The sequence below is a fragment of the Pelodiscus sinensis genome, chromosome 22 (assembly GCF_049634645.1).
Source record: "Pelodiscus sinensis isolate JC-2024 chromosome 22, ASM4963464v1, whole genome shotgun sequence".
Taxonomy (NCBI): Eukaryota; Metazoa; Chordata; order Testudines; family Trionychidae; genus Pelodiscus; species Pelodiscus sinensis.
In genome coordinates, this window is record NC_134732.1 from 1,732,807 (window position 1) to 1,843,014 (window position 110,208).

At 49.4% G+C, this 110,208-nt stretch overlaps 5 protein-coding genes across 5 annotated transcripts; 2 read left to right on the forward strand and 3 right to left on the reverse strand.

Annotated features, from left to right (window-relative positions):
- Positions 1–880: 880 nt before the first annotated feature.
- On the forward strand, positions 881–24,077 carry DPP7 (dipeptidyl peptidase 7). Its single transcript, XM_075905747.1, has 13 exons — positions 881–1,038; positions 1,145–1,258; positions 5,064–5,203; positions 5,914–6,077; positions 7,996–8,131; positions 8,706–8,787; positions 9,638–9,804; positions 12,245–12,305; positions 20,440–20,558; positions 20,639–20,795; positions 21,470–21,534; positions 22,289–22,359; positions 23,636–24,077. Exons 1-13 carry the CDS (start codon positions 972–974, stop codon positions 23,766–23,768), a joined length of 1,476 nt encoding a protein of 491 aa, XP_075761862.1. The 5' UTR covers positions 881–971; the 3' UTR covers positions 23,769–24,077.
- On the reverse strand, positions 12,356–20,411 carry LOC102455913 (kelch-like protein 13). The gene is made up of 4 exons (XM_006112331.3): positions 18,566–20,411; positions 17,235–17,487; positions 14,194–14,354; positions 12,356–13,697 (listed from the first exon to the last, which is right to left on the reverse strand). Exons 1-4 carry the CDS (start codon positions 19,616–19,618, stop codon positions 13,305–13,307), a joined length of 1,860 nt encoding a protein of 619 aa, XP_006112393.2. The 5' UTR covers positions 19,619–20,411; the 3' UTR covers positions 12,356–13,304.
- A 398-nt stretch (positions 24,078–24,475) lies between the features above and the next one.
- On the reverse strand, positions 24,476–58,429 carry MAN1B1 (mannosidase alpha class 1B member 1). The gene is made up of 13 exons (XM_075905746.1): positions 58,185–58,429; positions 55,636–55,744; positions 53,837–53,964; positions 51,881–52,041; positions 48,704–48,813; positions 45,887–46,072; positions 42,677–42,825; positions 41,860–42,048; positions 38,933–39,123; positions 37,404–37,524; positions 34,093–34,290; positions 32,988–33,119; positions 24,476–29,484 (listed from the first exon to the last, which is right to left on the reverse strand). Exons 1-13 carry the CDS (start codon positions 58,302–58,304, stop codon positions 29,281–29,283), a joined length of 1,998 nt encoding a protein of 665 aa, XP_075761861.1. The 5' UTR covers positions 58,305–58,429; the 3' UTR covers positions 24,476–29,280.
- Positions 58,430–64,234: 5,805 nt separating this feature from the next.
- On the reverse strand, positions 64,235–82,843 carry UAP1L1 (UDP-N-acetylglucosamine pyrophosphorylase 1 like 1). Its single transcript, XM_075905282.1, has 9 exons — positions 82,512–82,843; positions 77,620–77,824; positions 74,657–74,832; positions 73,355–73,527; positions 72,267–72,460; positions 70,857–70,997; positions 68,743–68,928; positions 66,657–66,723; positions 64,235–65,810 (listed from the first exon to the last, which is right to left on the reverse strand). The coding sequence occupies exons 1-9, from the start codon at positions 82,837–82,839 to the stop codon at positions 65,709–65,711; spliced, it is 1,572 nt and encodes a 523-aa protein (XP_075761397.1). The 5' UTR covers positions 82,840–82,843; the 3' UTR covers positions 64,235–65,708.
- An 11,501-nt stretch (positions 82,844–94,344) lies between these two features.
- SAPCD2 (suppressor APC domain containing 2) lies at positions 94,345–109,691 on the forward strand. The gene is made up of 6 exons (XM_075905442.1): positions 94,345–94,974; positions 100,116–100,249; positions 105,868–106,014; positions 107,069–107,164; positions 107,884–108,003; positions 108,616–109,691. Exons 1-6 carry the CDS (start codon positions 94,446–94,448, stop codon positions 108,742–108,744), a joined length of 1,155 nt encoding a protein of 384 aa, XP_075761557.1. The 5' UTR covers positions 94,345–94,445; the 3' UTR covers positions 108,745–109,691.
- Positions 109,692–110,208: the final 517 nt, after the last annotated feature.

Sequence of the window (110,208 nt, forward strand, 5' to 3'; positions counted from 1 at the left end):
AGATGAAACAAAATACAGTCCTGTATTTTGTTTCAGCTACACCAGACTAACAGGGCTACATTTCTATCACTATTCTACCGGCTAAAGATGGTGCAGGTTCCCACGTCAGCAGCTGAAGAAAGAAAAGGATGCTAGGAACTCTACCTTTCTGTGCGCCACTCTAGATCCTGTGAGCGGCTGTTGAAGGGGTAAGACTGTGCAGTTGCCTGGGGGTTGGCTTGTGGGGGGCTTGCCCAGTGGGGTGGGATGTTGGGTTGTGGGGGGGGGGCTTGCCCGGTGGGTGTGGTGGGGGTTGGGTTGTGGGGGGGCTTGCCTGGTGGGTGTGGTGGGGGTTGGCTTGTGGGGGGGGGGGCTTGCCTGGTGGGTGTGGTGGGGGTTGGCTTGTGGGGGGGGCTTGCCCGGTGGGTGTGGTGGGGGTTGGGTTGTGGGGGGGGCTTGCCTGGTGGGTGTGGTGGGGGTTGGGTTGTGGGGGGGCTTGCCCGGTGGGTGTGGTGGGGGTTGGGTTGTGGGGGGGGCTTGCCTGGTGGGTGTGGTGGGGGTTGGGTTGTGGGGGGGCTTGCCCGGTGGGTGTGGTGGGGGTTGGGTTGTGGGGGGGGGGGGCTTGCCTGGTGGGGGGGCTTGCCCGGTGGAGGTTGTGGGGGCTTGTCCTGTCAGGTGCGGAGTGTTGGGGCCTTGCTCAGTGGGGGTGGCAGGGGCTGGGTTGTGGGGGGGGCTTGGCCAGTGGGATGCGGGGTGTGGGGGGTTGGGCTGTGGGGGGGCTGTTAGGGGGGCCTTGCCCGGTGGGGGGAGGGGTTGGGGGGGCCGGACACCGCTCTCTGGGGCAGCGCCAAGGGGGCGGGGCCTCGGCAGAAACAGCGGCCAGTCCCCACGTGATTTCCCAGCGTCCGCCCTGCCTGGTCACATGACCCCCGGCCCCGGTCATTCGGCTTCCCGGTCCCGCTGCCTGCAGTGCGCGCCCGGCCCTGGTTGCCATGGGAACGCGGCCCAGCGCTCGCCCGCTCCCGCTCCTCCTGCTGCTGCCGCTGGCGCTCGCGTGGGGTAGGTCCGCGGGGCAGAGCCGGGGGGGGGGGGGTCTGGGCTTCCCTGCCCGCTCCCTCCCCTGCCGCCCCGCCTGTAACCCCCCCCCCTCCCCCCGGTTGTGCAGGGCCCCGGACCCCCGAGCCCGGCTTCGAGGAGCGGCGCTTCGCCCAGACCTTGGACCACTTCAGCTTCGAGTCCTACGGCAACCGGACCTTCCCGCAGCGCTACCTCCGCACCGGTGCGTCCTCCCCGCGGCATCCGCCTCCACCCTTCCGCCGCGCCGGGGGGCTGCCCCTCACAGGTGGCAGCCGCAGGGAGCTCGGCCCCCCTGAGCCTGGGGTCCTGCCGCCCGCCGCAGGGAGCTGCGCCAGGCTCCTCGCAGCGTTTCAAAGCAGCAGCAGCCCAGGGAGCACGGGATCCGCTGGGGACTCCTCCGCTGACCCCGGGCTCCATGCGGCGCCGCTGCTTTGGAAGGCCACACGCAGCCCGGGGACACCCCAGCTGGCCCTGGGCTGCACGCGACGTTGCAAAGCGGCAGTGCCGCACAGACCCCGGGCTCCAGCCTTAGGCTCCACGCAGCGCTGCTGCTTTGAACCCCCGCTCCACTTCCTCGCCCTTGCTGTCTCTTTCTGATAGAGGCAGTACAGTTGGGGGGAAGCAACTAGTCAACTAGCCTGTCGACTGTCCAAAAAGCATTTGCTTATCAGATAGTCGACTAGTCATTCACATTCCTGATGCATGAAATACACTTCACATTCCCCTTGCACAGGAACACAGGCTGCTATTCCCCATGTGATTCCATTAAACGATTGGCTCTGCTGTACCACAGCATTGTAAATAAAAGAGGGTGACCACCTACTAGTTCATCCCCTGAGTCCAGTTTCAAATCTCTCCGGTGATCTGGTTTCTGTTATTACTAGGGATGTTAAAATGTGTTTCTTTTTGTAAATGTGTAACTTCTGACATTTCCAGTGATTACACGTTTACACATGGGGGAATGTGGCATCTTCCAGCTAACTTGCCCCTGCATCTGTGAGAGGCAGCAGCGTGGGGAGGGAGGAGCGGGCAGCTCCAAGGGAGCCTGCATGCTTTGGAGGCCTTAAAAGCTGGCTCTCCATACGCTCTGGCTCCCTCCCACACGCTGCTGCCTCTGATACAGTTTCTGCTTCCCTTTTCTCCCCCATGAAATATCTGCTGCAACACTTTTGTATTCTACACTCCCTTGTGCTCATCTAGTTTATTGAATGGTTGGTTGTTTAAATCACTGAATGAAATACTTATTTTAAATTGACTGTTATGCTCATTTGAGCCTAGTGTTATGTCTGCCAAATTCTGTAATCTGAAACTAAATATTTGTAAAACAAAAGAAACATCAGCATTGCAGTTCTGCTGATTTGCAAAATGCATCTCTCCCCCCCCCCCCCCACACACACACTTTCATTTTGTGCATTGTGGGCCTTGTGTGATGGTCATTAGGGATTTGAAACTACTAAAGATTTCTGGCTGCCAGAACTTATTTCACAAGTAAGTCAGCTGACTCTCATGAGATTAGCTGGGAGTTGTCCAAAGTTTGTCTAAAACAGTATTTTTTTAAAAAAAACCACACACACTTTCATTTGGTCCCATAGCCAACTTTTCTGGTACTTCAGATAATTGCTAGTCACTAGTACTATAGTATTGTATATTTGAACATAGTTCCACTTAATGGTAAATTAGCTCTTCTGGATTTCCCTGCTGGTTATCCACGCATGGCCTGGAAATAAAAGCTGTCTCTTTGCAAATGAATAAGTGCCCCTGATCTGAGTCAGTGATTTCACAACTGATTTATAAATACAAATACCATTATTACTATTATAAATAGTGGTGTCTCCCAGGGATCTGTACACGGTCCAGTGCTGTTCAACATTCATAAATGATAGGGAAAAAGGGTGAACAGTGGCAAAACTGGCAGTTGATACAAAATTACTCTAAATGGTTAAGTCCAAAGCAGATAGTGAAGAGTTACAAAGGGATCGTATAGAACTGGGTGACTAGGCAACAAAATGGTAGATGAAATTCACTTGACAAATGCAAAATAATGCACATTAGAAAACATAGTTCCTACTATGGATGTAAAATCCCAGTTCATCAGGTAACCGGTTAAGTGTTAAGTTAACCCAATGTTTAGCCAGTTAACCCATTAAGCAGGATCCAGGTGGGGGATTTCTCCAGCCCTCGGAACAGCCTGCTGAACTCACACTTCCAGCCCCGTGCTGGCACTGGCCGTGATTGCCACTGGCTTCCAGCCTCCACTGGAACAGCCCCTGGCCGTGCCAAGCTCCCAATGGACAGAGGCTGCTCCAGATGCCAGCACAGCTCCTCTCTGTGGGGCGGACAGGGGTTGCTCTGGATGAGAGCAGCCGCTGTCAATGGTGGGCCAGGTGCCCTGCAGACAGAGGCTGCTCTGTACAGCCCCAACTGGTTACCCTGAACCAGGAAGCATCACCTATTAAGAGTGATGCTTCCTGGTTAACTGGGTAACCTTTCAAGTCCCAAGAAACTGGACATACAAAGTGATGGACTGTAGCTACCAAATTATTTGCTACCACTCAAGAAAGAGATCTGGAAATCATTGTGGCTAGTTCTCTGAAAACATGCACTCAATGTGCAGCAATCAAAAAAGCTAATACTGTTAGGAACCATTTGGGAAGAGATAAATAAAACTATATGAATCCGTGGAATGCCTGCACCTTGCATACCACGAGTAGTTTCTGGGCTCCCCATCTCAAGGTTAAAATTGGAAAAGGGACAGAAAAGGGCACAAAAATTAAGGCTATAGAACGTTTGTGTGAGGAGAGATTAAAAAGATTGTGACTTTTCATCTTGGAAAAGAGATTGCTAAGGGGCAATATCACAGATGTCTATAAAATCATGAACGGCGGAGAGCAAATGAATAAGGAAATAGTATATTTACTCCTTCACATAACACATGATGCAGGGGTCACCCAGTGAAATTAACAGGCAACAGATTTAAAACAAACAAAAAGAAGCACTTCACACAATGCACAGCCTGTGGTACGCATTGCCAGCAGATGCTGTGAAAACCCAAATTGTGTCAGGGATGGAGGATAGGTCCATCCATGGCTATTAGCCAAGATCGTCAGAGATGCAACCCCCTGCTCTAGGTGGCCCTGGCGTCTGACTGCCAGAAGCTGGCTGTGGATGATGGGATGGATTATTACTGTATGTTCTGTTCATTCTCTCTAAAGCATCTCGCACTGGCTACTGTGGGAGGACATGGACCTTTGGTCTGACCCAGGGTAGCCGTTCTTATGTTCTTTTTATCTGCTTACTGCATAGACAATGTCACACTATTTGTCAAAAATAAACTCAGTCTGTTTCTGTTAAAATGAAGTCTGTTAACTGCTACACAAATTTTTGTTCCAGGACATGCTTCTATGAAGTGTCTATATTAGAACTTAGTAATTGCAGGCATCTCATGAGCTCTTGCTACCCTGAACTGTACTTGCAGTCAGTTCTAGACAAGTGATCTGCATCCGTTTTCATATTGGTGGGCTACCTCACATATCACAGTAAGAATGTGAAAATAGACAATGTCTATGGGTATCAACCATATTTTTGCTAATGTAGTGGCCATTCATTCACTAAAGGGGAGAAGTGCCAAGTACCTGGCTCCTTTGCACTGAAATACACTATGTAAAATGTGAGTTAATTACTAATATAAGGATAGCTGTTTCTAATGCCCTGCAGTTCTCTGAGGCTTGGGATTTCTAGGCACAGAAGAAAAATAGCAGGCCACATACAGCCTTCAGTAGAATACTGATTTATCACCCTTAGATGTTCTGGGATGGCACATGGCCCTTAATCTGGAATGTTTGTATTCCTCAGTGTGTCAGACCAGTATGACTCAGTCTCTTTTCAGTTAATTCAGCCCCGTCATATAGTGCTTACTCCTACAAAACTCCCCATTAATTTATCTAAGGACAGAGCTCCACAACTTTTTTTTTCTTCTCTAATGTGCTTCATATGACTGTCTTGTGCAGCTAAATTCTGGAAGAAGGGAGTTGGGCCCATCTTCTTTTATACTGGGAATGAAGCAGACATTTGGGAATTTGCTCAGAATTCTGGCTTCATACTTGAGCTGGCCGAAGTGCAGAATGCGCTAGTGATTTTTGCTGAGCATGTGAGTATTTTATTGACTTGCTCCCCATATCTTATCTCCATCAGATGTTGTCAGCACAGCCCTCCACAGTCCCAGGATAAGTAGACACATATCCCTTCCTCTGAAATGGCTGTGCTCCTGCCATGGACAAGCGAGACATACTAGGGACTCTGCTCTACTGAACCATGTACTCTAAATGAGTTATGTCCATCAGTGGTGCTGTATAAATACATTAATTCAGCAAAATCTAGGCTGGCTTGTGCTTTAGATAATTTTTTAGTGTGGCTCTGAATATCCATACCTTCACAGCCAGAAAATGGTGTGTTGTTGTGCATAACGTGATCATTTGATCCAATGGTTCTTACCTGATTTATTACCCGTTTAAGCTCTCTGCAGTCTGGGGAGCTGTATGGATTTGAAGGTCTATAAATGAGGTGAGCGGGTCAGTCTTCATTACTTAGTCAACCCTTGTTTTTTGCTTTGTTGGCATCTCTGCTAAGATAGCCAGCAAAGGGGACAGTTAATAGCGGCTGTTTTAACTTGTCGTGTGACTACCTGTTAGTTACAAAAGTGAACAACTACTACGGCTTTTGATGTAGGACCCTACACAGCTGTAGGATGGGAATGACAATCGGCTGCTGCTGACACTGGCAGGCTTGGCCATGGTTACCCAGGAGGAGGGAGGTATGATGCAGCAGATCCAACATCTCTTTATGCCTCCTTTCTTTCAGCGGTATTATGGGGCCTCTCTTCCATTTGGGAAACTGTCAATGCAGCAGGGACGTACCAGCTTGCTCACTGTGGAACAAGCCCTTGCCGACTATGCAGTGCTCATTACAGAGCTTAAAAAGCAGTATGGGGCCAGGGACTGCCCAGTCATTGCCTTTGGAGGCAGGTAAATGCTCATGTCTCCGCAAGTACTTACCTTTCTCTACACTGTTCCCTAACTGGTGTGATGCTGTTCTTATTGGCTTCCCCTCCAGTACAAATGCACACTTTTCCAGGATCCCTTACTCTCTCACTTCAGTTTTCTTTGCACTGAAGCATGATGGGTAAAATTGCACATGGGAGGGTATAACTCCGGAATGCTACTCCTTCCCCCACTTACTAAACTAGTTTCCTGACACTTGATTCCTGATATTTGCTGCTTCAGTCCTGTGCTAGGACACAAGGCCTAAAATAGGAGCGCATGCTGAGTAGTCAGTTCCTAATCTCTTCCCTGCAAGGCAGCATAAGATAAGGAGATGAAAGGTTTGGTTGGTGCCTTAATGAAACAGGTAATTCATCTCAGGTATTGGGGCTGGCAGTCACAGTCAGTCCTGGCTTCTGGTCACTTTATAGACACAGTTAAGTGAAAATCTCTCAGCAGTATCAGTGAACGAGTTAGTACCAGGCCCTGTGCCTGTCCCTGAGCCAACCGGGAGAGCTGGATCCCAGGAACTTCAGAAGACTGGGTTGCTTAATGTAAAAAAAGCAATAAAATGCTTCCTAGTGGAAGATAGGAAATGGGTAATGAGATAAAAGAGTTTTTAACCCTCGAGTTTCCAGATCACATTAACCACAGGGTGCTGGAGACTAGAGGGATTTGACTAGAGTAAAGCACTTCAGTAGCATGTGTGAAGGGACTCCCCATGTCAGTTGTGTCTGCGTTATGGAAGCTATTGCAGTCACTGGTAGGCTCAGTAAGGAGGCATTTTGGCAACTGAAATACCCCCTGGGCCTTGGAGGGGCGCTTGATGAACAACTTTGACTGGGCCACAGAGAGGAATCTTTGTGGGTAAAGAGAGGGCCTTCAGTCTCTGCATATGCCCAGAGCTGCCTGGGGATTTGGGGAAAGGTCAGCAAGTACATATTGAGGGTGTACACCCCAAATGTAACTGACTCATTGTGTGTGAACTGTAGATGCCCTCACACCCAAGATGCCTTCTGCAGATTAGAGACCGGTTGCTTCTGTCTCAATCCAGTGGTTGCAGCAAAGCTCTGGCCGTACCCCGGGGGTCTCGCGCTACTGGTGGATCATGTTAGCCTCAGAGGCGCGCTGTGGTCCTCCACACAGCCTCTCCCCTTGCTAGAGGCGGGGACCACAGCTCACCGAGCCATACTCCTCGCAGGCTAGTTCATGGTTTCAGGGTGAAAACTCCTCTAGTCTTGGTCTCCCCTCTTGGGGAAGTCTGCACTGGCAGGGGAGGCTTAGGGGGGAACCAGGCCCTCGCACTACTCCGGGCTCCAGCCCAGGGACCCTAAGGCAGCAGCAACACACAGAGCTGTTTTCACTTCCAGCCTGGCAGCTTTATCCACTTCCCTAAACGATCCCTCCCAGGGCCTCTCCTCTGGTACCTGCTAGTCAGTCTCCAGCTCTTCTGTGCAGCACTTCCTCCTTCCGCTCCGTCACTCTGTCCTCCCCTCCGTACCCGGGGGAACCTTTTAAAGCAGCCCCACAGGCTTCTGTTGGCTGCAGGTGTGTGTTTAGCCGGCCCCTCCCGGCAAGTGCTTAACCAGCCCCAGGTGTCTGCCTGCCTTCATTTCCTGGCAGCAGGCTCTGGGAGCTTATCCAGGGAACAGAAAGCTCTCTATGCAGCGCCCTGCATGCCTGCCCTCCATTAGAGTGCAGCAGCCTGCTGGTCTGGGTCTTTGGAAAGGAAAGGACTAGAGAGCTGCTCTGTTAAACTAAGATAGTCTCACTTAGATTTCCAGTCTCACTGGGTTGGGTGGGGCCAGAACTGCTGGCTTCACAAGGCCCAAATTACCAAACACATTTACTTTGGATCACAGCTCTTGAATGAAATAACCGTCCTCTCTCGCTCTTTCCTCAGTTACGGAGGAATGCTGAGTGCTTACATGAGAATCAAATACCCTAACCTTGTGGCTGGGGCACTCGCTGCGAGTGCTCCTCTGTTGTCTGTGGCTGGGATCGGAGACCCCAACGAGTTCTTTCAAGCTGTCACTGCAGTAAGTGGACACTTTGGTAGCTGGCTTGTCTCTAAGCGGCAGCGTCTCTCCAACCTGCCATTGCGTAGATCTGGGTGAAAGCTTAAGGAAATTGAATGTCTTGTGGGAAAGGCCTGAAATGCTTTTTAGGTGAACAAATGTCTCATTTAAGAGCTAAAATTGTCAAGGGAATACAGGACGCTGCATCTTTTAAAAACTAAATATTTGAAACCATTTCTTCTTTGTTCCCTGCCTACCCCAGCTCTGAGAGGTCTTCCTTGTGTGAGAGTTAACTTCTTCCCTAAAGCAGTGTCCAACATGCAGCTCCTTGCTTTGCTTTAGGTATTAATGGTGCCATTAATTATCATACAAACCTGACATTGGATTTTTGCTGGGTTTTTTTAGTGTAAAAAAGCTCTTCCTTTACTCCTACAATTGGAGGAGAGGGCAGAAGTTGTATCAACACCATCCTTAGGAGGGTACATAAGACTTGCCCAAGTGGCGTGCAGTCCGGAGGCAAGGACTGTAGACCTCAGAGCAGTTATCCATGTTTGTGCGCTTCCTCGTTTGGCTGCTCTAATCTTTCTCTCTTTAGAATTTTCAGAACGCAAGTCCAGCTTGTGCCAAGGCTGTGAGCAAAGCCTTCCAGGAAATCAACGACCTCTACTTGAGTGGAGGTAAGATGGACCTGGTTGCCCCAGCATAGAACGTCTGGGCAGCAGGCAGGTATCTCCCAGTGCCTCTTGGATGGAGACAGGTGCCATTTTTCAGCTGATTTGTTTAAACAGCTGTCCAGACCCTTCATGTAGGTCTGAGTGGCTTATTTTGGCATATGATGAAAGACTTGAGCTAGATTGACATGAGACCCTTTAATTGAAATAAGTGTGTCATCATTGAGGTTTGCACTAGCTTAATTAAACTAATTTAGTATCACACCTTTGGTTAGGTGGATATCACTTCCTCATGTAGACAAGGCCTGGGGGGTGTTTTTATAAACACACACTACGACCACGTGATGCACAGACAGATGATGTGCATTGTGTGCAAGCTGACTGTGATGTCAGCCGCTGTTTGATGAGCTAAAGCAGCCCCTTCCTGTTTTTCTCCCTCTTCCTTCTTCCTTTTCACGTCCTTCACTTCGCGTTTGCTTGTCCCTGTTCTAACGCCTTTCCGCCGAGGTACAGGCAACATGTGCTGGGACCTCTAAAGCTACCTATGTCGCTAATTGTGGCTCAGTCAGCTAGTGCAGTGGGGTTTCCAGTTTGGGTAAGCCACCCTGCCAAGCAGCAGCAGGTAGGTCAGTGAAAGAACACAGGGTTATTACACCGGGGGGGGAGGGAGGAGAGAAATCTGTGACCAGACACCCAAGCCTCAGTAAGTTAATACGTAGGGTTACAAACTCCGTTCTTATTTTCATAGCTTCATATTACCCCTGACTAGAGAGTCATAAGGAGTGAGCGAAACATGGCGTGACTGTGTGATATCAATTTACACTCTTAAGAGCGTTTGTATTGTTTCCCCCTGCAGCCTATGATAGAATCAGCAGTGAAATGTCCGTGTGCCAGAGACTTTCTTCCAAGGAAGACATCTACCAGCTGTTTGGGTTTGCTCGAAATGCCTTTACCATGATGGCCATGTTGAACTACCCTTACAAAACAGACTTCCTGGGTCACTTGCCTGCTCACCCTGTCAAGGTGAGTGCAAGGGTGCTGGAGGGGTCAAGAAGAGCTTTTAAACCCTCTAGAGACCATGAATGTTATCATGTTTTGAATTGTTTTCATTTTGTCCTGTCTCTAAATAGATCTGGAACCAATTGCTCAGGTGTGGATGGCTGAGGTCAGCCTCAGCCAAACTCTGCTTTCACTCAAGTTACACACAATACAAGCACATTGACCCGAACTTTTAGAAGTATCTAAACATGTCAGAAGCCTCTGTCGTTCAGTTGTCCAACTTGAGACACCTTTCGCAGAGTGATAGGACTAGAAGAGACCTTGAGAGTCCAGTCCCCTGCACTCACAGCAGGACCAAGCACCATCTAGGCCATCCCTAAAAGGAATTTGACTAACCTGCTCTTAAAAGTTTCCAATGATGGAGACTCCACAACCTCCTAGGCAATTTATTTCCATGCTTAACCACACTGACAGGTTGGACTTTGGGAAAAACTTCCTATCATCAGAGGGTAAGGAGAATAATTTTTCCTCCCTCCTCCAGGTAATACCCTTTTAGGTACTTGAAAGCTGTTAAGACTCTTCTTTTCCAGATTAAACAAACCCAGTTTTTTCAGTCTTCCCTCTAGACCTTTCATCCTTTTTGTTGCTCTTTCTGGACTTTCTCCAGTTTGTCCACATGTTTCATGAACTGTGGTGTCCAGAGCTGGATGCATTACTCCAGTTGTGGCCTAATAAGCGTGAAGTAGAGCGGAAGAATTACTTCTTGCCTTGCTTGCAGCATACCTGCTAATACATCCCAGAACGGTGTTTGCTTTTTTTTGCAACAGTGTCTCACTGACTTGTATTTAGCTTGCGCACCACTATGACAGAGATCTTTCTGCAGTACTCCTTTCTAAGCAGTCATTTCCTGTTTTGTATGTCTGCAGCTGATTGTTCCTTCCAAAGTGCTGTACTTTGCATTTGTCCTGATTGAATTTCATGCTATTTATCTCAGACTATTTCTCCAGTTTGTCCAGATTATTTTTAATTTTAATTCTATACTCCAAAGCATTTGCAATCCTTCCCTCTTGGTATCATCTCCAAACCCTGTAAGCATACTCTCTGTGCCGTTATATAAATCACTGGTGAAGATACCAAACAGAAGCTACTAGTGAGGCTCTACTACTAGAAACATGGCCTAAGAACAGTCACACTGGGTCAGACTAAAGGTCCATTTTAGCCCAGTGTTCTGTCTGCCAACAGCAGCCAGCACCAGGTGCTTCTGAGGGAACAAACAGGACAGGGAACAATCATGTGATTACCTGAAATACTGCATGCAATTCTGGTTTCTCATATTTTGAAAGAAATTCAAATGGGAAGGGATGCAAAGATGGGCTCCTAGGATGATCTGAGGAATGGAAAATCTTCTTTACGAGAGGAGACTTAGTAGCTTGGCTTGTTTAGCCAAAAGAAATGAAGGGTAAGGGGAGGTCTGATAACTTTCTATAAAAACATGAGTTAAGCGCCAATGTTGACACAGGACAAATGGCTAAAAACTGGCCATCGACACAGGTAGGCTTGACTGTTGATGTTGGTTTCTAGCCATCAGAGGGTGAAGTTGTGGACCAGCCTCCCCGGGGGAGTAGCGGGGCCAAAAGCCTAACTGGGCTCCAGCCTGACAAGTTTAGGGAGGGGATGGTGTGATGAGCACGCCCACAGTGGCACATGGCCCCTCTGGGACTGGCTGGAGATGGGGCATGAGCTGAGAAGGGCTCCAAGTCGCTCAGAATCCTGGTTGCTTAGGGTGCAACCCATCACCGTATTCGGGGCTGGGAAGGAACTTTCTCCTAGTTAAAACTGGCAAAGACCGTAGGGTTTGTCACCTTCCTCTACAGCGGGGGCATGAGTCACTGGTTGGTTTAAAGTAAATGGTGGCATCTCTAACATCACTTGAGGACTTGAGTAAATGTCCGAGGTTAGGGGCTGATTGCAGAAGTGGGTTTGTGAGGGGCTGTGGTCTGCAGTGTCCATGAGTCAGACTAGATGATCAGACTAGTGACAGATGGCAGAACAAAGAGCAATGGGCTCAAGTTGCAGTGTGGGAAGTCTAGGTTAGATGAGAGGAAAAACTATTTCCCTGGGAGGGTGGGGAAGCACTGGGCTGGGTTCCCTAGGGAGGGGGTGGAATCTCCATCCCTAGAGGTTTTTGAGTCTCAGCTTGACAAAGCCCTGGCTGGGTCGATTGAGTTGGGGTTGGTCCTGCCTTGGGCAGGGGGCTGGACTTGATGACCTCCCGAGGTCTCTTCCAGCCCCAGGATTCTGTGATCGTAATGGTCCCTTCCGACCTGGAAGTCAGTGAGTGGTGGGTCCTTCCCCACCATGGTTTTTAAGCTGTCAGGACAATCTTTGTGGAAGTGAGAACTCACCTGTTTGCCATTTAAGCCATGGGCCTGGAAACTGACCCAAGTGTCTGTCTCTTCCATAGGCTGCCTGTGCCCAGATTCTTGCCCACCAGGACCCCGTTAAAGGGCTGGCAGCGCTTGTTGGTGAGTTACGTGGCTCCGCTTAGTCTTATTTGAAACTCCTCGAAAGCACTGACTGCTGAGCTGTCCCGCACGGTCTGTGCTGCACTGCGGCGGCACCAGGACTGCAGTGCTCCAGCCTATTGCACCTTCGGCTCCCACCTGGCACAAGTGGTATCTTGGGGGTCTCTGTTTTTCAGTGGGGGGGTTGAGGATGTGTCTGCGCTGCAAGGGAAGGTGGGTGTGCAGCAGACAGCTGTAACCGTGGTCACTGCCACCTCGCTAGCAAGGGGACGGTATAGGGACCGACTAGCAGCCATGCTGCTGGGGACCCTGGGAATGTACTTGGGCTGCTGGCTCTGCATTGCTGTTGTTGCCCACACTAGCTGGATGATAATCGGGTCCTGTAGATGTTCCTCGACCTCTTGGGCGCCTCACCCGCTGACTTTGAGACTTTCTTCCAGGTCATTAGGCCTTCTGAAAATCTTACCCACACGTCAGCTCAACAGGCTGGATTCAGCAGTCACGGGGGGCAGGAGGTCAGCTGCACGATCCTAAAGGTCCCTTCTGGCCTCACACCTGTGTTTTTTATATTGGGCTCACTAGGGGTGGAAGGTAGCGGGCTTGTGGGCCCAAGGGGACTTGCAAGGAGATGTTTGATATGTCACAGGACCATGGAGTACGATCTGCAGCACCGCACACTTCTTTAGAAGCACTTTTTAAAAGAAAACGTCACCCTTAAAAGGTTTGCATCTGTTAGATTCCAAAGGGAAAAATATTTATTTTTAACATCCCAGAAGCATCCAACCCCGAGCCCTGTGGCTGAGACACCTCTCCTTTTCCTCTCCCCTTCTGCCTCCGCTGCCCCTCAGCGTAGCGCCCCAGCACCAGCCAAGGCTGCACTGCTCCCAAGTCACAAGCTGCAGGGCTGGGGAGGAAGTGAGGAGAGCTGTCGAAATGCTGCGGGCAGTTGCCATGTGCTCTGTCAGAGCAGCTCCTCCACCCGTCCTCTTCCTGCTCCCTTTAAAAAGCCAAGGAGGGCTCTTGTTTGTTGGTGATGAACAAGCTGAGAGTGGATCTTTTCCTGCTGTTCCCACTGGGCGAGGATGGCTCTCCTCCTTCCTGCTGTTCAGCTGACCTCTCCCAGGACAGCCTAATCATGCAGGAGGCATGGTCGACCAAAGCAGTAGGCAGGGAGCCAGCTTTCTTCCATATCCTCCCGTCAGGATCATAGATGAACACGCTGTCGTCTTTACTCATGTGGTGCAGCGAGCCGCCTCCTGTGATGTAGAGCCGCGAGTGGAGCACAGCGACGCTGAACTGGCAGCAGGCGAAGGGGGAAAGTGTCAGCGTGGTCCACTGGTCAGTCATCGGGCAGTAATGTTCCGTCTCGTTCACTTGAATCCATTCCTCTGCCTGCAAGGAACCAGAGCAAGTCTGACTTGCCACCAGGCCGCGGGGAATGGCACTGGAACACTGGCTAACTGTGCCCCACCTGCCACCAGTGTCTCAAGACCACCTGCTTAGAAGCAAATTGTTCTTAAACCCTTTGCCCACCAGGGGGCATAAGGTGCCTCATGCATAGCTGAAATGTAGCAATCGTATTAAAAGTCTCAAGATCATCTCATCTGAGGAAGTGGGGCTTGCCCGAGCGCTCGGGATACCATCCTGTTAGTCGGTTAGTCTGCGAGTGCCACGGGACTGCTCAGTTTTGTAAAAGTGGTTTTCAGTGATATTAAAGGCATCTTAAGAAACCCAAATGAAGCGCCCACGTGGTGTCAGAATGGAGGACTGCAGGGGACAGCAAGCACGCCTAGGGGCCGACAGCCCCGGGTCTGTCTCCCACTGGATTCAAGGCACGAGGGAGAAGCCCCTGAAAGGTGGGTCATATTGTGGTAACAGCAGCACTTACAGCATTTAACGTCCTGCCTCCAATACAGAAGATCCTGTCTGTGACTGCAGCCATTCCGTGGTCACAGCGGGCAAAGGCCATGGCCCGGTTAGCGATCCAGCGCCGCAGGCGAGGGAGGTAGCTGTGCATGTCCCTCAAGGTCTTGCCGGCCGAAAAGCCCCCTGGAAGAGAAACACGGAGGGAATCCCTCTGCCCTGCGAAATCAGCTCTCAGCAGAGGCTCACAGGACTCTACAAATGGCATGAAGGGGTCTTACCAGCCATCACTGCCTATGTGAAGGTGAAAGGAAAGCATCCCAGCTGCACAGGCAGCCTTGCCAACCGGCTGTACCCCAAAGACCCAGCTGTCTCTCCTCCTCGGTGGGGAGGGGCTGTCTCAGCAGACAGGGCGTGCTGGAGCAGCATCAGAAGTCAACCCTTGGCTGTGAAAACTGTTTCCCGCAAAAGGGTTTTCCCCACATCCCTTCCTGCCGGCTGAGCTGAATAACGCAGACAGTCAGAATCTTTGAGGCAAAGAAAAGGGGGGATGGGCTGTCAGATCTGGCTGACCATGTTAACTCAGGCTTGCACAAACGCTCCCCACGCCCCCTCTGCCTGGATACAGCATGTTCTGTTGTAAGCTTTGCCACTAGCATTGCAGACCCAGGGTTTGGTGTGATTGGCCAGAGCTGCTACTACAAATGGAAGTGTGGGACAGGGCTGCCTGTGACAGCAAAGGACTAGAGTCACTGACCCTGGGGGTCCCGTCCAGTCTAACTTCTGTGATCCACTGCCACCCGGGTCAGCACTTCACAATGGTTTTAATTCATTCATTCTCATAACACCTGGAAGGTCGGGGAGCATACTTATCCTCACCGTATGGATGGGAAACTGAGGCCCAGAGGCTCAGTGACTTTCCCAAGGTCAAGCAGGAAGGCTGTAGTGGAGCAAAGAATTGAACTCGTGTGTCTCAGGCTCATGCTAGAACCGCCGGGCCATCCTTCCAGTCTACGTCAGAGGAGCACTCTTAGTGATACAAGAGCGTTGCACTGGATCCAGGTGTATTAGAGCTGCCACTTCAGATGGGCTCTTCTGCTTGTTTGGACACTCACGTAGAACTGCCGTGACTCCTTCACCCTAAGATACCACAGCAGTATCCCAACTGCACAGTTCAAATCAAAACCTGGAGGCCGAGCTTGATTATAGGGCTGGTCATTTCTAGCCTTAAATCTAAGTCAAAAATAAAGGTTCCTACTACAATGTCAGATCATCTTGTAGCACATAAGCCACAATATAAATGTCATTGTATTAACGACGCGCTGTCTGCGGACGTGGCAGGACTCCTGGTGACTGCACCTTACACTGGGTGGCCAGGTAGTGATTGCTGTAGGAACCCTTCATTCTTGTGTTCTGTCATGTTTAGGACAGAGCATTAGCTCAGTTTGGTTTTCCCATTTATAAGGCTGTTTTCAGTTCCTCCTAACTTGCCAAACCGAGTGGCTGAAATGAAATTTGCCATGACAAGTGCTTGCATCAGGCTGCTGCTTAAAAGATTCCAGCCAGAACAGTTTAGCTGTTTCCAAGACTGAAGCGAGGGAAATGGCCTATGGAAAAATTCTGGTGACTTTTTCCTTGAAAAGTTCCAGTGTCCTCATGCTTGGAGCAGGGGCTAGAAAGCAGGCGGGGGAGTACAGCTTGTGATCATGTAGCTAAAGAACGTACCAAGTGCTTATGCGCAAAAGGACTGAATTCGGGTCGCCCTGGCAACCTTACTTGTGTCCTAACTTTGAGCACTCGACTTTACAGCCTTAGCAACTGTCTTAACGGGCCTGAACGTAAATCAGGGGCAAGCAAGATCCAGCCCATGGGCTGCCCTGATGGGACCCTCTGGCTCAGATCTGCCCCGTGCTGCTTCAAGCACCTGGCAGCTCCATGAGGCTCTCTGCTTTAGGCGCTGGGGGGAGGGGAAGGCTTCCCGCGCTGCCCCCGCCACAGCAAAATCTCTCGGCTCCCATTGGCTGGTTTCTGAGCACTAGGGGCTGAGAGATTTTGCTGGGGTGGGGGCAGTGCATGAAGCCTCCCGGCACTCAGAGCAGAAAGCCAGGGGAGCAGCCAGCTGTTTTGAGCAGCCTGGGGCTGCGGCAGGCAGGGAGCCTGTCCCAGGGTCCTGTAGGGCTGCTGCTCAGGAGCTACCTCAGTAAGTGCCTCCTGACCAGAGCCTGCCTCCGGCAGCCCCCGCCCACTCCCCAACTCCCTAGCCCAGGCCACCACCCAAATCCTGTGCACCCCTCCCCCAGATCACAACTCCCTCCCAAACCCTGCACCCCTCTTACACCTTTCCCCAGGCCAGAATCCTTCCCTGCACCCCTGCCTCCGGACACAGCCCCCTCCTTCACCCAAACTCCCTCTCAGACCCCACACCCGCACCCCGAGCTCCCTTCTACACCCACCCTCCATCCCAGACCCCTCCATAGAAAAGTTCAGCCCTTGACCACTTACCATCAAAAAGTAAGTGGGGGGGAGGGAGTGTCTCCCCCATCAAAAAGTTATTGCCCACCCCAGTGTAAACTCTAGTCGTGGCAGTGCTCCCCGCGAGGCTCGGGCTTGGTGCGAGGTGCTGTACGAAACGTCACATCGCGAGAGACGGGCCTTGCCCTCAGCAGCTTACCCCTCCTTACTTCCTGTGCTTATTTCCTAGGTTGAGCAGTGCCGGGGTTAGTCCCACGCCTGCCATTAAAATGCACATCCCGTGGGTGGCTAGAGATGCGGCCGTGCTTGGCCAGCCTCCTGCTAGCTTGCTTTCTGAAAGGAAAGCAGCTGGAATTTGGTCCCAACACCCTGGTCAAAACTCCTGTTCTGACCACACATTCCACGGGCTCTCTTACTGCAGCCTGTGTAAGTCTCCCCTGCAGGGCACTGCCCTGATGTAATGGGTGGGGCTGAGCTGGGAGGGGACCAGCACTACCCCATACAGCACACTGGACTTCCCTGGGCACTCGCCCAGCCACGCACTGGCCTGGTCAGGCCGCCAGGAAGCTCCGGAGGTTCCCAGAGCCACGTTACCTGACACGTAGAGGATTCCCTTGTGGGTGGCGCCTGCGTGGTCAGCCACGGGGACGGGGAGGGGAGCCGCGCACTCCCACTGGTTCTCCGCAGGCGTGTATGCTTCCATCGTGTTGGTGAGCTTCCCCAGCAGCGTCCCGCCGCCCACGGCCAGGATGCGCCCAAACAGCACGTCCGCATGGAAGCGCGTTCGCCTCTCCAGCATGCTGGAGACTTGGAGCCACGCCGCGTTGCGGGGATCAAACCGGAACACCTAGGAGGGACGGCGGTCACGGAGCAAGGCCGGGAGCCGCGCAAGGCAGCTGGCTGGGGCGTCACTGCGGCTCGAGCAGACGCACCTCTGCTAACTTCAGTCAGGCACTGGGTACTGGCGCGGCCAAGCCGTGGCTTTGCGGGTGTGCGGGGCCTGTACCAGTCTGCCCCCAGCCTTGAGTAACTCCTTGGGCAGCTGGCCCCTGCTGCCGCCTGCATTGCCTCAGGCTCCCAGCTCGGCTGCACGAGCCAGCTCGATTAGAATGAGCGTGGAACGGCGACACATGCTGGGATTACACTGAGGGAGTAATATCCCAACCTTCACGGTCTCCTTTAACGGCTCAGTGTGCCCAGCCCTGTCCACAGACAGGACCCGCATGCCAGAGAGCTTTTCGAAATCTACGCAATGGCTGGTGGTCGCACACAAGCCGCGAGTGCCCTAGACTAACTCCTGCTGTTGCGTCTTGGGGCAGAGGGGCCGGTCTGAATGATCCCATTTGAGAGGGCCTGGACTGGGCAGTAGAGGTCGAAGGCCATGAGGATCGATTGCTGAGGCCCATTTCTACTACTAAAAACGTTGAGGTTGGCCTGGTTTGGGGCTGGCGTACGAGGGTTGCCGATGCGATTCAAGGAGGTGGAATAAACTAAACCGCGATGGAGAGTAAGTGAGCTAACGTGTCTCCCAAAGGGCCTGGTGGGCCCCAACCCAGCGGGACCGGAGAACCAGACAGAGCGCTAGGAAGTCCCAGTAGGTGCGGGCCCGCCCTGACCAGCGGGAGAGGACTCCATTCCCTTCTCTAGCGCGACTGCCGCACCTCTGGGCTGCGCCACTGAGCAACCTGCGCTGTGCTGGGCAGCTCTTCAAGGAACGTGTCTCTGTTGGGCACCCCAGGGCCATGGGCTCTGCCGTGCTTAAGGCCAGCTCTTTCCAGCAAACGTTAGGCAGCTGAATAAGGGGCCTGATTTTTTCCCACTTACACTGGGCACCTGCAACATCCAGTGGCCTTATGAGAGCTGAACACGTTGGAGCCTCTGTCTCAACAGGACTCCCGGGCCAGGTTCCCCCCGGCGCGCCTTACCTCGTTCGAAGGGCGTTTCCCAGAGGGATCGAACCTGGCCTGGCCGCCGAGAAGAAAGAGGAAGTCACCGATCACAGCCACGCAGTGGTTGTAGACAGGGGTGGGGAGGTCCCTGACCTTGCTCCATGCGCTGCAGCTCTCATCTGCAGCCCACATGTCTCGGCAGACTCTGTTGTCAGTGGTTCTGCCCCCCAGAACGAGCAGCGTCGAGGAGCTGGAGCGGACGCCTGTGTGCTGGCTCTGAAGGGCTGGCTGAGCGTAGAGCTGGGAGTGGTAGATTAGAGCCTCTTGCAGGTACCTGCGGCAGCTGGAGTCTGTCCTCATCACGGGCGTTTCCTGCACGTATCTCTGCAGATCCCGCAGGGGGATGAGGGGAAATCGAATTCTCCTTAGAATATCTGCTGCTCCTGGTAGCCTCGTGCTGTCGTGCAGCAGCCAGCTTACGGCAGCGTTGAATAGCTGCAGCTCGGTGCATCCCGCCATGTCTGTCTTGTCTAAGATGTCACAGAGGGTCTCTCTGTCCAGCTCCTTCACGCCCTGAGGATCGGTCAGTATCTGGCGGTAGTGCCGCCCGACGTAGGCCCTTGCTTTCTGCCTCAGCTCTTCTGGACCAAGCCTCTTGGCGATGCTGAGTGTGTCCAGGCAGCTCCCGCCATCCAGGCTGCGCTCCAGAAACTGAAAGCACAGCTTGATCACCTCCCGCAGGAGCAGGGCTTCTGCTGCCTTGAGCGTCTCCTCAACATTCTGCAGGGAGAGCTCCAGTTTGTTGGAGTAAATGAAGTTGAGAACGTTCCTCAGCCCACCTGCGCTGATGGCTTTCAGCTGGACTCTGGCATCGCCGCTCCCGGCACGGCTCGAGTTTCCAACAAACAGGATCTTGCAGTAATTACTCGCCGAAGCCAAAATGATCTTGTGTGCTGGGAAGCGAACCCCCTCTGCCTCCAGCGTTACATCGCACAGCGCGCCCTGGGAGCGGAGGCTGCACGCTCCCTCCAGGAGCTTGGCCAGGTACGTGTCCGACACAAGCAACTGGCTCTGAGCGCTGAGCGACATTCCCTTGGAAAGCTGCCTGTGAGCAGGAATCTCTGCAAGTCTCAGGGGTGATTTCTCCCCCCCATGTCGGGTCTCCAGTCTGGCTGTGGGCTCCCCAGACTCCAGTCTGTTGCGGGATCGCTAAGTGCTGGGTGCGCTGCAGAGGAGACCGATCCACAGGCTAGGAGCACTCACCCTGCTGTGTCTGGCGTGTGTTCCTGTGGGGCTGCTATATGAGGAGGTCATTTGAGTGGCAGGCAGCAAACAGAGCTTCATTCATCCACACAAAGGCGGCCACAGTCTCCGCCAGCTCCCATGCTACGCCTGATTGGCTTGCGCTGGCCAGGTACTTGTTTTCAGCTGGGCCAGTCTGGGCATGTCGCCCTCCCTTTCTCAATCAGTGATCAAACAAAATTCTCTCTGCAGGGCTGGCATTGGCCAGTTTGCTCAAGTTGCAGTCTGGAAGCGGCCCTGGGGGGTGGACAGCCACTAACCGTAGGCAGGACAGTTTGTGTAGGAGACTGTGCAACAGCTGACGTGCCTTAGGCGGAGGCTCACGCAGGCCAGAGACAAGGGTTGGGCTGAGATGGCCTGTTGCGGACATTGGGGTATTGCAGCAAAGAGGGAGAGGGTTTTGCTGACCTCTGACTATGCAGATGGAGAGCTGCACTCTTCACTATGGATTGGCTCCAAATGGCGCACAGCTTTCTAGTTCGGTTACCCTGTCCACACCCCCGGTCTCTGTCTGCTCCGGCAGGTCTCTGCAGGAGTCTTTGGGATTGCGCTGGTTAGTGCAGACACTGAACTGGTAACAGCCTAGCTGAACTCTTTGTGCTCGACAGGAGTGTTCTACAACTCAACTGGCATGGTGCCCTGTTACGACGTCTACAAACAGTACCGAAAATGTGCAGACCCAACCGGCTGCGGCACTGGCCTGGATGCCGAGGCATGGGATTACCAGGTATGTGGCTTGAGGGAATTCCTGGACTCTGCTGCAGCTCCTCCCCCTTTGCATCTTGATGGTTCCTGTTTCCATCACAGGCTTGTACCGAGATCAACTTAACCTTCAACAGCAACAATGTAACTGACATGTTCCCTGCGATGCCGTTCACTGAGGCTACGAGACAGCAGTACTGCTTCAGCAAGTGGCTCGTGCAGCCACGCAGGAACTGGCTGCAAACCATGTTCTGGGGCAGCGGTAAGCGGCACGTTGCTGTCCCTGCGTGTTGTATTTCCCTCCCTCGGCTGGAGAGCACTAAGGGGAAGGGTTCGCTTGCTTAGAATGAAGGTGGCAAGTGATTCTTACAGTTGCAGCTCTTCTTGCTTAGGCACTGCAGTTGAATCAGCTAGTCTCCATGCCGCGGCCTCCTCCCATTTCCCTTACGCCTCCCCTCTGAGCATTACTACCTCCACCAACCCAGCTCAGACATTCTGCTGGCTTTTCCCAGTTCCTAATTTGACTCTCTTCTCCTCCCTCCCAATTGATTCTTGCCCAAACTCAGCAGACTGGCACCAGCAAAGCATGGAGCAGGTCATGTTGGGCGGGCGGGCGGGGGGAGGGGGAAGAGCAGGACAGGACTGGCTGCTTTCTGGAAGAATGGGCAGCAGTCTCGGTACAGCTTCTTTTCCACCTCTGTGCCTCTGGCCCTCATGCCCACTAAATCAGAGGGGAGGTGGTGGCAGAGTCCAAGGGAAGCCTGGCTCTGAAGTCTGCCCATACTGCAATTCACTTAAGTGGAAAACCAAAAGCGACTGCCAAGAATGTTTTCAATGTTCCACTGTCCTTTGCACACACTCAGGCAGCTGCATGGGGTTTGGTAAATGGACAGGGAAGTAAAGAGGTTTCTCAGAGATCATGTGTGTGACTTTCAGACCTGAAAGCTGCAAGCAACATCATCTTTTCGAATGGAGACTTGGATCCCTGGGCAGGTGGTGGAGTAAGTATCTGCATCACGGTGGGCTGTGCACGTGTGGGAGATACCCCAGTGGTTAACACTATACAGAAAGGGGGAGCTAAGCCAGGCTCACAACCCCCACTTCAGGGAAATGTCAAACAGCTACAGAATTGCTTGTACCCATTCTGTTCAATAGGCGTTTTTGTGCTGCTAAGCTCGTTGGCAGCCCTAGAACATTTGTGGCAAATGGAAGTTCTGTTTTTGTGCCAGAGAGGATTTGGTTATATTGACTCTTTGCACTAGCAGCTGCTGGCGCAGACTTTGGTGACATAGGACAAGAACCAGCTGTGACCATACCACCCCTCACTCCACCTGGAAAGCCAACTTCTTCCCGGCTCGGTGCTCCAGCAATAACGCCCTAGCTTCCAGCTGCTGAAGAGAAGATTTGTGCAAACTAAAACTGAATTCATTCTCCTCAGCGGCCTGGTGGACCATGGTAATGGCCAAAAGGCTTGTGGTCCTGGAAGGTCTGAACGTTTTATTGGGGAAATAAACCAGGACACACAAGTTGAAGCTTTTCATGTGTAATGTCAGTTTCATTTCTGAAAGCACATTGACATGTTGGGAGTGGGAGGAAACCAAGAGCCTATGGTAATCCTGGCACACCTGTACCTGTCCTGCTAATGACTCTGCCGGTGTCCTCTTCCCCTTTCTAGCACTGTCTCTGGCTTTAAAGCCTGAATTCAACACACTTGCCTGGTACCAGGAACTTAACTTGCGCATCTTCTCATTCCAGATAAAAAGTAACCTCAGTTCCTCACTCATTGCAATAACCATTAAGGAAAGCGCTCACCATCTGGATCTGCGGTAGGTATCCTGGGACAGTCAGGCTTGCTTCCTGCCTCCCCCTTGAGCTGGGCCATCCCAGCAATGAAAGACAATTGAATCCTCAGCAGGAGGCAGCCCAGCAGCCCCCAGCAGGAAGTTGCTGAAACAATGTTTGGAAGAAGAGCCATCCCCTTACTTAGCTCTGCTTCTCCCTCAGCATGGAAACGGTATTTGGTTCCCACCTGCAGTTTCCTCCGGTTCACTTGGGTTGCATCTAGTCTGGCAGGATTTTCCGCAAATGCTTTTAACGGAAAAGTTTTTCTGTTAAAAGCATTTGCGGAAAAGAGCGTCTCGATTGGCACGGATGCTTTTGTGCAAAAGCACTTTTTGCGGAAAAGCGTCCGTGCTAATCTAGACGCAGTTTTGCACAGGAAAGCCCCGATCGCCGTTTTCGCCATCGGGGCTTTTTTGCACAAAACAGTTTTTAGCTGTCTACACTGGTCCTCTTACGCAAATACACGGGAGCATCATAGTATTTGCACAAGATCACTGACAATCTTACATTAGATCATCAGTGTTCTTGCGCAAATTCAAGCGGCCAGTGTAGACAGCTGGCAAGCTTTTCCGCAAAAGTGGCTGCTTTTGCGGAAAAACTTGCCAGTCTAGACACAGCCTTGGTGTCATCTGTGAGAGGGCCCCTCAGAGCAGGGCTTGTGCCAAGTTACTCTCAGTGCAAGCTCCTTTACAGGCAAATGATTTCTCCTCCCACCCCTCACTCCCTAGCCAGCCTAATGCAGCCCTGCATGGTGACAGGCCTGGTCTCAAGCTTGTCTTCCTTAGTCACATGCTGGATGGTGCTTTGGCTCATGCTGTAACTTACTGCTCAGGGTTACACATGACTAGAGCAGTTGAAAGCTGCACAGTTGGATGGTAAGTAGGCAGCACGGCTATAGCCTTGTTTGCTGTGGTAGGAACTAATCTAAACATGAGCTGGGGCACTTCATGGCGTGGCTGGAACATAAGGCTGGCTCCTTGCTGCAGGGTGGGGGGAGTAGTAGAGAGCTGGCTCTGCCTGGCAGCGGGAAGTAACTCAGAGCAGGTCTGGCCCCTGGGCTGGCATGCGAGGGGAACCCTACAGCCTTGAGTTGCGGTGAGCGCAGTCATTCTTTTTTCTGCTTCTCAGCTGGGGGCCAGATCAGTGCAGGTTGGTGTCTTGTTTTTTTGTTTCTCACTTGTGTGGCTCTTGACTGAGATTTTCTGTGGCTCAGAGGGATATGGACAACTAACTGTGTGTATTGTGTGGCATTCCCTGCAGAGGATATAATCCAGCAGACCCTCCATCTGTCACAGCTGCACGCAACCTAGAAGCAAGGATTATCCATGACTGGGTGCAATCTGCAAGGACTGAGAAGCCCTGGGAGAAGATGTCTGTGGGTAGATCACTGTGAAGATAGTCAGCCAGCCAGAGTGCTGTGCTGCTAGTATTGGTACCAGAAAGCACAAGGGTTGCAGCCTACGAGCCAAGTCTGCACTGACCGTTTGATGAAAATGCCAATTTAAGTGGCTCTACCATGGTGATGAAAATTCACCTCCTAAGCATCCCGTGAGTGAGTCAAGTCTGTGTCAAAAGAAAATGAGTAGGCCAAATCCATTGACTAAAGGCAACAGCACTTGGTGCCAGCCACATGCTTACCTGTATTGTGTTAAAGATGTAATTGTCATCTGAGGAGAGAATAAAAGCTTGCCTGGAAGTGTTAGACCATTCCTCAGGAACTGGGTCATACTTCACATATGTGCTTTCCAGAATGACAGAAGAAAGCATATGGCCTTACTTGAGCAAAAGGTATTATTCACAATCCCCATAGCACTGTAGTGGTACACAGAACTATAGGATGCACGTAAGATTATATTCAGCTAGAAACTGTCTTCAAAGAAATGCTACAAGTTCTCTTGGGTGATCTGGGAAGTAGAATGAGAATACTAGTTGTAACATGCAGTGAGCAGTAGGGTTCAGCTGAAGAGACCACTTGATCCGGAAAGATTATATTGACTTTAGTCAGCTGTGTAGTAGTGCTTTGTCTCAAGTTACCACAATGTGGACAGCTATTGTACTGGAAATAGCATTATTGTCATTTCCAATTAAGACACCTACACATTTTAAAATAAATTACAAGTTTATTAAAGTATGTGATAGAATTCCATGGGCTGGCTTTTGAATATAATCAAAGGATACAAAAAATTTTCTATCCCTTTGAGGTGAAATAAATTCACCTTTGCACATTAACGAGTAGACTCTTACCTACTGCAAATACTGTATATCAATAAATACCAGCAAGACTGCAAAAATATTACATCTTAGTAATTCTATGTCTTAAAGTAAAATATCATCTTACAATGATTACACTGGGTGGGGAAAGCATTTGGAAAGCCTCCACCAAAGGGTCATCCCAGGCTAATGTTACTTAGGTGGGCAAAGTATAGGACTTGTTCAGGTTCTTACCCCTTGCTCAAGGCAATGCTCAGTGTTGGTTAATATTGACACTAGCATATCTCTACTTCCACCATGCCACAGCTGGTTCATGTAGATACTCAGGCCACTGCTTGATATTTTTTCAAAGGATTCAAAGCAGACTCCAGGAACTGGGAGTACGTTTCCCACAGAGTGAGGAGTAGTAAGTAGATTCATACAGATTAAGCTGAAACATTCCAGCATTAGCAGTGTCCATAGTGCCCTGGGAGAGGAGGTGTTGAATGTCACTATAGAGGGAGAGACAGGAAAGGAGTAAAGTCACCTGCCCCCTCCCAAGATAAGCCAAAGCCAGGTGGATGTTTCTCTTGGCAACTGTTTATTCTTCCTCTGCTACAGAAGCTGCCTTTCTAGCATTCCCAGCTCCAGGAAAGCAGGAGCCACACAGACTATGCCAGTGATGAGAATCTGCCTGACACATGATTCATTAACAAAGCAGATAGGCAAGCTCTAAGCCTCCTAGAAAGTACTCCAAGTTACAGTCTGAACAGATGGTGGCCAGTGGGGACTTCTAACTTTCTACTTCAAGAGGCGTTAAGAGCTCACCTGTGTGAAAAATTCTAATACACAAAACTTAACACCAATGCAGCCAAGCTGGCTGGATTAAGACTACACCAGTGGCTGTGTTAACATAAGGCTAATCATTCCACTATCATTTTTCCTCATTCAGTCATACAGACGGTAGGGGCAAGTTCCAGAATTGTTGCATGTGGTTACAGAATACAACAGCTTAATTCTTGGCTGGAAAAATCCAGACACAAGAAAGAAGCTTTCCCTGGGTGGCAAGAAAGCTTGCATGATCACTTCCAACAGTACTTAACATTTGATTTAAAAAACCTGAAGTTTTTAGTCCTTCACATTGTGCCAATAACTTTCCAACAGTGAATAAATGCTGTATTTTCTTTGAGGCTACAGCCATACAAATGCAGTATTTCTACTGCAGCTCTGCCAAGCAGCAACCTGAAACTAGCTAAACTTACCCAGTTTCACTTCTGCTGTTCAGAATCCTGAGAGCAGCAATAAAACTTGTCTTCCTTTCACTGTCAGGCTGCTCCTTGAAAAAGCTCACAGCTGCAGAGTTACTGTAGTTTCATAGGTGAAAAACCACACAAAGGCTAGAAAAGCTGACAGTGGCAGAGGCTTGCCCTTCTCGATCCCTCAGGACAGGCAGGTACGAGGGGATTGAAAGCAAAGCTTCTTTCCCTCCCAACAGTTGAAGAGAATCAGTGGAGCTTCAGATTTAATCTGATTCCTTAACAGGTCCATACAAAATACGGAGGAAGCCCAAGGCAGAGCTCAGTAGAAATGCCCGTTTTTAAGGACAGCAGCGAAGTTGGGTTTCTCAAAACCGGGTTTTACTTCGCCGTACAGCCACCTTTCAGAGCTACTTTGGGCTAAGATTTTTCCAAGTCCTGTTTTATACTCAATGGTACCTCACTACAAGCCTCGCCATGTAAGAGCTGTACTTCATGGCTGTGACTATACACAACAAACCAAGCAATATTTATTCTGAAGTGGAGGCATCACAAGTACTAATGAATGCTATGAATGTCTATACTTTGTTTTGTCTGAATTAGGCAAGGCACTCAAGCTCTTGGAAAATAACCAAGGCAGTTCATGGCAAGAGGGTTTTTAACATCCCAGGATTAAATTATGGCCTTTCCTCAACAACCCATTATTTGACTATATGAAGTAATTCAATATATGGAGATGCCAAGCAGATGGATTCTATTCACTGCAGTTAAGGCTTTGGTTCAAAGGACCATAAAGTACCCGAATGGAAGTGTTCCAACCAAGAATGAGCACTGATCCTATCAGGCCTGGAAAGCAAGATGATGTGCTGTGCCATGCAGGTGGAGTATTGTGCCTTTAAATGTCACAGATCGAAGGTAAGAAAGTATCTTTGAGGGGGCACAGAAGCAGGTCAGGACATAAGCAATATAAGCTTCCTCTTCGGTAATCAGAAAGCGAGCAATAAGATAGCCGGTTATCAGATTATTTAGGCCCTATGTGTTTCAGGCATAAATATGATAATTTCAATTGACATCTGGTTTCTGTTCTACACTGAGCAGATTGTTTAATACCGGTCAACAACACATTAACAAAAGTTAGATTTAATAACAAGCCACCAGTTAAGGTAAGCTAATTTCCTAAAACAGCACAAAAGCAGAGAAGAAATAAGACCAATAGCTTTGTTTGGAATAGACATTTAGGGTAGGAAGAAAGGGGGAAATTCCTTTTTCTTTGTACACTTGAGTTCTTGCAATATGGAATTAAATGCAACACTACACATGGAACCCTACAATGCCATTTTTGCAGAATCATATGCTTCTAAGTGCAACTGCACTTTATGACCCTAATAAGGGGCTTAAGTGACACACAATCTTGCCTATGCTGTCTGCTCTAAGGTGTATAGTCACCTGCTGAAAAACTGCTTTTAAGCCCTTTTAAATACAAACAGCACTCTCTGGAATTCTCATGAACCATGTAAAATCTAGCAACAAAACGACTGTTCAGCTTTAGGGTATGGCTTCTAAATTCCAGTGTGCACTTAAGGGGGAGACCTTGTGAATTCCAAGATTACTGAAGTTCCTGAATTGGTGGATCACCTCATTCTGCATTAGCCTGTCATATCAGCAAATCCCCAACTCTCAGCATCAACATACTTTTAAAAAAGATATCTCTATACTATATATAATTTGCAATAATTGTTTCTTCATTTTCATGAGCCATCATCAGTACAAGGAATGATAAGTACAGGTTAAAGATTAAAAAGTGGTCCGAATACTGTAGTACTGTCCTACTGCAACAAGTCCAGGTCTGTGCAAGACAAGTTCTAGACATTGGTTACTTTACAAAACAAAGTTGTATTTACTGTTAAATCCACAAATGAAAGCAAATTGCTATGGATCAGCTTTATATTACTGCTATTTCTCAGCCCCAAATTCAGAGTGGATCATGCCACTGCACACGTACCTGTATCCTCCCTTACCATGAATGAGCTTGGTGGGAATGAAAACTATGACAGCAAGAGATACCCACCCTAAAATACACATGAACTAGCACTTTTCTCCCACGATGTACTGATGTGCACAGGATTGCATAAAGTTAGCTACAAAAATCAAAAGTGTTTTAGTTACTTTCAAAGTTCATACTTTAAAACACTTATCCAGAAATAAAAATGTAAGACCCCATGATTTCTAGGCAATATCTGTACGCATAAACACTGTCTGCTTTCTCCTCAAAGCATCCCAAACTGCTCTCTGCTAGTCTACCGGCAGTATTAGAGAGGGAAGAGTACCCTTTCAGTAAGACCACATTCTGAATCCATGTTAGAAGATCCTTAGACCATTTGCATTTAATTCTACAGGTAAACATTATGGTTTCAAGCAAGGTACTTATTAAAAAAATCAAAACTCCTTCCTTTTTAATCCACAGTAAAACAAACAGTAGGAATTACTCTGTATAACGAACAGTAAGCCTCTCTGATCCAACATAACATTTTTAAAATACAAGATCTGAAAGGAGACTGAGTCTGAATTATGCCAAATGTGCTCACTAGTTTGTCTGTAGCTCAACCTCACAAAGCAGCTTTCAGTCAGAATACCTGAGTCTAACTGATGCAAATATATATATATATATATATGTACGTATATTGTTAGCTTTTCACATTATTTCCTGCATTCCTGCAGTTAAGTTAAAAAAATTGCAATACATCTACAAAATTGTATACCACTGAACCAAATCAGCAGCAAGTTCTGTATTCTATTTTCTATCATCCATTTTAGCCATAGCTCTAAGACATCATTCAAAGTGCTCAATAAGATTCAGATATGGTACTGTGGATGCTTCTGTAATGTAACTTCTTTCTTCTAACAATGCTGCACAGCTCGTTGGTTTGGAATGAGATCAAAGTGTCAGCAACATTACCGACATCCCCATTTTTTACTGAGATAACAGCATAGTTCTTTGTTTACCCCACATACCGTATGGAGATATTAGAGGCTCATACAACTGAAAGAGTAGAGTCAAGCTTTTCAGAACATCCTCTTCTCCAGAGACAATCCTGTGCTATAAGACAACTTGACACTGTCTTGAAATCAAACCAAAGTCTACCAAGACTGGCATGGGTGAGTCACTGGTTGCTCGGGGACCTATTAAAAGCAGGGTCCACACTGAAATTGCTTTCCCAATCCTGATGTCTGTATCAAATCCAGGAAAAGCAGCATAATGTGCACAGGTTGTCTAGCCCCGCGCTAAAGCACGGAGTTAGATGTAAGACTGACAGATTTCTCTAAATCAGGGTTGCTTTTCCAACTTTTTTAAAAGCCAAGCAAAGGTAATTATAGCAATTCTCTGCTGTCCCAGCTCAAACCCTGAACGGTAAAGTGACTCAAAGTAACATCCCGCTACAGAAGATACACACAGTACATCTATGCTGGTGCCCAGATTGGAAGGGGATGAGCTTCTGTGTTAAATACATATTTGTCAAGGTTGATTAGGTCTACATCATCTGAAAACAGCAGAAACATATACTTGAGTGTTTCTCCAAGAAAGAAGCTTTCCATCTTATCTCTTGGTTCTGGGTTACTGGGGTTCTGGACGTTGTTAATGGAAGTATAACCACCAGAAGGAACCTGTGCAGAAGACAAACAATGCTGTATATTTCTATAAGCCCAAAAGAGCTTGTGTTACCTACAATTTCTCAAATTTTGATTTAAAACAATGAAAATAAACATTTGAAAAGCAGGCACAGCTTTCAAAATATTTTGCAACTTACACAAAAAATTTCAAATCTGAAAGATTCCAAAGCACTTTATAAACTGATATGCAAACTACACAGAGAAAATGAAGCCCTATCATTGTGACTTGTTGCATGTTTAACAGCAGAAAAATGCTACAAAGACAAGTGAAGAGGACAATGACCAATCACAAGTGCAGAAGAAATGTGAGGTGATCACGGTAACTACCAGGCTATACTTGCTTCAGAGGGGTAGCCGAATTAGTCTGTAACTGGAAAAACTTAAAAAACAATGAATAGTCTAGTAGCACCTTAAAGATTAACAAAACATGAAGATGGTATCATGAGCTTTCATGTGCATAACCCACTTCTTAAGAAGTGGGCTGTAATTGGTCAGAACAACAGGGTTAATACCACTACTCATGAGAAATGATCATGAAAGATCCCATGACTCTAAGCGGTCTGGATCATAGTTGTATAGCTCATCCATGAGATGCTTCTAGAAACACAGTGCTCCGCTAAGGTTATACTGGGCATTGGCTCAACACAAACACAAAGGCTGTGTCCAGACTCAGGGGTTTTTTCGAGAAAAGTAGCCTTTTTTCGAAAAAACCTCACCTGCGTCTGGACTGCAGCCGCGTTCTTTCTAAATTAAATCGAAAGAACGCGGCTTTTCTTTCGATGGCGGTAAACCTCATTTCATGAGGAAGAACGCCTTCTTTCGAAAGTTCCTCTTTCGAAAGAAGGTGTTCTTCAATGTAAATAGGGCTTCTTCGAAAGAGAGCATCCAGACTCACTGGATGCTTTCTTTCGAAAAAGCAAGCCGCTTTTTCGAAAGTTCAACGTGAAGTCTAGACGCTCTCTTTCGAAAGAGGCTTGCAGTCTAGACATAGCCAAAGGGAAGACACAACAAATGGTCTGGTAGCACTTGATAGACTAACAAAACACGCAGATAGTATCATGAGCTTTCGTGGGCACAGCCCACTTCTTCAAACAAAGGGAAGAGTGGCTCCTACTGAGACGTTAGCACTGTTTCCTGCAGCACTCTTTCTCCTTTGAAACCTTCCACCCAACTGTTGGACCAGGGCAGGCAGATCTTGCTAGACTGTGAGGTCTGACGTGATCACAGCAGAAACTGGGCAGATCTTCAAGGACCAGTGAAACTTTGCTGGACTCCAACTTCATGTACCAAGACATCTCTGTTAGGAGGAATGACCTCTCATTTGGGAAACATTTTTGTCAACATCACTGCTCACAGAACAGCAGGTCTCAACCGGGGACCTAAAACCTCCAGGGTGGCTGTGGATCCAACAGCTGAAGTCCCAAACCCCAGCACCCTCCCAAATGGCTGCAACCCCAAGTCCTTCAGCAAAGTTGGGGGAAGCACAAGGGGTGATACCCTCCCCCCCCAACTGTAGTGACTTACACAGAGTGGATTAGTCCTTGGGACAGCTCTATTCCCCCCCCCCCCCATCTGCTCCCCCCAACTCTCTTGAAGCCCTGCCCCCTGGCCCGCTCAGAGGCTGGAGCCAGGCAGTGTGAGGTGGCTGCTGCTCTGGTTGCTGTCCGGGAGAGGACAGCCACAGCATGTCCCCATCTCCTTCTCCTGTTGCCCAGGGTTGCAGTTGCTCCTAAGCTCCCAGCCCCCTTTGCTCACACAGAAGGTAAGAGCCACCTGGGCAAGGGGACCCAGCTCTGGGGCTGGCAGAGCCCTCAGGGAGCAGAGACTGCAAAGCTACTCCCCTCCCAGCCCCCACCTATTCCCCTCCCAGCCCCCACCTACTCCCCTCCCAGCCCCCAAGTGGTTTTCATACTTTTAGAGCTGAGTCGCCCCCCCCCTCCTTTGAGTGATCATTTGTGGTTACTCCACCCCGTCCAGTCCAGACAGAATAGGAGGCCTGCTGAGATGAGACAGGTGGTGGAAAGGGGGCTCCCTCCTTGGATCCTGCTGTGTGGAGCTGGCCCAACCCCACTGGGCCCTGCCCTCCTAAAACAGAAGTCAAACTACACCTATGCGAGAGGGCCACCTATAACTGTGGCTGGAGCCCCATCTCCCTTCCCTTCCCCCTGCTGGGCCCCAGAGTTTTTATTGTATGCGGGGGGGGGGGGGGGGTCCTCAGTAAGATAAAGGTTGAGAACTCCTGATTTAACAGACAATGGGGCCATACGCACAAGTATCTATTAATGTATCTTGGCAGTTAGAGCAATTGATGCTTTGGAGTCAGTGAGTTACCAGGAAGGTGTTGGCATTTTGCATTAAGAAATCCTAGCTCTTAGTGTGGATAAATCCCTGTAATATTATCACTCATATACAACTTTGTATTAAGATCTTGTCCTTTTAGATAGATCTTTGTTAAGTGTTCTTATAGAATCTCTGTAACATTTCGCCTATAACTTTGTATTAAGAAAAAAAAATGTCTTTTGAGCTCTCCCCTTTCCTTGATTGTACTGTTGAAATGAATGAGGTGTGAATGGAGAATGAAAAGTGAGCACCTCCAGCAGCAGTTGCCAGGGTGGAGAAGGTCTGGGAGCCCCCAGATCCAAGACAATACCTGTAAAGTGAGCTCATTAAGAAGACTGGACATACAGATGCCTTGTGAGTCAAGCAGCAAGTGCCTGCCCTTGGAAGAACTCTCTTTGAAGCAGCATTAAGAAAGGCAAGGTGATGACTAATTGACTCCATGAGAGGGATAAATAGGAGGCATCTTGCAGAGGGACCCCGGGTTTTCGTCTTGTCAACATGGGAGCATCGATCCGGATCGGCAGAAGCCCGGCTCCACCCCTCCCCTATCTAACTCACCTGGCCAGTGCAGTTAGGGGGAGCAACTTTTGGTAACAACAAGATGGAGTGTGCTTGTGTGAGAGAGTGCATGAATGTAATGTACCATACGCATATGATAAATATTGATTGATCTATGTATGTTCAATAAATGTGGTGTGTTGCCTTATCCCTCTGAAAAAGATCCCAGGTGCTTCTTTTAAGCACAACATTAGAAACTATATCTGAAATTTCTCAAGGTAATACTGAGACCCACTTGAAAACAAAACAAAACTTTCTGGATATGGGTCAGCGTTTTTGTCCTGCTGACAGCTCCATTCCACAATTTAAAAATAATTACTCATCATAATCCTCTTAATACACAGCTTTTATCAATATGATGAAAAGTCCTTTTCCTTAATGTGCTAAGTACTAAACGCATAAGCTGAAGTACACAGACTTCCAGGCACAGTCAATATTGTAATACTCTGTCTAGCTCTTGATGCTTAGTTTTACCTATTCGAATTTTTTATGATGCTTGGACAGCGAGCTATTTGAGCTTTGCTGAAAGCCCCTATATGGCAGAATACATTGCTTAGATACACTCCTGAGGCAATTACTGCTCACTAGGCTGGTCTTACCAGTGTATATTTATTGAAGTTCTGCAAGATCTCCCAGCCCCAGTCTTGGTATTTCTTATCTCCAGTGAATCTGTACAGGTAGAACAGGCTTTCCACAGTTTCAGGTCGCAGCAGGTTGTGTCTATCTGCCGGCTGCAAAACAGTAAAGATCATAATTCAGTCTTGGAGCAGGATACATTGGCAGAGAGCAATACTAGTTTGAATCTTATAGCTTCTTTGATAATTACGACAAAATGGGGAAATAACTGGCTAGGTAGTAATACTTCTGAAAGGGATCCAGGGGTACTAGGGAATCACAAATTGAATACTTATCAGTGTGATGCAGTTTGGAAAAAAAAAGGCTTATGTAAGAGATGGGCGGTAACTGTCCCACTCAGTGCAGGAGAGGCCTCAGGTGGAGTAGTGTGTCCAATTCTCAGTGCCTCACTTTAGGAAAAATGTGGATAACTTGAGAATGTGTCCGGAGAAGAGCAACAAACAATAAAAGGTTTAGAAAATGTGGCATAGAGGAAAAGTTTAAAACCTGGACATGAGAGGGTTTAGTCTTAAGAAAAGTCTTAGGCAAGACCCAATGACTTCCTTTAAATATGTTGCGGGCTGTCAGAGAATAGTGATCAATTGCTCTCCATGTCCATTGAAGGTAGGACAAGCAATAATGGGTTTAATCCGCAGCAAGGGAGATTTAGGTCACATATTAGAAGAAACTTTTTAGCTATAACTGTCACTAAGTTATAGAATAAGCTTCCAAGGGAGGTTGTGGAATTCCCAACACGGGAGATCTTCAAGAACATTTGAACAAACACCTGTTGGTTTTACTAAGTCCTGCCTGAACACAGGCAGCTGGACTTGACTCTCTCAATGTGTGCTTCAAACAATTATATGCAACTCAGCTTGTGGCTGTTAAGAGATCATTAAAAAAGGTAAAGCCTAGGAGTGTTTGCATGAGAAGAGACAGAAAAAGTTTACCCATCAAAACAAAGAACATCCTTCTCCAGGTGTAGACGATTCTAAAGGGATTTTCACAGAAACAATCTGATATGTACAGAGTTATCCAAAGCAAGAGTTATACAGTGGTCAATTTATAGCAATACTCAGAGCTCTTTACCTTGATCTCCACATCCTTGTGGTCCTTTTGTGCATGGAGATTGAAGTGCACAATCTCTGGGCTCAGGCCTGTCTCTACCTGAGCATACATCTGGTAACAAGTCTCTATGAGGGCTTTGGCCAGCTCCATGTGATCAGCAGTTAGACCATTATGAGCTCCAAGAGCCAACGTCCCAGGCAAGAAGCAAACTAGATGATCCTATAAGACAAAGCACAGCCTGCTGTGAGAAGTACTGAAACAAAGAAGAATTTTCACTACCCTATATCAGTACAAAAAGCATATTGTGTTACTTAAAGGCCACAGTTATTTGTTAAGGAAAAATGTAACATGACAGGAGCATGGTGCATTACTAAAGGACACTTTATCAACTTGGAATCACAAGATCTTGTAGCTACTATTGATACTTGTACCACCTTAAATTACTAAAACCAGAAGACTGTGGGAAAAAGTCTCATCTTGTTCAGATTGCTAGCCTGGTGTATTTCATAACACTTTACATGAAGTCAGTTTCTGTTATCCTGTACTGCCAATTAGCACGGAGAAACTGAAAGACCTTTAAAATTAAATAAAGAGGGGAACAAAAAAATCCATTTTAAAAAGAATTCAAGCAACATTTAACATGAGAACATAAGAATGGCCATACTGGGTCAGACCAAAGAATGGCCATACTGTTTGTCAGAGGCTGGAGAGGGATGGCAAGAGACAATCGCTTGATCATTGTCTTCGGTCCACCCTCTCTGGGGCACCTGGTGCTGGCCACTGTCGGCGGACAGGCTACTGGGCTAGATGGACCTTTGGTCTGACCCATTATGGCCGTTCTTATGTTCCACTTCTTAAAAGATGCCTTTTTGTCCCTCACTGCTTCTTTTACATGGTGGTTAAGCCACGGTGACTCTTTTTTAGATCTCTTGCTATGTTTTTTAATTTGGGGTATACATTTAAGTTGGGCCTCTATTATGGTGTCTTTAAAAAGTTTCCATGCAGCTTGCAGGAATTTGGCTCTAGTCATCGTGCCTTTTAATTTCCGTTTAACTAACCTCCTCATTTTTGTGTAATTCCCCCTTTTGAAATTAAATGCCAGAGTGCTGGACTGTTGAGGTGTTCTTCCCACCCCAGGAATGTTAAGAAAGTTCCTCAGAAAGAAAGTTCTCTCAGAAAGCATCAATTTGAAAAAATGCAAACTCAGCTTCTCTAATATTTATGTAGCACCCTAACTTTGCAAGGTGCACTAAGGAGATGATTCTTTTAAACATTTATTTAAAGTGGCCCAGAGAGCTTAAAAGCTAAATTATTCAAACATAAAAAGTAGTAAAATATGATAGGGAAGAGAAGGATGAGGGTTAAGATAAAAACTATGAACAGAAAACAAATTTAAGAGCTCTCATTTTGAAACAGACTGAAATAAAAGGCAAAAAAAGAAATTACCCACAGAAACCAAGGGTAACAGGTTTTGGGGAAGTATCTGAAGTTTAAAAGTAGATTAGTCAGAGCACAGCTGATATGATAAGATTAATATAACAGAGTTCAGGATAAAGTTGAATCTCCTTGCTAACACTAAAATTTGTATTATCCATATAAGTGTTAGAAACACCTGATACCTTAAGTCAGGTATCCTCAGTATGGCTCTGTATACAACCAACTTTCCAAGAACGACACTGGATTTCCTTCCTGTGCAGCGGCAGCAGTAGGAGCAAAAGCGTTACAAGGAACTTCCCTTCATGAATCCTACACAATGCAACTTTATTATTCAGTTATTTGATCAAGGAACAGAAGAGAGAGATATTACCTCAAGGAGTGTGCAACACTAAGGCAACTAAGTTATGTGTGGTTATGTTCCAAGAATACTATGAAATGTTACAATAACTTAATAGTCAACAAAGTCAGCACATGAACAAGTTGGGACCCTGTGTCATGTAGCATTCTCAGTGCTCACCCCCACTGCTATTCAGTTAAGAAGATTAACAGTCTCTTCTAGTAAGGCTAATACTGTGAATAACAGGACTTAGATTAAATGTGGAGTTTTACTACCATTCTAAAGAGGTGATTAGACACCTATCACCACACCTGCCAATCTCTCAGTGGATAAGTCTGTGCTAACAAGGCTCCCAGAGAACCTCTGCACAAAACTCTCAAGCTCCCTAATTCAACAGGCACTGATCAATATTGGCAGTAACAGTGTAAAGGGACAACATTAACACCTTTCCAACTCATCAGGTATGGTGAGATTTCAGTTAAGGATGTTAAGTAGCATGTAACTGATTACTCGAATAGTTGATGCATTTGCTTACTGGATAGTCGACTCGTCCTTAACATCCCTAGTTTCAGCCAGACCCTTCAAGCAGAGATGACAAATGAAATTCTGCAAAAGTCTCGGCCCTGCAGGGACTGCATTAAATATACTCAGATGCAGTTTTAAGAGTGCAGATTTACACATACATTAGCAATTCACTGCTTAAATATTTGTCAATTTATATAATATCTTATACAGAAAGCACTCAAAATGCTTTTGAAAAGGAGTGTTAGTTCATAATTTTAAAGCCATTCTGATAATCTGACTTCTGGTATAACACAGGAACAGAAATTCACCAATTCCTGCATCCAATATTTGCCACCTAAAATTAGAGGAAATAAGAGATGGTGGTCACACAGCACATTAGTAGCAGAGTCAATAACAGAACTCCGAATCTCCTGACTTCCACTCATGTACCAATTACTGACTAGAATACTAGTTCATGTATTTTCCATTGTAGAAAAAGTGAATAGTACACAAAACAGGCATGATCTCATTCTGTTTCAGATGCTGAAGTGATGTAACAAATGATTGCACTGAATGTGTTTACGACTGGAGAAGCACAAGTGGAAACTCATAGGGAGATTCAGATCAGCAAATAAAAACCTAAAGGGCCTCTGACCACAGCAGGGACTGTTACCTGTAACCTAGCTACTAAATGCTATCACTACAGTCACACCTGAACCCAGTATCTTGGTTTAAAAGAATGCTACCTGCCCATAAAAAAAAAAAAGAAAGAAAGAAAGAAAGACCATCACCACCCTTCAGAGGCAATATCTAAATGTACAAGGTATCTGCAGATTACAAGGATCCCTGGCCAGTTTTCACCTTTCAATTTTTGGATCTTCCAGCAGCCACTATCAAAACCTTTGGTCTGTACACACAGACTACACATTTGATCAAATAACTATGTATTTAACTACTGTATTCAAGATCTCCCCTATGGAACTGCAGACAGCTGAGGGAGAACACAACAGTATTCATAAGAGCCATTTAAAACAATTTGGGTTCAAGTGCTTACCATCTTGGCACTGAAATGGCCGTGTGCTAGTTCACCTACAAAAGTAAGCTTCTTGGGTTGTGATTTCCGAAGCAGATGCTTTTTCACCCCTTCTATAGCTTTCATGTAATCTTCCAACAGTCTGTGAATTAAAACCGTTCCTAGTTGATCCCAACATACACATTTTAAAAAGTACATTTATCCAACTCTACTTTAGATATAGTTTATGCATCTCAAAGGCCACACTTTGGAGGGCAGAAACTTTCAATTTGATTTCCTTAACTTTAGTCAAATATAAAACATTAAGAAAAATCCAAGTAATCCTGTTTATACAAAATGCATCTAGCATGTATCTGCAGTATAGCTAAGCAATGGTGGCGTCTTTCAAGGGTGATTAGGAGAAAAGCTCTTGAATATATACTGATTTCTGAGAATTTCTGCTAATTAAAACAATTTTAAAAGCAAAGGAGTCAGTGAATGGTAATTCTTGTGAAAGATACTGGATTCACAACCAATCGAGACAGAAGTTCTATAGCTACACAACTGTAACTGCACTGGCAGGAGTCACACAAGTTTCCCATTCCTCACCATTATCTTGCAGGGAGCTCCTCTAGAGCAGTGGCGTTTTCAAACTATGAGTCGGGACTCAAAACTAGGTCACAACCCCATTTTAACGGGGTCACCAGAACTGATAGACTTGCTGGAGCCCAGGGCAGAAACCTGAGCCCCACTGCACAGGGCTGAAGCAGAAGCCAAAGGGCCTCAGCCCTGCATGGTGGAGCACAGGTTATAGGCCCCCTGCATGGGGCTGAAGCCCCTTGAGCTTTGGGCGCCTCACTTAGGCTGGAGAGGCTCAGGTGTGCTTAGGCCTCAGTGTCATAATTTTTGTTATGAGAAGGGGATCACAGTGCAATGAAGTTTGAGAACACTTGTCCTAGAGGGTGTGGGAAAGAGGCTCACACAAAACACCATCTTCCTAGTCCCACAAACCCTTCCAATCCCCTCATCCCAGAACAAGCTGCTTCCCAGTTATTCAGGCCACACAGGAGAAACATACTAGAATCCAAGGCACATGAGTCAAATATCAGACCTGTAACTGGACTAAAAAAGGGACAATCATGGATGTGGTGCCTGTCCCTCCAGCAGGTTTTTTACTGGCCCTTCTCTCAGAGCCTGCAAAATGCCGGACAGCTTTGGAGAGAAAGAATAAGTGGTATTTCCTACAGTGCAAGGAAACTTTATTTGCACAACAGAACCTGCTGCAAATGGTTTTAAATCCCTCCCTCATCTGTAATAATCACAACCTTCAACACCCTAGGTAGGAGGGGAAGCAGAGTTACAAGCTGACATCTCATCCCCACATTGCTAGGCAGTTACTAACAGGTCTGCTGACCTAGCTTGGGTTTTTTTGGTTTTTGTTTTAAACCTACTCAAATATGCTCACATCAGAGTCTGCATTAGATACTTTTTCTTTTAAACTGCTAAGTAGGGTACCATGTCTTATAACTTACATCATTCTTAAACAGATACAGGAAGTGAGGAGAACTTACTCATTTTCTTTCTTCCCACCCTGGATCCATTGTTTGAGCAAATACTCATAGTAGCTGTCGGCTCTGGCTCCCAGAGTGTAGACACCAAGGTGAGTGAACTGCCCACTGTTGGTATTTATGAACATGGGCACGAGCCCATCATTCTTCCCGGAGAGGGAGTGTACATGCTTCATCACCGCGTCTGCTGCTTTCTACAGCAAATAAATGGATAAAACACACATTGAATGAGAATGCCAGTACACAGCTCAATGTTTCTTCAATGGCCAACAGGAGTCAGCCGTTGTGCGATTTTTCCTTTTTCCAATACAGTGGCTGCTTATAGCTTCCGAGAAACGACAGCAAATACGATAGTTTGGAAGATTTGTTAAGAAGCTAGAGACAGTGATGTTGGTGAATCCAGATAGTTTAGAAGTCAGGACACATCTTCACTTTCTGCACTGGAGATTATTTCTTCTAGCATTTGACTTAGCAGGTGTAATAAGAACTGGTTAAATCATACACTGAGGGTGCCCCCTGGTCGACAATGGTACTCCTACTACTTGTGATGAGTAAGGGAAGCTGATGGGAATGTTTGCTCCCATCAACCTCCCATTGTGGAGACAAGCTCGGCTTAAGGTATGTCTACTCCAGCTACGTTATTCACAAAGCTGGATTTTCTATGTAAATAAGTCGACCTTCTGGATCTAGTATAGACTTCGCCTCAGATTCAAATACCAACTGACAGAAGAGTAGGTTAACACTAACATTCGATTAAGTGGCCTGCAATACCTCTAACGGTGTCTGTTTTGAGGTCAGAGAAGCTCAAATATTTTTGATAAATACTGTAGCTCAACTTAAGTTGGCAATGATGCCAACTTTTTTTTTTTTAACTAAGATTTTCACGACACAAGTTATAGCGAAGGACAGGGATGGGCAATAATTTCTGATGGGAGGACCACTGCAAGAATTTATAAGTGGTCAAGAACTGCACTCCTCCATGATGTTAATGGAGGATGTATGGGGTCTGGGATGGAGGTTGGGTGCAGAAGGGAGCTCAGGGTAAAGGAATGGGGTGCACGGTCCAGGAGGGGGTAAGGGTGCAGGAGAGGAGTCTGACGTAGAGGAGGGCATATACAAGGGGTGCAGGGTCTGGGTGGGGATTCTGTCCTGGGACAGAGGACAAGGTGCAGGATCTGGTAAGGGGGTTTGGGTACAGGAGAGGATTATGACCTGGAGAAGGGGTATAGGAGGGGATGCAGGGATGTGGGTTGTGACCTAGAGCAGGTGATTGGGATGCAGGAGCAGGGATGCAGAGGGTTTGGGTTACATGGGGTAGGAGTGCAGCAGGGTGGGCAGAGGGTTGGGAGGAGCCTAGCAATGCCCAGCTGCAGCACTGCAAATGTGTGTGTATGGGGGGGGGAGGTGAGGGTAATCTGCACACCCTGCTCTGCCAATGGGAACTACAAGACTATGCCGAGGGTGGGGGCAGTGTGCAAAACCTCCCACCCTCACCCCAGCTTGCACCACAGGTTAACACCTGGCCCCTGCAGCTGGTTGCTATGAGTAGCATGCAAGGGCAGGGCAGACAGGGAACCTGCCTGGGGTTCACTGCTGGGCCATCGGCTGCATCCAGTCTGCAGGCTGTATTTTGCCTGTTTTAGCTAATGTGCATAATGTACAATTTTAATTCCTGTAAATAACTGTATGAATACGGCCCTACTTGAATTATGAGATGATGTAGTGGAGTTGTGGACAAGATGTGGAAAAAAATCCAGAAAAGTAATCGTGGACCTTCATTAATAGTGATAATTTGGAAAAGTCAAAATCACATCTATTTGTTTAAGAAAAAATTGCAGGCACAATATAAACATTCAAGTATTATGTTATGTCGGCTATTTTTTATAACCAATTTTTTTATAATTTTTTGCTTCAACTGTATTACATTCTTTTTTTAAAAAATGACTGATATGATATAAAATTCAGAAGACTGAAAATCTTAAACACTGTTGCTGTAGAAATCAAGTCCAATCATTTTAGGCTTTTACATTTTATAGACATTGCATACTCAAAAAGTACACAACACTGTGGACAATACAAAGTAAGCTTATTAAAAATCAAAACCTGCGAATGCGGGATCTACAACTACCACATTATTGCAGCTGAAGTAGAACCTTATGTATAAACTGACCTGGGACAGTGTACAACAACCCCAAACAGAATACACCTCCCACTGCCTTTGAAATTACTAGTACTTTGGCTTATTTTCTCCCAGACACAGCCTTCACACCATATGAGTAATATGAGAATATGATAAGAACCCTACCGGTAATGAAGGAAATTCAGTTGCTTTCAACACTAGCATTAATGTAGGGATATCAAAGCACTTCCTACAGAATTTAAATACAAGGCAGTTCTATGCAGTTTAATTTTGTACACAGGTAAACTAGTCTGAAGAACATCAAAAGCAAAGATTTATCTTGTAAATCCTTCTGATGAAAAGAGCAATTATTCTTCCTACTATGGCAGTGTGGTATTTACTTTAAGAAAATAATTGTGAAAGTAATGGACTCTTTCCCCCTAAGCCGCTTCCCATTTGATGTCATTTAGCGCTCTTTAGCTGAGAGACTAGAAGAACCAGGAATTCACCAGTAAACTGAAAAGCGGTGCGACTGTTCAAAAATAGTGATGTGTTAGGCATAAAATAGTTCCAAATCAGATCTTTTAGAGATGGTATTTGGTAGGAGGTGGATCAGCAATGCAGTGGCATTTACTTTTATCAACCCAGTGAAATCTGTTCCAGCTGCCACAGAGGCTTATTTTTGATGTCTTTTAGAAGAATGGAAGGAGTCAAGGATACAGAATGTAGGGGAGCCTCTGCAATAATGAGGTGGAGCCTGAGAGGTGGTGATGGAGAGAGGAAGAGAAGACGACAACTGGTTCTCCTGTACCTGGAATTTCTCATCCCCAGTGAGACGAGAGAGCTCTCTGAACTCCAGCTGAATACTGGTCACCTCTGCCACGGTGCTGTCAGATGTCCAACGGGGTGGGTGAGCAGTGCCTCGGCCAATGTTTACATCTGAGTATGGTATCTTGGACGGTGTGTTGAATGCTGGCATAAGCCTGCTCCCAATGTCTTTCTAAAGAGAAACCAAGAGCATGGCAAAGAAGTTCTTTATTTCTCTCAGAAAACAGAAATGCAGCCTAGTTTTAGACCATTTCTGAGAAGCAAAGGCAAATATTAAGATAAATCACTAGGTTTCTTCACAGTAATTGGCATACAGCTTCTATCTAGTTCCCACCATGGTACACTATAGTTCAGTCTGCACATCGCCTGTAACAGGTTTTCAATATGAGATTATGGGATTATACTTAATGTGAGTACAGTGCCTATATATCCCTGCATTGGGAGAGGGCAGGAGAATACCACAGTATTTCCCAAGACTGGGAATCAGAACAGAATCACTTCATTCATTGACTATGATTTTCTCCCCATAAAAAATTATCTAGATAAAAATGATACAAATCCTTATATGTATCATCTTAGTCTTTACATTAAGAATTAAGTGAAATTCTCCTTAAAAAATGGAACCCTAAGATATTCAAGCTATGTCGACACAAGGAAGGCAAAGATGAGAGAAACATTCAAGAAGCCCCTAGGAAATACAGTAGAAAAATGCAGCAGATTATTTTCTGATAAATCTTTCTGCCACTTTACCCAACACAAGACACACATGCTGTCTGGGACCACGAGACTCAATCACTTACAGCTTTTTCCAGGAAGAGGCTATCTCCAGATAAGTGGTAGGTACTCAGCAAACCCCCCAGAATACGAATTGTACTCTCAAAGAGGTTCACATCCACATTCTTATCAAACAATAAGTCAGTGGCCACCCATTTCCTTGCTTCTTCAAACTCTGCAAGGCACAAAAGGGAATGACTGTTGCAGAAAACACATTATAATTATAACAAGGAGTCCTGTGGAACTTTAACAACTAATAGATTTATCTGGACATAAGCTTTCATGGGTAAAATACACTTAATGTGATGCTGAAGCCAATACATCTGATGAAATGGTTTTTACCCATGAAAGGTTATTCCCAAATAAATCTGTTAGTCTTTAATAGGGATGTAAAATCCCATTTAATTAGTTAACCAGTTAAACATTGAGTTTAACTGATTGAACAGTGGTGGGCAGAGAGGGGTGTGCTGAGAAGTGGCAGCCTTGTATGCAGGGGAGAGGAAAATTGCCAGCTCCCAGCCCGCTGCCACTTCTGCCCAACACAAGCCTGCCGGCTCCCAGCCAGCAGGGAGCCAACAGCCCTGCCAGGCTGGAGCAACCCTCGGCAGATGGAAGGCTCTTCCGGGTAACAGTTAACCATTAAGGGTGATGCTTACTGGGGACCTGGTTAGCCATTCACATCCCTAGTCTTTGAAGTGCCACAGGACTCCTTGTTTTTACAGATACAGACTAACACAGCTATCCCTTTGAGACGTGATGCTGTAGTTATAACAGCAATTTCAAATGACCAGATTAAAAAAGAGTTAGTATGTCAAATTGCCCTGCTTGTTATTACGTCTATCGAAAGGAACCTGTATTTTTAAGGGGCAAGCTGAAGAAGTTACAAATACACTGAAGCATAGACACCAAGAGAAGTTAAACATGGCATCAGTTTAATTCCTAAGCAATACAGCAACAAGGGGATGTGCAAGGAGACAAGTACTTAGAGAAATTACATGTTTAGCAGGTCTTGTAAAACCACATTTCTTCTTTATTAAAATGATGCAAAAGGGAATTAGCCTGGTATCCCAATAACCCACCTCTTTCAATATAAGGCTGAGGTCTATTACCATGCATTTTCTTAGCCATGCAATCAGGCACACTTTCACAGTAAGACTTTAGATTTTAGTTGAGGCTACTGAAATTAAAGCTACTGCCTGTCAACATACTATCTATATATTTATATATCTCCGCATTACTTCACCGTCATTAATGACTATTCTTGTAACAGCCTTATGAAGAAGTTTTCACATTGGGCACTGAGCTATAGATGGATTAAGTGGCATGTCCAAGGTCACACAGGAAATACTTGGCAGAGCTTGGAATTTAACAACTGTCTGTTGACTCCTATGCTAATATTTTAAAGACAACATCTCTAGGTATTCAGAACAACAGGCATCTAGGACTACCTGTAACTTGTACATGGGAAAACAAAGGTGTTTCTTTAAAATGTTGCAGATTATCTATGCAATTATCTTTCTGCAGACAGAACACAAAGGTTAGAAACTAATACCCTTCCACTGAGGCTTCTGGATATTACTGACCCACTGAGATAGCTCACAAGGTCTGTCTCTCTCTTGGGGAAAAAAATCACTATTTACAAATATGTTCTACTACACATGCCTTAAATAAGGATGACAAAATAGATTTTCTACATTCCATTTCAGTAAATTGTGCTGACAGACTTGATATCACTGTCTAGCAAGAGGTAGTACAATACTGAAATCCAGGATTTTTTTACAGAAGCAGTCTTTATGTTCACAGACTCATGAGAGAAAGATATGCACATTCTTAACACAACTTTCCAGATTATGAAGCAGTGATTTAAAGGAGAACTGCAATGTAATATAAGTTTCCAAACAGCAGTCCATTTTAAACATATCTAAATAGCTAATGGTTTATTTTAAAAGCTCTGCGCAATTCATATTTAAATATTTGATAAGAAAGCAGTCGCACCATCAACCTAGCGAACATCAAGAGAGTGCTCCATCAAGAGAGAGAGAGCTCAGACATGCAGTGAGACAAACAAGAGGGTTTTTCATCTGATTTTAAATCGTACATGAATGTGCCTAGTAAACCAAAAAAACTAAGAAAAATATAGAACTGTGGAAGACTTCTGTAATTTCTTGTGCCCTTAACAGCAGCTCTGATCTTCCAATCTTGATGCATGTGAAACTGTATTTCTTGTGAAGTTATTACAAGGCTGTCTCTACAGATTCCACCAATGGAGACATTTTCAAGTATTTGTAAATACTTTGTTGTTTCCTTATCTAACTTACATGCTCTGATTAAGTACTTTTTTTTCCCTGTAGTCATGTAACTTAAAAACAAAAGATCAAATTGAGACATTTAAAACCCAGTACCAAAACACAGTCAGTTCTGGACTGAATTAGGATAACTGTTACACAGTGAACAGAAACAATACACAAATGTTTGGGACAGGAAGTGTATCTCACTGAATAGAAGAGGGAATCTTGCTAGACAATATGTAATTAAGCAAATTAAAATGTGGCTCACATATTATGGTTAAAGTGTGGCTGAAGTCAGAAAAGTGAATAAAAACAGCACTGCCTTAGTCACCAGATCTCTGTGCACTCTGTCTTACACACTTGCAGTAATGACATAAGTTATTCACTATCTTTTATGCACTGCAGATCCAATAGAATACTGAATTATTGTCTGGTTTACATTCAGGCTTGTTGACTACATTCAATATGTAGAATATTTTTGTTAATGATCACACAGAAGCTAAGAGACTCCAGGCTAACTTTACAAGGCTTGTACTTAGAATGGCTCCTCCAGCATCCTGGTGACCGCAATGGACACCAGGCAGACCTAATTATCCAGTCTCCAGTTTTTAGCAGGAAGCCAATCTATCAATAGATGCAGCCTGCAAAATTATTCCATCAATCCTTTTTTATACAGGACGCAGTTATTTGTAAAGTGTTCCTTCCCTACATATGGAATTATTGGATTTTCCCCATGGACAAAATGAAATTTGCTCAGCCAAAGTGTAATTAATTATTCCTGCTTACATATTACTTCAAGAGACACAGAGGATCTCCAAAAACTACCGGAATAAAACATTCTGCCTCTCAGACATCAAGCATAAAATGATCAGTTGGCCTTAATGACAGTTGTTAGAACCCAGTAAAGTACTGAGGTGAGAGAAAAATAGGAAGTAGAAAGGAAATTACCTTCTTTTAAGCCTAAAATCCACATGGTATCCAAAGCATCAATTAGAGTAAGTCCAAGTCCAAACCACTCACTGTAGGATTTGGACAAAGGCTTCAACTCATCATGTCCCCAGGCAAACTCTTTATAACCTTTCCATGCATGGCGGAATGCTTCTATTACTGCCATCTGACGTTCATTTATGGGCACTGTGAATGGAAAACACCACCTTAAAAACTCAGAGTTATGCACCCCCATGACAATTATATATGAATGCTTCCCCGCCCCACTCCACCCCCCCCAAAAAAATCAGGAGACCTCATCTCCGCAACTAAAGATTACATTACACTAACTCCAGTTATCTGAAGTTATTCCTTTTTAATCAGGTCTTTCAAACTGCAGTGTGTCAATATTCTTAGCCAATGATTTAATGAAGCAGCAATGAAGTTGTCATTAACATTAAACATTAAACTCAGCCCCACAAGAACAATATTTAGAGAAATACATAAACTGTGTTATTGTCAAAAGAACATTATTAAGATTGCCAAGTCAAATGCTTAATTTGAGATCTCTCAGAATTAAGGTTGTATGTACAAACTCAATTTAGTCCTCGTGTGTAGGGATGTTAAATAACGGTTAACTGAATAGTCAATTAACCTCATGAATTCTTATTGGTTAGTCGACTATTCTATAGTCCCTGGAGGTGGGCTGGCAGCTAGTGCGCTTCGGTCCCACTCCAGAGGAGCCCTTTGTCACCCCATGCTGCTGTGTCTCTATCAGAGGCAGCAGCGCAGGGTGCCCGGCGGGAGCTAGTCTGTGAGGGGAGTCCCTCGCTGACTGGCTGCCTGCCACCCTGCACTGCTGTCTCTGATAGGCAGCAGCGCAAGGTGGCATTAGCCCCTGTCGGGGGTGGGGGTGGTGGTGCCTGAGCTCCCAGAACCAGCACGAGCTGGATCTGAGCCAGGCTGCTTGCCTACATGGCTCCTAATACACTTTGAATGCAGAGCCGCAGTGGGGGTAGGTGTTGGACTCAGTGCAAGCCAGGACTGAGCCAGGCTGCTGGCCAGCCTGCTAAAAAATGTAATGGCAAGGGGGGAGGGGGAAAATGCATGTAGTCTATAGCATTAACCTATAATTGCTGATCGGTTAAATGGTTAATTGACTATACTATTACATCCCTGCTTGTGTGCATGCATTATGGTACAGTTTTAATTACATTATCATAATTTTTTTCTTCAGAATCTCTTATTATTCATCTCTTGTCCAATTTCAAGTCCCTGCTTTAAATCATGGGAGTGCTAAAGTTTTTCAAAGACAAGGCCACCAGAATTTAATATCAGCAAAACGGACATTTTTCCTAGCCTTGATTTTGAAAATAAATCAAACTATTTTGCTGAAATTAAAAATAAAAAAAAAAAAATTCATCCTGAGACAGACACAGCTGAACACAAGATTTTGTTATGTGCGTGTCTGGCAACTTTAATTATAGGTGGTGGTTCCAGTCCCAATATATTAATGACACTCAGACATCAGGAGGCCAATGCACAGCGTGCTATTACACCTAAAACCTAGGCTTTGAAATAAACAAGAACTCCCTCTGACAAGCTCATCAGAGAGCATATTCCCAGATTCTTTGCGGCACTGAGAGCAACTGCTGCAGCTACCTATGCTACTCCTAGTAGCTCTCAGAAGCAGCATGTGATAAATTAATGGAGGAAGTCACTTCCCTCCCCCGGACCAGTCTCCAAAGTTCCAGTGAACATTCGTTGAAAAAGAAAGTTGTCCTTTTCAAGACATCTCTTTAAACAGTTATTCTTCCAAGGGAGGGTGCTGTTCCTCTTGGGAAGTTGAGCAGAGAGAAAAAAATCGGGCCATATTGCCTATTTTCAGTGACACCCCCATTTCTCAATATCAGGGAAGAAGGGAAAAAAATCAGGCAAGCGAGGCCAAAGATAGGTGTGAATGTCCATTTAAACAAGGCAAAGGTAGTGAATGAAGACATGCAAACCTGGAAAAAATAATGAGCAAAATATATTTATATGCAGGGATTAAATGTTTCACCAATGGAGAGTATGTACATTTTGCAGAGCAAGGAAGGTGGTTGAGAGCAGGTGTCTAGTGTTCACCAACACAGAGTAGACAACAGCGGAAACACAATGACCCTACACTAGAGTATGTTTTTGAGAGGCTCATGGTTATTGTCTTCTCCTGGTATGGCAAAGGAGAAGCTAATATCCATGAGTCTCTCAAAAAACACTCCCTAATGCAGAGCCATCCTCTTTCCACTGCTGTCTACTTTTACGGGGAGTGATGCTGTTGCAGAAATAAAGGCAGCTCTCAGCATTATTTGTGAATCAATAGAAACCTTGAAAAAACAACAAGGAGTCTTGTGGCACCTTATAGACTAACAGATGTATTGGAGCATAAGCTTTCGTGGGCAAAGACCCACTTCGTCAGATGCATGTCATGCATGCATCTCATGAAGTGGGTCTTTGCCCACAAAAGCTTATGCTCCAATACATCTGTTAATCTATAAGGTGCCACAGGACTCCTTGTCGCTTTTGGAGATACAGGCTAACATGGCTACCCTTCGATACTTGAAACAACATGCACCACTAGATTGTCATAGCAGATTAAGGATGCTGCAGTACTTAGACACTGCATATGAATAATCTCTTTTCATTCAGTTCTTCCCCACAGGAAGCAACTCTACCTCAGCTAAAAAGAGCACATTTAATTAAAGAGATGGCATAAATGTGACTGTGAACGTGAATCAGGAGATAGAAACATCTACATCTCCCGGTCAGTAATGAGAAAGATAGTGGTCTCTAGCCTACTACCTGGTTCTTTCTGGTCTTCCACTTCCACATATGAAGGTTTTTCTGGTTCCTTTATTTTACTGGAAGGAGGTTCAGTGCTTTGATCAGGTTCTATCACTGCTCCTCTCCAGCTGCAAGTACAAGGTATTTCAATGATATTTAACTAGATTTAAATTGAGACAAGAGTGAAAATGAATTATCCTCTTCTCTACTCTTAAACATTGTTTATTTTATATTTTCACAATAGCATGAACAGGAAACTAAATTACATTTTGATCATAGCACAAAATAGGAAAAGGTCAACTTATTGGCTCATTAATCTTTATTTGATGTGATTTCTTCCAGACAAATGGTAATGAACCTTATATAGAACTGAATTAAGAATGTATGGCAACTGGCAAGGCTTTTCTGACTCCATGAAATTAGTGCTGCTGTAATGGAATTTCTTAAAGGAAAATCAAATGTACAAAACACAAAATGAGCGAAAAGTTACTGCATTTGAATTACAGGTGCTGTCTTTCAGGTTTGAAATTATTGCACAAAATAGTCACACCTGATTAAAACAGTACCATGCAAATGACCATTCATAATTCAATACTGAACACAGGATAGCAGCAATATAAAGTACTTAGGTTACTGAGAAATTCACATGCTTTCCTCACCACAGTGACAGAATAAATCAGTTTGGAAAATAATTATATAGTGAGAGTCCTGAAGGTAAAACCTTATAAATAGGACCAACATCAAGAATGGCTCCTGTTTAAGGCTAGTAACTTTGACAACATCTTTGTACAATAACTCAATTCACTACAAACTTATTATCCCCAGAAGAGCACTGTTTATAGGCCCCACAAAGTTTGTATGTTACTGCACTAATACTGACATAGTTACTAATATACTGCAGCACTACAATAAAGTTGTCTTCCCCGATTTCCCGCCATTGCTGCCAACAGTGCTGCTATACCAGGTAGCAGTGATGGAAGCTCCTCGGTAGATAAGATTCTACAACCACTATGAGAGAGTCCAGATCAGGTTCTCAAACTCCTGGCCTGAGCGCCATCTATACCCTGAGCACTTTCCCAATCTGGCCTGCCAAAAAGTTATTTAATCAGGCCCATGCGGCTACTGGTCCTGAGACCCCGGGGGGCAGGGCGGGAGACACGGATGCAGGGACTTACCCTTGCACACAAATCCCCGCAACTCTCGGGTCCCCAGAGCCCACACAGTCCAGGCCAGAGAACATGCTGCTCAGTACAGGAAGCTTTGCTGGCTGCCTCTGCCATGATGTGACCCACACTGACCACAGGGAGCTACCTGAGCTGATGTGCTTCTGCAGCCAGCGGGACAGGACCAGTGGGTTTTGCTTTCATTTACCCCAGATAGGGGAAGATGATCTCAGCACCAGGATGCGGATGTTAGTGGGAGGTGGAGAAGATTCCAGTTTAAGGGAATGGATGTTAGCAGGAAGGAAGGGGCATCCCAGCACAAGGACATGGGGATATCAGTGTGAAGACTCAGTTTCATGTCTTTTGTAAGATCCTCGTATCTGTCTGGGCTCCCGGACACAGGGGGGACACACTATCAACTTGCATGTATTGTATTGCCAACTGCAAGCTTTCAAACCATGAGACCTAAAGTCTTTTTATTATTATTATTATTATTAAAAGGAAGAAGGCTGGGATTCTGTACGAATATCCTCCATCAACAAACAAACATAATCTGCTAAGTCAGAGTGATCACAGTTGACAGTGGTGCATGAGGCCCCAGGTAGTCAAGTTTCCAGATCTGGCTTAATTCTAATAACGTGGCTGGTGCGTCTCAGAAAAAAAAATGCTCCAATTATCAGGAGGCTTGTGATCAAATCTAGAGAGTTGGCATCACTGATGACTGGCTCTGCACCCATCTCCCCCAGTCCACTGGGACATGCTGGCAGCAGCATGGAGCTAGCAGCAGGAAGCCATTCTAGCCCTGCTGCCATGCCAACTGTGGTGGTGGGAGCCCCATGGCAGGTTTTTAATTGCCCAGGGTCTGCAGAAGGGCCCAGGAGATGAGTGCGGGGGGAAAACACGTGGAGACTCCCCACCCTCCCAGAGCCCTGCCAAAGGGGATGCCCGCTAGCCACTAAGAGGATTTGAGACCCTAAGGTAAACTGATTTTGAGACACCTGATTTGAATGATGTGATGGCTAGGACAGTAGTGTAGCCAAGTGCTACTGCTATTACCAACTGAGCTACACCAGTGGCAGCAAGGGTGAGAAAAATTTTGGGAAATTATGTCTAGAGTAAGCTAGGAATGTAAAACCCCATTTAATTGGTTAACTGGTTAAACATATCGTTTAACTGGTTAACTAATTAAAGGAGGAGTGGGATGGTAGTAGCCCCCCCCCCCCTTTCTTCCACTGGGCTGGAGTAGGAATGCTTATCGGATAGTCAGTCGACTAGTCGATTCCCCCCCTTGCTGCTTCTATCAGATAAAGGCAGCAAAGGGGGGAAAAGAGGGGGTACTTCAAAGCGGCAGCGCCGCACAGCTGAGCCTGGGATCAGCTGTGTGGCCCCCAGCTGATCCCAGATTCCGCTGAAATTCCACGCGGAGCCCAGGAGCAGCAGGGGAGTCTCCAGCTGATCCCAGGCTACATGCTGTGCTGCTACTTTGAAATACACAAGAGCCCCTGCTGGGGACTCTTGTAAATTTCAAAGCTGGCATGCTGCAGGCAGCCCGGAGCAGGACTTCCCATTGGCCCAGGGCTGCACACTGAGTTCTGCATTCCTCCTTTGAAACGTACAAGAGCCCCATTGCTTAACATCCTTAGGCTGGAGGCCCTTCCCCATTCCCCGCACTGAGGCATCAGGATTAAGATAATGATGACTGTGCTACTGTATTAACGTCTCGTTGGTAAGAGTGAAAGAATCCTACAGACTTTTCAGGTAAAGGATTGTATCTACCTGTGCATTTGTACAGTGCTTAGTCTAATGGGGCCTCAAATCCTGAAGAGAGCCTTTGGGCAACAAACACCAAGCAAATCAATCTAGCAAACACAAAGCCAAAGACACATAAGAAAAGCAACTTTCTAGGCAGACACTGAAAATCTCACAAATTTGTACATTCGTCTTATTCCAAATAGAATCTGAGAATAAAAAAAAAAAACACCTGTAAGATTGCTCCAGCAAATTGTAACTTGTTGGAAACATTTCTACCTACCTAATAATGGACTTTTCTGTTTTCTCTTCTTTATCAGCCTGGCTGGGTACTTCTTCAGCCTTACCAGCAACATTTTGGGCCTTTACCCTCACATCTCTCCGTGGTGGCCTAATCTGCAGATTAGGAGGGCCACGTCGGACATGAAGCAGCTTTGGATGTTTCTAAGAAAAAATGGCAAAAGTAAATCTACATGCGTATGACCTACTGGTTGGGTGGCCAATGTCCAAACCAAAAGCAGTCTAAAGTTGTACAACACAACCTAAGGACACCCTCATTTTTAATACAGAAATGTAGTCCAGGGCACTACAGGTCACAGCATGCAACGTTTCATCTCAATCAGAAAGGCAGAGGAGGAAGGAAATCACATTTGAATTTTTTACCTCTTGTAAAATTGTACATAGCTCCTTAGGTAACAGTTATCAGTGAAGATAAGTTATAATCAAACTACTAGTATCATTACCAAATATGTATATAACACAGGGCACTGTCAAAAATGTGGAAAAAGAAATGAACTTATTATACACATACATTTATGAGAGGGTGAAATAACTGACACTCGTTATAACAAAGATGTGTTAAGAATTTATACAATGCAGAATTGATCCAATATCATGCATTATTTTATACAAATTAAAATAAAGCACCACTTGAGATATTTTTCATTTAAAAAAAAAAAAGAACCCTAAATTCCCTGAAGCAATTGTGTGAACAGGAGAATGTGTGCAGACACAAACACACTCTTTAAACAGAGTTCCTTTTTCCTATTACTCTCCCAATGAATTTTTGGAAACCAGTTTTGACCCTCTAAATGTAGTTCTATAAAATAAGTAACTTTCACGCACCTGCAGAAAATCTCTATTACAGAGCTTCTAGATTTATTACTATTTACACTTATTTTGGGAAGCTGTTGTAATTTACCAGAGATGCTGACTATACTCTGCCTTATATTCAACTATATACACAGAGCCTAGATCTTTCACATTTCCAGCACTAAGATTTGGAGTGCTCCATAGCAGATTAGAACATATATTCCTGAATGGGAGTAGGCAATGGTGATATGCCTGGGCCAGACGTATCAGCACACCAGTGGTTTAGGAATGTGAAAGTAGAAAGAATTATAATGTAAGAGAAAGATGAATTGTGCTGTAATAATTGAATAAGTTGAAGGAATACTGTTTGTCTCTGAACAGGAAGAAGAAAAGTATGTTAATGTTGTTTGTAGGTATGCAGATCAATGTGCTAACCAGGTGGGCCTGAGTTAACAGGAAAAGGAACATTAAGTGTTAAGCAGAAAGCAATTAAAATAACCAGGGAGATATGGACCGGAGATTGCTGTGTGCTTGATGTTGAAATGAAGATACTTGACTAAGTCTCACACTAATCATGTGAAGTTTTGCCCCTCCTTTTAATCCTGTTAACCTGGCTTTCTTTTGACTGTATAAATCAAGGGGTTTGAACCTTGTATGGTACTCACATTTTCTGGGTTAATTTAGCAGAGCAGCTTTGCTGAATAAACAGAGCGGTCTGACAAATCTGTGAGTCCTGTCTAACTTTGACAGGAAACACATACTGAACACTTAAGATCACATTTAAACAAAGCCCATGTAATGTCACCTGAGAATTCCAAAAATATCCTACCCTACCTCCCAAATGCTTTCACTATATACTGTATTAGTGCTCTATTCAACAGCTCAGTCTGAAGGAGCTAATCAGCTAAGAGAGTTCTCAGACATCAAAGCAATTCTTCTCTCTTTAAATCTATGGATACAGACAAAAGCCAAAAATACTAACTGGAACCAAAACCCTTCTAGAGAGTGAAGTTCTCCACCCTTAGAAAATTAGTTTTTATAACAGGCCATCATTTTTTTCCATTACAGCTGTTGAAACTAAATGCTACTTGCAGCTTTCACAAACCCTATTTGGTAGGCTTAAGAAGAACATTTTCCCTCGCAATACCTGAGGTGTAAGCTCTGGGTAGTTGGTATCTGCTTTCTGGGGTGCTGGTAAAACAGCTGGATTTGCTGGTTTCAATCCAGGGATTTCTGGTTCTGTCTTCTGATCTTCTGATGATTTGTTTGTTAAACCTATATATAAAAAAATACATTCAGTACAAATTAAACTACCTGGCATAAAGAATTAACAGTAGATGCTAGCTGGAAAAATAAATCTTCCCCCCACCGCCATCAAATGTAGACAAACACAAAGGTGTTCACTTATCCTTATAGGCGTAGTGATATCTTTGCCTCCCCCCCCCAAAAAAAATGCTACAGAAGCACACAGATCTTAAAGGTCTAACTGAGTGTGTTAAATTACAAGGTTCATAATAATGAGAGGTTTTTTTTTTATTTAATGCTGTAAAAAGACATTGTAGAAGAAACTTGAACTCTAAGCGTTTTTTGGAGACCGGTACAAGCCTTTATAATTCCAATGGAGAGATGATTGTTTATCTTACCCTCTTAGGCTGCGTCTAGACTGGCATGATTTTTCGCAAATGCTTTTAACGGAAAAGTTTTTCTGTTAAAAGCATTTGCGGAAAAGAGCGTCTAGATTGGCACGGACGCTTTTGCACAAAAGCACTTTTTGCGGAAAAGCATCCGTGCCAATCTAGACGCGGTTTTGCGCAAGAAAGCCCCGATCACCATTTTTGCCATCGGGGCTTTTTTGCGCAAAGCGGTTCTCAGTTATCTTCACTGGCCCTCTTGCGCAAAAGCATTTGAGCAAGAGGGCTTTTTCCCCAAGCGGGAAAGTCATTGTATTTGCGCAAGAACACTGACGATTATACATTAGATCGTCGGTGTTCTTGCGCAAATTTAAGTGGCCAGTGTAGACAGCTGGCAAGTTTTTCCGCAAAAGCAATTGCTTTTGCGGAAAAGCTTGCCAGTCTAGACGCAGCCTTAAAGTCTTCAGGTTAAGGCTGTTTTTCTTTTATTTTTTAAAACTCTGTACTGTGGATGTTTTCAGCCTCTAAACTCCTTAAAAGCCAAGACAAAATGTTACTTCGGATACTAGAAATGGATGACAGGAAAGGGATCACGGGATGATTACCTATTGTATTCCCTTCCTCTGGGGCATCTGTATTGGATACAGTCAGCAGGCAGGATATTGGGCTAGATGGACCTTTGGTTTGACCTAGTATGGCTGTTCTTATTGAGGACAAAGAACCAAAAGGAACCAACTTGAATTCAATTTTTTTTAAAAAGGGATGATAGGATAATTTCTACCTGAACAGTTGCAATAAAACTTAAACTTCATTTACAGGTTTGGGACCCATCACAAAGGTATGAATAAAGACATTACCTGGCAAGCACACTACCTTCCACATCCTAATGACTTAAGTATCCATTGCTTTTTTTTTTTTTTTTTTAAAAGAACAACTTGCACCTTCTCTATCAGCTTCATGTAGCATGAACATACTGACTTTTTCCACCTCTTTTCCCTCCACCCCCCCCCATCTCCAATTTATTTTTAGAACTGGACCTTTAATAATTCCATTCATCTGAAGAAGTGGGTTATGCCCACAAAAGCTCATGATATCATCTACATGTTTTGTTAGTCTTTCAGGAGCTGCTAGACTATTCGTTGTTTTTTAACTTTTTCCAATAAAACTTATGTCACATTAAACTAAATTGTTGAATAAAATACATTTTACAAGGTGCTCAACATCTGCCAGAAAAAGTGTTATAAAAAATAACATGCAATCTTTTAACCATTTATGACATTTATTAAGGCAACCTTGAACTGCATAAAAGACGTACTTTTCCACTGTTCCCCCACGTTTGTATATGAAATGACTCCACAGACTGCCAAGAAGGCAAACAGGAAGAGAATTACACTCCGCTGTAGTCGAGATAGCTGCTTCCATTTCTTCAAGAAAGAAGATACATAAAAGAAAGAATCTTTCGCATGACAAGTAGAAAGCCAGCCCATTGCTGTCACAAACCCATAGAAGTTCTTTCAGAGCAAGAAACATGAAAACAATTTATGTGTAGTTTTCACCCTGTTTCCTTTTTTGAAAAATCCATCAGTTACTTTGTCATAATATGGAAAGCAGCAACACAGCATGCTAGCATACGGTAGGTTAGGTTTGAGAACAGTATCAGGGTCTCACACTGCCAGTCTGTAGAGACTAGAGAAACTGCACAGTGATAAGTCTCCTGGATAGATCATCAGCTACAGTACACGTATTTTTACAGCAACCTTTCACTGGCTGATCTATGCATCTGCCCAGATTTTGATCTGGAAAAGAGCCAAGAGGCTCCTCCTTTCTGGCCAGTAAGGTATACATGAGGAACATGCAAAGCGGGGGGGGGGGGGGGGGAGGTGTCAGGTGTCTGTGTGTGAAAAAATGATGTTAGCGTATGCATCAAAGGAACAAGCTTAAAAATAAAATAAGCATTTCATGCTAGATAGGAAAAGCAAGACACAGCACCTTTAACAATCACTCTTTATGAACTTATGTAACCCCCCCCCCACACACACACCCACCCACCCCTTTGGGAAAGCGCAGTAAATCAACAGCATAGTTAAGAAGAAAATGAGAAACCCAAAAGTCTATTCACAATTAAGGATGGTTAGTTTTGCATCAGAATATGAAATTAGAAGCCAGAATACAGTAAAAAACAAACTTTTATTAATGATAGCATTTTGGATCTTGTATATTTTAGTGCCCCTGCACCATACTAACTAGTAATCATGCCATTTCACTACTTTTTTTTAAACCAAAGTAACAGCTTGCAGCTAACTTTTTGCACTGGTAAATCCTTCCCTCACTGTGCAAAGCAGCATTTGGGCACATCTATTTCCTAGATGCTCTTCTGCCCCACCATACTTCCCACAAACCTGCATTCCACTCCTCCCAGAGTTGAGACACCAGCCGAATCCACATTGCCCCAAGCAATCACAGGCCACAAACATTTCACTGAAGACTGTCATATCAACACACTTAACTCTGTCAACCAGCACAGACATATGTTTCCTGTTATTCCCTAAACTGCTGACTCTGCAGCAGAGTAGGGATGTAAAATCCCGGTTAATCAGTTAACGGGTTAAACCCTGAGCACAGGACTCCCAGCTGCAGATGCCAGGCCACTCTCCCCATCTTCCCCCCACCATGCACAGAAGGGGGAGGAGGGTTGCAGCAGAGTCAGCATCCAACACATGGGGCAGCTGGCTCCTGCTCCCAGTGTGTCTCACCCCCCAATACGCAGGATATCTGGCTCCTGACCCCTATGGGACTGGCGGGCTGCTCCTGGGTACTGGTTAACTAGTAGGCTGTGTCTAGACTGGCCAGTTTTTCTGGAAAATCAGCCGCTTTTCTGGAAAAACTTGCCAGCTGTCTACACTGGCCACTTGAATTTCCACAAAAGCACTGACTTCCTACTGTAAGAAATCAGTGCTTTTTGCGGAAATACTATGCTGCTCCCATTCAGACAAAAGTCCCTTTTGTGCAAAACTTTTGCGCAAAAGGGCCAGTGTAGACAGCTGAGATTTGTTTTCCGCAAAAAAGCCCTGATCGCGAAAATGGCGATCGGGGCTTTTTTGCGCAAAAGCGCATCTAGATTGGCCACGGACGCTTTTCCGCAAAAAGTGCTTTTGCGGACAAGTGTCCGTGCCAAACTAGACGCTCTGTTCCGAAAATGCTTTTAACGGAAAACTCATGATCCAGGGTGCCCTTTCAGTGGGGGGGTATGGACTAGGTATGTCTAATCTAGACGCGCTTTTCTGCAAAAAAGCCCCGATCTCCATTTTCGCGATCAGGGCTTTTTTGCAGAAAACAAATCTGAGATGTCTGCACTGGCCCTTTTGTGCAAAAGTTTTGCGCAAAAGGGATTTTTGTCCGAACGGGAGCAGCATAGTATTTCCGCAAGAAGCACTGATTTCTTACATAAGAGCGTCAGTGTCTTGCGGAAATTCAAGCGGCCAGTGTAGACAGCTGGCAAGTTTTTCCAGAAAAGCGGCTGATTTTCCAGAAAAACTGGCCAGTCTCGACACAGCCCAACATGTAACCTGTTAGCTGATTAGCGGGGGTGTAGGTAGGGACAGACACACACACACACACACACCTCCCCCCCCACTGCGCCCCTCCCCCCCAAGGGGCTCTGCCACCCCCCCTTAAACAGTGTATGTGGGGGGGGGATCTTCCCTCTTCTTCGCCCCCCCAGCTGGAATTTCACCCCGACAGCCCCCCCATAACCGCTGGCAAGGAGGGCAGGCCCCCCACCGCCTGCAGCGCGTTGGGGGCGGGGCGGCTACCTCGCCGGGGGCCCGCCCCCCCGCTCCGCAGCTGCCGGGCCGCGCCCCTCACCCGCCAGCAGGAGCGGCGCCGCCAGGCCTTGCTGTTGTTGTAGCCGCCTGCCCCCGCCGCCTCCCCGGGGCTCAGCGTCACCGAGATGAAGTCCCGCCGGGGCGGCGACGCCGCGTACATCACGGCGGTTCAGCAGCCCCAGCCCGGCGCGCGCCCCGCTCCCCCCGGCCAGCGGCCGCCCGCGCCAACCGCCATTATCCCGCCACGGAGCCGCTTCCGGGTGCCGCTCTAGCCCCGCGCGCGGGCGGCGCTCTATGGCGGCCCTAGCAACAGCGGGGCCCTCGCGTGCCTTAGCAACGCCGGGCCTCGCGCCGCGCTGCGCTCCCTGCGGGAGGGGCAGCCCCCAGGGGCGCCCCGCCCCCGCCTTGGCTAAGCCCCTCCCCCAAGGCACTCTCCCTTCATCAGCCACTTCTGCATCCAGGAGAGGGGGGGAGCCTGGGGAGAGGGGGGGGAACCTGGGGAGAGGGGACCCCCCCAGAGAAAGGAGGGGCCCAGGCTGGTAGATGTTGCTGCTCCAGCCCCACAGGCTCCCTTCCCAGTGCTGAGGGGCAGCCCCACCCAGGCACGCCTTAGGGTCTCCACCCCCAGCTGGGGCCACCGACACATCTGTCCAGTGCCATGAGGACAGCCGCACAGAAGGGGTCCCCAAGCAGACAGCAGCCATGCTAGGAACTTAAAAACCAGTGACTAAAAAAATGATCTGAAGAAGTGGGTTGTGTCCGCAAGACTCATGATCTAGATATTTGTTAGTCTCTGAGGGTATGTCTACACTACAAACTAACAGACGTTAGTTCGAATTAACTTTCATAGGCGCTACACAGGCAAACCGCTAGTTCGAACTTAATTCGAACGAGCGGAGCGCTTAATTCGAACTAGGTAAACCTCATTCTACGAGGACTAGCGCCTAGTTCGAATTAAGGGCTGTGTGGCCACTTGATTCCAACTAGTGGGAGGCTAGCCCTCCCCAGCTTTCCCTGGTGGCCACTCTGGGCACCACCAGGGAAACTCGTCTGCCCCCCTCCCGGCCCCGGGTTGGCTATGGTGCCCGTGCCAGGTGCAAGCCTGCCAGCACCCAGCCAGCAGACCCTGCACCTGGCACGGCACGAACCAGCCACCTGCTGCCATCCAGCGCTCCACCTCTTCCTGGGACCAAGCTGCCAGGTCCTGGGAGCCTGCACAGGTCTGCAAGAAGCGGGCGCCCACATGGTCTAGTGCGGACATCATGGACCTCATCCACGACGTCCGCACTAGGCACAGGAAAGTGGCCGTCTAGGGCAGGATAGCTGCCAGCCTGGCCACCCAGGAGCAGGTTTGCATGAAAATCAGGGTGGTCCAATGAGACCCCCGACCCTGAGCCCTGAGCTTAGAATGGCAGTACTGGGTCAGACCAAAGGTCCATCTAGTCCAGTAGCCTGTCTGCCGACAGTGGCCAACAGTAGGGACCCTGGAGGGGATGGAGCGAAACAACGACCAAGCCATTTGTCTCGTGCCATCCATCTCCAGCCTTTCACAAACAGAGGCCAGGAACACCATTTCTACCCCCTGGCTAATACCACTCCATGGACCCAACCTCCATGACTTTATCTAACTTCTCTTTAAACTCTGTCAGGGTATGTCTACACTACAAAGTTAGTTCGAACTAACGGACGTTAGTTCGAACTAACTTTAATAGGTGCTACACTAGCGCTCCGCTAGTTCGAATTTGAATCGAACTAGCGGAGCACTTAGTTCGAACTAGGTAAACCTCATTTTACGAGGACTAACGCCTAGTTCGAACTAGCTAGTTCGAACTAAGGGCTGTGTAGCCCTTTAGTTCGAACTAGTGGGAGGCTAGCCCTCCCCAGGTTTCCCTGGTGGCCACTCTGGCCAACACCAGGGAAACTCTATGCCCCCCTCCCGGCCCCGGACCCCTTAAAGGGGCACGGGCTGGCTACGGTGCCCGTGCCAGGTGCAAGCCTGCCAGCACCCAGCTAGCAGACCCTGCACCTGGCACGGCACAGAGCCACCCACCCGATGCCCCCCAGCCCACCCCCTCTTGCCGTGACCAGGCTGGTGGCTCCCGGGAGCTTGCCCTGGACCGCAAGAGGCGGGCACCTTCCTGGGCTAGTGCGGACATCGTGGACCTCGTCCACGATCTCCGCACTAGGCACAGGAAAGTGGCCGTCTAGGGCAGGAGAGCTGCCAGCCTGGCCACCCAGGACCAGGTGTGCATGAAAATCAAGGGGGTCCACTGAGACCCCCGACACTGAGCCCTGAGCTTAGAATGGCCGTCCTGGGTCAGACCAAAGGTCCATCTAGCCCAGTAGCCTGTCTGCCGACAGCGGCCAACCCTAGGGACCCTGGAGGGGATGGACCGAAGACAGTGACCAAGCCATTTGTCTCGTGCCATCCCTCTCCAGCCTTCCACAAACTTTGGGCAGGGACACCACTCCTACCCTCTGGCTAATAGGACTCCATGGACCCAACCTCCATCACTTTATCTCACTTCCCTTTAAACTCTGTTCTAGTTGTAGCCTTCACAGCCTCCTGCAGCAAGGAGTTCCACAGGTTAACTATTTGCTTTGTCAAGAAGAACAACTTTCTCTTACTAGTTTGAAGCCTGCTACCCATTCCTTTCCTTTGGTGTCCTCTAGTCCTTCTTTATGGGAACTCAGGAAGAACTTTTCTGAATGCACCCTCTCCACCCAACCCCTGCTTTTAGAGACCTCTATCCTGTCCCCCCCTCCGTCTCCTCTTTTCTAAGCTGAACAGTCCCAGTCTCTGTAGCCTCTCTTCATCTGGGACCTGTTCCCAACCCCTGATCATGTTAGTTGCCCTCCCCTCTCCCAGCCTTTCTCTTCCCCTCTCCCACCTCCTTTTCCCAGTCTCCCCCAGTTTTTTTCAATAAAGACAGAGTCAATGTTGGAAGAAACGTTATCTTTATTTTGTACATCAATAAGAAGGGGGGCTAGGGAAGGGTAAGTGGAAGGAGGTGAGGGAGGAATGGGGTACGAGCCCCCAATGGGGAGGACTGGGCTGGCTCTGCGGGCTTCTGGGGGCGAAAGCTCTCCTGCAGCCCCCCAATTACTCCCTCTCCCCAGATGGCAGCCTGCGGCAAGTGCAGCCGGGCTGATGGCCGAGTGGTGTGATGTGCCCAGTGTGGGCACTCAGGGCACTCCAAGCCAGAACTTCTTTGCAAGCGGGGCACCCCTTAGAACTGTGTGTCCGGGGTGGGGGTCGGGACCCTTTAAGCGCAGCCCTCGGCTAGCCTGAGACAGCATCTCCATGCTCTAAGTCCTCCTTTTATGCCCTGCCGGCACTGCTTCCGGCCATCCTTAAGCCCTGTTCAGAGTCCACTCAATGTGGACTTGCTAGTTCGAACTAGCAAAACGCTAGTTCGAACTAGTTTTTAGTTCTAGATGCGTTAGTTCGAACTAGCTTAGTTCGAATTAACTAATTCGAACTAAGTTAGTTCGAACTAGCGCTGTAGTGTAGACGTACCCTTATAGTTCTAGCCTTCACAGCCTCCTGCAGCAAGGAGTTCCACAGGTTGACTATTTGCTTTGTGAAGAAGAACTTTCTGTTATTAGTATGAAGCCTGCTACCCATTCATTTCATTCGGTGTCCTCTAGTCCTTCTATTATGGGAACTAATGAAGAACTTTTCTTTATGTACCCTTTCCATACCACTCATGCTTTTACAGACCTCTATCATATCCCCCCTCAGTCTCCTCTTTTCTAAGCTGAGAAGTCCCAGTCTCTTTAGCCTCTCTTCATATCTGGCGGGTGAGGGACCTGTTCCAAACCACTGATCATTTTATTTGCCCTCCCCTTTCCCACCCTCTCTCTTCCTCTCTCCCACCTCCTTTTCCCAGTCTCCCCGAGTTTTGTTCAATAAAGAGAGTTTCTATTTTTGAACACACGTGTCCTTTATTTTGTACATCAGGAAGGGGGGGCTAGGGAAGGGTAAGTGGAAGGAGGTGAGAGAGGAATGGGGTACGAGCCCCCGATGGGGAGGACTGGGGTGGCTCTGCGGGCTCCTCGGGGTGGAAGCTCTCCTGCAGCCCCCCGATTGACACACACCCCCCAGATGGCAGCCTGCGGCAAGTGCAGCCGGGCTGATGGCCGAGTGCTGTGATGTGCCGAGTGTGGGCACTCAGGGCACTCCAAGCCAGGACTGCTTTGCAGGCGGGGAACCCCTGAGAACTGTCTGTCCGGAGTGGGGGTTGGGACCCTTTAAGCACAGCCCTTGGCTAGCCTGAGACAGCATCTCCACGCTCTAAGTCCTAATCTGATGCCCTGCCGGCACTGCTTCCGGCCAGCCTTAACCTCGGTTCAGGGTCCACTCAATGTGGACATGCTAGTTCGAATTAGCAAAATGCTAATTCGAACTAGTTTTTAGGTCTAGATGCACTAATTCGAATTAGCTTAGTTCGAATTAACGAATTCAAATTAAGTTAGTTCGAATTAGTGCTGTAGTGTAGACATACCCTGATAGGGGACATCTACACAGCAGGGCTAAAGCCGAAGTCAGCTATGCAGCCTGAGCTACGGCAATTGTGTCACTTCACTTGAAACAGCTTAATTCAGCTTTTGGCACCATCCACACAGCAGGAAGTCCAAGAAAAAGCCCTCTCCTCCCACTTCCCTTGCTTCTCGTAAAATGAGGGTTACAGGAGGCAGAGTAAGAAGTCTTCCAGCTCTACATTATTTTGACATTATGTCAAAATAACAGCTTGTAGTACAGACGCAGACTATGTTATTTCGGAATAATGCCAGTTATTCCGACAGAACAGTGCTGTGTAGACGAACCCTTAGGTGCTACAGTAACAGGACCGCTTTATTTTCTACAGAAGATGGTAGCTGCTCAGGTCCTCAGAACACTGTCTAGATTTAAGAACACTCAGATATTTCCCCAAACCAGAATTGCAGCCAAATTAGAGATGTAAAATCCCAATTAATCAGTTAACCAGTTAAATGTTAGGTTGACCTAACGTTTAACTGGTTAACTCATTAAGCGGGATCCCAGGCGGGAGACTGCTCCAGCCCGATTAAAACAGGCCCCAGCCTGCCGGGCTCGTTTCCAGCCCCCATGTTGGGACTGGCTGCCAGCTCCTGGCCTCCACGTTGGCGCTGGCTCCCAACCCCTGCACTCAGGCGGGGGCTGCTGCCGGCTCCCAGTTTCTATGCTGGGGCTATCACCAGCTCCGGAAAGCCACAGACAGGGAGTTGCTCCCAGGGAACCAGTTAACCGTTCACATCCCTAAGCAGAATAGGAACATAAGAATGGACCATGTAGCCCAGTATCCTGCCTTCTGACAGTGGCCAATGCCAGCTGCTTCAGATAAAGTGAACAGAACTGTGAGATTCACCCCCTGCTGTCCAGTCCCAGCATCTAGCAGTCAATTGGTAGCTATGGTAAAATGCTACATTTTAGGTCTAGCTCATTACTTTGAAGGTCAATGCCTGAAAACCATCACCGACGATCAGCTGTTTGACAGAATATGTGAATGGGGTTGGTGCCTTCAGTAAGTACTATTTTATCCTGAGTGGTCCAATCCAATAGGACAAATCCTACCTTTGATCATAACCAGTAAACTGTGTGGTAACCTCAGAAAATAATGCTGTCTCCCTACTTGCTAAATCCTTGGCCTATATTCTACACCCTAGGGCTGTTCCATAGGACTCCTCACCGCTTTTGCAGATTCAGACTAACACGGCTCCCCCTCTGATACTTTTGATCCCACATAATGTAACTTCAGCTCTATTGTGCTCAATTTCTGGATTAATGCCATACAGTCAGATTTTGTAATAAAGTGTGCTATGCCCATATCTTTTAAAACAGATCATTGATAATACTATGCTTGTATTCCACAGCACAAATGGTAACGCCCATGATATTCAGGGACAAAATACCCAGTGTATTACCCACATGCAAGAAATAACAATGAAAGCCTACTAGAAATCATAGCAATATCTTTATTATAGAACTGTAGTTAAAAAAAAAAAAACTTTGGGAGACATAAAATAGTGATCTTCCTTTGTTTTATAAAAAGTGTCATTCACCATAAATGCTAGAATTATTTTAATCCAATACTTGACAGATACACATAATTAGTATTTGAGAAGTTCCCTTCAAATCTGTTTTATTGTTCCAGTTTAAGACAAAGAGCTAGGAAAAGAACATTCAACATCCATTTGAACATACACTATACAAACCCATATCAACAGCTACCTGGTCAGGGGATGACAGGTGTGTTAGGCTGAACTTTATATATGTTTTTAACTATGAAATGACTCTGGTGATATCAGTGCACCACAAAGCACACCAGTGTCAGAGTAAATTCTGCAGAGACCAAGGAGAAGGCACTTTCAACCCCAGCCTTAACAGGTGGCTCTCCCAGGTCAAGATTGAGGTGCAGTTTGCTACACATGCACTGTTAATTAATAACCCAACTTATCAATCTCGCACTTTTCACTAAACGTAATTTAAAGGTAACTTTAAGAAGGACAAAAAGAGTAATGAGTACTGGACGCATATCCTTCCACTAGATTATGAAGACATGTATTGCTGGTTTTTTGCTTATATAGCTTATGCTAGGAATAAATAATTCTTGCCCTTCAGAGTTAACACTTTTCTCTACCACCTGGATTTGTTTCAATTACTGTTTTGAGGCACTTAGATAAAGTCCAAACATTAGAGATGTGCTATAAAGCAAAGTGGGAAAAAAATTAAACCTAGGACAGAAGTAATGGCAGGATCTTATAAAAACATTTTTATACTGATTTTTACAGACTAAATCACAACCTAAAAATGCAATACTATGCCAGGTAGAATCCGTCTAACCTGCGTATCTCCGTATTTTGTTGGAGAGGTGACATCTGGACATGCAAGCCTTTTATTCCTGATTCTGCAAACCTTATGTTAAGAAAAATATCTTCACATCAGGCGCTTCAGTAAAATAAAGAGGCCCAATTCTATGCATTTGGTACGTGAGTACCATCATCAGCAATGATTGCAGAATTCGGCTCTTTGCAGGATTAGGAGGGGGAAAACCCAGATATTCAGGAGAAAGGGCCCAGTCCTAGAACGTGGAATGAGACTTGAGGGAGGTCAGCACTTTACAGAATTTGGCATCAGATTAATCTTCATATTCACACACAACCCCCAATTATGTTGGTGTGAATGAGATGTAGTAAGAGGTGAATTAGAACCATTAATCTGCAATACTGATGGATTTGGTCCCTATGAGAGCGTCAAAAATAAAAGGAAAAGGCTCAAATACACAAACAAAATCTGTTTAGTAACTCAGAGCACAAATAAAACTTCATTCATACCTGAACCTACACAGATGCTGAGATAAAGATGCTGTCTTCAAAGTTAGCAGACAGAATTAAAGCATGTGTCTATATATTTGTCAGCTGAATTGTGACTAGCATTTGGCATCAATTTGACAATGCAATACAATCAATTATCCCTATCATTAATAGCAAAGTCAACAGCTTAGTAGCATCTGCTCCCAACATAGAGCTGATGGCCAGATTTTTATTTTTTCTTCATTCTAGCATCTTCTAACATTTCTGTTTTACTCTCATCAAGTATAAAGGGCGAATAGAAATCTTTGTTCTTCATTTGTGTTTCCAAACCCTGAAAAATATAGGAAAACAATATGCAATTTGGTTGTAAACTTCAGACTTGGTGAATTTTGTTATTTTTAGTGTATTTAGTGGTGGGAAAGGATGACTCACAGCCCAAAAGTCTAAATGTTTTTTGACTAAAGAAACAAGCACAGACAAGCAGCCCCAGCTTCCCCTGTAATACGCTACAAAGCTAAACCCTGTGTTTCCACAGAGATGCAAAAGAGCTTAGCCTAGCCCTGATGCTCTCAGAGTCCCTCCTGTCATTCTTGTAGGGATGTTATTTCCCATACTATCTATTCCAGATAAGGATACTCCCTCCCCCCCCTCCCCCCCAAAAAAAGTTGCACTACAATCAATTTCAGAAACAAGACTCCACAGAGTTCGTGTCTCTCGAGGAGGCAGAGTGTATATTAAGCAGTTTTGTTGTTAAGTATTATTTGCTCAGTATCGGAGAGATCCTTATCTGATATACATCGATGTGCAGAATTACACCATCTGAGAATCTGGTCCAATCAATGTATTAATCATTGTATTTTGTACCTCCAGAGTGGTTTCAGAGGATCTCAAAGCATTTATAAATCTTAATGATGTCTCAGCTCCAGGGGAGGCAGATATTACAAATCTCATTTTATAGATGGCTAAAAGCGACACACACAGAGATTAAGGGATTCAGTGAATGCCATACAGTGAATCAGTGGCACAGTCAGAAATATAGCTCAAAGCTCCTGAATCCCAGGCCCTCTAGTCTAATCATTACCCTATTTCCCAGCAACTGCAAGATAAAGAAACCAGCTTTCTCAACAGGAAAGATACACATACACCATCAACAATCCCTGCAGACAGTTGTACTCACCTCTCCAAAATAAGACACCAGTGGAGAAATCTCACACACAGCAGGAGGATCTTCAGTTCCTGATAAACTAAAGGAGAAAACCAGGGATTAATCTCTCTGTCTGTACAATGAGAGCACCCTCGAGAGAGTTCAAAGAGAGGAACAGGCTACCAAAAGGGCGAGTGGTAGTTACATTCAGAGATTAAGCTCAGGTCCCGTGACAGTTTGAATCTTGAGTGGGGGTAAATAGAAGAGCCAATGTTTCCTAGCTACTTCAAAACTAACAAAACAAATACATGCAGATCCTGATGTGGGGCTTTTTAACGGACACGAACAGCTTCCAGCTTTCCTGGACTATGAAATGATGAAACACCAGCCCCTCCACAGGAAAGGCTTGTGTGAATAAAGTGTGAGAAAGGACGCATCTGAAATGGGGATTGCTATATAGTAGCTGACAGCCACATATCAGAACAACACTGCTATCCAATGAGAAGCACTGGTGCAAGCAGAGTAGCTTACACCTCTGAGCCCTTCCTGGCAAGAGGAAGATTGACTGCAACATAGGCTACGTCTAGACTGCATCCTTCTGTCGACAGAGAGCTGTAGATTAGGCACATCAAAATTGCTAATGAAGCAGGGATTTAAATATCTCGCGCTTTATTAGCATAAACATGGCCGCTGCTTTTTTTTCCGAAACGAAGCTTTTTCGAAAAAAACCCCGCAGTCTAGATGCAGATCTGTCAAAAATAAACCCTTTTCCTCATTTTTGGAGGAATACAGGATCTGTCGAAAAAGGGTTTATTGTTCGACAGATCCCCATCTAGACTGCCATTTTTTTTCAAAAAAGCGACGGCCATGTTTATGCTAATGAAGCGCGAGATATTTAAATCCCTGCTTCATTAGCAATTTTGACATGCCTAATCTACATCTCTCTGTCGACAGAGAGGTGTAGTCTAGCACAGCCAAAGGCAGTATTTCAGCTAATGTTCTCTGTGTCAGGATTGCCATCACGGGGGTCAGTTTTAAATCCTGCCAGAGTTCCACGGGGGTGCGGAAATAAAATACTAACAGCCTTGGCCACGCCCCCTTTCCATACCGCACCACTCACATCTGGGGATGCCCGATCCTCTACGCAACCCTGGCATAACTCAGGTTATGGCCACCCTATCGTGCTGCAACCTCAGCCCTCAATGGATGTCCTGTTAGCAGAAGCCTCTGCCAGAGTTTATGCCTAGCGGCAGGGGCAGATGATGATTTTGCGGAGCCCAGAGCAGCACAATTTCGCGGGGCCCCCCCTTTGACACGGCGCATGCGCGGGGCTTCTTGAAGCGCGGGGCCCAGGGCGGCCGCCCCGCTCGCCCTGCCCTATACCCGCCCCTGCCTAAGGGTGTCTCAACCTCATTAAGGGTCTCTGCTGCGACTTGCACCCAGAACACATTCCCTCTCCCAGGGAAGTTTTGCTTGAAGTCATGACATTTCCATGAAATTCTGTAGTTGTAGTGGCCAGCGTGGCTGATCCCAAGGCCACCTGAGCAACTTGCCCCAGGGCCAGCCACACCGGCCACTGCTGGAGCCACCCGGTAACCATCCGCTCGGGTGGCTCCACAGCCAGTCACAGCAGCTGCTGCTGGAGTGATTCTAGGAACAGCCGCATCAGCCACGGCTTGGTGACCCTGGACAGCAGGCCCTGAGGCCCCCCACACCGACTGTCAGTAGAATTGGACCTGGCCCCCCATAAGTGCAGCAGTGCTCCAGCTTTCCCCCTGCCCCACTGCAGCAGGGCCGGGGCAGCTAATATTTAGAGAGGAGCGTTTATAATACAAGTCAGAGACTGGTCACAGCCTGTCCATGACTTTTCCTATAGATACCCATGACTAATCTTAGCCTTACACATGATCTATGGTCACTAATGCAGCAGGAGGAGTTATTCATCTCCATCTCCAGCAGCATGGCAGTGAAAAGCCTGGGGAAGAACCACACCCACCACTGCAGGAGACTCTACCCCAAGAAGAGACACATTCTGTGCACCAGTGCACAGGCAATAAGCCAGCCCAGACCTGGTAGTGACTGGGAGGGAAACACCCCACCGTGTCGCAAAGGCTCTCACTTGGGTTTCTCTGGTAGCCTGCTGCCATTTTCATCCAGGAACCTGGCTCCAGCCTTCAGAGCCCAGCGGTAATGCTGAGCAAGGAGGGACCGCCGTGCTGTGGTGGGAGTGTCTGTGCTGGCGTCATCTGCATTTTTTAAGGGGGAGAACTCCTCTTCCCTCAAAACTTCAAATGCAACAAAATTCCTGTCAGGGAAGAGGAGGGGAGACAGCGAAAAGAAGCTTAACACTGGTCCTCTCTTGACGGGACGGACCCTTCCAGCTTTCACAGGGTAGCTCGGAGGTAGCGCAGCCACAGCAAGGTTAACCCGGGCTAAGCCCATCTGCCCAGGTGGAGAGGGACTCAACACAAGGGTCATGGGCTGGGGACACAGGAGTTCAGGGGAACAGAGGGCAGCTGGATAGGAAGTATGCTGTGAAGAGGGCAGGTGACCGTTCTACAGAGCTCCTAGGCAGAAGGCGTCAGGGTGCAGCAGGGCCAGGGCCAGTCAGCCCAGAGGGGGTTTCAAGCAGGGGAAGTGAGAGGCAGCAGTAAGGCCGGAAGCTAGGCCGAGTAAGCCCATGAAAATCTGTGACAAACAAACAGGCCCCGCTGAACTCAGAGCCCTGACTTTCTAGACCAAGATACTGTCAGAGTTACTGAGATTTCTTTCGTTACGAGGGGCTGAGGTCAGCAATGCCAGTCCTGGTTTTGAACAAGCCACCTGCACAATACAGTCACGCCTGCCTGCACAGCTGTGGAAGTGAACCTCCCGGGCCACCTCAGGGCTGACGCTAGCACTCCAAAAGCAGCCAGCCAACAGCTCTTTAACTCTGTGCCTCAGGCTGGACCGTGGGTACTGAAACGCCCCCTTCCCCCCACCCTAGGATTCAGAGCCTGAGCCCAGCACAAGCTGTGACATAGAAGCGCTGTAGGCCCAGGTGTCTAGCACACGCCCTGCTAGCCTGAGTCTATTGAGCCGGGGCGGGAGGCTTGCAGCCCTGGGCAGTGTAAACAAAGCCTATAAAGTGCTGTTTTTCCGTAATTGGAAATGAATAGAATCTGCCCAAAGCAGCACCTGTACATTTTTGAATTTCAGATGTGGAAGCCATCTGCCAGGGCCTTCTGCCCCTGTTAAAAACACTGCTTATAGGTGGCCCTTTCACATTTTGAAATGCAGCTCTGCTGTTGGAACACAGCTATTTTGCTACTGTATTGTGGTACACTGGTTTACTTTGGAAGAGTTGCTCATTAGGGGTGGGTGAGCACCCTGGATGGTTTCTGTCGGTAACCCTTCAGGGATCCTTGTTCATCAAAACAATAACACTCCCCAAACATGGACAGTGCAAGCAGCTGTACAACACAGATAAGTGAATCCAATTTTGGCCAGCTCAATCTTAAATTAAATCCCTTTAATATAAATGGATTTAAAAATCAATAAAACAAGAAGCCACCAATCTCAGGCTGAGGTTCTTTTATATTTTAACCTGGAGTGAATCTTTATTGCTGAATTCTAGACTCAGGAAGACAGGTTTTAGAATAAGAATTACAGTAGATCCTTGAGCTATTAAGGGCAACTCCCTTTTCTACCCTCATTAATGCTACTTTACAGCTGATCTTTTATAGGCATTAAAAGTCAGCCAATTCAACACTGACTATTCCAACAGCAATCATAACTTTGTCATACAATTCTTCCATAGTGTGTGTTATGGCTGTATATAGTGCTAATTGAACAACTTGGATTAATACGTATGTAAAATTGAATAGCATCCTGGGTTGTCACAGGGACCACAATTTGGGAAGGCCTGATTTCTGTGGGCTTATGACCTCATGGTTGAGAATTTAGCAAATGTAGGTTTTGCGTGGAATTTCCTTGTTTCCCGTAGAAGACTAAGGCTCATCCCATCAGCTAGCAACCAATGGAGTGTGCAATAATTTTTGCAGACACTCAAAGGAACCTAGTGAGCTGGGCAGGGAAAACCCTTGGGGCCATCACAGTGCCAAGGTATCTCAGCAAACGCAACAATCATTTCACCAGCCAATTTCAAAGTCCACACTCCCCAGACCAGCGTGCTGCAGCCTCTAGTCATCAGAGAGAAAACTAAGAAGAAAAAGATTGACATCTGCCACTAACTTAGAGAACTGGAACACATCAAACACAAACTTCTCCAGCTTTATTCCATTTGGCTTTAGCGGCTTTACCAGATTTCCCTCCTCGTCCACGTAGGGCACCTTCTTTATGGCTACGTGCTGCTTCAGCTGGGGCTCATATTTCCTGCCAGGGTGAAGAGGGGGAAAAACAAGTTCATTGATTTCATACCCAAAGCATAACAGGGAAAATCTCAGGCGTCGGAAGCAGAAGGCTCATTACTTCTATTGCCCTGCCTTGGCATTACTGAGAGCCCTTCCTGCCAAGCTCTTTACAAACCGAGACCTACATGATGCTCAAAGACCACTTCGCAAACCACAGACATGGAGCCACCTCCGTGGGGAAAGGTGGCAGCCATTCTGTGCCACCGACAGTAGGCAATGGGTAGGGCAGGAAATGAAGAAGAATCCTGTGCCCAACTGAAATGGCAGGAAGAGATTTTTAAAAAGTAATTGCCAGAGCTGGAATTAGTCCAGGACCGTTAATTCCACCAGCTCGTTAATGCTCCCAGGCCAAAGCCAAATAATCACAAAACCTAGCACTGAATTCCATAGAAGGTCTGCCTGACCCAAGAGCGAGCAGATGCTAAATAAAGCTCACTGGATCTGGCTCTACATATTAAAACAACCTCAAGGTTGCATCTCACCCAGGGAGAGGGGCCCTCAGGCAGCACGGCATCCCCAACATTGATCGGGCCGACTGGTTCAGGCAAACCTTTCATGGAGTTCAGTTCTAGATCCTGACCAGATACTGCTAGGCCACGTCTACACTGCTGCTGAGCACAGACAAGCTCAGCACTGGAGTCTGAATGAGCTGGCTCTGCAGCACGTCCCTGCCACAGCTGCGAATGAGACTGCAAATCAGACGGAAGAGCAGTAGGGCAGAACAGCTCCAGTTGTGGCTGGTTTCTTAGCAATGGGCGGACATCTCCACAAGAGGAGAGTCAGACTCCGGCTCGTCTGTATTAGAAAACTTGCCCCGCTGTAACCGACCTGATCTGGAATTGATTCAGTGACCCCAAGGCAAGTGCACGTGAACAAATTGAAGCTGCAATTATACCCGTTTAGCATAATGCGGTAATTACCAGATTGAGCCAAACGAGAGAAACCCATCTCTATCAGGGGCTTGCACTGTTGGACCGACAACCATGTGGTTACACCAGTGCAAGAATCCTGGGTGCAGGCCAGTCCTCAGACAGAGGCTGCTCGGGCTTCAGAGGATGCACCTGCTTTCCGCAGAAGGGAAGGGGAGGTTGCAGCAGCCTACACACCACAGCAGCCTACACACCACAGCAGCCTACACACCACAGCAGCCTACACACCACAGCAGCCTGGCTAGTTGTGGCCATTTCGATTTTCAATCTGAAAGACACCTGGCAGGGGCAGTGGAACTTACTGTGCCACTGTCTCAAGGAAGCTGCGTGTGAAAAAGTGATTGCAGATGCTGCCGGCCCTGTACACCAGCCGCCCATCGGGACTCCGCATCTGTGCGATCTCCACGCTGAGCTCGCTGTACTCCACCACCTGATAGACCCCGTCCACGCGGCACACGACCCCGACAGGCTCTGAGGGACAGGCCTTCTCCACCACCTGCAGCCACAAGACAGAGGCTATGAGGAGAAGCCAGGAGGCAAGGATTCTCTTGAGGTGGGGTTAATCCCTTTGGCATTGCTGGATGCTAGTGTAAACCCTGTGGGAAAACTGACACACGCTGAGATCCTGCTAAGTGCTGATCTGCAAACGCCAAAGCTGCACCTTAAAGGGGAATTGCCATGTACGCCGGGCAGCATTGGTGGTATGTTTGTCCCACGCATCCCTGGCTTATTAGACAGAATTAAGCCAAACCATTTGAAAGGCAATGCAATCCTCGGAGAGAACAGAGTGTTCTGGGGCATTTTTCCCACCAAGGACCTTTCACTTAACCTAACATGAAATGCAAAATAGTTCTAGACACTTCAAGATCCTTATCCATGTTAACACGGTTAACTGCATGCTACACAAATCTCTGTGTCAGAGGCCTGCTGCTGTATTATCCCTAAAACATGCTAGCGCTGCGCCCGCTAACTCCCCACTAAGGGAGTGGTTAGCCCGGAATATTTGTAAAAGATACACAGTGTACCCCCAGTGCACACATGCCCTGGGCTCTAGGTCTCGCAGGGGTCTCTGAAGAAAGAGCAGGGAGTCAGAAGAGAAACAATTTCAGTTTGTAATTTCCTGTGCAAGTTGATGAAGCACATAAGATGAGCTGAACCTGACTGCAATGGAACCTTGTGGAAAGGGCACAGGGCCCTCTAGCTGCACCTATAACGGTACAAACCAGATGCAAGATTCACCACTGATGCAGCTCACCCGGCAGTATCAAGGTGGCATCTGCATGGACAGGCTGGCCGCGTCCCCAGAACACACCGGAGCTTTGGCCGCTGTTTGGCAGACAGAAACATGACCAGGCAGGCTGGAGAGTGGTCCTATGTCAGTAGTACCTACCTTAGCACCGCAGTCTGCCCCTTTAGACACGCAGAAGCCAATGAAGACAGGATCGGCCATTTTGACGAGGATGTTGTCCACACAGTACACGTGGATATACTGGATACCGCGCCGCTCCATGTCATCCAGGATCTTGTTGTCCACCAGAGCGCGATACAAGCCTCCGTTGCCATCTGGAATGCCAAAGAGGGAGCCCCATTTCCTTAATAGCCTGCCACTCAAATCATGCATTGCCTGACTCCAGGCGCCACATGCCCTGACCAATCTACAGCAAGGAGGGTTTTCCTTGTGGTTAAAGTGCCGGACCGGGTGTCAGCTCAGACACGCTGTATTTCGGGCTTTGTTGCGGACACATTGCCTGGCCTTGGGCAAGTCAGTTCACTGCCTCAGTTTCCCCCTGTACAAAATGGAGCTTTGTTCACCAACATTTGTAAAGCACTTTGAAATCCTTGCAGGGCAAGTGCTACAGACGTATTAAACAGAGGCAGGGAAATGACTGCCACACTCCTTGTCTTCCTAAGCTTCGGACTCAGCCACAGTCAAAACACAGCTTGAAAAGAACTCGGTGTGCTTTTAGCTGGCTGTCTGTAACCTGAAGGAACTGTCGGATTTTCCCTTCAACTCTGTTGGGTTTTATACGAGGCAGCCTTGAGCGCTCACACAATGCACAAAAGGTGGCTCGACCTCACTTGGCTACACCTTTACAACATTCCCAAGACCTCCAAGGGAAGACAGCACTACAGTCGGCATTGGAGAAGACACCCCTGCAGCAATCCCTTCCCCAAATTTGCTGCTGCTTTTAATTATGCACAAGCGGAGCACCTGAGACCACTGTTTTTAAAGTGATACTTAGATGGTGCTGGAGACGTTCCACTCCAACATGGAATTTTCCTTTGCTAGAAAACAACCATGTTCCCTGAAGGGAGTCTCAGCCATGTGATCACATTGCTCTCTGGGGTTTGCAGCGTAATCTGCAGACTGGGGGCCGGCACAGCAGGGGCAGGGACCAGCAGCCCATACGAAGCTCGGCTGATGGACTTCAGTCCTGACATACAGCACCTCTGTTATTGCAACCCAGTTCCGCTTTCATCTCATCCCGCACACATACAGCTTTGCCTGTGTGCCTCCTTCCTGACCTGCAGCAGCCCCTGCTGTTCCAGCCCGGTCCACATCCCCAGACTGAATGAAAGGTTCTGCAGTGTAGGCACACTTCCAGCTCCCCGAGGGAATCCCGTGTGCCCACGGGAGGGGCTGAATTTCAACATGCGCGCCTGTGACTCTCATGGGTGAAGTGCTGGGTACCTGGTGCCATGGCAACTTTCCCCTTCTGTTCCAGGATGGCTTTCCCATCGAACGTTACAGCTGGCAGCATCCTCTGCTCAAACATGATCACGTTGGTCTTATCCAAGTTAAAGTAATTGTGTTCCAGGAAGAACTTCTCTGTTGGCCCCAGCGTAAACTCACTTGTCATGATGTACCTAAGGGTGAACAGAAGCTGAACAGTTAGGATAAAATGCAGTAATAATGCATGGACACACATTACATGCACACACACACGCACCGAAACAAAATACACCCTTACAGAAAAGCCTCATAGATCGAACTTAAGAAAGATGTAATCTCTAGGGGCTTTAAATAATCTACAGCATTTAATCAAGAACGTTCTCTCTGCTACTGATCTAAAAAGTTCAACAAAGAGCTTCCATTTCTGGTCAGTTCTGTAGGATACCTACAGGAAATAGCACAGACCTGAACATAAACTTTGACCACACTTAAAACATGCTCCTGTCCAAAATGAGCTGGACACCCGTGTGTTAGAAGATCATTTAGCAACCCAGTTAAGGGACAAAAAAATAGTTTCACCTTATCAAATGAAGAGCATAAAAGGGAGAAAGACGGGTTCAGAGTGGGTTTTGATCCCTGCCAGATCTTATGGGCCAGTGATGAATTTTCAGTAGATTGGAGCAAACTTTTCATGAGCTCCCCCCACCCCCAGCAGTTCTGCAACCCCCTTTATTATAGGCCTACAGGGGATCTCCTTCCTGCCCACACATCCCCTCCCCCCAGCACTGGTCAGCCCAGTGTATAGATGTCCATGGGACTTACTTCCCCCAACTGCAGCATAAATTGCCCTCAGGGTTTGGTCCGCTGCGTTTTCCAGCGGTCTCCTTCGCACTGAGAAGAGCACCGGGCAAACGCCGAACAGGATCCACTTAGATTTTATATTCTAAAAATAACTCCCCTGATTTCCAGACATGCAGAGCCCCGAGTGCTCACTGATCCGGACAAACACAGTGTCAAATATACCTCACTAAGATGGCCGGCCTTAGCTCTACAGCAGGGCCTCCAAGAGCGACGTTGAATTGAGGCAGCTACTTACAAGCAGCAACTGGATTGCGGCTCAGGGATGGTTTTATGCCTGTTTTCCTGAGACCAGGCAGGGAGTTGACATTTACAAGATTCCAACTGTATTTTAAGGATGAATTGCTAGCAACAGCCTGTTCCCAGAATTGCAGAGTCAATGCTCGCTCCCGCTCCCCCCCCCCCCCCACCTGCCCACTAACACAATAATCCTTTTGCACGTTGCACATTTAGACTGTTTTGAAACCTTGAGGTTTTGGAAAAGCAAATAAGCCTTCGGCAGCCCTGGGATCAACAGTTCAGTTGTAAATAAACCACCCTGACAAGGAGATGGCGTTTCAAGGCTCCCAGCTTTGGCAGTGTCTTACTGAGGGCTGAACTTTTCACGGCTGTGTGACAACACGCTGCTAAGCAACACGTCTCCTGCCCAATGCACCAGCTTGCCCGCCTAGCCAGCAAGCTCCTCGGGACTCTGCCAGTCCCAACTGGCCAGGTAGTAACAACCAGTGAACCCCAATTCCTGAGCTCCCCAGATGTGTCCTTCGGCAGCGGTCAGTCCCTCTCACCAGACACTCAGGGTGGTTACGAAGTTTGCTACCTCCAAAAGGAGAGCCACACGCGCTTGTTAGCTGAAGATCTGAACTTCTCTAAAAGACCGAGATGGTCTCGTGACAAAACAAGAATAAGTTTACTAACAACGGACAAGCCAGCCACACTTTCTACAGACTGAACCTTCACTTTGGCAAGCCACAAGCTTTGCCTAAGCAGGAGTTTCACCTCTGGTTAGGTTCTAGAGACCTCAGTCCCTCTGGGTGAAGGATCCACTTTTCTCAGATGACACCTGCTCCGGCCTCGGGTCTCTCAGGTGATAGAAGCAGAAAGCCATTTGGGCATCTATTTCCCAAAGGCCATTATCTCTGTTTCAGGAGCCAGGAAGGCTCTCTGGGGATACGGCCTCCATCCCTCCTTGTGATTAGTAAGAGGTTTTCTACCACCATTTGCTAGTTTGAGGCTTTATTTACCTTCTACGTAAATGTTCTTCCATTGAGCGAGGCAAGGACAGAAATAATTTACGTTGGAGAGACAGTCAAGCGGGAGAAAGTGCACTCCTTTGTCAAGGATGGGCTGGGTTTATATACAGTACTGCTTGCTGAACATATTTCCAGCACACACCTCTAACTTGCCACATACCCCACACATCCGTATCAGTGGCCAGCATGTCCCCAGTTTGCATAGGACTCCGTACCTGACACCTTTTAGCTACAGACTGTGACAACAGTGAGTTGGGGTAATAAATGTGTCAGGCCTGAGGTGAATTATGATGCAGTTTGCCCTCTGCTCCCAGTTGCACAGCTGGATTCCTACCAACAGCTGGACAGTCACAGCAGGAGATGAAAATAAAAGAGCCATTTTAGGAATTGCTGTTCAGGATTTCCTTGGTGGAGCGAGAGCAAGAAACTAAGTGGAAATGGAGGTCAGCGGGCACTTCCCCTGGGATGGGCAGAAGTGACATTTCCAAACACAGTAATAGGGTGAGTGCTGGGTCTTGAAAACAGTGCCGTGGGGTTTGCCCATCCTTAGGTAGGCATCAGAGGAAGGCAAGAGGCACCCGTGCCCCACCAGCTCTCAGTGTGCAGGGCCCTTCTGTGATAAGAACCCAGAGAGGTTAAGGTTGAAGAGGCAGCATGGCCCAGCGGATCAGGCACCAATTCTGCTAGGGATCTGCTCAGTGAGCTTGGACATATCACTCTCCCTCTCTCTGCCACCATTCTGCCCTTTGTCTGTCTCATCTAGATACATCAGAAGGACTGTCCCTTAATGCGTCTGTCCAGCGCCGAGCACAGCATAGCTGGGGCCTCTAGAACCAGACATGTACCGTGTGTCCACAATATCGTGCTACCTACCATGGGATGGTACACGTTGTGCTGTATTTCTCGCCAGCAAGCTGCTCCACTTTGCGGATTCTTTCTGCCTGGATCTGATACAGGGTCTTACCACTGGGCAGCCCCACGCTGTACATGCCCTTGGGATAGGCCACCCCCAGGCGGGTTCCTTGCCCTCCAGCCAGGAGCAGCACGGCCACTTTGTTCTGGGAGATCTGACGGAAACCTGCTTGGGGCAGAAACCCAACGAGAGAAAACAAGGGGATGGATCAGCAAACAAACCAAGGAGCGTTCTGTGTACCTCTGCACAGACAAGAATGATGCTTCAGCAAAGAATACTCTTCTCCCCATTGTTCAGGTCAGGAAACTGAGACACAGAGAGGTTAAGTTCTCAAAGGTTACATGTCAAACCACACCCCTTGCTGGGTCGCCAACAGCATGGATTGAACCTTTGACCTCCTGATCTTTAAGAATAAGCCTCTAGTTAGTGCTCACATTTGTACAATTCTGGGAAAGCGCTTTTCTTCTTGGGGTACTGTGTCTGCAAGTTCCACAAATGGGCAACGCCCAATATGAATCAAATGCACGGTGCTCATTCCCTCTGGGGCACCTGTCGGAGGACAGGATACTGGGCTAGATGGACCTTTGGTCTGACTCAGTCTGGCCATTCTTACAATCTTATTAAATGCTGAAGGCTGTAGGAGCAAGGGGCAAGCCCAGTATTTGCTTTGCTCCACCAACTCTCCACGGCTACAAAGAGTATCATCTTGTTTTTGACTCCAACATACAGCAAACAGACACACCAAATAAAGTCATTTTCACAGAGCCATTTTTTTCTGACCACTTGAATCCTGAAGAAATGCAGCCAGCTCTCCGTATTTGTGACGAGAAGCAAGAGGCCTGGTTGTCTTGCCATTCTCTCCCCTGCACCAGCATCGTAACACAAAGCAACAGTAAAAGCAATGGACCCAACCCCTCACTGGTGGCAGCGGTGGGACTGTACATGAAGGCTGCACTGAGCCCATTGGCTACGAATCTGCTGCCAGCATCAGTCCTTTGTTTGTCCACGATTAGAAGACGCAGGCCCACCCCGGTGACACAGTCAGGCAGAGGGGGACATTATCACTTCCAAAATAGCTAGCAATGCCAAAACAGTGGCACGTCAGAGAGCTAATTACACAACACTGTAATTGCACACCATGGTGTCATTGTTCAGCACACTGCAGTTAAAGGGACACACCCCCAGCGTGAGAAGACATTTCTGCACACAGATCACTTTTCTATGCCTCAATTAAACATAAACAACCCCTAATAAGGTCCAATCACTTTGAGCATTTAGGGGACATTAAAGCCCATTTCCCCACTGGAGCAGAAAATGGGAATTATGGGCCATTTTCCAAGTTCAGCAGGCTCCAAAATGCCAATGCCCCAATCTCTTACGGATTCCTCCTTGCTGCTACTCACTTTCATCTTCTCTCAGCTTCTTCCTTCAAGGCCACACTCTCTGAGCCGCTCTCCCCGCCACGCTGAGCCACAGGGGATCCCTGCTCAGATTATAAGGGTGGCTGGGCCGTTATGCTCATACAATCCGTGGATTTTGCTGAATTAATTCCTCTTTGGACTCCAGTCTGTCTTTTAGGAAAAGAGCCCATCGTGGTTTAAAATCTGCCAGTGACGGAGAATCCATCGCAACCACAGGTAAATTACTCCACTAATTATTTCTCCTCCCTTGACTCTCATTAGGCAAGTGCCTCAGTTTACAAATGTGTAAAAAGCAGTTTCCAACCTGAAAGGAGGGGGGCGCATAAGAATTCACTGATGCAGATAAAGTCCAACATAAATGCAGATAAACGCTCAGGTCTTATAACGTAAAGTCCTTATTCTGCTCTTCGCTTGTCTGCCCTCTCTCTTTCCCATGTACTTCTCCCATCCGCCCGCTGTGTGCTCAGGGATTGCTAGTGGTGCTCTTTCGCGCTGTGCGCTCTGTACAAGAGCAGGCAAGGCTAAGATCAGCCGAATGAAGGCTAGAGCCAAGGGGACGGACATAGGAGCTGTATAAATAAGGCTCCTGCTTTGGGGATTTTTAGTCCACTAGCCTCTAGAAGTGGAGCCCATTTTACTTTTGCTTCTTATGTCCCTCTCAGGACGGGCGGGACATGCAAGATCAAACTCCAGAGGGAAGTTGATCAGCTTTAACTGCAGGCAAAACTCAGGAAGCACTGGGCAGCCACTATGACGCTGGCAGACCAAATGCCAGCTCATTCCAAAGCCCCTGGCCAATTCACTTATGTATTAGTATAGATTAAAGTGGTTGTTAATCGCACAAGAAAGTATTTGGCGTTTAAACATTATGAAAACGAATGGGGTATTACGTGCATATTTCACTTTTCTGTAGCCTGTTGTAATGTAATGACAAACACTTGCATTGCTATACCCATCAAATGAGAAAGAAGATTGTGTAATGCAGATGAGGCACTTTAGCAGAGAAGTGCTAATTCCTGCACGTTTGAAGGCAAGTGATCATTGTGTGTGACGACCAGAAATCTCCTCTCTCCACCAACCAAAGAAAAAGCCCCCCGGATGGCAGCCCTGTCAGCTTGTTTTCTATGAGAAGCTGTAAGTCTGGATTCAGAGCAAAATCCTGTAACTCTGGGCTGCTTGGATTCTTACAGGGCTCAGGATCAGATGCAGAGCAGAGACCATCTGGGTACCCTGAAAAGATCTTTGAGAAATCAGCAGTTTATTACATCCCTGCCACCATTTGGACTTACAGGCAGTGACCCGCTTGTACATACATTTTACCTGCTCTAACCATTCAACGTCTATTTCCTTTTCTTAACTAATAAGTCTATAGTTAGTTTAGCACAGAATTGGCTGCCAGTGTAGTCTTTGGTGTGAGATCTACAAAATAGCTCTACCTGGGTGAGTGGCTGGTTTCTTGGGACGGGGAGTTACCTGGAATATTTGTGATTTTTGGTGTAAGTGACCGGCTGCGTCTAGACTGGCATGATTTTCCGCACATGCTTTCAACGGAAAAGTTTTTCCGTTAAAAGCATTTGCAGAAAAGAGCGTCTAGATTGGCACGGATGCTTTTCCACAAAAGCACTTTTTGCAGAAAAGCATTCGTGCCAATCTAGATGTGGTTTTGCGCAAGAAAGCCCCGATCGCCATTTTCACCATCGGGGCTTTTTTGCGCAAAACAAATCTGTGCTGTCTACACTGGCCCTTTTGTGCAAAAGCTTTTGCACAAAAGGACTTTTGCCCGAACGGGAGCAGCATAGCATTTCCGCAAGAAGCACTGATTTCTTACATGAGATCGTCAGTGTTCTTGAGGAAATTCAAGCTGGCAAGTTTTTCCGCAAAAGCACCTGCTTTTGTGGAAAAACTTGCCAGTCTAGACACAGCCACCATGTGTCACTAAGTCCAATTTGTCATGATGGCAAGATAGGCTGCAGAGTCTAAGAACTATCTGTGACTGCATGGTAGCACTAGCTTAGTGATTGGTGCTGATGTGGTGAAATTTAATTCTAAACACACTGCGGGGTGTCTGCCCTGCTTTTGACCATCTGACCAGAGGCAGGTGCTCATGGTCCTGAGCCACTTAAATCACTAGGACAATCCACACTGGATTCTGCTAAGCACAGTTCTAGCAGCAAGCTGACCAGATTCAACAGCACCTGTGTGGCCATGCGGAGTGGGGTGATGGCTTAAAAATGAACAGAGGCCAGTGCTGAAAACAGTCTGTGGGGGAAGGGAGAGCAGTCCCAGAAATTGAAGGTAGACTCGCAAGCCCAGTCCACACTCAGTTTTTGTACCAATTTAACTATTTCTGTAGTTAGCCCAAATAATTAAATGCTACAAGCCCTTGCTGTGGATGCAGTTGTACCGATATAAAGATGTCTCACAACAGTATAATTTCCCCCTTCCTTAACAGGAATGAACTACAGGTATGCTGGTGTAACTACCTAGCTACTAGAACAGCTACAGCCACTGGGGGATAGGTATGTGTGTTGCACTTTCAGGATACCAACAGAACCGGTGTGTGTGGACAAGGCCTTGGGATGCTGGTGCAGGGATGATGAGAAAGGCAAGGGCCCCAGGCTGCCTTTATCTTGTTCTCTCCAGAAGAGCCACAGGCAAAGCATAAGGCTTGCTAACAGCAAGACAATCAAGGGTGCAAGGGAAGGTCCCCAAATGCAGAGCAAGCAGAGTGCCTTGCCCTTCCTCGTTACCATTTGTGATACTCCTGTTCACACTCCTGTGTGAACTTGGCCGATTTGCCTGCAAACAAATTCAAAGGGAGTCAGGCTCGGAGCCTCAGGGTCAAGCTCAGATGGGCTGCAAATGTTGGCACGGGGGCGTTTTTGCATCGCTGAAGGGGTGTCCCTGCAATGCCTGAACAAATGCCATAAAACAACAGCACTATTCAAGCAGTGGGCGCGCCCTGGACTTACAGACAGACAATCGGATATTTTCTGGTTTAGTAGCAATCCCCTTCCGATGACTCCCCACGCGGTGAGGAAGTTTCAGGCAGAGCCTGGGGAGTCTCGTTTCCACTCCAACACGGGAGGAAGCGGGTTTGCCCCGGAAGCTCGCGAGCCCAGCTGTCTGCTACTCCCCGAGGGGCTACAGAGCTGTTTGGCACTCAGACGGGATTCAACTTCCCCTCTGCAAAAGGGGAGGGGGAGTCAGTGACTGCGCCCCGGTCCATACGCCCCGCGGGTGCAGGCGCTACCAGGCCGGGGGGACGGATCCCAGGCAGCACCGCCCCAGCAGCGGCAGGAGCAGAGCCCAGGCAATGCGAGGGGGCTGAGGGGCGCGCTGCGGGAACCGGGCCGGGGGACCCGAAGCGGCCCTTGGGGGTCCCGGCGCCGGGCCCCGATCCCGGCAGCAGGACCCGCCCCGGGACCCACCTTCCGCTTCCCACTGGGCCAGCGTGGCCGGCTCGCTGCTGCGGACGCTGCCCAGGAACTCGGCGGGGACGGGCTCCAAGCGGCCGTCCAGGCGCTCCAGGGCCCCGGTCTCCCGGGCGCGGGCCTCGGCCGCCCGCCGGCAGTGCGCGCCCAGCTCCCCCTCCAGCAGCGCCAGCGCGGCCAGCAGCGCGTCCCGCTCGGCCGGCGCCAGCTGGGGCCAGAAGCGCAGCAGGTGGGACTGGCCGGCCAGCTCCAGCCGCGCCCGCGTCTCCTCCGGCGGCGCCATGCCCGGCTCTGGCCGGCCCCTGCCCGCGGCCGCTGTGAGCATGCTCGGGCGGGGCCGGGCGGGGCAGGGGCAGAGGGAGTGAAAGGCACCGGACCCGGGCGAGTCTGGGGCGGTTGCTAAGCTGGGGGGCCCAGTGGCTGGGCGCGGTGCTGAGGCAGGGGGCGCCCGTGGGAGACGCCCTGTGTGTGCAACCCCAGCTGCGCGCAGGGCCATTCGCCAGCCCAGCACCCCCCCCCCCCCGTCTGCTCGGGGGGCTCTGACTTCCGCGGGGGCTGAGCCCTAACAATGCCTCGTCGGGTTGCATCCCTGCGACCTGCCTGCACCTACTCTCGCTCTGAGCAGCCACAGCTGAGCTGCTGCCCTCACTGCCTGCCGGCCATCCCGGTCCTGGGCTGCTCGCCACCCGCGGTTTCATTGATGCCTTTGAAACACGGTTCTTCTGTGGCTCTTCTTGTCCCTACCACCTCATCAGTTACCGTGTGCAGAGGGGAGCCACTGTGCTCCTCGTGTGGAGTTAGAGCAACGCATGACAGACAGTAATTGGTGCCAGCGCTGAGTTAGCGCAGGCAGGGGTTCCTGGTGAAGCGCTTCCTCTGGTTTCATTGTGAGTTTTGCAATCCATAGCTTTTCTTTCCATGTTTATTTTCTTTCACCCATGGCACCAATTTATCCTCGTCTTTACCTCATATGATGACAATGTGATTTCCAGGGTTTTGTCACCGCTTTTTCCATTATTTTAGATCCACCAGTGAGGATAGCCTCTCTCCCCTTTTCCATTCAGTCCAGCAGCATCCTGCTTCTTCTCATGCCTTCTCATCAGGCTAGAATATACTTCCAAAATAAGGCCATGTCTACCGACGGGCCGTACAGGGGTACAGCTGTACCGTTGCATCTGTGCTGCTGTAAGGTCGCACTATGCCAGCAGGCAAGATCTCTCTCACTGGCATAATTATCTACCGCCACTCAATGGGCATGGAGTACGTTGGTGGGTTATGTTCTGCTGTCGATTTTGTGCTGTATGCACCAGTGCTTTTGTTGGTGAAATGTACGTGGATAAGGTTTTTTTCACACCCCAATCAACAAAAGTTCTGCTAGTGCAGACCAAGGCTTAGAGAGTAGACTTATAAAGTTTGCAGGTAAATACTGTAGGATGAAATTCAGGGACAAATGCAAAATACTCTGCTTTGGAAGGAACAATCGGTTACACACGTGACAAAATGGGAAATGACTTCCTGCAGAAAGTCATAGGGGATCACCAGCTAAATATGCGTCAACAGTGTAACACTGAGGCAAAGAAAGCAATTCTCATTCTGGGATGCATTAGTAGGAGTGTTGTAGGCAGTGCTTTTTTTGTAATGGTACTGGCTGGTACGAAGTACCGACACCTCCAGACACAGTACCGGCACCTCCAATCAGAGCTCAACAACTTTTTCCCCTGGAGTACTGGCACCTTTTTTTTTAACAAAAAAGCACTGGTTGTAAGCAAGGCACAAGAAATAATTTTTCCACTCTACTCTGCACTGATTAGGCCTCAACTGGAGTCTTTTTAAGAGCAGGTTAGACAAACACCTACCAGGGATGGTCTAGAATAGACAATACTAGTCCTGCCGTGAGTGCAGGAGACTGGGCAAGATGACGTCTCAAGGTCCCTTGGAGCCCTATTATACCATGCTATACAAAATGAATATCCTTAAATCAAACTCTAATAAGTTAACGAGAAGCACTTTTCTCACTCTGCCTAGCGGTACATTCCGATTATTATTGATAGAAATATTTGTTCATAGGTTTGCAGGTAGATGGTGCAATTGACATTTGTCGATATTTAATGATAAAAATGGAATTTTTCCAAACCTAGTTGTAGGACGGAGTTTGGCTACCTGGGCACATGCAACATTGTTCTCCAGGGGAATCCCGGGTTCCATGAAGTTAAGCCCTTATTTAATTTAGCAACTTCTTATGAATTGCAGTAATTGACGCTACTCACGAAGTGTCACAAGGCATGAGGTGTTGCTGCCTGAAGCATTGCACTTTGCACCTTGCCCAGCCCTAGTTGCAGAGCTGTCCTTGGAGTTATGCTTCCCTCCTCACCCTCCACCCCCTGATCCTGTCACCTACAGGCAGTGGTCACAGCAAGCGATCCACTAGAAATGAAACGTGAAACAAACAACAGATCCCAAGGAGGTGGGGGGTTGGGGCGCTTTGCAGTCCTGCTCTAGACACAAGTTCCTGTCCTGGAAGATGGGATGTGGGCAGGCGCCCTGGTCTCGCCCTCTGCAGCATCCTGTTTTCAGAAGGAATGAGGGCTGGCAGTTTCCATCATGTGCTCTGTGGCTGGGGCTGTTTCTGTTTTGTGGGCCAGGGCCAGCAAGGGCCCCATTGCAAAACAATAAGATCTGGTTACGTGAAAATGCTCCATCAGGCCCACTGATGGCAGTGGGGACAATGGGGGGCAATTGCACAGGGGCCTGGAGGAAGTAAGGGCAGCGGCAGCTCCGATCCAGTCCTTTTCCACAGTGCTGCTGTTGCACTGTGGCAGCAGCAGGGAACCCTGCAGCTCAGATCTATAGAGCAGGGGGAGGTCTGGAGCTCCCTGCCACCTTAAATCCCAAGCTCAGATCAGTGGTGGAGGCACAACGTGCGGTGGGGGACAGGAGCTCCCTGCCGCTTTAAACCCCGAGCTCAGATCAGTGGCAGCGGCAGTGCAATCCAGGGTGGGGTGTAGGAGCTCCCTGCTGCTTTGATCCCCCACCTGGGCCTGCGGCGCAACAGGGCAGGGGGGCCGAGAGAGCAGAGTGGGGAGCCAGGCAGGATAAGAGAAGGAGGGAGGCGAGCTCTGGGGGTAGAGCCAGGCATGGGATTGCAGGGAGTCAGAATGCAGGAATCGGGCTGGGAAGGCAAAGAGCAGCGGGGTGTAGGCAGGGACAGCTGAGAGAAAGGAGCTGAGGGGGGTGCCCGGGTTGGCTCGGGGGCAGAGCTGGGCTGGGGGGCAGAGAGGGGGAGGAGGGTGGTAGGGGCACTTCCAGGCAGAACAGGGATTGGGCAGCGACTGACCAGAGGGTCTCTGGTCGGGTCCCCGTAGCCAGTCAGCAGGCGTGGAGGGCTGGGGGAAGAGACAGAGGGAAGAAAAGTCACTTGGTGGAAAGCTCACAAGCCCTCCTCCAAAGCAAACAGAGCGAGTCCGGAGAGGCCCCGCCAGGCGACCAGAAGAGCCAGAAAACATCACAGGACTCAGCCTTTGCACCTCACTGAGAACCCCTCTGGGCTCCTCCGGCTGCACGTCCCACCCCTGGGGCCCCCGCCCATCCAGATTTCCTGTGTCGATGCTTTTCTGGCTCCATACTATCCCCTACACGGAGTCGCTGGGAGTGCTCCCAACTGCTTCTTCCATAGAACTTCTGGAGCTGGGGGAGGGTCTTTTATACAGCAGGTTGCTTCCAAAGTCATTCAGCATATTTTATCTATGTGACTCCCCAGGCAATAATACCATCCAACCTCCACTGCCCCCCCCAAAAGAAAATCCAGTTATGACCCAGTCCTGGGTTCAAGCTGAAAGGTAGTGAGTACTTGGATCAGTTCTGTTAGGGGAGGCAGTGTAGTCTAGTGGATAGGGCACTGTGCTTTAAAACAGGGGACTTCAGCTGTATTCTCATTCTGCCATTGGCTTACCAGGCGCATGGATCAATGTTCATGTGGTGCTCCCCATCAGGACGCAGTCCAAGTGTGGGAAGCTAATGATCCGACCAGCGGAGCAAATCCAGGGATGAATCCTGGTCACGCGCAGGTTGTGCATACACTATGAAGATTGGCTTACCATGGGCAGCAGCTGTCTCCTGTGCCTCATCTTTCCTCCCACAGGATGGGGATACTAACAGAGATGTTAAAAATAGTGTAACTGCTGAAGATCTCATTGGGAACTGCGAGCCATTGGGAGATGCAAGGCTCCCTTTCTATGGACACTTAGATAAACAAAGCGCCCCGTGGCCCGCCAGTGGCTCACCCAGGCAGGCCCGCAGCCCAGCTTTGAAAACCTCCGTAAATTTATCCCACATACGACTGTTCGGGGGCTCCAGGAAGAATTTGGTGCAACACGAACATATTGCCACTGCAGTTTTAGCCTTGTGAGGAGTCTATTTGCAAAGCTGCTGACAAAAGGCCATATCGACTCTCCCCCTCACCACCCTGGGGGGATACATTTCTGCCCTAATCCTACATTTCTTGTGAGTTTGCATCAAAATTTGGCTGTTGCTTTAACATCTACTCTACGTAGCTTCGGGTTCCAAGAAACAGAAAGTCCATGCTGCTTTGAGACCAAAAGCTAGAAAATGGGGCATTAGTTCATAATGGCAGCATAGGAATGTATTGCATCCCAAGCACGATATATCCAAGTGTGTGGACTGTACTGAGAATCGGACAGGCTCAGCGCGTTCAGCCATCTCGAATATGGGGATGGAGGAAGGGCATTTTTCAGAGGAAACTGTTCCAAGCAGAACTGGCTGAGTTTGCCGACTGCAACTAACCTGCGGCCGGGCCAGGTTAACTTTTCTGGGGGCCCGGAGATAGCAGATTTTGTGGGGTCCCCCTACGGGTGGATCCAAAAAAGAGGGGTTTGGTGTGTGGGAGGGGACTGTCAGGGAGTGGGGTCGGAGTACAGGTCTGGGTGGGAGGTAGGGTGCATTAGTAGGCTGGGGGTGGGGGTCCAGGTCTGGATGGCAGGTAGGGTGTGGGAGTGAGCTAAGGATGGGGGCATGGGATCTGGGAGGGAGGGTGTTGTGGGAGGGGCAGGAGACTGGGTGCTTACCTGGTGCAGGTCCTGTTTGGCAGGGGAACAGGTGGTTCCATGCCTCCCTGCGCTTGCAAACATCACCCCCCGCAGCTCGTCCCATTGGCCACGATCCCCAGCCCGTGGGAGCAGCGGCAGGGGCAGGGGGAAGGAGCCTGTACGTGAACAAAACTTTCCTCTTCATTCAAATTCTGATTAACATTCTATCCCTTTTGGGCTGAGCCTCTGGCGCCAACGTATCGGTGTGGAGCAATTCACATAGCCAGCCAGAGCCGCCCTCCTTTCATCCGTTTAAGCAGCTAGTATCAGCAAACAGAAGCAAGCTGCCACTTGTGCCTGATCGGTAATGGGGAAGGGGCCAAAATCGCCAGGCAAGAAAAGGAGCAGCCGCACGTCGGGAGGCGATCGGCCCAGCGGGGGAGAATCGGGCCCTGTGGCCAGAGGTTCCTATTCTCTGGCCAGGCAGCGGGTGTAAACCTGCCGGAACCTCTCTGCCGCTGGAGAAAGGCAGCTCCACACAGAGGAGCTGGTCGGGGCCAAGCCCCCAGTGTCTGACCCAGCGCCTGGGCTGTGCCTGGGACCCACCACGCAGTGTGCTCTGCACAGCTCTGGTGCACCCCCTGGCGGCCGGCACTACCCAGAGTGCTGGGAAGGACCCTGCTGCTTTCGGCAAATGTTCAAGAACAGGGGGTTTGGTTTTAGGCAACAGCTACAGTCAGATTGCACCAGCCAGCAAAGGGGAGCGTTTCACTCGGGTTCCTGGTGCCAACTTTCCGTCCCCTTGCAATGGACCATGCTCCAGCCCCCGCGTACACGGGAGGTCAAGTTGTCTGAAGTTCCTCGCCTGGCATGGGGATGGGAGGGGGGAGGGGGTTCCGGCTCCTGCTCCCTGCTCCTGGGGTAGCCGGCAGATTTCTCATAGAGCTGCAAGAGCCCCCCTTCCCCCTCCACACCTGCACTGGCCATTGCTAGAGTTGCCAGGGGTCTGGTTTTCATCTGAAATGTCCAGTCAACAGGGGCTCCAGTCAGGACTGCTGACTGGGCTGTTAAAAGTCCCGCTGGTGGGGCTGGCAGGCTCCCTACAGCTCCCAGAAGTGGCGACTTGGCCCTCGGCTCCTAGGCCAAGGGATGAGCAGGGTGGCTCCACGTGCTGCTCCTGCCCCATGTACCAGCTCTGCAGCTCCCATTGGCCAGGGGCAGCAGCCAAGGGGAGCTGCAGGGAAGGCGCCTGCAGGCAGAGGTAGTGCGCCCATGCAGTCATCTGGTCATGCCTTCACCTAGGAACACGTCGCCAGTTCTGGGGACCCCCCGAGGTAAGTGCTTCCTAGAGCCCACTCCCTGCGCGCCATCCCACACCCCCACTCCCTCTCCCAGCCCTGGGCTGCCATGAGGCTTTAAGGGGCCCTACGCAGTATTATTAAACTGGTGCCCCTATGCCCCATGGCAGCCCGGGGAGGAGAGAGGATGGGTGTTTAGAAATGTGATTTTATAATCTTCAGCAACCCACCCATGGAATATTTCCAGAGCAAACGGTAACCTAAGGGCTGTTGACGACACAGGACATTCAGAAATGGACTATATATCTGGGGGGGTGGCAAATGCCTGCTAAATGGCTTCATTACCACCTGAATGGCTCTGTCACGGGCTCAGGGTGCTGCTCGTAGCTCTGGCAGGCTTGTCACTTTTAAGTAACTAGATCCTTGTGAGGGGGGTAGTCACAGAAGGCCCTGTGGGGCTGTTCCCCAGGATGCTGATAAAGCCACTGACACTTGCCTCCTTGCTCTCCGGGGCTTCTCACTGCCCTGTCCTGCTGAGCCAGGTCTTCTGGTCTCCCTCAGCCAAGGCCCAGAGCTGAGATCACCACCCCCACCCCTGAAGAGCAATGCAGACACGCAATCACTTCAGCTCTAGGAGAATTCAGTTCAACGGCACAACATCCAGGAAACCAGCCCCCAAATGGGATCAAAACCCCAAATAACCCCAGACCGGGATCAAAACCCCAGTCTGTCACTGGGTGAGAGTTTCACGCGTTGAAAGCTCATTCAGGTAAGCCCCCTTTTATCACTGAAAGGAGGATGGGCACACTGTAACAAACAGGCAGGAGGATTTGCAGAGATGTGCAGAGAAAAATATCAGGCTCATGTGATCATCTTGTTTGGTACCAAAAAGTCAGTTGTTGCCAAGGGAGGAGAATTTACCTTTCGGAGTGAACGCTGAGGCTAGGTCTAGACTACAGGCCTTTGTTGGAAAAAGCTACGCAAATTGCGCTCTGCAATTTGCATAGCTTTTTCTGATAGCTTTTCCAGAATAATAATCCCAACTATACGTACAGTGTGATGGGGGCTAATTTGGCTATGACAAATCAGGAAAGGGATCTTGGAGTTATCGTGGACAGTTCTCTGAAAACTTCCACGCAGTGTGCAGCGGCGGTCAAAAAGGCAAATAGGATGTTAGGAATTATTAAGAAAGGGATAGAAAATAAGACACAGAATATTACTGCCCCTGTATAAAACTATGGTACGCCCACATCTTGAATACTGTGTACAGATGTGGTCTCCTCACCTCAAAAAAGATATTTTGGCCTTGGAAAGGGTTCAGAAAAGGGCAATTAAAATTATTAGGAGTTTGGAACAGGTCCCCTATGAAGAGAGGTTAAAGTGACTGGGACTTTACAGTTTAGAAAAGAGGAGACTGAGGGGGGATATGATAGAGGTCTATAAAATCATGAGTGGTGTGGAGAGGGTAGATAAAGCAAAGTTATTTATTAGTTCCCTAAATAGAAGAACTAGAGGACACCAAATGAAATTAATGGGTAGCAGGTTTAGAACTAATAAAAGAAAGTTCTTCTTCAAACAGCTTGTAGTCAACCTGTGGAACTCCTTGCCAGAGGAGGCTGTGAATAACAGAGTTTAAAGAGAAGTTAGATAATTTCATGGAGGTTAGGTCCATAAAAGGCTATTAGCCAGGGGATAAAATGGTGTCCTTGGCCTCTGTTTGTCAGAGGCTGGAAAGGGATGGCAGGAGACAAATTGTTTGATCATTGTCTTCGGTCCACTCTCTCTGGGGCACCTGGTGCTGGCCACTGTCGGCAGACAGGGTACTGGGCTAGATGGACCTTTGGTCTGACCCAGTACGGCCGTTCTTATGTTCAGAAGAGGCTTTTCCATCATTTGGCCCCATCTAGATGGGGCCAAATGGCAGAAAAGCCTCCTCTTTTGGTGGAACCCTTATTCTTCATAGAACGAGGTATATAGGGCTCCCCAAAAGAGTGCATTTGTTCTTCTGCAAAAAAAAAAAAAAAGGTGAAGAGCAAACGCATTCTCTGGACGTGGCACAGTTTTTCTGGGATACCTCCGGTATCCAGAAAAAACACGCCAGCCTAGACGTACCCTGAATAGCAAAGGTCTTGAAGTTGCATGGGTTTTTGGCAGAAATGGGGTCTTTAAAACAAGACCATTGGATGACTTAACTCCATGCCATGATTTATAGTCATGAAATCAGTAGGATGAATTCTCTAATGGTACTGTAGAAAACCAGGATTTGCTCCTGTTACAATGTAGCAACAGTGTCATGACTCAGGCTGGTGCTGTTTGTTTGTTGTCTTGCTTGCTTGTTTTTATGAGGACACCTACCCACTGGGAACTGGTCTGTGCTCTGTCACTTAAGATAGATCAATGAAAAACGAGCAGAGGTTCAAAGTACTTAAATCATTTCTATACTGGGCTAGAAACAGTAAGGACAGTTTCACGTTTTTATGACCTCTCTCAGCTTGTGTTTTTATTACTATCCTGAAATAGGATGGGGATTTTAAATAAATAGGTTACACAAGCATAACACACTACATAAATCACTGACAATAGACACTTAATCTTGTGGGACCCATTAAAACACACACACCCATTGAGTGACTGCAGCAGCAGTGTATTAACTACATTTCTCCCCAAGATCAGCCATTATCCATGAACATAGAACGTAAGAGCGGCCATACTGAGTCAGACCAACGGTCCACCTAGCCCAGTATCCTGTCTGCCAAAAGTAGCCAATACCAGATGCCCCAGAAGGAGGGATCACAACAGGGAATCCGCACGTGATCCCTCCCCTGTCACTCATTTCCAGACAAACAGAGGCTAGAGACACTATTCCTATCCATCCTGGCTAATAGCTATTGATGGACCTAACTTTCATTAATCTATCGAGCACTTTTTTGAACCCTATTAAAGTCCTAGCCTTCACATCCTCTGGCAAGGAGTTCCACAGGTTGACTGTGTGCTGAGTGAAGAAAAACTTCCTTTTGTTTGTTTTAAATCTGCTGCCTCTTAATTTCATTTGGTGATCCCTAATTCTTATATTGTGGGAATAAGTAAATAACTTTTCCTTATTTACTTTTCCCACACAAGTCATGATTTAATAGACCTTTATCATATCCCACCTTCGTCTCCTCTTTTCTAAGATGAAAAGTCCAAGTCTTTTTAATCTCTCTTCATATGGGACCTGTTCCAAACCCCTCATCATTTTTGTTGCTCTTTTCTGAACCTTTTCCAATACCAAGAGATATTTTTTGAGATGAGGCAACCACATCTGTACGCAGTATTCAAGATGTGGGCATCCCATGGTTTTATATAGAGGCAATAAGATATTCTCTGTATTATTCTCTATCCCTTTTTAAATGATTCTATTTGCTTTTTGGACTGCTGCTGTACTCGGAGTGGATATTTCCAGAGAATTATCCACAATGACTCCAAGATCTCTCTCTTGAGTAGTTGTAGCTAAATTAGTCTCCATCATATTATATGTATAGTTGGGATTCTTTTTTCCAATGTGCATTACTTTACATTTATCAACATTACATTTCATTTGCCATTTTGTTGCCCAATCACTTAGTTTGGTGAGATCTTTTTGAAGCTCTTCACAGTCTGCTTTGGTCTTAACTATCTTGAGCAGTTTGGTATCTGCAAATTTTGCCCCCTCACTGTTTACCCCTTTCTCTAGATCATTTCTAAATAAGTTGAATAGGATGGGTCCCAGGACAGACCTTTGGGGGACCCCACTAGTTACTTCTCTCCACTCGGAAAACTTACCATTTATTCCTACCCTTTGTTTCCTGTCTTTTAACCAGTTCTCAGTCCACAAAAGGACCTTCCCTCTTATCCCACGACAACTTACTTTACTTACGAGCCTTTGGTGAGGGATTATACTGTTGCACAAGGAAGTTATTAAGACTTTATGGAAGTTAAAGGGAAATCAGCATGTTAATTTCAGCCTCCCATTCAAAATGTGGGGAAGACTCATATTTAACATAGGAAAAAGGAAAAAGCTGGTAGGTAATTTTCTGTGCTCAAGTCTCCACAAAGGTGAAACTAAAACTGCTAACAAATGAATTGACAGATGCTGGAAAAAGCTCAAGTGTGTTCCATCTAAAATAATGATAGAGATGCAGCTGTGTTAGTCTGGTCTAGCTGAAACAAAAGACAGAACTATGTAGCACTTTAAAAACTAACAAGATGGTTTATTAGGTGATGGGCTTTCCTGGGCCAGACCCACTTCCTCACATCAATTTGTGGAAGAAAATTGGCACAACGTATATACCAAAGTGATACAATCAAAAAAATGAACACATATGAAATTGACAAATCAAATGATAGAACAGATAGGGGTCCTTTGCTAGGCGCAGAACAGTCAAACACCCTGACTTGTTTGGGTAGGGTTGCTGCAGAAGCCAATAAGATGTTTAATCCTCAGACACCATGGCTGTGTCAAGGTTCTGGGACAATTTGAGTGAATTGTTTTTAAAAAGAGGGAGCACATAAGCACGGACAGACTGGGTGAGACCAAGGATCCATCTAGCCCAGTGTCCTCCTGTCCTGTGACCAGATAGCAAGTGTGAAAAATCAGGATGGGAGTTCAGGGTAATAGGCACCTATGTAATATAAGACAAAGCCTCAAACAGGGGGACTATAAAAGTGGGGCATCTGGGCACCCTACTGTCTTCCAACCGTGGCCAGTGCCAGGGCCCAGAAGGAATGAACAGAACAGGGGACCAAGTGACCCATCCCAACACGGGTGGGCGAGATTTTCAGCGACACGGTGAAACCCACAACCCCTTCCTCGCTGGAAGGAGACACTGTAGAAGAATCTGTCTGGCCATAGGCAGAAGGCTTCTGGCTTTGCCCCACTCGGAGTAAGACCCCCGCCCCGGATTAAGGGGCCCTCCCGCCCCCCATCTATTTGGCTTGGAATGCTGGCTCCCTGATCTCGAGTGCTGCTGTGTGCAGCCCAGGGTGTGCAAGCGGCAGGAGATGCAGGGATTGGGAAGTATCAGAGGGGGAGCCGTGTTAGTCTGAATCTGCAAAAGCAGCGAGGAGTCCTGTGGCACCTTATAGACTAACTGAAGTGTAGGAGCATCAGCTTTGGTGGGATGCAGGGATTGGGAAGATCCTCTCGGGGTTGCTCGCACAAGGCGGCCCCTGCACTCCCCCGGGTCTGAACGCGGGGGCGGGGTGAGCGCATTAACTGGGTAGAAAATGCCCCCCCCCCCCCGTCTCTCCCCATGGCGGATTGAAACCCAGGGCGGGGGGGGGCTCTCTCAGCGCCCCATTGTGGGGGCTCCCTGGGCTGGGTTTTAAATGACACCGAACTGCTAGGCTGGCCTGCCGCGCTGGAAAATCAAACCGGCCAGCTTCCTCCTCGGCCAATCAGCGTGCGGTGCTGCCCAGCGCCAGCCAATGAGAAAGGAGAATGCTAATGAAGTGACGTCAACCGAGAGGGGAGCCCCATTCAGGAAAAAGAGAGCCAGGAGGCGTTCCCCGTGGAACCCGGGGTAACAATTCCCGGCGCTCCCAGCCCGCGCGGCGCCGGCTCCCCAGGCCTGATGGCTCCGGAGCGCGGGGGGCGCTCGCTGCCCGCCGAGCCGCCCTGCAGCGCCGAGGGGCTGCCCCGAGCCTTCCTGCAGAGCCTGCGGACCCTCTTCGACATCCTGGACGACCGCCAGCGGGGCTACGTGCACCTGCGGGAGATCGAGTGCCGCTGGCAGGGGGCCGAGGCCCGGGAGCTGCCCCACGGCGTGCTGGAGGGGCTGCGGCAGGCGGCCCCGGCCAGCGGCTACCTCACCTTCGAGCGCTTCGTGCTGGGGCTCCGGGCCTCGCTGCTGAGCCCGGCGAACCGGAGTAAAGCGGCCCGGCCGGCCCCGCGGGCGTGCGACCCCCACGGCAAGGCGCGCCACAAGGGCGGGCCAGGCCGAGGGCCAGGGGAGCCCCGGCCGCTGGCGGAGAAGGGCAGGAGCGCGAGCGGGCTCGCCGGGAGTTCGTCCCGCAGCCTGGAGAAGATCCCGAGCCCGCCGGCAGCCCCCGCGCCCTGGGCCGAGGGGGAGCGCAGGGGAGAGAGCCAAGGCAGGAGCAGAGGTGAGAGCGGCAGGGCGGGATCAGCAACCGCGGCCCCGGGCGGGGGGCTAGAACCCAGGGCGGGCAGAGACCTCAGGAGCCATCGAGTCCAGCCCCTGCCCAAGGACCAACCCAACTCGATCAGCCCAGCCGGGACTGAAACACCCCTAGGGATGGAGATTCCACCCCTCCCTCGGGAACCCAGCCCAGCGCTTCCCCACCCGCCTAGGGAAAGAGTTTTTCACTGGCCCCTTCCGGGGCCCCTCAGCTCTGGGGCTAGAACCGCCTCCTCTGCAGCTCCTGCTGCCGGCCCCCCCAGCCCGCTTTCCGGTAATTCCCCTCCCCTTGGCTGCTGTGCTTGGACCCCCCCCCCCCCGCGCTGCGCCCTGCTCTGGGCTCTCGCCTGCTGCGCCCCCAGGGCTCCTCGCTGGGAGGCTGGTCCCTTTGAAGGGAGCGATGGGAGCAGTCTTCCCACTGGCAGCAAACACAGAAGCAGGTGGCAGGATTCGGGCCCCTGGCTTGTGCTGTGGGGCGGGGGATCTGCTCCAGGGAATCCACTGAGCTTGCCTCAGCCTGCCTGCCTCTCCTGCAGGAGGGGGCCCAAGGAAGCTCCGGCCTCCCCGCCTTGTCTCACTAGTGTCCTGGGACCACGCAGCCCAGGGACGCAGCGAGCAGAGCAAGGCCGGTTCAGGGCCCTTCCCAAGGGCCATTGAAGAGCACCTGCCGCCAGGCACCCGCTGCACGTCGGTTACTCTCCCCTCTGGCTGGAGCGTCCCAGTGCAGCCCCAAGGGGCTGCTGCCAGAGCCTGGCTGAGTGGATCCCTTGCCCGCACTGTGCTCCGGGGCTGTCAGACTCACGTGCTGCCCGGACCAAATCCAACACGTTAGTTGTGACTGTAAAACCCGCCAGGATCTAACTTCTCTCCCTGGCGTGACAGGGGCCGGCCCTGTGAGGGGAGTGAATTTGGGAGGTCGATGGGGGAGCAGGCAAGGTGAAGTGCTGAGGGGCATAGTGGAATCTAGCCGGGCTCCCCAGAATCCCAGAGGGGAGCGGTTCCAGTTTCTTGGGGAGTGCAGATCACTGGGTCAGTTCCCAGGCAGCCTCTCTGCTTTTCCTGAAGACTTGGGCTCAGGGTACTTCCCGCTGGGTGCCGGCGTCCTTGCAGCTGAAGCAGTGGAGCCTTTGGATGGTTTCGCATCCAAAAAAGGCTTCCCCTGGGGTGGGGAATTTTGCTGAATCTCAGCGGGTCCCACAGTCTCAACGTCTTGGTTGCTGCTGGACGGCTGTAGGGAGACAGGGTCCAAGGCCAGAGCGGGTCCGGGCCAACCCCTGCAGCTCTGGGTTCAAGCAGTGCAAACCTGTTCCTCCCACTGCTGTAAGACAACACAACATTCCCTCCTCATTAGGGATGTAAAAGTATAACCGTTTAAACGGTTAATCAATAGGCCTGGGCTTATCGTTTACTGATCATGGTTTTACGCAGGCTCCTGCCCTGCTCTTGGGAAGCCAGCTGCCACGCCATGCTGCTGGCTCTGTATCAGAGCTAACACTGTGGGGCTGCAGCAGCCAGCTCCCCGGGAGCGGGGTGACTGGTGGGAGCCAGTGTGCACCAGGAGCTGGCTTAAAAGCTGGCTTCTGGCATGCACCAGCTCCCTGTGAGCTGGCTGCCGCCCTGCGCTGCTGATGCATGTTACTGCTGAGATTTTCAGAGGTTACACAGTTACGCACTTACCCGCTTTTTTACATCCCTACTCCTTAGGGGCCTGATGCAAGGCATTGAAGTCAATGGACGTTTTCTATGGCCGTCACTGGGCTTTGAATCAGGTCCTGCAGCCTGAAGCATTTCCCTTGAGTCTTTTTATGCTTTCCCACTGCTGACCCAGGGAGCGCTCCCCGTGCCTGTTGTCACTGGTGGGTCACAATTTGAGAAGTGCCCGGTTATGACTTACAGGCCAGTCACTGTTATTGCTCCTGTGTCTAGCAACCCAGAAGTTCCTAAACTGGACTGGACTATCTGTCCCAGTGTCTTTTCCTCCAGGAGCCAGCCCCTGCTGCTTCCGAGGAGGAGAAGAGACCCTTCTGTAGGCAGTTAGGGGATACCTAACTGGAGGGGAAGTTTCCTGTATTATAGAAAAGAGGAAATCGAGGTTCAGATCAGCCACCAGTTCATTAGCGAGAGATGAGAACAGAGCAGGAGCGTAAGAGGAGAAAGTTTGTCCCAGTGCAACTTAGTTCTGCTCTGAATTCCACGTGGGCACAGCCTGGGCAAGGATGGGGCCCATTGACTGTTCTGGGGCCACGGATTGCTGTCAGTGGCTGCATTCGCCTGAGCCCTGGGCCACAGGCCAGCCCCAGGTTGTGAACTGCAGGGCAGATGCACCCAAAGGGCTTGCCCAGGGAGCGTGTGGCTGGGTGGGAGGCAGAACCCAGCTCTGCTGAGCGCTAGGCTAGTGCTTGGGCCCATAGTGCAGGCTTCATCCCTCCCGAGCTCAGAGCTCGCCTGGGATTTGCCCTTGCCGTGCTGCAGCTCCTGTCCGAGTACACAAATCCATGGGTCCAGACTTAATGCACCCAAGGGTACTGAGGGAGTTGGCAAATGTCATTGAGGAGCCTTTGGCCATTATCTTTGAAAAGTCGTGGAGATCGGGCGAAATCCCGGATGATTGGAAAAAGGCAAATGTAGTGCCCATCTTCAAAAAAGGGAAGAAGGATGATCCAGGGAACTATAGGCCGGTCAGTCTTACCTCGGTTCCTGGAAAAATCATGGAAGGGATCCTAAAGGAATCCATTTTGAGACACTTGAATGAGAGGAAAGTGATCAGGAATAGTCAGCATGGATTCACAAAGGGCAAGTCGTGCTTGACCAATCTGATTAGCTTCTATGATGAGGTAACTGGCTCAGTGGACATGGGAAAGTCAGTGGATGTTATATACCTTGACTTTAGCAAGGCTTTTGATACGGTCTCCCACAATATTCTTGCCAGCAAGTTAAGGGAATGCGGATTGGATAAATGGACGGTAAGATGGGTAGAAAGCTGGCTAGAAGGCCGGGCCCAGCGGGTAGTGATCAACGGTTCGATGTCAGGATGGCGGTCGGTTTCTAGTGGAGTGCCCCAAGGTTCGGTTCTAGGACCGGTTTTGTTCAATATCTTTATTAATGACCTGGATGAGGGGATAGATTGCACCCTCAGCAAGTTTGCAGATGACACTAAGCTAGGGGGAGAGGTAGATACGCTTAAGGGCAGAGATAGGGTCCAGAGTGACTTAGACAAATTGGAGGATTGGGCCACTAGAAATCTCATGAGATTCAACAAAGACAAGTGTAGAGTCCTGCACTTGGGACGGAAGAATCCCAAGCATAGTTACAGGCTGGGGACCAATCAGTTAAATAGTAGTTCTGCAGAAAAGGACCTGGGGGTTACAGTGGATGAGAAGCTAGATATGAGTCAACAGTGTGCCCTTGTAGCCAAGAAGGCTAATGGCATATTAGGTTGCATTAAGAGGAGCATTGCCAGCAGATCCAGAGATGTCATTATTCCCCTTTATTCGGCTTTGGTGAGGCCACATCTGGAGTACTGTGTCCAGTTCTGGGCCCCCCACTACAAAAAGGATGCGGACGCATTGGAGAGGGTCCAGCGGAGGGCAACCAAAATGATTAGGGGTCTGGAGCATATGACCTACGAGGAGAGGCTGAGGGACTTGGGTCTGTTTAGTCTGCAGAAGAGAAGAGTGAGGGGGGACTTGATAGCAGCCTTCAACTTCCTGAAGGGAGGTTCCAAAGAGGATGGAGAGAGGCTGTTCTCAGTAGTGACAGATGGCAGAACAAGGAGCAATGGGCTCAAGTTGTGGTGGGAGAGGTCCAGATTGGATATTAGGAAAAACTATTTTACTAGGAGGGTAGTGAAGCACTGGAATGGGTTACCTAGGGAAGTAGTGGAGTCTCCATCCCTAGAGGTGTTTAAGTCTCGGCTTGACAAAGCCCTGGCCGGGTTGATTTAGATGGGATTGGTCCTGCCTAGAGCGGAGGGCTGGACTTGACGACCTTCTGAGGTCTCTTCCAGTTCTGATTCTATGATAAGGGGATGGTTGGATGAAATAACATGATCTTGGTAACTAATTGACCATTCATTTCCAGTTGGAAATAGGTCAATGGAGGGATGATAGGAGTTGCTATAGGGAACTTTCTGGGTGTCTGGCTGGTGAGTCTTGCCCACATGCTCAGGGTTTAACTGATCGCCATATTTGGGGTCAGGAAGGAATTTTCCTCCAGGGTAGATTGGCAGAGGCCCTGGAGGTTTTTCGCCTTCCTCTGTAGCATTGGGCACAGATCACAGCTGAAGGACTCTCTGCATGTTGGGGCCTTCAAAGTATTGGAAGGCTTCAATATCTGAGACATAGGTGAGAGGATTATTCTAAGAGGGGTGGGTGAGATTCTGTGGCCTGCACTGTGCAGGGGGTCAGACTAGATGATCATAATGGTCCCTTCTGACCTTAAAGTCTATGAGTCTATGAGTCTATGAGCAGAGGCAGGAAAACGGAAACGGGACGGTTATATGGGTGGGTCTCGTTCTCACTTTATTGCACAAGCCAAACACAAACCCTCCGCGGAGAAAGAAGAAACTTCCCCCTTGGGCATTTATGGCACAACTGCCTGGTAGGGACAGTGTGAAACTACCCAGCAGCATCTGGGGCTGGGCACAAGGTACGGGGCTGCTGAGATTTTCAGGTCACACAGTTACACTTGCTGGTGGGCCCAGCCCTCCACTTTCACTGGCTCGAAACTCAGGGTCCTGCCCCTTCGGAGTAACGGGAGTGTCAGACACGTGCTGCATTGCAGCTCATGTGGGCGGAAGATCCTGATTCATGAGACCTCTGCAATGCCCAGGCCTGGCCAGGGGAGTGCCTACTGGAACGAGGCTGAAATCCCCATCTGCAGACTCATCTTGGCGCTCAGAATATATGGAGAAATCCTCCGACCCTGTGAGGCTGGGGGTCTGTTCCAGCCTGGTGCCCTCTGGGGCTGGGCATGCGTCCCAGCCTGGCGCTCAGACCCTTTGGGGCTGGGCGTGCGTCCTGGCCTGGCACCCTCTGATCCCCTTGTGCTGGGCGTATGTTCCTGCACGGTGCCCTCTTCAAAATATGTGTCCTTCCTCCCATGAAGGAGCTGACGGGAAGCCGCCAGGACAGTCCCACGACGAGGGTAGCTCCCCGGGGACGGCAGACGCTCGGCGGCAGGAGAGACGTCACAGTGAACACCGGAGACACACCATCACCAGCGGGGTGGACTATGGCATGGTAGGGGAGCAGCTCTGTCTTGGTCACCCAGCTGCAGTTATTCCTGCCCGTGGAAGCTGCAACCACTAGGGGCTCTGTTCTCTCACATGCAGTTTGCTGCCTGGTTTATGTAATTGAAATGACAGGTTCCCAGTCTCCCTCTCGGTCCACGCTGGGGTTTCATGCTTCCGTTCATCCTATGGGACTTGGGGTTTGTGGGGTACTGGGGAGAGATTCTTCTGAAATGTGTGTTGTGTCAGTCTCTTACCAGTCATCCCGTCTCGTAACATGCGCGAAAGGAAAGCCGGGGGTGGTAGGCAGCTTGTAAACACTCTGGCTGCGTCTAGACTGGCATGATTTTGCAGAAATACTTTTAACGGAAAAGTTTTTCCATTAAAAGTATTTCCACAAAAGAGCGTCTAGATTGGCACGGATGCGTTTGTGCAAAAAGTGCTTTTGTGCAAAAGCATCCATGCCCAGTATAGACGCGCTTTTGTGCAAGAAAGCGCCGATGGCCATTTTAGCCATTGGGATTTCTTGAGCAAAAAATTAAGGTGCCTGTCTACACTGGCCCTCTTGTGCAAGTAGACTTGAGGGCCAGTGTAGACAGGGAAGAACTATTTTGTGCAAGAAAGCCCCGATTGCCATTTTAGCCATCTGGGCTTTTTTGCACAAAATAGTTCTTCCCTGTCTACACTGGCCCTCAAGTCTACTTGCGCAATCGGGGCTTTCTTGCACAAAATCGCATCTAGACTGGCCACAGATGCTTTTGCGCAAAAGCATCCGTGCCAATCTAGATGCACTTTTGCGGAAATACTTTTAACGGAAAAACTTTTCCGTTAAAAGTATTTCTGCAAAATCATGCCAGCCTAACAGTGTGATGAGATACTCAAACGGGCGGGGTTGCAGGGGGGATATCAACAAAGTGTTTTCAGTAGCTGTGTAACCAGAGAATTTTTAGCAGCTACATGTTTACATGCAGGGGAGCAGGTGGGAGCCAGTGCTTGCAATAAGCCATCTCTCCCCAAGCACTGGCTCCCGCCTGCCCCCTCCCCCTGCTGCCTCTGATACAGAGGCAGCAATGGGCAGGGAAGGCGGTACGTGTGACCATAAAGATTAATCAGTGACCCCCGGCTTATCCGTTAACCTTGTAACCGGGTACACGCTGACATCTCTAGTTTCACGGCCGTGTCTCTGCAGAGTTAAGTGTGCCTTTGACATCTGAAGCCCCATGCTCTGCTGCAGTGTTTAGAGCAGAGATTAAAGTTCTGGTGTTTGTCGTTGCAAACGTACTAGAGAATTGAATTGCAGAGACGTATGTTGCCTGTTACAGGCTCCATTGAGCTCTGTGCTGATGCAGGGATCGGTCCGGGCTTTAAACTCCAGGGGCCGGATCTGCTAATGCATTAAGTCCCCTGTGCACCTTCCAGAGATGGCAGGTGGAGAATTCTTCCTCTGCCTTCTCCTGCCCCAATCATCACCTAACCCTTGGCTCAGGGGCAAACTGCAATCTGACAAGATCACTCATCATAGGTGAGGGGGTGTGGCCCTGCTGCCTTCTCCTGCTTCCCTGCTACCCTAGTCCCCTCGGGTCCCTGTGGCTGGGTCTCAGTGGAGACCGCTTAGACTGGCTCACCCTGCCTTTCCCAGCACTGCTCTGTCCATGGTACCTAAGCTAGCAGGCAGCAAGGTCCCTCTCCCTCCAGGGCTGGAGTGAGACTGTCTGCTGCAGTCTGCCAGGAGCCCTTCTTATATGGCCTAGCCGAGCCCTGATTGGCTGACTCTAGCTCACCTCCAATTGGCTCCTGGGTCAGCCCTCTCCCAAGGCTGTTTTAACCCTTTTTTTCCTGGTGCAGGGTGGCTACACTCCCTGGCAGGTCTGACTTGCTTCAGGGCCTCGGAGCCTGGCCCCATGGCCCCAGAGCAGGGTGGAGAATCGCCCGCTGGAGAGCTGTGGTGGGCAGTAGAAGGACCTGGTGCAGACAGATGGCAAAGTGCTCGTGCGAGTTTCCGCTCCCCCGTGCAGCTCGTGAGCCAAACTCCTGCCCTGGGTGGCTGGACTCAGTCGTGGAAACAGAAGCGCCTGCCTTGGCATGTGCAGTATTGTATCCCAAGCCCTGCTGCACCGCTTCTGTCCTCTCTCGGGCGCCAGTATCCCTCCCCCTCCCTGATCTGAGTGGCGCTGGCGGGGACACGGGCGGCCGTTGTGCAGCATCGATTGTCGGCACAGCTGCTTCCGGCCACATAACACGCTCTGATTCCCGCCTGGCCCTCCCCGGGGGCGTCGCACACGACTTGGGAGCTCAGTTGCTATGTGGCAGCAGGGCTGCAACTTAACCCGCTTTGCTCAGGGTGGGGAGCTGGAGCGGGGCTGCCGTGCAGTCCTTGCAGGGGACCAAGGGGGTCTCAGGAAAGCTGTGCCCAGCGGCGCTCTGCCTCCGTTCAGCCAGACCGGACCCTCCAGCTCGCTGCTTTGGAGACGGGCAGATCGGAAGGGGGTTAGTGGAGCGCCCGTACCAGCCAACCTTTGCTAACAGGCACAGCTGGAGAGTGAGGCAGCTGGGTCGGGGCCTGGCCTGGGACTCTGCAGATCGGGTTCGATTCCTGTCTGCAGGATTGCGGGCCAGGCCCTTCCCTGGGCCTCAGTTTCCCTCGCTGGAGCATGGTGACGATGGCACCGATTGCCTGCCTGGGGCGTTCTGTCTGTCTGGGTCCTCCCCACGCCACCAGTGCCGGAAAGGCTGAGCACCTCCCTCTGAACGGGTGACTTGTGGCAGCAGCTGGGAGGGGCCCTGTGACCCTGCCAATATTTTAGTTGCTAAATGAGGCATCCCCCCTTGCACCGTCTGCCTCTGCTCTCCGCTCTCCTGATCAGCATCACGCTTGTGGTCGAGCAGGATCTGAACACAGCTCTCCTGTGGCCTGGACTAGTGCTCTAACCATTAGCCCGGCCTGCCTTAGCAGCCCTGTCTGGTGCTTTGGCTTTTACCCGGATTAGCCTACAAACACACCAGCCCCTTCCCCGACGAGTGACTCCCGGGGTGGAAGGTGCTGCACAGCAGAGCCCTCGGAGCCCCTCGCCCGCTGCGCCGTGGTGCAGCCGTGCTGTGCCCATGGGCGAGTGGAGCGTGTGGGTCCCCCCGCCCCGCGTGTGCTGGCAGTGGCTGTGCCCCAGGACAGCGCGTCTCGGCTGGCTTGCTGTTCACTGAGCCCATTGATTGGCCTCGTCCCCTGTGGCTGCGCCGCGGCGGGGGCGCGCTCCGTCACTCGGGAGCAGGCCGGGTTGAGCGCTGCCCTGGCCCTGCCAGCCCCACTCGCATGGAAGGAGCCCTGCCCGCGCACTCCATGCCTCCCCCCCGCTCGCCGAGCAGAGAGGTCACCCCACCGGCGACCGGGGCGTTGTCCTGTCCCCCCGGCTCCATGGTAACGGGCAGGGCCGGGACCAGGGCAGGGCACGCGGTGCCAGGCTGCGGACACAGCTGGATGGGCGTCCTGGCGACATACAGCACCCTCTTCGTCCCGCTGAGCAGCAGCCTGGGCAGCTCCACGGCCCTGCGGTTCTTCCTGTGGGTACGTCCGGGGCTGTCCGTCCGTCTGTGCCCGGAAAGGGGGAGGGAGGAGACCCTGCCGCTTCGGAGGGCGTGGACAGCGAGGGGTTGCGGTGGCTGCGGGCGCCTGGCAGGCTGATAAACCCGTTTGTCCCTCTGCTAACGAAGGGACATGCTCGTGAGTGGCCTCTGGGGCTTTGGAGCCGAGTCCCTCGTGATCCGAGCTTGCTGGGCACCCGCAGCCCTTTTCAGGCCCGTCTGGGACGCGTGAGCGACCCTCAATGGGGTCTGAACTCGCCTTCGCCCCTCGGTGCTATTGAGATCCCTGGCTCCTGGCAGCCGTTCTGCTGGGCTTGGCAGCTCCAGGTTCGAAGGGTTGAATTGCAAGTGCCTCTTGTGTTTGCCGCAGCTGAGCCCTGAGAAGGGGGGGGGGGGGCTTTGAGCTGGGTCTGCCGGCAGGTGTAGCCGGGGGTAGGGGATTGCGTGTCTCAGCGTGCGAGGGATGTAGCCCTTTGCAAAGGGTTTTCCTGGAATGCTGCTAATTCTTGGGCTGGACTTGCTCACTTCCTGTGGTCATTTAAACACGCACTTGCATGTACATAAGAACATCCGAGCGGCCAGGCTGGGTCAGACCAAAGGTCCATCCAGTCCAGGGTCCTGTCTGCCCACAGCAGCCCATGTCAGGTGCCCTAGCGGGAGTGAGCAGAACAAGGAATCCTCAGGTGACCGATCCCCTGTCGCCTGTTCCCAGCTTCTGACAGAGGCTAGGGACACCCTTCCTGCCCATCCTGGCTAATAGCCATTGATAGACGTATCCTCCATGAATGTATCTAGCTCATCCTGGTCTTCACAGCATCCTCTGGCAAGGAGTTCCACAGGTTGACTGTGTGTTGTGCGAAGAAATACTGCCTTCTGCTACCTATTAATTTCATTTGGTGACCCCTAGTTCTTGTGTTATGGGAACAAGTAAATAATTTTTCTTTATTCCCTTTCTCCACCCTGGTCATGATTTCATAGACCTCTGTCATATCCCCCCTCAGCCTCCTCTTTTCTAAACTGAAAAGTCCTAGTCGCTTTCATCTCTCTTCGTATGGCATTTGTGTTGCATCTCTCTTGTTTGTATGAGGGCTGCTCTGGACGGCTATCGAGGCTCCTTCCCAGCACCTCCAAGTGCTTCACACTTATTATTTGCATTTGGCGAGTGCACATTGCTCCAGCTTGGCTCCAGCTCCCATTGTGTTAGGTGCTGTGCGTACATGTAGTGAGAGACAGTCATTGTCCCAAAGACCTGACCGTCTAAACAGAAAATAACAGCACTTCCCATCAGTAGAGCTCCAGGATCTTTAGGCAGGGAGATAAGTATCATTGCCCCATTTTACAAATGGGGAAACTGAGGCACAGGGAGGCAAAGGGATTTCCTAGGGTCGGAAGTCAGGTCAGTGACAGAACCAGGGACAGCCTCCCGCCCACACTTCTGAAGCCTTACGTTGCCCCCCAGGTGGTAGGTGCTCCCGCAATGAAAGCACCAAGTTCCGGTTGGCCAGGGAGAGCTGCGCTCAGTTTGGTTGATCAGGTCTCTTTGTACCCAGGCCCCTGTCTCTCGGCTCAGGGGCGTGCCCGTCTCCTGCAGACGCTGGGAAACAAGCGTCCCGTGTGCACCGTCGTTAGCCTCGAGGCGGGTGCCGCGTCTGCTCTGAAGTCGGAGGCCCCGGCAGGGTCTGCAGTCCTGCCTGCTGACGGTGGGCGGCGGAGAGCAGCGCCCTCCAAGCCCAGCGGGCAGAGCCCACCCCATGGAGACCGGCGCTTGCCGCAGCGGGGGTGGAATTTCACCCCCTCCTTGCTGCTTGGTGGCTCATCGTGTGGCTGCCGTGACCAGCGGGTTCCAGAGCAGCCTTCCCGTTGGGCTCCTCCAGCGCGTCCCACTCCAGGCGGCTTCCGTAGCCGGTGGGTAGAGGCCAGGATACGGCAGCCCTGGGCTCAGGGCCGGGGGCGGCGCCGTGGGGAAGCCGTTCGCAGGACGTCTGGAGGCGCGACTCCCATGCCGTAGGGTGGTCGAGGGGCACTAATGTCCCTGGGGCTTGTGTCTTGCAGCTGAAGCAAATGAAGGAGCTGGAGCAGGAGAAGGACTTCCTGCTGCAGGGGCTGGAGCTGGTGGAGCACGCCCGGGAATGGTACCACCAGCAAATCCAGGCCGTGCAGGAGCGCCAGAGCCGCCTGGGGAAGAACAAAACCACCCACGTGAGTGCAGGACTCGCACCAGGGACCCATGGGGCCTGGAGGGCCCTGCCGCGGGGCTGGGCAAAGGGCCGGTTGCACCCGCAGACTGGGGAGCCCCCCGGTTCTAACATCACTTCCCATAAAGAGCCCCTGGGCCAGGGGCCGAGCTGTCCAGCCGCCCGGGCGCTGTCTGGCTCCGCTCCGTTGCTGGCAGGGCTTGAAGGGGCGTGGCTACGTGCGGGATGTGCGGGAGCAGGGCAGCTGGCATCGGAGGGGGAGGGACGTTCAGCCGGTCACGTCTCCTGCTCCTTTCTTCCCTGTTCCGCAATGGAGCCGGGGAGCCGTCCAGCGCACCCCAGGGAGCCCTGCTTCGTCCCGCGAGGAGCTCACCCATGGGGCTTGCTCAGTTCACCCCTTGTGCCAGCAGGGGTCACTCCATTGCCTCGGCCACATGCCTGCTGCTTCCACCCAGGCAAAGCTTTTCCCCCAAGGCAGTCGGCTGCGCACTGGGTTATTTTCTTTGGAGAAGAGTCCAAAGCTCTTAGGCCCAGCTCTGCAAAGGGATTTAGGTGCCTAATTTCATTCATTACTGTGGGTGTTAGGAGCCTAAATACCTCTGAGGATCTGAGCTTTAATGATCATTAATCACCCAGATGGGAGCTAGTGAAGGGGAGCACGTGTGTGACATGCAGGAAGGATTCCTCCCTCCCCACCCGCTGGCTAGGCCGTGTGCTTATCCTGCCGCTCCTCCGACACATGCGGCATTGGCCGTGGCCTGAGGCCGCCTTCCGGAGCAAGGGCAGGGACGTGGCCAGGAGGGATGGTTTGTAAATCGAGACGAGAGGCCTTGGCCTGTGCCCGACCGGGCTCGCTGCACGTCCCACCACAGCCTAACCTTGGATCGGCCGGGGCATTTCCACCCGCCCGCCACCTTTCCAGCCAGGCGGCCCCTGGCAGACGAATCCCGTGGAGTTACGAGGAAGGCCAGAGAGCTCTTGGGCTCTCTCTGCTTGTGCCACGCAGCAGCATGGAGACCTGGAGCCTCTTTCTACCTTCTCTCCCTTGCTTCTTCCAGGACTTCTTCCCGGAGGGGAGCCAAAGCCACCTGGGCCGCCTCCTGCCCAAGCTGCAGGAGGTGAACCGCTGCCTGGCAGAGCTGCTGGGGGGGAAGGTGAGAGCGCAGTCCGGGTAGCAGCGGAGCCCCTGCTCCGGGGGCTCTCGTTTGGATCGCGCTCCAGTAGATCCACGGGAGCAGCATAGCAAGGGGGCCGCCAGACCAGACACAGAATCAATACAGCCCTGCAGGGATGTCTGGCCCCGCAGCTGAGAGCTGGGAGCAGGTATCCAGGACCTCCAGGGTTTAGAGCAGCAATTCCCCACCTGGTCTATGGGGTGCGGGGCCTGGGGGGAGGGAGGAGTGGTGCAGGAGCAGGCAGGGGATTGGGGCTCTGTGCATCCTTTGTCTGCAGGCACCACCGTCTGCTGCTCCCATTGGCTGCGATTCCCGGCCAATGGGAGCGGTGGGAGGCCAGTGCCTGTGCAGGAGCCGTTTCCTCCCTCCTGCCGGGCAGAGCCCATGGGCCCATTCCGGGCCCGGTGTGTCTGGATCGGCCCACAAGGCTTGGGGTAACCCCCCCCCCCCCCGGCTGTGGGTTAAGCAGTGGGCGTGCGGTGCCCTCTGCAGGCTGAGCTGAGTATTGACAGACCAGGCCCATGTGCATTTCCTGCTCAGCCAGTGTCCCGGGGGTAGGCGGGAGGAGGCAGGAGGAGGCCGGGCTGAGCCGGGGGATCTGTGCAGAGCTCAGCCCCGGCTGGGGAAGCGGAAAGCTAGGGTGGGGACAGGCTGGGGCAGGCCACCAAAGGGACATCTGAACTCCCTCTTCTTCCCAGCCTCCGAACGCCTCGTCGGCTCTGCCCCGGCAGATCCCCGCTGCTCCCACTGCGCCTCCAGCCCTGGCGGGGCAGCAAGCCATCACTATGCTGAAGGAGCAAAACCGGCTTCTCACCAAGGTGAGCGGAGGGGCCAGGGGCTTGGCACCAGGGCCCAAGGAGGCGGAGGGGAGCCAGGAGCCAGCCCCCCGTCAGGCAGAGCCGGAGGGAAGGGACCTTTAGGGGGTGGCGGGGCTGGCTGGGGGAGTGGGACCCAGGCCCAAGAGAAGAGCATGGATGAGAGGGGAACCCTGCCCAGCAGATACTCGGAGCCCCCCACCTGAGTGGTGTGGTCTTCCGGTCCCACCACATGGCACCTGGGGCCTGGATGGCTCAGGGGTTGACATTTCAGCTGGAGGCCCCTGGACTGTGCCTCGCTCGGGCAGGGCGGGGGGGCCCTGGTGCCAGCCGGCTGCTCTGCTTTCTGAAATGGGCTGGGCCAGCTGGGGAGGGGGCTCACATCCTGACCCTGAAGACAGGCTGAGGGAGGAGTGGAGACCAGCCACAAAGGGCAGCTGGGGGGACCCTGGCCCTGTTACTCAGATCCACCTCTTGCCAGCACAGAGTTTGCCCTGGCCCAATGGAGCTGCTGAGAGTGGAGATCCAGCCGGTGGCCGTGGTGTCTGGGCGAGGCAGGACCCTGGGAAGAGCTTGCTGCCCACCCTAACCCGGGCTCTGCTCCTCTCTCTGCAGGAGGTGACGGAGAAGAGCGAGCGGATCACCCAGCTGGAGCAGGAGAAATCCGCCCTCATCAAGCAGCTTTTTGAGGCTCGGGCCCGAAATAACCATGAAACGAGCCAGCTGGACTCCACCTTCATCTAGGCTCCCAGCTGCTCTCCCACGCCCCGGCCAGGGCTCTGGGGAAGGGACGGGCAGGGACCTGGCTGCAGAAACAGCCCCCAGCTGGCCTATCTCAGACACAAGACCTGAGCCCCCAAGGGCCCTGGGCTCACTGTGGGTTTCTAGGGGGCTGGGACTCCCTGCTCCTGGGAGGTGCCGCATCTCGTTTATGGTAGGGATGGAGGCGCTGGCAAAGCACCTGAACCCGTCCCTGTCTGGTACCAAAGCCAGCCCCAGGCCTTCCCGGCAGGGCTGCGACGCCCCCATCTGGGCGCTGGGTTGGGACCCACGGTGTCTCCGTGGCGAGGCTGCCTTGGCAACCGGCCCCGGCACCAGGCCCGTCTGCCCGACTCCAGGCCGGGAGCACCACACTCCAAAGGTTTTCTCCCCCTGCACGTGGGGGGCTGCTCCAGCCTCAGCCCTCGCCTGCCCGGGCCGGTGCCTGCTGCTGTGTGAAGGGGGCCGTGTCCCGTCGTTGAACACTCCTGCTGGCAGCGCAGGGGCGGAGAGCTTCCGTGCGCCCAGCTCGTCCCCCACCTGCCCGAGCCCGCTCTCCGGCACAGGGCTAGCTCGCGTCCGTGACGGGCCTGTCCCAGGATGCTACTTGCAGTAGCTGGTGCGGAGCCTCACGGCCCAGCAGCCCCTTTGTGGCGTGGGGAGGAGCAGGGCCATCGTCACTCATGTTTACATTCTACTGACCCAGGTCGGTTTCAGGGTTAACCCCCCTGTGCGCTGAACAGGGCAGTTCCCAGCACTGAGCCATGCTCCAGGCGGCCTGCAGCCCCGGCAGGGCTCCCTGTCTCGGTTCCACCGGTGACCGTGGGACAGGTTCCCTTGTGGCCCCTGTGGCCGGCCCGGGGGAGATGCAGGGTTCCGTTCTGCAGCCCAAGGAAGCAGCTAGCAGGCCTCCGGAGCCAGCCTCCCTCCCCCACCGAACCCCGGTTCAGACCAAGAATCCCTCCCAAGAAGCTCCGCCGGAGGGCAGGCTGCAGATGGACTGTTCCCCGCCCCACTCCCCTGCGTGGGGAAGAAACGCCTGTTTGCTGCCCTAAATGCTGCAGCCCCCCTCCCCGGGCGTGGCCCTTTCGCAGGGTGGGGGGTTCTGGATGCACAAGACACGAGTGGCAGGTGCTGCTCTGAGGCTCTGCCCCAAGTTTCTTTTCATGCTCCCGTGGCGAGGAGCGGCCCAGCATGGGGCCTCGAGCAGGCAGGGCGCTTGCTCCCCCGCGCCAGCCGCAGCGGGACTGGGAAGGTCACTTACATCCACCTGCCCTTTCCCTCGCCCCTTCCTGTCCTAGGAGGAACAGAACAGAGTGGGGGGCTGTGCTCGGAGATCAGCCGCTGGCTCTGTGCTTGCGCGCGTGGAGCCCGAGGCGGGTGTGTTCACACAACAGCTTCCCTGGGGCCCTTTGGCGGGGCTGTTTCCTCCAGCCGCCCCCTTGAGAT

Coding starts and splice junctions, on each gene's coding strand:
- DPP7 (XM_075905747.1), top strand. CDS start 972: ATGGGAACGCGGCCCAGCGCTCGCCCGCTCCCGCTCCTCCTGCTGCTG. Junction 1,039..1,144: donor GCCGCTGGCGCTCGCGTGGG/GTAGGTCCGCGG, acceptor CCGGTTGTGCAG/GGCCCCGGACCCCCGAGCCC. Junction 6,078..7,995: donor GTCATTGCCTTTGGAGGCAG/GTAAATGCTCAT, acceptor CTCTTTCCTCAG/TTACGGAGGAATGCTGAGTG.
- LOC102455913 (XM_006112331.3), bottom strand. CDS start 19,618: ATGTCGCTCAGCGCTCAGAGCCAGTTGCTTGTGTCGGACACGTACCTG. Junction 14,355..17,234: donor GGGAATCCTCTACGTGTCAG/GTAACGTGGCTC, acceptor TTTCTCTTCCAG/GGGGCTTTTCGGCCGGCAAG. Junction 13,698..14,193: donor GAGGCAGGACGTTAAATGCT/GTAAGTGCTGCT, acceptor GGTTCCTTGCAG/GCAGAGGAATGGATTCAAGT.
- MAN1B1 (XM_075905746.1), bottom strand. CDS start 58,304: ATGTACGCGGCGTCGCCGCCCCGGCGGGACTTCATCTCGGTGACGCTG. Junction 55,745..58,184: donor GGCGCCGCTCCTGCTGGCGG/GTGAGGGGCGCG, acceptor TCTTTCTTGAAG/AAATGGAAGCAGCTATCTCG. Junction 48,814..51,880: donor ACAGAAAAGTCCATTATTAG/GTAGGTAGAAAT, acceptor TTGTACTTGCAG/CTGGAGAGGAGCAGTGATAG.
- UAP1L1 (XM_075905282.1), bottom strand. CDS start 82,839: ATGCTCACAGCGGCCGCGGGCAGGGGCCGGCCAGAGCCGGGCATGGCG. Junction 72,461..73,354: donor GGGCAGACTGCGGTGCTAAG/GTAGGTACTACT, acceptor TTGTGGCTGCAG/GTGGTGGAGAAGGCCTGTCC. Junction 66,724..68,742: donor AGGCTACCAGAGAAACCCAA/GTGAGAGCCTTT, acceptor TTTCTCCTTTAG/TTTATCAGGAACTGAAGATC.
- SAPCD2 (XM_075905442.1), top strand. CDS start 94,446: ATGGCTCCGGAGCGCGGGGGGCGCTCGCTGCCCGCCGAGCCGCCCTGC. Junction 100,250..105,867: donor GCGGGGTGGACTATGGCATG/GTAGGGGAGCAG, acceptor TGTGTCTTGCAG/CTGAAGCAAATGAAGGAGCT. Junction 106,015..107,068: donor GGAAGAACAAAACCACCCAC/GTGAGTGCAGGA, acceptor TGCTTCTTCCAG/GACTTCTTCCCGGAGGGGAG.